A 143,635-nucleotide genomic window follows, 5' to 3' on the forward strand; every position below is an offset into this window, starting at 1 on the left:
CGCCTCTTGGTGGAGTGCATGGCCTGGAGGGAGTCCTCCTCAGCCCAGAGGCCCAGGAAGGCTTTTATCTCCGGCCCTGACCAGGAGGGTGTCCGGCGCTTCGGGTTCCCGGGGGGATGATTCCCTGGAAGGGCCGGAGGGGTTTGGAGGGGCTGGTCCCTCTGACATAGCTCACCCACAACTGAGCAGTACAGTTCTGATCTGCTCTGGAGCTCGCTTGCTGCCAGAGTGCTGCTCCTGGGTGCCTGTGCCTTTTAAAGATGGCTACGGGCAGGAACAATAGAGTTGCAAGCTGTGGCAGGAGTGTCCACCAGGGGTTCTCCCTGGAGGCCTTTTATGTCGACATAACTTTTCCCCTGCGTCCACACTGCTGTTTTGTCGACAGAACTACCTCGACAAAGGAGTTATTCCTCGTAGAATGAGGTTTACATACATCGACAAAACTGCTGAGTTCTGTAAGCAAGAGACTCCAAGGTGTTGACCTTGATATATCTGGAGCAATGGAACAACTGGACAAAGCGAAGTCATACCTACAGTCTTACCAGTCAGATGAGGGATTTCAAAACGTTCTGAAAAGTGCACAGAAGTTGGCAGAGGAACTTCACACTGAAGCTATTTTCCCACCCATTCAAGAATGTAAGAGTCACCGAAAAAGAAGACATTTTGATTACAAGGCATGGGATAATCCCATAAGAGTCCCCAAACAACAATTCAAAGTTGAATTCTTTAACCAGGTGCTAGATTGTGCAATACAGTCAGTTGAAGAACGTTTCATGCAGCTCAAGGAACACAGCAGTATACTTGGGATGTTGTATGATATTCCAAAACTCCTCACTATACCTGAAGAAGACATACACCAGCAATGCAGAGCACTAAAGACAGTGTTGACACATGATGCCAAGAGCGATATTGATGCGAGTGATTTAGGTGATGAACTGAAAGCCCTTTCAAGGTACATTTCAGCAGGATCAATTCCAAAGGCTGTTCTGGAATATATGTGCACAAATAAGATGACCACACTCTTTCCAAATGCTTTTGTTGCTCTGCGCATACTTCTAACACTTCTTGTAACAGTTGCCAGTGGAGAACACAGCTTCTCCAAGCTGACGTTAATAAAAACACATCTATACTTCAGAATGACACAGGAGAGGCTGGTCAGCCTTGCAACCATCTCAGTGAAGCATGAGCTGGCCCAGACTGTGGACCTTCAGGAAGCAGCTCAAATCTTTGCAACCAAGAAGGTGCGGAAAGCACTACTTCGATTATTCAAACAGATAAAAATGCCAGTGTTTACTATACACACAAGAAAAGTTACATTTGCTGTTCAGGCATTTGAAAGTTAAGTGTTACTTAAAATTTTTGAACAAGGCATTTTAAGATGTTAGTTCTCTTTTATTGGGGTAGGTAGCAGAGCAGTACCATGAAGGTGTAGAACAGGAAGAAGGCAGAATTGAGACCTTTCAAAGTTTTGGCCCAAGCAAGAGGGCATGGGGGTGTCATTTGAACTCTCTGCCTCTGGTGCCAAAATGTTGTGGGCCGGCCCTGGACCCTTCCATACTAAAATTCTAAAATGTCTTTGTAAAAACACTTTAAATATTCACCTTAAATCCTAGCCTAAGCATGCCATTTACATGGTATCCTAGGTCATTTTGCTATCTATCCTTATGTGGATTTAATCCTCTGACACGGGTATTGTTACAAAGAAAATTCAACTTTTTAGAATATGTAGTCTATATAATTTATATCTAATTTGTTTTTGATAAACACAGAACTTTGGATACTTCAACTGCTATAAAAAGGGTATTTTCTACTGTTACTGTTTTTGTAGGAATGTGTTGAGGACTTCATGTTTCAAGTGGTTGTTTATACAAACCAGTAATCAGATCTGATTAAATCTAGAATTACATGGATTTTTCAGTACAGGCAGTCCCCGGGTTACGTACAAGATAGGGACTGTAGGTTTGTTCTTAAGTTGAATTTGTATGTAAGTCGGAACTGGTACATATTGTAGGGGAAACACTAGCCAAACATTTCTCCAGAGCTCAGTTTTATTCTCTCACACCTCACTTCCCTCAGTCCTTTATTCTCAAGCTGAGGTGTCTGCTGAGAAAAGCTGCTCCGCGTCTCCCTGGTCTGCTGGGGGGAGGGGGGCGCTAACTTCGCGTCTCCCTGGTCTGCTGGGGGGAAGCAGCTAGTACGGGGTTGCGTCACACCGTTTGTAAGTAGGGATCCGATGTAAGTCGGATCCATGTTACCCGGGGACTGCCTGTACTTGCATTGACCTGCCATTAAATCTATAGTACAGAGATTATGAACTGACTCCAAATATTCCCCCTGGTGCAAAGTGCACATGGCTATCAAAATAACACATTATGTGTGGATAATAAATCCATGTGTTAGTTAGCTACAATAAAGGGACATGTTTAACCCATGTAAGCCTGTTGAAATTTGATTGAATTCTTTCTAAATAAATTAATAGAAAAACTTTCATGAGAAAATGGAAGAAAGGAAATAAGTTTGTGAACTGTTGGTAGCAGTGCCAGCTTCCTGAATGGACTTTTAATAATCATCTGTACAAAATCATGACATGAAAGACAACTCTACAGTGAGAAATTCAGTGGTACTAAACCAGTTGAACTACTTAGTTACCTAACACACCTTTTGTAATTTCATGTAAATAAGAGTAGGGATTTCAACTTTTGTCCATGTTAAGCAAAGAATTTAGTAATTATATGATTATTTTGAAGTGCCATTTCAAATAATCCAGGTTTAATACCTTATCATGAACTCATATGGAACTCATGACCCCAAATTCACCTCAGCTAAGAAGGAATCAGTAGGCTATAGTGCTGATTTACAGTTTGCTTAATCACTTGCAGCCTAATAATTATCTTGATCTAACTCTTGCATACTCTAATCTGAAAATGCTTGTCATATACAGTAGACTAGTCTGGTGTGTTTAAAATAAAGAAGATTATGGGCCAGATTCTCAGCCAGTGTAAATTAGCATAACTCAACTGAAATCAAAGGAGCCACATCAATTTATATCAGCTGAGGATTTGGCTGATGATCTACAGTATTTCTTGGCTTACGAAACAAAACCAAACTCAAAATGTCATTGACTTTATTGTAAATCTCTTTAATGACCAAAGAAGTCAATTAAAGCATTTGTACTGACAGCTTTCTTTTGGAGAGGTCATATACTTTAGCGAATACACTCTTGATACCTCATCTTTGGACATCAGTGTTGAAATGTTTCCTAAACATAGTACCTTTTGAATGATTCATAGACCAGAACAATACAATAGAAATGTAACCATGTTAGTCTGGTCTAGCTGAAACAAAAAACAGGACTATGTAGCACTTTAAAGACTAACAAGATGGTTTATTAGGTGATGAGCTTTTGTGGGCCAGACCCACTTCCTCAGATCAAATAGTGGAAGAAAATTGGCATGACCATGTATACCAAAGGATACAATCAAAAAAATGAACACATGAAAAGGACAAATCAAATTTCAGAACAGAGGGGGGATGAGGGCTTTTTCAATTTGTTTTTTTATATCTCTGGGTGGGTAGTTGAACTTCAGGATCTCTACCAAGCATTTATAAACCTCAATTACCCACCCAGAGAAATTAAAAAACAAATTGAAAGAGCCAGACGAATACCCAGAAACCATCTACTTCAAGACAGACCCAAGAAAACCAACAATAGAACACCACTTGTCATCACCTACAGCCCCCAACTTAAACCCGTCCAACACATTATCAATAAACTACAAGCTATACTGGATCAGGATACTAAACTCCGAGAGGCTCTGGGAGACAGACCATAGTCTCCTATAGACAACCACTTAACCTCAAGATGATTCTTACCAACAAACACAGGACATACCACATTAATACCAACCCTGGAACTTTCCCTTGCAACAAACCCCGTTGCCAGCTTTGTCCACTGTGACGGCGCGATGGGGTACCCTTCTCCTGCACCCCGAAATGGCACAAATAGACTGCACCAGCCGGGGGACTAGAGGAAGTTTATTGCCTCTCCAGGATACAGCACAGCATAGATGTAATCTGGTCCCAGAGCTGGGCTAGGATGCCTCAGGCCCCCTTGAGATGGGGGAGACTGGGCCCCTAAACTCCAGCCCCTTCCCCTAGGCTCTCCTCCATGCTCTCAGACAGCCAGCAACCAACTAACTAGCTTCCAGCCCTGCCCCCCAGCCAGGGCAGCATTCCACCTTCCTCTGTTCCTCTCCATGGGGGGTGTCTGGCCACTGGTTTGCATAGTGACTCATCCTGTTTTGCTGGGTCGTGGTACCCACGGCAGCCAGTGGGGGTTCCCCCAGAGCCAGCAGCATAGAAACCAGCCAGGTACCCCCACTACGTCACATCCACATACAGTAGACTTCCGATAATCTGGAACCCATGGGATTTAGGTGGTGCCGGATTATCAAATATGCCGGATTATCAGGAGCTACTATAAGCAGGTTATATATATATACTGTATACATTATATACTGTATATAAAGTGTTCTTAACCATTTTTATTGTACATACTGTATACAGTATACTGTAATGTTTTAGGTTTTTTAAAGCCTTTTTTACCCTTTTTCCTCAGTTCAGCTGTTGGCGCGGTTACCTTGTGACTCTTTTTTTTCCGAAGCTCACTCACTAGGCTCTTGCCATTTTGATGCCGGACTATCAGGAGTGCCGGTGTCACAGTCCACCCGCTGGTCCTGACCGTATTGTCAAAAAAAAAAAGGAATGCTTTGGGGTAACGCGTCGACCACTGCCGGCGGGGTGGGGTCCGGGCCCTCCCTCGCTCCCGAACCCCGGCCCAGGGCCCTAACACTAGGAACTTGACTCCCAGTGGAGTCACTCCTCATCCGATCCAACCTCACATAGAGGGACAGGGGCACAGAGGTGCCAAGAGGAGCACGCTCTCCCAGAGCAAATGACAGGAAGAGGAAATCAAAACGTGAAAAAGTGTAGTGCTGTCATCACATATCTCAAAGCCAGATCCACTGATGGGGAGCCATAAGGTGCAGCTGCTCTGGAGCCTAGTGAATCAAAAGGGCCCAGGACTCCTGGCCACCACTACCACTATAGTGACCAGAGCCCCACACTCTTTAAATCGCCTCCGGAGCCACAGACGGCATGCTTAGGACTGGTGTGTGTGTGTGTGTAAACATGGTGCAGCTGGCTGCCCCAGCCCCATCCCTTTTGGCTAAGGCCCCATCCCTTCCAGGAGCATGGAGCCAGCTCCCCAACCCCACGATTTCCAGGGGCTTGGCAAGTCTGTTGGCTGCCCCTGATCAAAGCACACACCACACAGAAAAATTCACATACTCCTACTCCTAAATTCCCAACTTTCCAATCCCTCCCATCCTCTTTTCTTCCACTACTCTCCCTAATTTCTACCGTTTCTGCCTTTACCTGAGCCTCCAAATCCTCTTCCTTATCCTACTAAACATTCCTATTAACCCTCTTCACCACAATATCCCCATCCCTTGCTCTGCATCCAGTTTCCAAACCACTCTTTCCAAAAGTCCATCAACTCTTACACCCCCGCAGTTGCACAACACCTCTCAGGAAGCATTTCTATGTGTAATTTGTTTTCTTTTCAAAAATAGTTTCAGTGCTTTCTTGACTATTCTGCTGTACTCAAATTACGTTTCTCACAAATAGACAAATACACCACATAAATAAAATTCCCAACCCACAATCATCCTTAACAATGACAAATTCTTGACACTGGCAGATTTTCCCCAAATATTTACAGTTTATTCTCCGATTTCTGCTCAGGGTTGGCTGCCAACCTCAGAGAATGCACAAACTTAATGAAATACTATTTCTATTCTCAGGGTTGCATCTCTTCTCAGAAACCCCTTACAGTACATCTAGACTACAGAGGTATCCTGGAAAAGCTCTGCTGTATTCAAGGAACTCATCCACTTTTCCGAAAAAAATGTCAGAAAAGCAAACACAAGGAAGAAAAGATGTTCCAAAAGAGGTTTTTTCCCAACATTTGGCCCTGAGTAGCCCCTTTTGGAAGTAAATTGGAAAAAGATATGCAATTTGCCCTATTAACCCTCTTCATCACAATATCTTTGTTCCCTCCCCACCCCCAAATGCAGACAATTGTGTCAAGGAAACAAGCACTACAGATCCCAGCATTTAATCCATTCTATGGAGAGATGATTTGTTTTTTCAGTGCTATTAGTCCAGTTTTCACAAACATACAAATGGTTGATTGTTTCTTACTTGAAAAAACTTGATACAGCAATGTCATAGGTCTGTAGTATGGCTAAAATAAATGCTGTATTTTACAGCAATTTAAAAAAATACCGGTGAGCCTCAAAGCCCAATATAATTTTTGTTCTCTTAAAAGAGGTATATACATCCACACAACTTCATCATAGCTTCATGAAGTAACTAAGGTATCAAATACATAAATTAGAATCTGACTAAGGATTTGCCTTTTGGCTCCAATCTGAGTGGAATGATCCACTCATGCTGCTTCCAGGGCTGGGGCTGTGGTATGGCTGCTCCTGGGGCTGAGGCTAGGGCTGCAGTGTCACCGTCCCCATTGGGATAAACCAGATTCAAACCACCTCTCTGGGCATTTCCCTTGTACCCAGGCCCTGTGACACCACTAGGAGGACGGATCACATAACTGCACAGTCCCTTTCTTCTTCCTTTTAGGAAGCTAGCTAAACAACCAGTGGGGCCACTGGACGATTGAGATGCTAAAGGAGCACTCAAAAATGATAAGGTAATTGCGGAGAAAAGAGATAAAAAAGACTGGGACTTTTCAGCTTAGAAAAAAGGAGACTAAGGAGGGATATGCTAGAGGTCTATAAAATCATGACAGGTATGGAGAAGGTGGATAAGGAAAAGTTATTTACTTGTTCCTCTAACAAGAACTAGGGGGTCACCAAAATAAATGTATAGATAGTAGGTTTAAAATAAACAAAAGGAAGTTTTTCTTCATGCAGCGCACAGTCGACCTGTGGAACTCCTTGCCAGAGGATGTTGTGAAGACCAGGACTTGAACAGGGTCTGTAAAAGGGCTAGATAAATGTATGGAGATTAGGTCCGTCAATGGCTATTAGCCAGGAGGATGGGTAGGAATGGTGTCCCTAGCTTCTGTTTGTCAGAGGCTAGAGGTGGATGACAGGAGAGGGTCCCTGGCATTGGCCACTCCCTCTGGGGCACCTGGCATTGGCCACTGTTAGAAGACAGGATACTGCGCTAGATGGTTCTTATGTTCTTGCTTTGTGCTCCCGCATGTTCAGAGCGCTTGGGGTGTTGTTCTCACTTCTCGGCCACAGGCGGCGCTGTTCCCTACACTCTACGACCTCGAGCCTGAAAGGCCGCTGTGAACGCTGCTGTGCAGGGCGGCCGGGGGATGATCCCAGACCGGAAGCGGCGCTCTCTCTTCTCCCACCCTAGTCTTTGTGTTTCTCGGTCCTCCAGCCTGCCCGGTGCCGCTTGGTTGCTAGGCGGAAGTGAAGCGGCGGGGGCAGCGGTTTGATTTAAGCGTCCGAGGCGATAAAGCGACGCGGCAGCGCGAGTGGAGCTGGGCGCGGCGCATCCCCGATTTGTCCCCGCAGAGGTGGAGACCCCCTGTTAGGGCCGGGCCTCCCCCCACCCAGTAACCTCGGGATCAGCCTGGGCCGGGATCTCTCTCGCCCCTGCCTTAGACACCCCCGCAGGCCAGGTGCCCCGGGCTGCCAGCCTCCGCTCGCCCCTCCTCCCCGCGTCCTAGCCCTTCGCCGGAGCCCCGCTCTCACAGGCAGCCCCAAAGCAGAAATGGCTTCCAAATCCGACCAGCTTCTGATCGTTGTCTCCATCCTGGAAGGTAAAGTAGCGAGTCCGGGGCACTGTCCTCTGAGCCCACAGCTGGCTCTTGCTCCAGCTCGTTTCTCTCCTGGCATTGGCGCTTTTGCGTTTTTCTTTTATGGTTTTTTAACGGTGTAAATTTTGTTAGATTACCGGGATGATGGCTTTACTAATCCTTATAAATAACATGCCAGCATGTGGGGCGGAGTTACCTTTAAGTAAAGCATATGGGCTTGCCTTGCAACAGCTGATGTATTTTTGTCAATTTTTTTCTTTGTATTGTCAACAGCAAAGTACTAAATCAGGAATATACAAAAAGAGTTTGAATACTGAAGTTACATTATATTTTAAAGGCACAGTCTCATCTTAATAAAATCAGAATCTAAATAAATGAACAATCATTCCTTAGCCTTGTTGAAAGCTCTGTGAACTAAATTCATTTCTGATTTAAGAGGTCATGTTTTTCATTGCAACTGACATATTAATGACAAAGATAATGTAGGGCCTAAATAGCTTAACAGGAGTCTCTTAGTTGCTATCTACAGTCAGGAAGGTAAAGCAGGTGCTGGGATAACATTTGTGCAGACTTTAATAACATCTTCCTTTTTGGCGTGCTTGTCCTGGATTTGTATCTAATTCAAGGTATACAGGCAGTCCCCGGGTTACGTACAAGATAGGGACTGTAGGTTTGTTCTTAAGTTAAATCTGTGTGTAAGTCGGAACTGGCATCCAGATTCAGCCGCTGCTGAAACTGACCAGCGGCTGACTACAGGAAGCCCGAGGCAGAGTTGCTCTGCTCCGGGCTTCCTGGAATCAGCCGCTGATCAGTTTCAACAGGCTGAATCTGGACGCCAGTTCTTACATACAGATTCAATTTAAGAACCCCAGGCGTCCCCAAGTCAGCTGCTGCTGAAACTGATCAGCGGCTGATTCCAGGAAGCCCTGGGCAGAGCAACTCTGCCTCGGGCTTCCTGTAGTCAGCGCTGGTCAGTTTCAGCAGCGGCTGACTTGGGGACGCCTGGGGCAGAGCAGATGGGGTGCTGCCGGGTTGGTCCCGTAGTGCCCAGCGCGGCGCTACGGAACCAACCGGCAGCGCCCCAGCTGCTGTACCACAGGCGTCCGGAGCAAAGCCGTGGAGCACGCCGGCAGTGGGACAGCCGCAGCGTGTCTGGGCTGTCCGCTGCCCGCGTGCTCCGCAGCTTTGCTCTGCTTTGCTCCCTGTCTCCCTGGTCTGTTGGTCTCCAGCAGACCAGGGAGACGGGGAGCAAAGCCGCGGAACACGCCGGCAGCGGGACAGCCGTGGCGTGTCTGGGCTGTCCGCTGCCCGCGTGCTCCCCAGATTTGCTCCCCGTCTCCCTGGTCTGGAAACCAGCAGACCAGGGAGATGGGGAGCAAAGCCTCTGAGGACGCTGGCAGCGGGACAGCCGCGGCGCGTCTGGGCTGCCCGCGTGCTCCGCGGCTTTGCTGCCCATCTCCCTAGTCTGCTGGAAACCAGCAGACTAGGGAGACGGGCAGCAAACCCCGTTTGTAACTGCAGATCCGACATAAGTCGGATCCGCGTAACTCGGGGACTGCCTGTATGCAAATAACAGGTTATTTTTTCTAAAGCATCAGAAAGTAGAAGTATTAAACTTTTGGTTGTGTCAGTTATTTTATGGTGGAGCTCTCTATTCCTCCAATTTTAAATGGTAGAAAATATTTAAAGAAAAGTAATTCATGTAAAATCATGAGATTTGACAGTAGAGAAATCAATTTTGGTTGTTAAAATAATCTCTGATTTTGCTTTGTTGGTTGGAAATGAGGCTTTGGCTATGTATAAGGGAAAATGGGAAAAGTAGAAAAAGGGAAACAATATTTTCAGTGTTGTAGCTAGTTTGTATGATTACTTTAACAGAAAGAAATTGGATGAGGACTAAGAATGTTAAAATGATTTTATTTAAGTACAGTAAAACTCCATTAGTCCGGCATCCAATGCTCCGGGACTCCTGATGGTCCGGCACTATCAGGAACCCGGAAGTGCTGGGGCAGCCGGACAGGCTTCCCCCATTCAGCTGCTGCTGAAACTGACCAGCAGCTGAATCGGGGAAGCCGGGAGCAGAGCAGCTGTGGTGCTACCGGGTTGGTCTCGTAGCGCTGCCCCTCGGGGCTGCGGGACCAACCTGGCAGCACCCCAGCTGCTCTTGGGGACACGTGGGACAGAGCAGCTGGAGTGCTGCTGGGTTGGTCCCACAGCACCAAAGGACGGCACTGCGGGACCAACCCGGCAGGACCCCAGCTGCTCTGCCCCGGGCTTCCTGGAATCAGCCGCTGATCTGTTTCAGCAGTGGCTGACTTGGGGACCCCTAGGGCAGAGCAGCTGGGGTGCTGCCGGGTTGGTCCCGCAGCCCCGAGGGGCAGAGCTACAGGACCAACCGGGCAGTATCCTAGCTGCTCTGTCCCAGGCGTCCCCAAGAGCAGCTGGAGTGCTGCTGGGTTGGTGCCGTAGCGCCATCCCTCGGCACTGCGGGACCAACCCGGCAGCACCCCAGCTGCTTTATTGCAGGCATCCCCGATTCAGCTGCTGCTGAAACTGACCAGCAGCGGCTGAATCAAGGACGCCTGGGGTAGAGCCGAACTATCGTAAGGGGGGGCTATGAGGAGTCTGGGGTGGCATCCCCTCCCACCCCACTCCAGACCCCTCGTAACCCCCCCTTCTGATAATCCGGCACCTTTGGGACCCAGTGGGTGCCGGATTATCAGATATTCTGGACTATCGGAAGTTTACTGTAAATGTGTAACACGGGGGAGGGGAGCAGCTCCCTGGGAGCTGATGCACAGGGGGAGCTGGCTTTTAAGCCACCTGTGTGCTGCTGCCTCTGATATGGGGTAGGGAGGGTGTGTACTCACTCCCCTAGAATTGTCTGTCCCCTAACAACACCACTCACCTCTGCCTCTGTATCAGCGGGCTCCCGCCTGCCTGACTCCTCACTGCTACCTTTGATATAGTGGGGGAGGAGAGGGGCTGCATGTAACTGTGAAGGCCTGGGCTCATTGATTAACCATATACAGGATTAGGCTTTCACATCCATAGTGAGGACTCAGGAACTCATTTTCAGTGTTGTTAGAACATGTGACAGCTGCTTGTATATGATGAGTTTTTAATGGTTCTGTTTGCATAGTGGTTTAACATCTCTCTATAAAAAAAAATGTTCTGCAGGATGACAGTGACTTCATCACTCTGCGTCCTGCCTGCCTCCCCTCTCTCCTTTCCCCAGTGCTTGGTAGCCAGGGCTGTCATGCTGCGGCTTCCTCCTTCCCTGATGCTGGGGGGAGCCCGGGCCATGCCTTGGGCCCCTCCCCCCCAAGTGGCCAAGGAGAGAGCCAGGGCTGCCTACCTCCGGGGGGGGGGGGGGGGGGAGGGCTTGATGAGCGTAGCAAGAAGGGGTGCAGCCCCCTATTATAGATAAACAGAGAAGGGAACTTGAGAGAAATGCAAACAGGGTACTGCAAAGTTTTGTGTGTTTTACAAAGGTGTTTTAAAGACGGGTATAATTTCTGAAACTGTTGACATACTCATGGCACTCAACTCTAGGCAGCTTTTTTTTAAAAGTTTATAGGCCCCTTTATTTGCCATAGCCTAGTGATCTATATCTGAATATTTTCAAACAAGTCATGATCAAATTGGTTTTAATATCTGAACTGACCAAACTTTTTAAAAACACAATATTGAAAAATTGTTAACAGACTCTATCAGTGGTTATACCCCTGTTATTGAAGGCCTTGTATGTTATCTTAACCAAAAGATAGTAGCTATAAGGTCTAGGTGTTGTAATAAATTTTATTTAGACCTCATTACAGGTTTGGAGTCTAGTACACCACGATGTTGCACTTGTATTCCTTACCGGTGGATCCCCACCTCATTTATCTAACACTGATAGATAGCTCTATGGACCAACAGCTTTCAAAATTTATTTTGTGCTTTTTTAGGAGGTTCTTATACATTTTTTACATTTCAATAACAACTCAAACATTTTTAGAAATTATGGTATTGGGCTGAAAATTTGTATATAAAATTCAGATAGATGCTAATCAAATCCATAAATCAAGTATTATGAACATTTTTTGGGGAAAAATTTTACAAGGCCTGTCTGGCTGAGTATTTTTAATAACTTACTATTATGAGCACCAAAATAACAAAATGTACAAACTATCACAAGAGGTATAATTTATCATTTCTTCTATCCCTGATTGTTTAAAAAGAACCTCACATCAGATTACAAACTTCTATTAAGCTTTTCACTAATGAATCACTTTAAAAGACATAAAAATCTGCACCAGCAATATTCCTGCTATGTATCCAAGCTCTCTATAGCAGGGAATAAATTATTTTGTTTATGACCGTACTGGACGCTGCTGGTACACAGTACATAATATAAAAATTGATATATTATGTCTCTTTAGTTAGAAAATATTGCTTATTGTATTCATTTAAATAACCAATGAACTTCCAGAGCCAAAGGAAAAAATCTAAAATATTGTAAGTGCCTGATCCCATGCACATGGGATGGTAAAGTTTCTTGTGTGAGTAGTTCCATTATAATCAGCTAATTAAGTCACTAGTAAAGTACACATATGCAAGATTGGGACGAACTGCATTAAACACTGTTTGTTAATATAGGTGACAATTTTTTATTAACTCAGGATACTTTCATACCTGGTATGTGTGGAAGTCCACCCTCCACTGTTTTGGACTAGCACAGAGCTACTGAACTTTGGAAGCTCTTGGGGACACAATGAGAACCACAGCTTAAGTGTGGTAGCATATACATGCAAATATCTCCTTTCACACTGACAGGCATGAATACAAAGATTAAGGCAAGACTAGACAACATGCGGGCCCCGTTTAAGTCAGTTCTGCTGATATTAATAAAATTTAATATTTACCCCATTTCCACCCATATGACAGCACTTTTAATGAGCAATGACAGTCCAGGAATTTAACTACTAAAACACATGTGAACAGAAGACCATTATATTGACTGCTTTTTTGTTTTGGCTCCCGCCCCCACAACCTCCGCGGGCTGCATGTACCCATACTGCACTGTGGGCCACAAACAAATGGGCTGTGGGCTGCATGCGGCCTGCGGGCCACGTGTTGAATAGCCCTGGACTAGCAGAAAGGAAAGATATCTTTTAAAATATATTAATACACTTTCCAAGTATTACTTTTTAAAACAACTTTTAGAAGAATGATACAGGAAACTTATTTGTAAATTATCTGTTTTGTGACAAAAACACCAATTCTTTCATGTTTTTACCAGACATGCCTGATAGTTGTGTCTTTGTATTTTGTTCCAGGACGCTATTTTCCCAGACGTGCAAAGCATATGCTGGTGGTAGAAGCAAAGTTTGATGGTGAACAGCTAGCAACAGATCCTGTTGATCATGCAGACCAGCCAGAGTTTGCCACAGAATTGGCTTGGGAGCTTGATAGGAAAGCACTTCACCAGCACAGGTTATATTATTAAATTCTCAATTTTGTCATGATTTTTATCTTTACAGCCATTGAAAAACTGTATCTGACGTTAAAAATGTTTCCATTACAGTAGTACAATCTGCTATGTTTAATTAAAGTATATATTGTAAGTTTTCCACCATTATATTGCTTCTACAGTACAGATGATAACTGGTAATGTGAGCGTCACTGAAGGAGTCTAATACAGGCAGTCCCCGACTTACGTCGGATCCGACTTATGTCGGATCCGCACTTATGAACGGGGCTTTCTCGCCCCGGAAGTCGGGGCGAGAAAGCCCCGTTCGTAAGCTGCTCCGGTGCCCCTGGTCTGCTGGAGACCGTCTCCAGCAGACCAGGGGCACCGGGCGGGTTCCCGCGCTTCTGAGGCTTTGCCAGAGCAAAGCCTCAGAGGTGCGGGGAACCGCCGCTGCTGCCGCTTCAATCTGGGTGCCTGTGGTCTGCTGGGGACCGTCCCCAGCAGACCACAGGCTCCCGGACTGAAGCCGCAGCCGCGGGGGGGTCCCGCGCCTCTGAGGCTTTGCTCTGGTAAAGCCTCAGAGGCGCGGGACCCCCCCCCGCGGCTGCAGCTTCAGTCCGGGAGCCTGTGGTCTGCTGGGGACGGTCCCCAGCAGACCACAGGCACCCAGATTGAAGCGGCAGCAGCGGCAGGGTCCCTCCCTCTGAGGCTTTGCCAGAGCAAAGCCTCAGAGGCTCTGCTCCCCGTGTCCCTGGTCTGCTGGGGAGGGGGGGGGCGCAGCTAGTGTGCTCCCCCCCCCCAGCAGACCAGGCTTTTGTTTTGGACTCTGGGGCAGAGCAGCTGGGGCGCTGCCGATTGGTCCTGCAGCGCCCGCTCTGGGCACTACTGGACCAACCCGGCAGCACCCCAGCTGCTCTGCCCCAGGTCCTGATTCAGCCGCTGCTGGTCAGTTTCAGCAGCGGCTGAATCAGGACCCTGGGGCAGAGCAGATGGGGTGCTGCTAGGTTGGTCCAGTAGCACCCAGGAGCGGCGCTACTGGAGCAACCCAGCAGCACCCCAGCTGCTCTGCCCCAGGCGTCCCCAAGTCAGCTTCTGCTGAAACTGACCAGCGCTGACTACAGGAAGCCCCAGGCAGAGTTGCTCTGCCCCGGGCTTCCTGGAATCAGCTGCTGATCAGTTTCAGCAGCAGCTGACTTGGGGACGCCTGGGGTTCTTAAGTTGATTCTGTATGTAAGTCAGAACTGGCGGTCAGTTTCAGCAGTGTCTGAATCTGGACGCCAGTTCCGACTTACATACAGATTCAACTTAAGAACAAACCTACAGTCCCTATCTTGTACGTAACCCGGGGACTGCCTGTACTCACATGTGAAGTTTAATTTTTTTTTAAAAATCTTGTAGCAGAAGAATATTATGCTACAGTACATACACTGGATTCAAGTTATTTTGTATAAACTGGAATATATTATGAGAGAACCATATTGATCTTAAACCATATTAAATGCAAAGAAAAAAATTTTACAATACTGTTTCATTCTAAGAAAAGTTTGGAAACTTTTACAGTTTTTGTAGCAATTGTCACTTAGCCTACTTTGAGTATATATCATTATGTGGCATGAACTTTATGCCTTAATAGTAATATTCAATGTGTCAGAATCACCACACATGGATAAATAGTTTTCATTTTGAGTAGTTATACCTCCATTACTAGAGAAACCTTTTCACACTTGCTACTGACAAGTAAATTAGCAGCATGCCAGTACAAATTTATTGATAAAGCACAAACCATTCGGGGTCGCTATGTGTGCAGCCATAATTATAGATGGTTGTATATGTGGGGAATAATTTCAGTTATTTTAAGACCATTTAAAAATAATGGTGTAGATAAACTTGTATTCTGAAAATATATGTGAAAATAACCAAGGAACATAATCAAGTATTTAATGCAACTGTTTGTTTCACACATTTATACTTTTGTAACCAATTAATTAATACTGAGGAGAAATTGCGATTGAAATGTGTTGTACTGCTCATTTTGTGTGGAAGTTAATACTGTATGTCCAACTGCTATGTCTGAACCTGCCTTTGTTTCTGGTGAGGAATAGGTTCATGAAATACTATTATCTTTTCTATGATTGCTTGGGTTTAGGAAGGTACTGTATAGTGAATTATTTTTTAAAATGGGTTTATTTTCTTTTTGCTTCTGTAATCTAACACTGTTATAGGTTTAACAGTATGTATCCTAATTCAACCTAAACCTGTTAAAAAGTTGCTATACAGGCAGTCCCCGAGTTACGCGGATCCGACTTACGTCGGATCCGCAGTTACGAACGGGGCACTTCCTCTCCCTGGTCTCGAGCAGACCAGGGAGAGGAAGCAAAGCGGCGGCGGAACGCGCGGCCAGCTGACAGCCCAGACGCGTCTGGGCTGTCAGCTGGCCGCGCGCTCCGCTCTGCTCCCCCCCCCCCCCTCTGCAGACCAGGGGGAGGGGGAGCAGAGCAGAGCAGAGCGGCGGAACGCGCAGCCAGCTGACAGCCCAGACGCTTCTGGGCTGTCAGCTGGCCGCGCGTTCTGCCGCTCTGCTCTGCTCTGCTCCGCTCTGCTCTGCTCCCCCTCCCCCTGGTCTGCAGACCAGGGGGAGGGGGAGCAGAGCGGAGCACGCAGCCAGCTGACAGCCCAGACGCGTCTGGGCTGTCAGCTGGCCGCGTGTTCCGCCGCTCTGCTGTGCTCCGCTCTGCTCCCCCTCCCCCTGGTCTGCAAACCATGGGGGGGGGGGGGAGCAGAGCGGAGCACGCGACCAGCTGACAGCCCAGACGCGTCTGGGCTGTCAGCTGGCCGCGGGTTCCGCCGCTCTGCTCTACTCTGCTCCCCCTCCCCCTGGTCTGCAGACCTGGGGGACGGGGAGCAGAGCAAAGCCGCGGAGCCCGAGGGCAGCAGGATAGCCACGGCGCGTCTGGGCTGTCCCGCTGCCCGCGTGTTCCGCCGCTTTGCTCCCCGTCCCCCTGGTCTGCAGACCAGGGGGACGGGGAGCAAAGCAGAGCAAAGCCACGGAGCCCGAGGGCAGCAGGATAGCCACGGCGCGTCTGGGCTGTCCCGCTGCCCCCGTGCTCCGCGGCTTTGCTCCGGATGCCTGTGGTACAGCAGCTGGGGCGCTGCCGGTTGGTCCCGTAGCGCCGCTCTGGGTGCCACTGGACCAACCCAGCAGCACCCCAGCTGCTCTGCCCCAGGTGTCCCCTAGTCAGCAGCTGCTGAAAATGACCAGTGGCTGACTACAGGAAGCCCCTGTCCCGGGCTTCCTGGAATCAGCCGCTGATCAGTTTCAGCAGCAGCTGACTTGGGGATGCCTGGGGTTCTTAAGTTGAATCTGTATGTAAGTCAGAACTGGCGTCCAGATTCAGCCACTGTTGAAACTGATCAGTTTCAGCAGTGGCTGAATCTGGACGCCAGTTCCGACTTACATACAGATTCAACTTAAGAACAAACCTACAGTCCCTATCTTGTACGTAACCCGGGGACTGCCTGTATTTTCATTTTTATTTTATATTGTAATTTTTCCATGCTGTGAAATTTTTTCATCATTTTTGTCACATCTTGGATTTCATTGTGGTATTGTTCCAGGCTACAGCGTACACCTATCAAACTTCAGTGTTTTGCTTTGGATCCTATATCTTCAACTAAGGAGAATATAGGCTATATTGTTCTAGATTTAAGAGCTGCTCAAGAAAAGAAACAGGTGTGTTTTTTTTTTTTTTTTATGAAGAGATGTTAATAACTAACAGATGGTACTTATTGCATTTTCCATTTTTGTAGAAATACTGAAATAGTTCTTGTAATGAATTTGCAAAGCTTTGAATCCTATTCGAAGGAATGTTGACTTATCAAAATATGTAGTTCAAAACCTTTACAAAAGAGATCTCAATAGCATGTTGAAATACAAATACTGATATCTTGTGTGCATCACTCTATTAAAATGATTAAATGTAAAATGCATTTGAATTATTTTTAATTAGTCATTGGAGATGATTGTGATATGAAGAAATTAAACATGTGAGAAGGTTCTTTTGCCTTCCTGAATTTTAATGATTTTGAGACTTGCAATCTTGATATATTTAAATAATTCTCTATAAGCTGTTTCTAATAACCAGACTAATATTGGATTTTTATTTTTTAGTCTAATGGAGTAGATGGTTCCTATCTTCTGAAACTACTAAATTTCCAATCTTAAAAAAACCCTCCCGATTTTAATAAAGAAATAATAGTACAGGTAAAAACATTCAGGGAATGGTTACAGTGAGTTAGGGATTTAAACTTAAACAGATTCAGATCTTTATAAAAAATATTGAGCGGTAACTTGATTACGATGTTTAAGTACCTTCTTAGGAAATAAATACTGGGTACTAAAGAGCAAATTTGTAACAAGAACTAGTGGCTGGAAATTGAAACCAGTAAATTTTAACTAGAAATAAGGTAGACCAGGTGGGGGGAGGGGAGGTGCAGGGGTAAAGTAATAGCTTTTGTTGGTCCAACTTCCATTGCTGAGAGGGCTGCCTTGAAGAGCTCTGTAAAAGCATATTTCTCTTAGTAGCAGAAGTAGATTGAACAAAAGGTATTACCTAACCCACCTCTACTATCTTGGGGCCAACACAATAACACTATACATTTTTAACACTGTGGATCTGGAATAAACTACCAAGTGAAGCAGAAGATTCTCCATCTCTTGAGATCTTCTAATCAGGCCTGTATGCATTTTTGGAAATGATGTTTTAACCAAATGTAAGATATAGTGCTCAGTACAGGGAAAACTTGGTGAAATGTAATGTCTGTGATATAGAGGCTAGATGATCTAATAGTCCATATTAGCCTTGAACTCTGAGTGTACACCATGGCTAGTCACATCATATCCCCCATTCACTGAAGCCACAGGTTTCCATTTTAGCAGAATAAGAAAGCTTGTGTTCCATACAATCTTACTTTGTTGGGGGCCTGTCGGATGAAACCTATAAAAAACAAGATTTTTCTCTATTGTGATGTAAGATTGTATGGCAGTGTTCCTCAGAGTGGTCTGTGAAACTATTTTGAGAAACCTGTTAAGTGGCCACTTCGGTGTGTGTTATTACTAGCTCCGTAGCCACGGAGCCTCACGGCTCCATTAGCTTTGGTTTTCCATTTACAGCCAAGAGGAGCCGCAGGGAGTGGTGTAAGCTGGTCTGCCACTTCCTATGGCTCCCCTTGGCTGCAAACAGTGAACTGCAGCCAATGGGAGGTGCAAGGTTTGTGGCTGTGGAGCCGGTAAATAAACACTCTGGAACGGCTTTTGTGGATTACTTTGAGAAACACTGTTCTATGGTGTTCTTAACTTCTTCCTTTATTGAGTATGCCCAGCTATTGGAAGGAATATGCAGATTTTTATCTATGAGTCTAGTCTAAAATATAGTCAGCTATTATGGCTTCAGATATGTCAATCTATGTCTTGATGCAGTTTTTCAGTAATTGGACTGAAATATACACTCTCTTTGTATGTCAACATAGGGCTTATGTCTCACAAAACAGCTATAATTCAGGGTGCAATCTAACCTCCAGGTAGTCAGACAGGTGCACAGAGAGGTAATGATTTGAATGAGGTTATGCAGGGAACTTGGGCAAAACTGAGACTAGACTTCAGACATCTAGACTCTTGCTTTCCATGCTGCAGTCACTAAAAACCAGTTTTTTTATTTATTTTTCCTTTATATAATGCTTTTCTATCTGTGTTCCTCTTTCTCTCTTCTCTGAGATAGGCAACAGTCATTTAGAGAGCTATTTGTATGTGGATGGCAGGCATTTTTGAGTAAACTTTGGTCAGGAGTTCCTGGGATAGAACACGTGCAAAAGGGGCAGTTTACTCCAGGCCCTCTGCTTGAGGGAGCTCCCAAGCTTGTGGAATTTGAGGTCATAGCATTTTGACCTGGTGCGCAGAGTCAAAGTGCTACTTAGGTTTGATGGAAGAAAATCATTACTCTGTCGTGATGAAAGTGTGGCTGAGCCACATTTGGGTGAGTGGTGACCCTATGACAATAGGAGCAAGGAACCATGCCCAGCCCTGTGGGATGAGAGGCATTTCTACAGAGTGTGGGACTGGCTTGCTCGCTACCTCTCATTTCCCTCCCACCAAGCCTGCCGACTGGAGGGTAGAGGGGGCAGTTGCCCCATGGCCTGGTGATTTGAAAGGGCCTGGGTTCCCAGCAGCCGCTACTATAGGAGTGGCAGTGGTCAGAGCCCCAGACCATTTTAAATCACCACCAGAGTGTCTCTTGGTGCGCTCTGAACGGCTCTGAGGGCTTCCTGGGGTGAGGGGATGAGAGAGGAGGCCGTAGCACCAAGTGTTCCAGATGGTGCTGACTGCTGGCTGCCTCTGAGGCCATACCCCTTCTGGGAATGCAGAGCCGGTCTTTCCAGCCCCCCCTCCCCTCCTTGCTCAAGGAGCTCAGCAAGTTGGTCAGCTACGCTGCTTCAACCCTAAGATCTCAGGTGGGGAGTAAGAGGTTCAGTTTCAGATTTTGATATGGGGCTCTGTAAACATCTGTGATCTTGATGTAATTTGGTTTCTGCTTCATCTTAGCCTTTGGAAGTGTGTAGAATGTATCAAAAACCAACACTGTTATGGTGGAAGTGACACAATCAGATTGATACTTTGAAAATAAATACTGAAGCACATTTTGAATCTCTTGGCAGTTAGGCTGCAGCAGAATTAATTTCATCCTGTAACTACGTTGTATTCTTTTGCCATTCTCTTCTTTATGTCTTATTTTTGGAACATATCAATTTTCTAAAATTCTGCAGGCACCAAAATGGTATCCTTTGCTCAGCAACAAATATACTAAATTTAAATCTGAGATGCAGATAAGCATAGCATTGGAAACTGATACAAAAGCACCAGTGGATGGCTTTAAAGCAAAAGAAGCGCCTCCTAGAGAAAGGAAAGGTTAGTAGCATAATAAAAATGTTAATAACATTCTGAAAAGTTTCATGCTTATGAAGAATGTACAATTTCTTGCAAATGATAAATTGTGTTTTGGGGCACAAGTGCATTTTAATTTAATAGTGTTTTTATAGAAAATACAGGTTGGACCTCCCTGGTCTCCCTCCCTTGGGATGTGACTGGTCCCAAACGTCCAGGAAAATCCCTCCAGGAGAGGACATTTCTGGCCCTCCATCCCAACTCCTCCTGGCCTGGTTGCCGGCCTCCTTGCTGGATTCCCTTGCCAACCACTGCTGGAGCTCCTGGCCCCACTGGCTCTGCTGCAGCTGAGCTGGGGCACCTGGCCCCGCCAGACTCGCTGCAGCAGCCCACAGTCCTGCAGGCTCTTATCCCCACCGCAGCGGCCCTGCTTCCAGGACTCCTTGCCCCACTAGGGCAGATTGGGCTCCAGCAGGGCAGCACTGACACACCATGCTCTCTGTGTCCAGCTCAGCTGGACTCCTGTGGCAGGACTCCTGGCTGTTGGTCCCCCAGCAGCCAGCCCCCACAGGGCTCTTGTTCCCTGGCCATCCACCGGGACTCCCTGGTCCAACAACATCCATCCCAGTCTAGTGAGGTTCAACCTGTATTTGCAACCTGTTCCAATGCATATAATGTATATACTAGGGATGTAAAGAACTAGTCACTCCCCGCCCCTTTCTTCCTCTATCAGGGTATGTCTACATTACAAAGTTAATTCGAACTAACAGACATTAGTTCGAATTAACTTTGATAGGCGCTACACATGCAAACCGCTAGTTCGAACTTAATTTCAACTAGCGGAGCACTTAATTCGAACTAGGTAAACCTCATTCTACGAGGACTAACGCCTAGTTCAAATTAACTAGTTCGAATTAAGGGCTGTGTAGCCTCTAAATTCGAACTAGTGGGAGGCTAGCCCTCCCCAGCTTGCCCTGGTGGCCACTCTGGGCATCACCAGGGAAACTCGTCTGCCCCCCTCCCAGCCCCGGAGCCCTTAAAGCGGCACAGGCTGGCTACGGTGCCCGTGCCAGGTGCAAGCCTGCCAGCACCCAGCCAGCAGACCCTGCACCTGGCACGGCTCGAGCCAGCCACCTGCTGTCACCCAGCCCTCCGCCTCTTCCCGGGACCAGGCTGGCGGCTCCTGGGAGCCTGCCCAGGTCCGCAAGAGGCGGGCGCCCACCTGGTCTAGTGCGGACATCGTGGACCTCATCCACGACCTCCGCACTAGGCACAAGAAAGTGGCCGTCTAGGGCAGGATAGCTGCCAGCCTGGCCACCCAGGAGTAGGTGTGCATGAAAATCAGGTTGGTCCAGTGAGACCCCCGACCCTGAGCCCTGAGCTTAGAATGGCCGTACTGGGTCAGACCAAAGGTCCATCTAGCCCAGTAGCCTGTCTGCCGACAGCAGCCAACACTAGAGACCCTGGAGAGGATGGACCGAAACAATGACCAAGCCATTTGTCTCGTGCCATCCATCTCCAGCCTTCCACAAATAGAGGCCAGGGACACCATTTCTACCCTCTGACTAATACCACTCCATGGACCCAACCTCCATGACTTTATCTCACTTCTCTTTAAACTCTGTTATAGTTCTAGTCTTCACAGCCTCCTGCAGCAAGGAGTTCCACAGCTTGACTATTTGCTTTGTGAAGAAGAACTGTCTGTTATTAGTTTGAAGCCTGCTACCCATTCATTTCATTTGGTGTCCTCTAGTCCTTCTGTTATGGGAACTAATGAAGAACTTTTCTTTATGCACCCTCTCCACACCACTCGTGCTTTTATAGACCTCTATCCTATCCCCCCTCTATCATATCTCTCCTCTTTTCTAAGCTGAAAAGTCCCCGTCTTTTTAGCCTCTCTTCATATGAGACCTGTTCCAAACCCCTGATCATTTTAGTTGCCCTCCCCTCTCCCACCCTCTCTCTTCCCCTCTCTCACCTCCTTTTCCCAGTCTCCCCTAGTTTTGTTCAATAAAGAGAGTTTCTATTTTTGAACACACGTGTCCTTTATTTTGTACATCAGGAAGGGGGGCTAGGGAGGGGTAAGTGGAAGGGGGTGAGGGAGGAATGGGGTACGAGCCCCTGATGGGGAGGACTGGAGTGGCTCTGCGGGCTCCTCGGGGTGGAATCTCTCCTGCAGCCCCCCTATTGATCCTCCCCCTCTGGATGGCAGCCTGCGGCAAGTGCAGCCAGTCTGATGGCCGAGTGCTGTGATGTGCCCATTGTGGGCACTCAGGGCACTCCAAGCCAGGACTGCTTTGCAAGTGGGGTACCCCTGAGAACTGTCTGTCCGGGGTGGGGGTCGGGTCCCTTTAAGCACAGCCCTCGGCTAGCCTGTGACAGCAGCTCCATGCTCTAAGTCCTACTCTGATGCCCTGCCGGCACTGCTTCCGGCCATCCTTAACCCCGGTTCAGGGTCCACTCAATGTGGACATGCTAGTTCGAATTAGCAAAACGCTAATTCGAACTAGTTTTTAGGTCTAGATGCACTAGTTCGAATTAGCTTAGTTCGAATTAACTAATTTGAATTAAGTTAGTTTGAATTAGTGCTGTAGTGTAGACATACCCTCAGATAGAGACAGCAAGAGGGGTGGGGGAGAGGGGGAGAAAAGGAGGATAATTAAAAGCGGCAGCGCTGCATTGAGCCCGGGATCAGCAGGGGACTTCCCAGTTGACCCCAGGCTGAATGCGATGCTGCTGCTTTGAAATGCCAGGTGGAACAGGATCAACTGGGGACTCCCCAGCTGACCCTGGGCTCCGTGCAGCATGCCAGCTTTGAAATGTTCAAGCATTCCCAGCGGGGCTCTTGTGCATTTCATTGAGGAAGTGCAGCACCAAGCCTGGGGCCAGCGTGCGACTCTGAGCCCCCGCTGGGGTTTTTGCGCATTTCAAAGCGGAGGCACCTGTGTGGAGCCTGGAGTCAATGGGACTTCCCACTGGCCTTGGGCTCCATGCTGTGTTCCAGCCCACTGGGGCTCTTGTATATTTCGAACGCAGAAGTGCTTATTGACTAGTTGAGTAGTCAGTGGAAATTCCATCGACTACTGGAATAGTAAATTAAGCGCTACTGAACATCCCTAGTGTATACTAATGTAAGCATTGTTAGGGTTATTTTATAATGGAGGCAGGTATAACAAGATGACTATCAGTGCTGGTGCCCTGAGAACTGTCTCAAGAAAATAGTTCAATGCAGTGTTAAATGGTATTGTGTTAAATAAACTATTCAGAGTGCTCTCTTCAGCCTAATTCTTTGTCCTTTATATTCTCTCCTCCTTCCTTGGAAGGAGGAATGAGGGCACATGTGAAAGGTTGCCTAAATTTGTCTTCCCTGTTTCCTGTAGGCTAATAAGAGAAAATTTGGGGTACCCATGTCTTGTATTCATGTTTGTGTCTGGAATATTGAGCTCTCCTCCACAAATTGTAGCAAATTATGGGCTTCACTTAGGATGAGAACTTAATGTTTTAATTTCTCACTCATTAACTTAAAGTCAGGCCTGAATCCAATAAACAGTGATCTGATCAGACTATCGATCTTGAAAACAGTAGTGAAACTGGGTGTGTGTGGCAGTAATCTCCGTAGGATGGCTGCTGCTTGTCCTTGAGATCGTCAAATATAGAAATGAGTGGCACCATGAAAAAAATCATTTCTCTTTCCCTCAAATCCAGTTAGGCAGCAGGAAGAGTTGGAAAAACCCATCTTACTTCTTTCCCGCACCTCTCTGTTCAAGCATGATCCCCACTTGTATTCTGGATGGAAAAGATTCGTGTAATGGAAGGGCCTTGCCCTTCTCTCTCCTCTCCAGACCACCTCATAAGGAATTGTGGTGCAGGATGAGAACCTCGAGTGTCTGGGCAAGCTAACTGGGACAAGGGGCCAGGAGGGAAGTAGGCACTGGATCTCAGTGACCATGGAGAATGAGGGCTGCATGGTGTTGGTAGAGACAACTGGAGGTTGTGTATGTAGGGGGTGAGATTTGAATTTGCTTGGAGACGAAGACTAGTATTCGAAGGAGGAAGTTGGAGTGGAGACAGACTAGTGAGGGAAAGCGAGTGTCAGGAGCAGCCAGGAAAGGGAGCAGATATGGCCGAGACAAGGACAGACTGGAAAAGATAGGGCAGAAGGAGTGATGTTTACAAGGGAAGGAGGAATGGGCAGATGAGTCTGTGTCTGATAGAGCACTCTTTTCCATAGCCTGGGATTTTCATGTGATTCGAGTCTCTGTTCCTCTGCTGTCAGCAAATACCTGTGAAACCCATGGGTAAATTGTACTGGTCTGCATACAAGATGCCAGTTTGATACTGCTTTAGTTACTCTATTTCCTCAAGCAATCAGTGTCTGTGTGATGGATATAAAGGTTCCAACTCTGCTAGTGGCCCAGGTTGATATCAATCTGATGTTCCATAATGTAATTTCAGAGGGGTTAGGGTGGGATTCAGTTGTTACTAATTTAAGAACAGATGTGAAATACACCAATCTGGTGATCTAAGGAACATTAACCAGAATAATTCTCATCTCTTCAAGTGCCTGCTCTGCTTTCTGGGCTAGATCCTAAAAATATTGTAGCAGTTCTGAATGAGGAAGAAGGCTATCATCAAATTGGCCCAGCAGAATATTGCAGAGAATACTTTGTTTTGTCTGTGACTATAGCATTTGCTACACAGTTGGAACAGGTAATTATTATTATTCATCTTTAAGACCATTATGCCAATAAAACTTTTATAGTTTGTGAAAAAGTAATGATTTGGCCATTTTCTCATTTCCTGTGTACAGGACTTTAATCTTTTAAATCTTTATCTTCTTCTAGTGAAAGAATGGTATTCATTTTGGGCCAGATTTAAAATTGTATTTTAAAATATTATGCATTACTGTATGCTAAATAAAATTATTCTGACCATGTGGACAGTGTAAGATTGATATCAAGCCATTCATATATTTTCTTTATGCATTTGGGTTTGTTAATGGTGAGATATATCGAAAGTACATTGTTGTCGCTCAGCAATCTTAACTGATTTCTAAAATAAATTGAGGGTTTTTGTTTATTTGGAACTTGGAAAGTTGTGTATTCGGGTTTTTTTTAATTTGCTTGTAATTTTATATTTAATTGCAACTACAGTTCTAGGATTGTGTATGTTTTTAAATGTGGAGAACATTTTTTTTCTCCCTAATGTTACACGCTTAGCTGAAGTTTGAGAACTTTTGGTCCTTCATCTTCAATAATACAAATCTGTGCCACTTGAGTTTAAGGAAGTTCTGTTAGCTGCTTGCTGTAGAAAGAACTTCGGAATATTTCTAAAATGCAGCCAGCCCAAAAAGGACAATATGTTCTCTCATAGTAATTGGGCTCAAAATTATCCAAATGATAACTTTAAATTCAACATATTTCTTCCAACATAGACATACATAAATTTTACAGTGATCTAACTAATGGAAAATGTGGAGGGTTTACAACAAGTTGCTTTTTTAATTACAAGGTCACAAATAATTTTTAAATATAAGTAATGCTTTCAAGTCAGCATAACTTTTAAATTATTTATAACACAAGCTGTTAAACTTCAAATCTCAGAGGTATTTTTCTTTCTTGAATAAATTTGGCAAATTTCCATGCCAGAATCCTAGGCAAACAAAATTAGAGCTTTATAAACCAAGCTGGTTGCAGCCATAGGAACTGATTTGTCTACTTTTTACATTGAGTGCCTTATTTAAAAGTGTTATGATCATTTCTGTCTCTACCATTGACTTGTTTGACTTTGGGAAAGTCATTACAGATCTGTCTGACCTCTCTTGCTTGACTAGATTCTCAGTGCTTGGGGAAAAGACTTAGTACATATTTGGACAGTCCTACCGTGTTAGGGCCTTTTCAGCTAAGTTCTCTGGGTACTAATGTGAAATACAAATTAAAGCTACTTGGCAAGTACTCCCATGGAAGTCTTTAGGATGACATCTGGAGTAAAGTGTTGCGCAGCATTAATAGGAGTGGCAGGATCTGGCTGTCAATATGGAAAGACTGTTGCCTCTCCATATATATGTTAGGGATGTTAATGCATTTAATCAACTAGTCACAGAAACTGCAGAGCCACAGTGGAATTAGCTCCCAGCCCCAGGAGCTAACCCTGCTGCAGCTCTGCCTTTTAAGTGTATCAAGAGCGTGGCATCTGGGACCAGGCGCAAGCTGGAAATCAGCTAATTCCTGGCTCATGCCCAGTCCCCTGCTATACCTCTGCCTCTCCTGTCACCCATGGGAGATGGTGCTGGAGGGCGGCTTTTAAGCCACCTCTTCCCAGCACCAGCTCCTGCTCCTCCCACCCACCCCCTACTTACATCCCTAGTATTTTAAAACATTTTTGCAATCTCATGTTTAAGTTAGTCTGGTCTTCTGGAGTTTGAGACCAGTTTTATCTACAATTTTTATAACTCTAAGGAGATGCTCGAAGGCAGCTGTAATTATTTGTGTTGGTAAAATATATATATTGTGTTTTTCCTCACACTTAGTTAATTCCTAGTACAATGAAACTTCCGGAACGACAGCCTGAGTTTTTCTTTTACTATTCGTTACTGGGGAATGATGTAACAAATGAACCCTTCACCGATTTAATCAATCCAAACTTTGAGCCAGAGAGAGCATCAGTTCGAATACGCAGTACTGTTGAAGTCCTTCAGGTTTATTTTTCTGCACAGCCAAAAATACAGGTAAACATTCTTTTTGCCTATGATAACCTAGGTTAAGTAAAAATCTGTTTAGCTCTAAACTTGCCAGTCTAGAAATTAATGAAGTAGACTTAAACACAATATTTTATAGATTTCTAATCTTCTGTTTTGTCTTACTGGGTGGTAATTAAAAACTTCTCTTAGATCTTGATTCTGCTCCCATTAAAGTCAATAGAAAAATTCCCAAAGAGCAGTATTAGTGGGCCCTAAGTGACACAGTTGACGAGCAAGCCATGTTTCAGATGCAACACATTTTATCCCTTTTATTAGTTGTCTTTTTAAATGTGAAGTACAGAGTTGATTTTTTTACAGGGATTTTTTTCTGTTGATCTTTTCTCTACTGAACTACACAGTTTTGTTTTTAAAATTTATATTTTAAACCATTTTAATTTAACTAATATTACTCTGTACCTAAAATAATTTTATTTCGGATTGTGGCATTTCACAGTAGAATAGCATTTGTTAACCAAGACTCTTTAAATTTATATTTCTGTAGACAGGACTCTACTGAGCTCACATAGTAGAGTTAATTAAACCTGATGACATCTTGCCTTGATGGAAAATATTTTATGCATTTTATATGTTTGGCGTATGTTTTTTTTTTTTTTTCTTTTTTTAAAATAACAATCTTATTGTAACACACCTTGCAAAAAACACATTGAGCTGGATTCTCATCTGGTGTAAATTAGGGTCATTCCATTGATATGAATGCACCTATTCATTTGCTTAAAGTTAAGCACATATTTAAATGCTTTGCTGGATTGATGTCAGCATGCTTGCATCATTCAATCTCTGTCATTTGCTAGTAAGACATATTTATTGCTAAAGAGGATCAGATTTATTTATAGGGTTTATCAAGACAAGGAAGAATGGCTATTCTTTTCCCCTTAAACTTTTTTTGCATACAAATTAAAAAGGAACTTGTATTGAAATAATAGATATGCATATGTACATTCTTTAGACAAAACTTTATTCAGGTAAGACAAACAACAATTCTTCTTGAAATCCAACAAGAATTGAGGGCATATATTCAAGCGCAAAATAACCCTAAACAAGGAATTAAAGAGCTGTAGACTTCATCTGGTAATTCCCAAAGCCTTCATTGTTAGACCAATATTTTAAGTACAGGCAGTCCCCGGGTTACGTACAAGATAGGGACTGTAGGTTTGTTCTTAAGTTGAATTTGTATGTAAGTCAGAACTGGTACATATTGTAGGGGAAACTCTAGCCAAACATTTCTCCAGAGCTCAGTTTTATTCTCCCACACCTCACTTCCCTCAGTCCTTTATTCTCAAGCTGAGGTGTCTGCTGAGAAAAGCCGCTCCGCGTCTCCCTGGTCTGCTGGGGGGGGGGGGGGGGGGGGGGAGCTAGCGTCGCGTCTCCCTGGTCTGCTGGGGGGAAGCAGCTAGTGCGGGGTTGCCTCACCCCGTTTGTAAGTAGGGATCCGATGTAAGTCGGATCCATGTAACCCGGGGACTGCCTGTATATGAATGCATAGAGATACAGGAGACAGGCCTCTGCATTTCCCTTTTTGTATGTCACTGTGATGTAGATAATTGTTATCTTGGCTACCTACTTCAGTGTCTGCTCTGAGAGAATCTTGACCCAGATTGATACAGAGGTTTTAGGGTCTATTTATGCCACTCCAGCCCTTTTACTCAGCATAAGGAGACTAGGCAGGGGGCTGGATCTCATCGTTCATTTCTTTTTAGAAGGCGGTTCAGTTTCAGACATTTGGCAGTGGTAGACGTAAACACTCTAATATTTGCTGAGCACTTCTTTTTCCAATAGATCCATCTTTGCTGTGGGGACCAGTCTCTTGGAAGCACTGAAATACCACTAACTGGATTGCTGAAGAAAGGAAATGTGGAGATTGACCAGCACCCTGTGGCAGTTGAAGGGGCGTTCAACCTTGTCCCACCAAATAGAGCCAAGCAAAAATTGCCACCATTGGCCATAGATATGGCTCCTACTGTTGGGGTATCAGTAACCTTACAGAAAGACGGCATAAACACCCAGGTATGCTCCACCCATTTTGATTGTGGTTCAGCTGCTGGTTTAAAAGATTTAAAACAGTTGGATTTTGTTAAACACAATTTTACACTTTAAATCGTGGACAGGAAAAGCCTGAAAGAACTAGCTACAGTATATTGTATAGCTCCATCAGTGTTTCTGTGCCATAAAAATAATCTCAAATTCTGTAAATATAGAAAGATTTTGTAAATATAGAAAGATTTTCAATGACAATTTTTTTAATAAGAAAATTGTATTATTTTGTTCAGTCATTGATCCACTTAGATCCTCAAACTGAGCAAGAACAACAGTCTCTGAAAAGAGTTTTTTCTCCTACACGGGATAAAACAAAGAGTCCAGAGCAAAGATCTCAGAGTGCCCCTTGTGCCCCACTTCAGAATGACCATTCTCTTCCCATAAAAGATGATGCAACAGAAAGTGAAATAGAAAGTCTTCAGTATGATAGGGGCACAAAATTAAACAAAAAAGGTAAGTGATTTGTAATTTTGAATGTTAATAGGCATAAACCAACTTTTGTTAAACGTTTTCATAGCACAGACCACAGATTGCCTCTTAGACCTCATCCTCTCCCGTTTGTGATCGTATCATTGTGGCAAATAAACAACTCATGTGGAAAACATATTAGAAGCGTAGTTAATGTATTCTAGCTGTTTTTAATACGTATTAGCAGCTGAAAATAACAGAAGAGCCAGCCCCATTCAAGCAGTGTGCAAAAGACCACCAGTGGTCCATGGACAGCAATTTCATAGAATTGTAGCACTGGAAGGAATCTTGCAGGTCAAGTCCAATACCCTACACTCACTCCAAGACTAAGTACCATCTAGACCATCATGGCAAGTGTGCGTTTGTCTAACTTGTTCTTAAATCTTCAATAATGGATTTACAATCACAACCTCACTAGACTATTTTTTCCAGTGGTTGACCACCCTCATGCTTAGGAAGCTTTTTCTATTGTCCAACCTAAACCTCCCTTGCTGAGATTTAAACTTCTTGTTGCTTGTCCTATCATCAGAAGTTAAGGAGTATCATTTTTCTCCTTATTCCTTGTAACAACTTTTTAGGTACTTGAAAACTGTTATGTCCCCTCTGTCTTCACATCTTCAGACTAAGCAAACCCAGTTCGTTCAGTCTTCCCTTACAGATCATGTTTTCTAGACCTTTACTCATTTTTATTGCTCTTCTCTAGACCTTCTCCCATTTGACCACATCTTTCCTAAAATGTGGTGCCCAGAACTTTACACAGTGCTCCAGTGGAGGCCTAAGCAGTGCAAAGTAGAGCAGAAAAATTATTTTGCTTACAACACTCTTGTTTATACATCCCAAAATATTTCCTTTGCGTGTATGCGTGCAAGTGTCATACTGTTGACTTAGATTGAATTTGTTGTCCACTTCGATCTCCTAGATCTGTTTCCATGGTACTCCATCCTAGACAGTCTCAACTCATTTTATATGCATGCAGCTGATTTGTTCCTTCCTTAGTGGACTATTTTGCATTTTTCCTTTTTTAATGTTATCATATTTACCTCCAAGCATTTCTACAGTTTATTCAGATCATTTTGAATTCTAACCCTGTCCTCCAAAGCACTTGCAACCCCTCCAAGCTTGGCATTGTCTACAAAAGTAATGAAAAAGAGTGACATAAAAAAATGAAATGGGGGAGGAAAGAAAGAGCATAGGATATTTAAACTTCAAGGAATTGGTAAATTAGTATTTTGTAAAAATAGCTGACTATTTTAATGATTTGTAATGCATTAACTTCATGAAAAATAGGAGAGATTCAAATTAATATTGAATAATTAAATGTTCAATAGAACTTCACCAATTTTCTATTTGCTAATTAACAAATATATTTTTTCTGAAACCCCACATCACTCCTATTCCTCACCAAACATTTAATAGCAGATTTATTTTTACTAAACATTGCCCATTATGGAAGCCCCCGTCTTGGTTCCCTGAGTTGAATTTTTCCATTTGGGAGCACTGTCACCAAGAATTCTGTTTACTGTATTTGCTAAATTGACTTCTTGTTGTTCTGCTTTCTGAGACTGGTCCTAAACCACACTGTGGAGGGAAATTCAGGGTCTCAATCCTGCTTCCTTTATTCAGGTGAAAGCCCTTTCATCATTAATACTTTTCCTAGACAGGTCACCGGGATTGGGCTCTTAATCTGAAACATAACAGGGAGAAAAATCATTAGCACAGGAGACAAATGTATACTTATGATGAAAACTGAAGGGATGTAACTTTTTTTTAAATATAGACACTTCTGTTGTAGAAATGGTTATTCCTAAATTATTTCACAATTATCTTTCAGAGCTGATGGTTGAATCTTGCAAAGAAGTTAACAAACAAGAGCCTGAAGAGCTAGCAGTTTTCAAATCACAAAACAAAGCAAAGTCACCTTTACACTCAGAGCTGCAAAATTTATGTAATGCTCACTAATGTTCAGTCAGAGAAACCTAATCAGTGCAACACTGTTTAAAAACAGAAAATAGAAGTACAGTAAACTTCCGATAATCTGGTACCTTTGGGACCCAGGGGGTGCTGGATTATCGGATATGCCGGAGTATCAGAAGGTACTCCGGAAGGGGGGCTGTGAGAGGTCTGGGGGGCAAAGGGAGTCAGTGGGGAACGATGCAGCGTGGGGCGAATCCTCCGCCATTTTGCAGGGTGGTGGGGGAAGCCCCACGCAGCCGCCAGCTACAGGCCAGCTGGGGCTGCAAGCGGCAGTGGTGACTTAGGGAAGCCGCAGGCAGAGCAGCTGGGGTGCTGCCGGGTTGGTCCCGCGGTGCTGCGGGACCAACCCGGCAGCACCCCTGCTGCTCTGCTCCACAGCTTCCCCAAGTCCGCCACTGGTCAGTTTCAGCAGCGGACTTGAGGAAGAAGCGCAGCGGACTTGAGGAAGAAGCGCGGAGCAGCTCCTATTGTCCGGCTGGCCGGAGCACTTCCAGGTTCCAGTTGATGCTGGACTATGTGGAGTGCCGGACCACTGGATGGTGGACAATTGGAGTTTTACTGTATTTGTTTCCATATACCCTGAGAATTCGTCAACCTTATTGCCTTGGTTCATTTTTAAAAATTGTAAATTATATACAATTTTGTAGTTAGAACAGATCTGTAATGCTGTGATGATCTCTGGTTCCTATCCAATCACTTTGGCTACACAATGTAATTTAATGAATCTTTTTGCAGTTTGAGAGCAGTTAAAAATCTATTTTCAGTGGCTCACTCTATGTATAGAGTAGCATACGTTGAAAGATCTGCTTCTTTTTTAAATTACTACCATTAATACTATGAAATACAAGCTAGCAGAAGATGGATGAAATTTTATTTATTGTATCTCTTTATTAGTATGAGACTTACTTTAAAAAATATAACAGAAAATTGCACCAGGTTCGAAAGACCAAAGCAGAAGAACCAGTATTTAAATTAATTTTAAATTATAAATGATAACTCTGTCCCTCTCTTAGATCATAAAATAGGGTGAGTGCAGAAACAGTTCTTTTGAGATTTGAAGATGCTATGTCTTGGTAACCTCATTCATTAAACACACAAGTTAACCAGCTGTTAGCTCCCTGGAGGAGCATTTGAGAAGGTAGGGTCTAGTTGGTAGGGCATTGGTCTGAACATAGAGGTCTGGCTGGCAAGCTGGTAGATCTTTGGCAAGGCACAGTTTTTAGGTATCTCAGTTTTCCCATCTGTAAAATGGGAATAAAACGCTTTTTTTTTGTTTAAGTTCTCTAATGTATGAAGATGAAAAGTTTTTATATAAAAGAGAGGTATTATTGTTTAATCTAAGCACTTTCATTCCACACCCAGGACAAGCCTGGGGGTTTGCTTCTCTCCAAGCAAAGGATCTATCCATACAGTTTAACTAATACGTCATTCCTTTTAGAAAAACTTTCAGAATCTTCATCCAACTATTTTACTTAGTAATTTGCATGTGGCTACTTGATGGCACATACTTACTAAACTCTTAATGAGTGTCTTTAAGTTTTGATGCTCCCCAAAATCTCAGCATCAAGTTCTAAAATTAGTGCCAAAAGGCTCTCTGTTTACGTATTTTGTCAAATTCAATATCCTTACTAGGAATATACTTATTGGGTGATGTTTACCAGATAATGGTTAGTTGGTTCCCTGGGAGCAGCACCTCGCCCCGCACCGGACCAGGGACTACTCCAGATGGGCTGGAGCTGTTCAGCACCCCGGATCCTGCTTAGTCGGATAACGAGTTAAATATTTGATTAACCTAATATTTAACCAGTTGATTGTTTAATCAGGATTTTACATCCCTAATTCTTAGTGCTATATAAGTTATGAATGCCCATTTTAAAGTGGATAGTCAAGTAGCTTCTCCTTCAATATATCTTCTCATATGCACCATAAATATATAATCCATACAGGATTTTATCTTTCCAAATGGCTTCCCCCACTTTAGTAGTAACTTAAAAATTGGAATGCCATTTCTTACATTAGAAAAGTAACTTATATTGTAAAAATGTTTCAGAGTGGCTGTCTATTTCCATTTATAGTGCCAGGCATGTTTTTGTATTATATATAAATGATATTATTTTGGACAAAATGGAGGATAAAACGATATACAGAACACTCTGTATTTATACTTTCAGCTTTGAATGTTGAAGCATCTGTTTCCCAGTCCCAACCTGGAGCTACACACTCTGCTTCTGAGTCTACATCGGGGCAAAAAATTGCAGTGCCAGCAACATCACATCATTTTTGCTTTTCAATAGATTTAAGAAGTATTCACAATCTGGAGGTTGCATTTCCTGTCAACTGCATTTTAAGGTATGGTATATTTTTACTGATGGCCTTATTGTAAGGAAGGGTAATGGATTTTGTGGTTTTGTTCCCTTCCCCCATTCTATTTTTTAAAAGGAAAACTACACACCATTTGGAATATTGGTAGTACAGGCAATTTGATACCTTCTCAAGTAGCCAAGTAGCTGCCTTTAAACACTTTGAAATGTTGGACTTGCTCATTGCAAATGAAAATTGGGATAAAACCTAGCATTACTGATACTGGATTTTCCTATGTGTCTGTCACCTGAAATGTTTAGACTGTTTGATTCAGATTATCATTCAGCCCTAGGAGGGAAAAAAGAGAGATTGTTTCTTAGGTACAAGTAATCTTAAGGCTTGAGTGGGGTCTTCTGCATTGTAAGGGAACACATCTTTCCACCTAATTTCTATATGGAAGAACAAATACAGAAAACGCACTCCAGTATAACAGAGCTCACAGTCAGTGTCATCATGCGTCATATGTAAGAATTTTTAGTGAAGACAAAACATTTTTCCTGTTTAGTATATTCCAGAATAATTGTGCTGATGACAGAGAATTTTTCTTGAAAGACCTAAAAAGCAAACAAATATTCTAATAAGTTGATATGTCTCATTGGTTACAATTTCAGTACATATTCTGGAAAGTTCTCTCTCTCTATATATATATAAAAGAAGTTTTTTCTGCTGGGCTACAGAATGATGTCATCATGCTCTCTGGCTGCAAAAGTTGTCAGAAAGAAGGGGGGGAGGGGGGAGAATAGCGAGCAGTGGGCACAGCCCCCTAGATTAATTGAAGATCAAAATTAACTTTTAAACAATATAGATATGCAACTAGACAAAGTTGGACTTCTAGTAGCAGCAGGAGTTTAAGTTGCTTTTTTTCAAATACAGATCTGGAATAGAATAGAAATATAACTTATTTGGTTTTGTGTGTGTTTAAACCCTGAAAACAATATGTCCTTAAATGTAATTGTAGCTAACATCCAATTTTAGATTGCCAATAGCAACAAGTTTAGTCTGATTAGAAAATTCCTTTCCTTTCCTTCACAACCTTGGATAACTATTCTCAGAAAGTAGATATTAACCATTCACAGTCATGCTGGAAGGGCATAACAAGTGGGGTTTCTCGGGTCTGTTTTGGGACCAGTTCTGTTCAATATCTTCATCCGTGATTTAGCTGATGGCATATGGAGTACACTTATTAAGTGTGCAGATGATACCGAACTGGGAGGAGATACAAGTGGTTTGGAGGACGCAGTCAAAATTCAAAATGATCTGGACAAACTAGAGAAATGGTCTGAGGTAAATAGGATGAAGTTTAATAGGGAGAAATGCAAAGTATTCCACTTAAGAAGGAACAGTGAGTTTCACCCATACAGAATGGGAAATTACTGTCTAGGAAGGAGTACTGCTGAAAGGGATTTAGGCGTCATAGTGGACCACAAGTTAAACATGAGACAACAGTTTGACATTGTTGCAAAAAAGCAAACATGATTCCGGGATGCATTAAGAGGAGTGTTGTGAGCAAGACACGAGAAGTCATTCTTCTGCTATACTTTGCACTGATTAGGCCCCGGTTGGAGTATTGTGTCCAGTTCTGGGCACCACATTTCAAGAAAGATATGGAAAAATTGAAGAATGTCCAGAGAAGAGCCACAAAAATGATGAAAGGTCTAGAAAACATGATCTGTGAAGGAAGAGTGAAAGAATTGGGCTTGTTTAGTTTAGAAAAAAGAAGACTGTGGGGACATGATAGCAGTTTTCAAGTATCTAAAAGGGTGTTACAGGGACGAGGGAGAAAAAATTGTGCTCTTGGCCTCTGAAGCTAGGACAAAGAACAATGGGCTTATATTGCAGCAAGGAGGCTTAGGTTGGACATTAGAAAAATCTTCCTAACTGTCAGGGTGGTTAAACACTGGAATAAATTGCTAAGGGGCTTTGTGGAATCTCCATCACTGGAGATAATTAAGAGCAGGTTGGGTAGAATCTGTCAGGGTATGTCTACACTTGCACCCTAGTTCGAACTAGGGATGCAAATGTAGGCATTTGAAATAGTTAATGAAGCGGGGATTTAAATATCCCGCACTTCATTAGCATGATCTCACCGACGTGTTACTCCGATCAACAGCTGTTTCGAAAGTGAAAGTGTGCGCCGGGACGCATTAGTTCGAACCAAGCCCCTTGGTTCAAACTAACATTACTCGTCATTTTTTGTAACCAAGGGGTTTGGTTCGAACTAACGTGACCTGGCACACACTTTACTTCAAAACAGCTGTTGATCGGAGTAACGCGCTGGCGAGATCATGCTAATGAAGTGTGGGATATTTAAATCCCCGCTTCATTGACTATTTCAGATGCCTACATTTGCATCCCTAGTTCGAACTAGGGTGCAAGTGTAGACATTCCCTCAGGGATGATCTAGGCCAGTATTTCTGAACTTTATAAAAAAAAAAAGTACCCCCTTTAATTTTTTTTAAAAAAGGTACCCCTAGTACCTACAGTTTTTTCAGGGGCACAAATTTTTTTCTGCCATTGAAACACATTTGTTTAAACAACTTAATCATAGCCGGGCAAGTGATGACATGTTTGGGTGTAAAAAGTACAAAAATAATAAAGTGCTGTAAAATTTAAAACAAATTCAGTTTTCTCCAAATTTACTCATACAGCTGGTTGAGAAACACTGATATAGATAGTGCTTGGTCCTGCTGTGAGGGTAGGTGACTGGACTCAATGACATCTTGAGGTCCCTTCCAGTTTTAGGATTCTATTATTCTAACCCTTAGAGAAACTAGATATATGCTTTAGAAGACTAAAAATATTAAATATAACTTTCATAGTCCTGAAGATTAGCAATAGCTATTAAGGGTGTTTGTGTTCAAACGGCAGTGAACTTTAGCTCTGATCCTGCAATCTTAAAGTAAATGGGAGCCATTGAACATCAAGAGCCAAATTTCTGGTTTTGGATATGCTTGTACAACTGACATTGCCCTTAGATATTCCCAAAGTAGAATTGGTTCTAAGCTACTAGTATCATCAACTGAAAATGATTTCCCTTGGCTTTCTTGCCTACCAGAATATTACTTGAGTTAAATTTGCATTTTTACTTTTCTCATTAGGTACTCGTATCCATTTTTTGGGAGTGCAGCACCCATTATGACAAATCCTCCTGTAGAAGTGAGAAAAAACATGGAAGTTTTTCTACCCCAGTCCTATTGTGCATTTGATTTTGCAACTATGCCTCATCAACTTCAAGACACCTTGTTCAGGTAACACTTGTATTTTTATCCTATTACATGGACCATTATTTAACCATGAGTAGTCCTATGGTTCATTGTTTTTAAAAATACAGACCAACATGGCTACTGCTTTGAGACTTGTCACCATTATTGAACTGTTTTTAATATAAAACATACTTCTAAATCTAAGCTTTTGGGTGGGGATGGGGGGTTGGAATAATTTTAAGTTAGTAACCAAGAAGATGTTTATTATTTTTTTTTGCACTTTGAGGCTTTATAGTCTAACACAGTGTTTCTCAAACTGTGCTCTGCGGAACCCCAGGACTCCGCGAGACATTTCCAGAGGCTCCGCAAGGTTGACAAACTGGAAACATCGATAGGTACAACACATACAATCAGTGGACCGCTGGAGCTCTGCATACATTTTTACACATGTAAAGGGCTCCGGAGCCCAAAAAGTTTGAGAACCGCTGGTCTAACATATAAAGGTCAGATATGTGCAAACCTTACTCATAGTTGTGAACATTTACTTACACAGGAAATGTTTTGATATCAATTGGAGCATCTCTTTGGGTTAATTCTTACTAAAGTAAAGGGCTACATAATGTGGTCTGAAGAAATCAATTTTGCTTTCACAGAATCAGAGCAAGATTTCACCTACTCTGACTGGATTTGAAGGCTGGTTATCAAACTGACCAAAACCTGTGAAACACAGTTGCTGTATAGGTTACAATGAATGTCTCCCATAAACATAGCTTCCTTTTGTAGGCATGTGAATAGGGTAGAGAATAGCTTTCATGCATACTCCCACCATAAAGCCTAAAACAAAGTGGTAATTTGAAAAGGAAGGTAGAAGAGAGGTTTTGTAGATGCAGTAACTAAATCGTAGATTGATATTTTCGGTAATGGAGAAAACTTACGAGATCATCCAGTTCATCATCATGTAGGTGTAGGTTTGTTCTCTGTACAAAAACTGGAAAAGGGTTGTCATCTAGCCAAAGTGATTGAATGAAGAAGGAGACACAGAGTTTTAAGTCAGTCTTTTGTGGGGAAAATGAGAGGTATAAAGGGTATATTTTTTGCTATGGTAAGAATGAGTTCCTACTGCTAGATTGCGTTTGGGAAATTATTTTTGTAAGAAGCTCCCTTCTTAAGTGAGAATATGTTTTCTTTTGTCTGGCCTACTGATGCCAAAAATGTTTCTGTATTCCAGATTACCACTACTGGTTGAATTGTGGCACAAAGATAAAATGACTAAAGATATACTTCTGGGAATTGCAAGGCTGCAGCTTTCAAATGTTTTGGGCTTGGAAAAAACCCGATTCTTGGGAACTAATGGAGAACAATGTTGGCGTCAGACCTGTAGTGAAACAGTTGGTGTTATGGCAGCACAAGGGTAAAACCTTTTAAAAACATTATTTGCATTATATCATGTCTTATCTTTTTAATTTTATTTGTTTAATGTTTTTTCCTGATAAAATAACCCTTCTTCCCTCTAGTTACTCTTTATTATACTTCGAAAACCTTTTAGTCTTAATTTTCATTTGAAGTATTAGATCAGATTAAAAAGGACAAAACTTGTCATTCATAGAATTTTATGAATAGCTGTAATACATACTTGATTCAGAGGGGGTAGCCATGTAAATCTGTTTGAGCAAAAATAAAGAGGAGTCCTGCAGCATCTTAAAGAGTAACACATTTATTTGAGCATAAGCATTGGTCGTCTGGAACCGACTTTGAGCTGCATGAAGTGGGAACATCAGTATAAACATATAAAAGATGGGTGTGTTACATTACTAAGCAAAGGACCAGTGATCATGCGGTCAATTCAGTCAGGGTGCATAGGAATCATTCCCAACAGTTAATGAGAAGGAGTCAATATCAAAAGAGGGAAAATTACATTTAATAGTGAACTAGCCACTCAGTCTCCATTCTGATAGTGTCAAGTTTGTGTATGAAGATTATTTCTGCAGTTTGACAGTGCAATCTGGTTTTGAAGGTTTTCAGGAGAAAAAAAAATAGCTATTTCAAGTCTTACTGAATATCAAGGCAGTTAAAGTGCTTTCCTGGTTTTTGAATGTTACAATTTGTGATGTCTGAATTGTGTCTGTTTAGTCTTTTGCATAGAGTTGTCTGGTTTGGCCAATGTACATGGCAGAGCAGCATTGTTGGCACATGATATAACACATAGTAGATGTGCAGGTAAATGAGCCTTTTATGGTGTTGCTGATGTGATAAGGTCCTGTGATGCTGTCATCTGAGTAAATCTGCAAACAGAGCTGTCAATGGAGTTCACTGCAGGGTTTGGGTGCTGGGTTAGTGTTTCTGTGGTGTGGGGTTTAGTTGCTGGTGAGTATTTGGTGGTATTGCACAAAACTTAATCACTAGTAGATAGCAGTTTACCTTAACATCTCATCTTTTTATGTAAACTACTTACATTTATATATTTTTTCAAGGTTATGTTAGAATGTTCTGAGAAATTAATATAATATGCTTACATACTCCACACTCCAATTTATTTAACGTCTTTCTTAGGAAAAGAGAATATAACATAGGCATAGTTTGACTTTTATATTTGGGAGGTCCATTCCAGGCAGGCCAGTGGAGCCACTTGTGGGAGGAGAGTGGGTATTGTGCAAGTATTACTATAGTTCTGTAAATTAATAGTGTTTTAGCACTCACATATGCAGCATTGTATGCTTTGTAAGAGATTTGATCAGACTACACTGTAAGCTTGTTAAATCTTATTTCCTTGCTGTTTTACATTACCTTGCCAGAAATGAACGACACTGAGTTGTGGCAGCTTCCAACAAAAATGAATAATCATTCTTGTGTAATGCAATTTGCAGGGCAAACAGTCGGATAGCAGAACTTTCTTACAGTGTGACTCTAGAAGATTATGGGCTTGTGAAAATGCATGAAGTTTTGGTGTCAGATTCTTCTCAGGTAAGTTGTACATAAGCATAATCCTTTTTCTTTCAAGTTTTAAAGTTACTTTTTCATTCAAATTACATTATTTTTATAATTAGTGTTTAGGTGCTGGGCAGCAGCAGGCACCTCCACCACAGCCTCATCATGTCCCAGAAACTGAACCAGAGCCACGAGAAACTCTTGAATACAAAGCAGCACTTGAGTTAGAAATGTGGAAGGAAATGCAAGAGGACATATTTGAAAACCAGGTCATTACCTATAACTAGTTCGAGTTAACGTTTGACTACTACGTGTAGCCACGGGCAGTTAGTTCGGACTAGGGGGATTTAAAAATGACACCCAGACGGGAAGTTGCAAATAAAGCCCAGGATATTTAAATCCCGGGCTTCATTTGCAACATCAAATGCCTACGTTAGCCTCTGTAGTTCGAACTAGGGGGCTAGTGTAGACATGCCCTTAGGTATTATCTAACTTGCTGTCACTATTCAACTTGCATATTGTTTTCATTCTCTAAATCAGTGTTTCCCAAACTATGGGCCATGGCCTGATACCAGGCCATGAGGAAAAAAATACCAGGCCTCAGCGTGGTTGCCGGGAGGGGAGCAGAGCAGAGTGGGGTGGGGTGGGCTGGGGGGGACTGGCTGCTGGGAAGCAAGTTTGGGGGTAGTAGGGCTGTCACGCGGAGATGGCAAGGGAGAGGGAGTGGGGGCGGGCAGCCGGTGGAAGCAGGTTTGGGGGTAGCGGTGCTGTCCCGCGAAGTTTGAGGTGGGCGGGCGGCGGAAGCAGGGTTGGGAGCAGCGGGGCTGTCCAACGGAGATCGGGGAGGGCAGGCGGCGGAACCAGAGCTGGACAGAGTGGTGGGGGGAGGCTGGGGGAGATCAGGAGGATGGATAGAACCAGCTGCAGAAGCAGGGTTGGATGAGGTCAGCGGGGCTAACCAGGGGAGATTGGTGGGGAGCGGAGGGGAACCGGAAGCAGGGCTGGACGAGGGCAGCAGGACTGGACTGAGGAGATCGGGAGCTGAAGGGGGAAGTGAGACTGGCCCGGGCACATGAGTGAGTCCGGCTCCAGGGATTCCATGTCTCCCCTCCCCTGCCCCCTCCACCCCTCCACATACCCTCCCTCGAGTAGTTGCGAACTGTCTGGCTGGTAGACACTCACACAGCATGAGCACATCTGCCAGACAGGCAGTTCGCAGCTAAGTACCAGCTTTCTATCCATCTTACAGTCCATTTATCCAATCCATAGTCCCTTAACTTGCTGGCAAGAATATTGTGGGTGACTGTATCAAAAGCTTTGCTAACACTGGCATTGGGGGCTTTGAGAGGACCAGAAACAACTTATTTGAATATTCATCATTTGCTTAATGAATATGCAAATGAATGTTACTGGTCCTCCAAAAACTTCAGTTCATGAAGTCATGTTTATATATCGTAGGCATTGTTTCAAAAATAGTGGTAATCATTCTTATAAATGATCACATATTGCTTTTAGAAGAGGTTGTTTTTTTTTATAGTTAAGGGAACCTGAGTTGAAGTAGGAAATTTTTTTATCGTAATTATAAAAATAATTATTGCATAATTATGTATGTTGTAACAGCATTTTGCAGTACAATACAAGGTGTTTCATACTGTATGTGTTTCACACACCATTAAATCAGATGCAGAGTGGTCCAGTGTATTCACTAGTTTTAACAAGTATTGTTCATAGCATCCTTCTACTAAAAGCCCTTCTTGTTCAATATTTTGCTCTCTCTGAAGGTCAGATTTCACTATGAGATACAGAATATTTGAACTGAAGTCTGCTATATGGATCTGAAATCTGAATTTCATCCCCTACTTTGGTAGTTGACATCACTCTTCAGCAAGGCTCTCCTAAATACTTAATTCATAGATGGGGTAGCTGTGCATTTTTATTTTTTATGTAGCCTTTATGTTATTGACTTCCAAAGATGAAGTGTGTTTTTGTTTTATTTTGCTTTTGTTAGCTAAAAAAGAAGGAATTGGCTCACATGCAGGCACTTGCAGAGGAGTGGAAAAAAAGGGATAAAGAAAGAGAAGCATTAGTAAAGAAAAAGGTAAGGAGAGCAACCTATGCATATTCTTTTGCAGTATAATGACTTGTATCAGCATGTATGCTCTTGGTTTGAGACTTCAGTGGGTGTGATGGGTCGGGGCCCTCAGGACTGTCACCTGATGTGCTGAGACTCCGCTGAGCAGGCACGTGCTTGTTTTATGCTGAATGGAATGCCATACAGAGTAAGCTCATGTAAATTTTCCCTTTTTATCAATGTAAAGAGGGATCTGTACAGACTCCTCTCCCCTCCCCAGGTAAAAGTTATTTAAACTGGGTTTATTAATAATCAGAAGTGATGTATTTAATATAAAAGGTAGGATTTAAGTGAGCATAAGAGATCGCACACAGAAGAAAGATTAATAAGCAAAATAGAACACACAAATTTAAGGGTGCATTTTAATACACTAAGGGTGCGTCTATGCACCCGAAGCTTCAAAATTCAGCACTGTTTACACAGAACTTATTTCAAAATAAATCACTATTCCAAAACGTCCCTTACTCCTTATGGAATGAGGTTTACAGCGATGTTGGAATAGTGAGCCTGTTATGTTTTGAAATAACAGGCACGCTCAGAAGACATGGAATAGCTATTTTGGGATACTTCAGGTATCCTGAAATAGCGCTGCAGTGTAGATGTAGCCTAAGGGAATTGGTTACACATAAATTTTCATAATAAATATGGGTCTTATAATCTCTGCACCGGCTGTCCTTCCAGTCTGATTCAAGTGTTTCCGCCCTGTTCAGCACTCATTATGGGTGGAGTCCCAGGAGAGAACTGTTAACCTGGATTACCTCACTCTTCACTCTTAAAGGATTCCCTTTTTAGGCAAATCCTTTTTATCTCCTGAACCTGACCCTCCCCTTGTAGAAAAGTACAGAATCTAAGAGATATTCAAGCATTAGGTGACAGAGCCAGCAACCACTTGTTACAGGCTGGTTCTCACACTTACAAGAAAACTACATTGTCATGTTAATGGGGCATTTGTTCTGTGTCTGGTTTCTTTATTGTTGTATCTGATAAGCTGCTAACAGGTTTCACTTAATATGAATACATTGTTAGTAAATCTACAGTCAATATTCCTAACTTGAGATGCAGGAATGATATATGCACACAAACAGGATAAAAACATTCAGTAAATCATAACCTTTTCAATGATATCTCATAAAGTATTTTTCATAAAGCGCATTCCATTTACATCATATTCATAAGCATATTCCCCATAAAGTATGGAATGCCCTGTAATAGTGGGTTATCCATACTTCATATCATTAAAGAGCACACAAAAATCCTTTGTTCGAAGTAAATCTAGCACAAAGTCCACTGTGCTACCAATCACAGTACTGAGGTAGTGTATTAGAGAAAAATGATCTATGGCATCCTGAGTAATTTCTGTATTAGGTAGCCTTAATATTTGGCAATTTGACTTGCCTTGTGTATAGAAGTTGATCTATAATTTTGGATCCTAATACATGCATGTTTTAAGTTTCATTACTGTTTGGTTTATAAAAATATTGGAGTTTATATGTGAAGCTCCTGACTTATTGCAAATTGAGGTTTAATTACAAGAAAAAAATCAAGAAATCAGTGCTTGTTTTTAGGTGGCGGAATATACAAATTTGGAAGAACAACTTCAGAAAACCTTGGCCGATTTAGAGAAGCGTGAACGACAGCTTGTCAGTGCAGAATCGGAGGTAAAAATTACTTACAGTATGTTTAAAGAGAATGTTAAAATCTCCCATGCATGTAAACATTATCTTGAGCTTTCCTCTGGGGACAATTTTATTTCTGGTAGCGGGGTGACAAACACTCTATCTTCTCACCTACTTGATTCGTTCATTTGTGATTATGGAAAATCTAAATTGTGACCTCCAAAATAATAGTATATGTGCAGAGAAGACATCTGGCTAGATGAGCAGTTGACATTGAAAATGGTCTTGGGGAAAGATTGAGGTCATAGTTAATGTTTTCCATTATGTTACAAGTCACATGAATTTGTTAAGTGTGTTACGTACAGCTATGTCTGTTAGAAATGGACATTACATTTCTGTGGTTGGCCACACTGTCTCATTGATGGCGTATTTTGATGCATGGGTGATAAAACACAGGAAAAGTTTTCTCATTAACTGGCAGTTTTCTTGGGTTTTTTGTTTTGTTTTGAGAGTGCAGGAGTTAGACTGCGGATTCACATAAAGGGTGTCTCTACACTGCAGTGTTATTTCAGAATAACGACAATGCAAGCATCTACACAGCAATTCCGTTATTTTGTTATAATATCAAAATAACAGGCAGCTTATTCCAACTTCTGTAAACCTCATTCCACGAGGAATAACTTGTCTTCCGAATTAGCTATTTCGAAATAGCTGCAGTGTGGATGCTCCACTGCTGCTACTTCAAAATAGCTCCTCACTAGGGCCATTCTAAGTAATTTCTCCCCAGGTCTTCCTGGGGCTCTTAAACTGAGAGAATGCATAGGGGCGCCTACCTCAGACTAATTTTGAGGCTTCCTTGTAGTGTGAATGCGCTATTTTGGAATATATCTTACACAGATGTACCCAAACTGATTTTAACAATGTCTCTGCTGAAGTTTCTTGGGTGCCTTTTTTTCCTTCGAAAGGACCCAAATATTTGGGAAGGAGGGTGTGTGTGGAATATGGAGATGGGGTATACTTAACAGAGGGCAAAAGTAGACAGATATTAAGTGCCTCTTGTGCGGTGTCTGTACTAGTGGTCTAAAGTGAGGACAAGTTTTCCAAGACCTCACATCCACAAATAGTTCCTCTTGTCAGCCTCCCCTCATAAGGATGGCGTTTTAGCACTCATCAGCTTTACACAGTAATGGCAGCATCCTGTCCTTGTAAAAGTGGTTCTGAATTGGGGATGAGGGCATCAATCTTCCCTCACAGACATTCTCCCCCGCCCCCTTCCCCCGCCCCAACTCCTTCTTTAGAGACGCCAGTTTCCTCTTCAGAGATCGTTTTATTCTCTGAGCAGCCTCGTCAGGACCACCAGATGTTTACCTGCTGGCAAATGAGCAGAAAGTTGCTGGGTCAAGAAGTTGCTTGGAAAGGAGACCTACTCTCTTAACAGCTTCAGAAAGAGACTCCTCCACTTTTCCTCCCTCTTCCTATCTAACACTTAAGAATGCTAAGAAGGGCCTGGATAGGCTGTAACTGTCCATATTTTGGCAACTAGATAAAATGTGTCTGCTGTATATCTCCTAGCTTGACATCCCCAAGAACAAGTGAGAAAGAGGGGCATCAGCACCTAATAGTGCTGCTGGGTCCCCGAGGATCTTCCACAGGAAGCGAGAAAGAGGCCTAATTGTAGAACTGAGGTGGAGAGGATTTCTTCTTTTGCCTTTTCTGTTTTCTCTTTAAGCAGTGTGGATGGATATACTGGTTTATCACCCTCAGCATGTTAAGATGTTGGTATCTTTGGCCCATAACAGGCAGGTGAACTAGAGAAATTAGATGTGAGATTATTTTGAGTCTGGTAAGGATTAGTGGATGATTCTAGTCCATATTGGAGATACAGAAATCAAGGAAGTAAAAGTAGTACTTCATAGATATGAGCCTTAAAGAGTGAATACAAATGTACTGAACGTTTATTAAAAAGAATGCTAAAGATTTTAATCAAGACTTTCAACCGAAGATCCTAATCCTGTTTATTATTGTATTCAAAAATGTTTTAATTATAAGCTCCAAAGAGTAAAACGAGAGTTGCAAGCACAGCATGAACGAAACTTTCAAGAACTGCAGGATTCTGTGCGGCGAATTAAAGAAGAATGTGCACATCAAGTTGAGTTGGAGAGGTCAAAAATTAAACAGCTGGAAGAGGACAAAGTCCGTCTGCAACAGCATGTAAGTAAAGAAATTACCTGCCTTCCTTCTTGAGTGGAAATAAATATATTAATAATGTTAAAAAGTTGTATATTTGAACACAAGCACGTTCTGGCAAGGTGGAAATAAACACTTGGGTCCCAATCGTTCAGTGAGCTTGAAGCAAGCATGGGGTCCACTTATAAACAGAGCAAGACCTTTGTTTTACTATTTAGATGTGATAGCCTCAAAGAGCACATAATGCTGAAAACCAAATTGAAATTACAGTGGTGTATTGCAGAGGTGGGCAAAAGGGCCTCAACGGGCTGGATGCGGCCCACCAAATGGGTGGATCTAGCCCACGGAGGTCCTGCTGCTCCCCCGCCCCCAGGCCAATTAGGACCTGGAGTGGGGGAGCATCCAAAACCTCCTTCTCTCTGCCCCTAGCCTTCAAGCAGCATGCAGTGGGAGCAGAGCGGAGAAGGCTTTGTGCGTCTTACTTGGCCTGGGGAGGGGAGCATGCGAAGCCTCCTTCTGCTCTCAGGGCAGGGTGGAGAGCGGAGGAGGCTTCATGTGCTTGCCCACCTCCAGGCCAATCGGAGCCTGGGGCAGGGGAGCTGCGTGAAGCTTCTTATGCCCTACCTCAGCCCTGCGAGGAGCCCGCGGCTTGTGCTTCTCCCAGGGCAGCAGGAGGCTTCCTGTGCTCCCCCTCCCTCAGGCTCTGGAGCATGCCAAGCCTCTACTAGGGCATGGGTGCCTAGTGGAAAGGGGGGGCAAGGGGGCTCCCCCACCTCCAGACCATGATTGGTCTGGGGGTGGGTAGCCTCGCCCCTTCCCATTAGGCCCCGCCCCTTCCAGGTTGGCCCAGGGCTCACTTCACCCCTGGGAAAAAATTATTGCTCCCCCCCCCCCCCCCCGTGTAGTGTATTTAGGAGTGATGCTACTGAAGTGTAGTTGTATATTTCCAAAATGTTGCTGAAACAATTGGAATTTTTTACTGTCATCTCTAACTACCTTGACTGTTCATTTCATTTTACAGCTGAATCATAAAGCAATGCTCAAATAGTTAAATATTTTAAAATGGTAAAAATAATTTTGAGAATACATTATTTTGTGGCTTTCATTTTTAATCCTATTTCAACTTTCACAATAGTGGAAGATGCAGATAACTGACTTCTGTCTCCATAAAACATTTTTTTTTTCATTCAGCACTGTTATCTCTCTGTCATGTGAATAGGGAGCAACAATTTTTGTCGAATGCTACAAAGGATGTTGTAGAGAAGGATGTTGCTACAAAGGTCCATCAATGGCTATTAGCCAGGAAGGGTAGAACTAGTATCCTTAGCCTCTGTCTGGAAATGAGTGACAGGAGAGGGATTATGGGAGGATTACCTGTTGTGTTCACTGCCTCTGGGGCATCTAGTATTGGCTACTATCAGCAGACAGGATACTAGGCTGACCCAGGATGGCCGTTCTTATGTTGGTACCAGAAAATATAACCTGTTGTTTTCTTTTTTAATTTTAATAGTCTTATACCTAACAATTCATGTTCAGCCATTTTACAGCAGTCTCTCAATTATTGTCTCTGGAAATACACTATAGAATAGTGCTTAAATATTTTTCAGTGTGTTTATCTCATTTGAATAGAATTTTTTCTTTTTTAATGTGTTTTTCATTTCTTAACATTAGCATATAAAACGTATAAATCAGTGGTCACCAACCAGTCGATCGGGATCTACCGGTAGATCTTGGAGCCTCTGGCAGGTGATCCTGACTGGTTTGGCTGGGAGGCTGTCAAGTTCTGGTGCTTCAGCTGTCCCTCCCCCTACTGCCCTGCTGCTCCTGGCCAGAGCCTCAGAGCTGCTCCTACTTGTTGGGCAGGGTTGGGGGGAGAGGCAGGGGAGTGCTGATGTCACTCTGGGAAGATGGGATGCAGGGGAGGAGGACAGAGTGAGGAGGGCGAGGCCTCAGTGAAGGGGAGGGGCAGGACCTTGAAGAAGAGGTGGGGCAGGGTATTTGGGTTTGAGGTACATCCTGGATTGACAAATTCAAAAAATGATCTTGTGCTTAAAAAGGTTGGGGACCCCTGGAGTAAATTGAATGGTAATCCCACAGTAGCACTGACTAATGAAGAGAACCACCTGTATCTTGCTAGAAGAATTTTTTATATTAGAAACACCTGGATTTTTTTTCAGTTTTGTAGTGAAAAGTATGTCTTGCATTTTCATTTAGCGTTAGCTTGGTTTTAAGATATTTTTAATGTGAAATTTAATATGAAAAGTACTACCTAGTGTACCAAAGTTGAAGGTACATTTTTCCATTGTGGCATTGAAGAGAAATTGAAAATAGCCCAACTGTTGAGTCAGTATTTTATTATTATTATTATTATTATTATTATTACAAGTATGACCTCTATTTAATCCTCCATGTTTAATCATTTAAAAATAGAGCCCAACTTCAAAACTCATTCTCTTGCATTCAGCCATCATTTTAAATTGTGGATATATCACCCAAGCATACATTTCAGTTTTCACAGTAATCATATTAACTATTTTTAATTGTTAGACTATTTTATAATATTTAGAGCATGAAATACTTTTTTATAGGTATGTAACCTGGTCATGTCACACCTCTGACCATATCCTAAGATAATATATTGGTTCATCACCAGAGGCCCAGTCAAGTCATAGCTTGGGATGCTCAGGGACAGATTCAAATGATTTAAAAGGCTGCCGCAGCAAGATTTCAATAGCAAATGACTTACTCAAAGTACAACTCATACTCAATCTGGTCTTTAGTGTACAAAGCTAAGCTCAGATGATCATTAAATATATCCCTAAAATTCATTAATATTAGGGAATGTGGTGAGCCAGAAGACTCACCTGATTAGTAAAATATTAGTTGCCACTCAGAATTAGGGATGTGAATGGGTAACTGGTTACCTGGTAAGCACCACCTGGTTAACTCTTACTTGGGGGCAGCCCGCACGGGCTCACAGTCTGGGAGCCTGCATCCATATACAGCGGATTGGCTCCCTTCTGACCCATGCGAGGTTGCTGACTCCCAGCTCATGCAGGCTTGGAACCATTAGCTCAGCACAGGATCAGAAGCAGCTGGGCTGGAGCAGCCCCTGTCTGTGGTGCAGAGGCTGCTTCAGCCCAGCCATGGTGGAAGGTGGGGGAACTGCTCCAGCCTAGTAGGCTGATGGAGTGGGTTCCAGCCCATGAAAGTTTATGCCCAAATTTGTTTAGTCCTTAAGGTGCCACCAGACTCCTCATTGTTTTTGCTAAATCTACCTGGCTACCCCTCTGAAACTTCTGTTATTGAAGTGAACCAATTTAGTTATCTAATTAAATAATTTTCTAAGACTAATTTATATCATTATTTTATGTATGCCTATTCCCAATATTTAATTTCACTGTTTTGCCAGGCATTTTCTCTACATTTCTAATCTGCTGTTCTGGAAGAAGATTGAAATTGTGAATTATTTGAAGATATGATTTGCATAGCTATTATGATGGAATTATATGGTAATATGTTGATTAAGGCAGCATCTTTTAAATTATCAATTTTTTTTCTATAAAGCAAAACACCTCTGTTTTTGCAACTATTTGAGTATCCATGTAAGTCATTTGCTACTGAAATCTTTCTGTGGCAGCCTTTTAAATCATTATTTGTCAGAAAAAATATTTCTTCTTCCAGATATTCCTGGACAAGCTAAACTGGTGAAGTTGAGTCGATAGTAAACATTTGATATAGCAGATACTAAAGTAATTAACCTTTTTAAAGTTACAGCCATGTGTACAAACTTGATAAAACCACATTATTGGTTGTAATTCTATAGAATTACATTCTCCCTGGAGAAATGTGATGAACAGCTATATTTAGGCTTTTCTTTCCTATGTAGCAAAAACTTTCCTTAAACTTTATTTCTGTTATGCTCTCTCTATATCCCAAAATCAAGAATTCATTACTTATAAAACATTCATTACTTATAAGACACTGAAAGATTCACATTTGTATCAGTTACGTTACTGAAGTAAAATTTTAGGTCCACGGACTAATTTTAAGTTCTGTGACACATTCCATTCCCCTGTGCATGTGTTTTATTGTGAAATGAGTATATTCTAATGAATTTCATATGTGGGTGTTTCTAATGCAGTTTTATGAAGCAGAAAACAAGTATAAAGTTTTGGAAAAGGAGTTCCAGCAGTACAAGGAACAGCAATGCAGCAAACCAGAAATTCGGTTACAGTCAGAAATAAATCTTCTCACTTTAGAAAAGGTACCATTGGACTTCACTAATCTTGTATAATGATGTTCTAATTGGGTAACGGAGATGAAAGAATAATCTGCTTCCAACATTAAATGGGTTATTCTCTTCATATTTTTTTCTTTTCCAACAATTTCTTTAGCCACTAAATATGTAGAATCTAATGGTGATCTGGGAATGTTTTAGAGAGAGTTTGACGGATGGGAGGTGGTGTGGAAATCTGAGCAAGTTTAGGTAGTTGATCCAGAGGATAAAAATACCATTGCTTGTCTCACGTGTATCATTGGTTTCCTGGTGCATTTGTCCAGAAATTCTTTATCAATGAGGCCCATGAAGGTTGGATCATTGGGGAGCCATCCTAATATCCAGGGCTGTTCACATGGTGAGACCATGGCAGCAAAGATGGCGGTGTTAATGTCGCAGAATGTCTGGAGAAAACAGGCCCTTTATGTGGGGAGTGATTTGAGGATGGTTTCTATGATTCTTGATATTTCTTTAGTAAGAGTGCCCTGGCCACATATGATGGGTCTGCCTGGGTTCCCTTGCTTTTTAATCTTCAGAAGCATTTTGAAGGTCCCATGGGTGAAGGAACTTATTCTAGAGATTCTCTTGGGGTTGTTTGGGAAAGGAGTTAATTATATCCTTACATTTCTGTGGTATGAGGTAATCTTTGAGTTCTTTATAGATAATATCCTGCAAGGAGGTTTAACGGTAGTTCGAATGAGGAGCTTTAATTCGAACTACCTAGTCCGTGCCGCGTGTAGCCGTGAGCAGGTAGTTTGAACTATGGGACATTTAAAAATGGCGGCGCCCGGGAACATGCAAATGAAGCCCGGGATATTTAAATCCCAGGATTCATTTGCAAGTTCGAATGCCTACATTAGCCACCCTAGTTCGAACTAGGTTGGCAGTGTAGACATACCCTGAGAGTTGTTGGTTGCCCTTATTGGCATAGTTGTAATAGTTCAAGATAACAACGGTGCCCCCTTTGTCTGCTGATTTGATCATGGTTTGGTGGCTGACCTTCAGTCACTATGTAGCAGTCTTCTTCATGGTTGAGAGAATATGGTAGATGTGACGTTCATGGAGTTCACAGTTATTTGTTTTTGTTTTCTATGAAGCAATAAATGTAACAAGCAAGTGTATGGTTTGTCCACTGGGAGGTCTCTGGTCACATGATTCTTTTTCTTGTGACTTTATGGAAGAGTATGTGTTAGTGTGGGTAATGTCATCTTTGTGGAAGAATTCTTTGAAACTGAGTCAGCAAAAGATTATCTGCATGTTAGTGATGGAGTTGAAGCTAAAGCCTTTGGTGACTACTAAACTATTCAGCTCTTAATTGATAGATGATTTTGGGATGTCAGGTAGTGGCCTGTGGGTTGGGCAACTGTAATCAGTTCCATTTTCTGTTTTAGTGTAGGATGGCTCTTGTAGGGTTTTTTAATAGTTGCTTTGGATTGCGTGCATGGTTTCCTGATTCTTTCCCACCTGCCTTCTATTCTGTGGGAACATCTGATGATTACTTGTTTAAGGTTGTCCTTTCTGGATTATGTGAGATGTAAAAGATATCTCTTCACTGTTTTCTGAAGTTCTTCTGCAGAGCTGTTCAACATATTTAGAATTGTACATAGTGGTCAGAAGGTTATGGGTGTTGAGTCTTCTGGGGATATTTTGTTTCTTCATTTTCTCAGGAAGTAACTATTGCTAATAAGTTAGGCTTCCTAGTTTGAGGTAGTATAGCCATGCCAGATGTTCTGCTATAGAATATCCTATCTTTCTTAACAAAATGTAATTATTTTTTAAATTTCTGCGACTAATTTGTAGTATAAAGTTTAATACTTCTGTATATCGTGATAAACTTCTCTGTGATAAATGTAGATGATTCATCATTCTAAAGCAGTGACATTTCCCATTTATATTTCATTTTCTTTGAGTTATATCCAATGCTTAGAAAAGAAATAGTCAGGAGACAGATTGAACTATTCTGTATTTGAACTTCTTTTCAGATCCTAGCGAGTACACCTTCTTGTCCACCCATTAGGACCACTGTGAGGAGAATCAAAGCCTCTGCTGCTGTACATCATTGGGTGTTTCAAGCTATTGGAGCATGAATACAGTCCAGATACTGCCCCAATATTGAGGTCCTTATGCACACTCTCAAGGTTCAGACTTTGTATCTGATACCTCCCTGTGAGTGTTAGAATTTGCTGTCCAGCCACCTACCCTCTTTGGATGCAGCATGGCCTCAGATTCCCTAGTATTTAAACACACCCCTCTCCTAGAAATCCATCCCAGATGTGAAGCTTCTTGTTTAAAATTTAATTCTGTAGGGATCTGCGGTAGTGAAGTTGTCAACACACTCCTTGTCATATATTTTTATGCTCTCTTTACTTAGTAGATAAAACACAGAAGAGTACAGGTCATATAAAACATCTTTAAACACAGTGTCCCCTCACTAGCTCACCATTTTCTTGGGAGTCTTTGGGGGACCCATCTGTGTTCTGTCAGGCAAACACTGGCAAAGGCCTCCACCACAATCTCCCTGGGTTATGCTGCCCCAATAGCAGCCTTCTCATTTTAATGTGCCACAAAAAAATTTCTTTCCAGTTTCCTTATGAGTACTGTTGTGGGTTGCTGCTGGCATTTACCTGCTTTTTAGCTGTCCTGGCAACTTTCCATTACTCTACAACAAACACTCCCTTTCCTTCATCCTCTGCTTGTCTCAAATCTCTGTTTGTCTCTCTCTGTGTCTCCACTAGAGCTATCCTATTGTTCCAAGATTCTTTATGTTGAATCGATGATTGATGGTACATCACTCACCATTGGTTCTGGCCTGGCAGAGATATATCACAATTATGATGATCCATGGTGGATCCATATATTTCAGCTTTTCATGACACAATAATTTTGACACAATTTTACAAAATCCTCAATGATTCAAAATAGGAATGTTAAATTTCGATTAATCAACTATTCGATTAGTTGATGGGAGGAGGTGGAGTGCTCACTATTCCAGCTGTACCTCTGCCTTTTAAATATAGTAAGAGTCACTACGCGGGGCTCTTGCTACACGTCAAAGGCAGCAGGGAACACTGCTTAGGTCCCTATTCACCCCATCTCCGCTTGCTCTGGGTCCCGACTGTTGTGCTTCTGCCTTGGAAATGTAGCAAAAGCCCCACCCGTGCTGTTTCCCCACTTTGCCTCTGCCTCCCCCCACCCCCATGGAGACAGAGCTGGGGGGAGCCAGCTTTTAAGCCAGCTCTCCCCAGCACTAACTCCTGCTCTCTCCCCTCCCCCCTTTGCTGCCTCTCTCTGGGTATGTCTACAGTACCCCGCTAGTTCGAACTAGCGGGGTAATGTATGCATACCGAACTTGCTAATGAAGCCCGGGATTTGAATTTCCCGGGCTTCATTAGCATAAAGCCGGCGCCGCCATTTTTAAAAGCCGGCTAGTGCGAACCCCGTGCCGCGCGGCTACACGCGGCACGGGCTAGATAGTTCGAACTAGCTAGCCATTCCGAACTATCTAGCCCGTGCCGCGTGTAGCCGCGCGGCACGGGGTTCGCACTAGCCGGCTTTTAAAAATGGCGGCGCCGGCTTTATGCTAATGAAGCCAGGGAAATTCAAATCCCGGGCTTCATTAGCAAGTTCGGTATGCATAAATTACCCCGCTAGTTCGAACTACCGGGGTAGTGTAGACATACCCTCTGATAGAGGCAGCGGGAAGAGGGGAAGTGACCAGTTGAGTCACTACTTGACTACCCAATAAGCTTATACCCATAGTCGCTTAGATCCCTAATTTAGAAATGATAAAACTAGCCATTCTATATCACAACTTGTCAGATAAGAATTGAAGAACTTATACTGAAACTTGGACAGATTTTCTATTACTAAAACTCCAAACTCTGTATTGGCCACAGTAATTAATTTGGTTCTTAGTTTGAGGCATTGAGGCAGTGCATTCCTGAAAATTATGCAAGTTGGCTTTAATGCGGGTATAACAGACTGCTTAGTGCATGTAAAAATAAGTATTTTTAATATGAACACTGGTGCCTAGTTCTTATTCTCATATATCACATAGAACCTGGAAAAGTATTTGCCTTTAACTGTAATTACCTCTTACCATGTTTTACCATTTTAATATAATCATCAAATATTTGTTTAGTTGATTTTGTATCTTTCTCAATGGTTAATTAAGCAACAAAGTATTTTGTAACTTTCTGGAGCAAATTTACCTGTGTACAGATATGGAACAAAGGTGGCAATTGCCCCATGTCCAAGAAATTCAAAGGGGCTTGGAGCTGCCAGCCTCCACTGGTACTGTGGCAGAGGTCTCTTTGAATTGTCAACGGAATGCCACTCTGCATGTCTCTGAGGGTTGTGGGAGGCGTGCCATAGTCTGGGTGACCCTAAAGGCTGACTGCCTTTTGCCCTGCCACTTCCCCACTTTTGGGGGCATGGAGCTTGTTACCCACATTTCTTGCCCTGGGGCCCATAATGGCTGTCGGCCCCACTGAGTATAGCAGGACACATGAACCTGTGCCAACTTTTCTGATTCTTTCCCCCACCTCCCATCAAAAGTCCAAATTCTGCACTGACATGTATCTCCTACTGGCTTTAATAAGAGCTGCCTAAGGCGAAGACTTGGCCCTAAGAGTTTAGAGTGCCCCTTGAACTGGAATGCTAACAATTAGAGCTTATTATAGAAAAATAAATGCATTTTTCATTGCTTTGTAGCTCTTTAAACAAAAGTTTACATTAGCTATCTTGGGGCTAAGACTAATCTAGTTCGTTTTTGTATAGACTGCGAGACAATAAAAATAAGGCTATATTTAAACAAGAAAATGTTCATGTGCCATAATATTTACATAACAGCTTTGGGTGATGTTGTATGGTATACTGCAAATACGCTTTTCTTAAACGGACTCTTATTGTGTATATATAATCTTTCAATGACTGTTACCACAAGTATAGTGCTTCAGCTGATTATGATTTTAATCACCGTAAGGTTGAACTTGAAAGAAAGTTGGAATCTGCCACCAAGTCAAAGCTGCACTACAAGCAACAGTGGGCAAGGGCTTTGAAAGAACTTGCAAGACTAAAACAGGTATGAAAATAGGGTACAACACATGAACAATAAGGATGCAATAATCTTTTTCTTTATGGTCCTATTGTAGACTGTTTATAGTATATGCTAGTCATGCCTGCTATTGTTGCATATTAATTTCTATTAGAACAGCCAGTGTCCATTAAAATAGTTAAAACATTCCTAAACTGTTGCCTTTGGGGTGGAATTTTCATAACTAGACTTTGACAGCAACTTTTGGCAAAGTCACTTAATCTGTTTGAGTTTTGGGAAAATGGAAAAATATACATTTCCCATGGGTTTTTTTAAATGTCTGACTACCCTTTTTTTTAAAAAAAAAGGATACAGAACAATTGGCTGACACTTTGAACTTGGACATAATTCCCATTGTATACCAAGGCCTTTGCTTGGCTTGGAACTTGGGTGAGTTTAAAAAAAAAGTCACTTCTAGGAATGGTCAGAAAGCATCTGCTGGAAATAAAAAGTGACAGTGGTTTATCTTGGCCAAGGTGCACATCTTGCTGTGTTATATTTTAGACAAGAAACTTGTAATATTGAGCTTTTAACATGTTCAACACTGAACCATAAAAATAAAAATGAAAATGCTATGCATGAACAATGCCGGTGAGTTAATGTTGCTGGTAGAACCTAATCTGCACACCCTAATTATGAAACCTTTAATCATGAAACCTTAAAGTTGCATTCAAGACTGCTTGAAGAAAATCTAGAATGTCCCATGTGAAAGAGCACATTCCTTTTAGGGATGTAATAATATAACTGTTTTTAAATAGTTTTATTGGTTATGGTAGCAGTTACACGCTGGCCCTAGCCCTGCTCCCAGGGAGCAAGCGGTCACCTTGTGGTGCTGCCTCCTTATCAGCTTATACTGTAGAGTCCACACGCAGCTGGCTCCCTGGGAGTGGAGCAAGGAATCGACTCCCAGTGCCCACTGGCTGCCAGCCCTGCTCTTGTATAGCTGGCTGCATTGTGGGCTCTGCAGTATAAGCTAAGATTTCAGTGGTTACACAGTTACTTAATTAACCACTCTTTAACAACCTTAATTCATTTTGAAACCTCTGTTACCACTGCTAGCTGCAAAATAAAAATAATTACTCAGAAAACCTCTGCTGTGCAATCTCATACGGAATTTGCCCCTAATCCCTTTACAATGTCAGATGAAAAGGTAGAGGTATAAATCACGTGTTCAGAAGTATATAATTGGGAAGTACATTTTGTAATAGTGGATGGAGATTTCCTGCTAAACAGGAAGTAGTTATCTACAATGTGCCTGAGTTAGAGTTGTGTTTTAGCTGAACTTCTTAGCCTGAAACACCTAGAAAATATGGTTAGATCATTGTCATTCTAAAAAGGTTTGTATGGCATATCCCTTAGTACTGGAGCACGAGTACAAATAATTGGACTTTAGTACGTCCCTGGTGAGGATGAGGCATCCGGATGTCTAACGATCCACTACAGATTAATGCTTAGCAGTACAGGCAGTCCCCGGGTTACGTACAAGATAGGGACTGTAGGTTTGTTCTTAAGTTGAATTTGTATGTAAGTCGGAACTGGCGTCCAGATTCAACCGCTGCTGGTCAGTTTCAACAGCGGCTGAATCGGACACGCCTGCGGCAGAGTAGCTGGGGTGCTGCTGGGTTTGTCCCGCAGTGCTGCTCCTTGGCGCTACTGGGCCATCCCAGCAGCACCCCAGCTGCTCTGCCCCAGGTGTTCCCAAGTCAGCCACTGCTGAAACTGACCAGCAGGTGACTTTAGGAAGCCCGAGGCAAAGTTGCTCTGCCCCGGGCTTCCTGGAATCAGCCGCTGTTCCGTTTCAACAGCGGCTGAATCTGGACGCCTGAGACAGAGCAGCTAGGGCGCTGCCGGGTTGGTCCAGTAGCGGTCCCACCGCCCGCGTCCTCCACGGCGAGAAAAGCCGCTCCGCATCTCCCTGGTCTGCTGGGGGGGCGCTAGCTCTGCGTCTCCCTGGTCTGCCTTGGGGGGAGCCCCTGAATTTTCCCAATTGTGATGCCAACGGAGGGTTTTTTGGCTGGTTTGTTCTTGTGGATTTTTCTGTGGGTATGTCAGGGAGGCATTTAAAAAATCTTCTTTAGGCAAACATGTAGCAGCAGTTCCTTCATCATCAGTAATGCATATACATGTCAGTATATTATTTTTCCTATACCTTCTGCCATCTATAATTATGGTAGGATTTTGTGCTTGTAATAATTTGATTTGGTAAGCTCTTCCATTAGGCATGGTCAAATACAGTAGAAAAAGTAAAAATATTACCAATTCCTAGATACCAAAAAAAAGCCTGATGCATTTAAATTTTGAGGGTTCAGATAAGTCTTCATGTTTTCATACTCCATCTTCACCTGTTTTCCATCCTATTTTTGCTTTATGGAAGGGCTATGTATCAAGGAGAGGCAATTCAAATTCACTCCAGCATTAGGGATACTCTTCACAGGATAAGTGAGCCCTTCAACTCCCTGAATCCAAATCTGATTCAGCAGGACCCAGTAATTTATATCCCACTGCTTTTTCATTACAGTATTTTGAAGCGTATGCTCCAGGTTGCAGCATAACTGCTTTCCCTGTATTTCCATGAGATTTGCAGTGGAATCTGAGGATTATAGATACCAGTTATAAGGAGATACAAGAAAGGAAGGAAAACACTTTTTTCTACAAGAGCAAAGATCTTTCTGGTGCATTCTATCTTAAAGCGGTAGTTTAACAGGATCTAGAGGAGACATTATTAAGAAATAGGCTCGTCTGATCTTCTTAGAAAATTACATCTTTGGATTGGAAAGGAGAGTCTACTGGATTGTGAGGAAAGAGGAATGATCTATCTGGACATGTTTTTAAAAGGAGGCCCACTTTTGGGAAGGGATAAACAAGATACTGCTACTTCGCTACCTCTCCCTTTTCTTCCCTTGTGATGAGAGAGCACAATCTAATGTACAATTGAAGCTTGAGGAAGATACTGCAGGGAGAGTTGCATGGCCTATTGGGTGAGAGAATTTCATGTGCTAATCAATGAGGGATATGGGATGTAGGGCAAGGTCATCATCAAAATCTGAACCAATGAATTTGAGATCGCAAATTCTTAGTGAGTAAGCCTTCCCTTCTTTCTTTATATCTTAGGGTATGTCTAGAATACATGGCTCCATCGACAGAGCCATGTAAAGTAGTTTACTCGGCATAGTCAAAGAAGCGGGGATTTAAATAATCCCTGCTTCATTAAAATAAAAATGGCCGCTGCGCTGTGCCGACGATCAGCTGATATGGCACAGCGCAGCAGCCATTTTTATTTTAATGAAGCGGGGATTATTTAAATCGCCGCTTCTTTGACTATGCCGAGTAAACTCTTTTATGTGGCTCCATCGACCGAGCCATGTAGTCTAGATGTACCATTATAGATAAATCGTAGAAATTTAGTAAAATGTATATTTGATAATAGTTAGAAAATCAAAGGTTCAATTTTACACGCTGTCATCAGATTGTTCCTGTTTGTCTAATTATTTTAGGTGTCAGAAACTGGTCTCTAATATTTCTGAAATACTTGTGCATAGAGGATCATTTGCTCCTCTAATCTTTTCACCCCAGAAGCTGGATTTTCCCAAAGGAAACACCAAAATATCTTGTCTGTTTGGGTTTTTTTAGAGTCCTGTTAGATACATTTCGTCTTTTAGTTGACTGATTCAAGTCATGCCAGATGGGTAGTGACAAAAATCATCACTAGTTAATAAATTTGGTAAGTTTAAACTAGTAGTTCTAGACCAGGACCAGCTAAACCTCTTATTAGACAGCTGAGCCATTTAAATGAATGGACATCAAGACTAAATTATACTCCCCTGAAATGTTATCCCTGAAAGCAGTCCACTTAAAATTAGATGGAGCCTTTTGGTGAGAATATGGTATTATTTATTATACCATTGTTAATTCTGTATTTTATCTGCTATGTATTTGAGAGAGTTTCTCTGTTTGCTCAAGAAAGTCTCTTACATGTAAGAGTTAGGACCACCAAATTTGATATACAGCTTCCTCTTATTATAACTTAAAGCAAGGTAAGGGTTTGGTTATGCCAGGAAAATGGGACGTGCATAGAATGGGATTGTTTCTCATAAAACCATATAGAAAAGAAACACAATGACCAGGCAGGTGAAAGGGGCTGGCTGGGTGTTCGCTCCCCCCTTGTCCAGGACTATCCCAGTCCCGAGCCTCCCACTCCCCAGTTTCCCTTTAGGGAGGTGGGACTGAAGCTTTGTACCGGCACATGGCTGTTCCCCTTCATCAGGAAGAGAGGGGAAAGTGCACACAATGTGCTGCATTCCTCATTCTGGCTGGGGAGCGCAAGAGGCGGATGAGCTGTAGACAGGGACAGGAAAAGCAAGCAGCCGTGGCACGAATCAGGGGTGGCCCTCTGGCTTTAACGCCCCCTCCCCTGATGCCTGCATTCCACTCCCAGCTTACTGCTCTGAGCCCCTCCTTGAGAACCCAAGCAATACTGGGTAAATATGCTAGTTCTACTCGTAAATAAGATTTAGTCAGTCTGGTATTTAAAATTCAGTTAAAATTTAAAAAGCAAAACTGATCAGGAACCCATCTGCTGTGTTTGAATAAAAAATTGGAAATGTAGTTGCCTTCAGGAATCCCACATCAGCTTTAGTTCAAATGATTTGTGCAATTGCAATAGTTCATCCAATTTCTTGTTTAAATTGGATTAGTACCATGTTAATTTTGCATTGCTTAAGGTGAATAGCCACAGGGTTGTAATCTGTGCCAGTAATTTGTCACACCAAAGCCCTCTGGAGGACTATACAAAACATTTGTGTTGTGAGGATTAGAAGTTGAAAGCCATATCTTAGATTGTTAATAAATGTTAATGACAAAACCCAGCTGGTAAGTCTTGGAAATGAGGTCTAATTCTTTGTGCCCATTGCCAAAGAAATGTTTAAACAGAGATTTCCATTACTCAAAGGTGACATAGCACAGCCAATTTATGAAATAAAGAAGTATAATCAACTGCCTAAGTATTTAGCAAAATGCTCTTTTCTTCTGATTTTAAACTTTAAAAGTCATTGTTTCCTTAATTATAGCATTTTCTTTTCTTTTTCTCTTTGGGAATCCAGTCATAGCTGTGACGGTTTTATATTCTATAGACTATATGCACATTAAAAGGAAGAAATTCTTAATTTCTCTCTAGCTGGAATTTTTGGATAATCAAATGGAGTAAAACCAGTTATAATTAGGGAAGTCCCTGATGTTTGTGACAAAGGCTCATCCTGAAGTATGAAAACTACAAAATTATACATTATAAATATATTTGATGATGGTGTAAAAGTTTATAAAATATTCTGAAAATCCACAAATTGTCACAAAGCCACACAGATATTTCTCCCTTACACACACCCATCCACTTTTTTCCTTGAAGATATTTACTGTAACTTTTTATTTGTACTGTTTAACAAAATGTTTTGTTTAAAGTGCACGCTCCCCAATCTGCATTTTTTTTTAAATACCTCAAGGCTTTAAAATCTTGGTCTTTAAAATTTGCCAACTAAGATCCAGATCCTGCAGAGATTTACCGGTAAGCACAAATATAATTTTACTCACGGAAGTTGAGTTTAAAGTCAGTGGATCTACTCGTGCAGATTACACACATGCTTACGACTTTGCAGGTTCAAGATGTAAAAGTTAACAAAAGTTTGATGCAAGAAATCCCTTTTTAAAAACAATATTGCAATTGTGGTTGTAACTTGCAATAGTGGCTGTAGTTTGCAAGCGATATTTATGCCAATTTTGAAGACTGGTGATCTCCCTTTTTTGATCTGGAAAATTAACAGAAACAAAGTTTATTCTTAAATAAGAATGTATATTTTGGGATGAGATATTTTTACCATATTTGTACTCTATGGGTTAGTTCAAAGCAGAACTGATGGATTTGTTTAAAATAACACAGACCTTATTGGCTGACATCGGCTCTATCTTGTCCAGCCTTCTGCTTATCCACTTAGAGTAATTAATTTGATTAATTTATAAGTAATTTAGCCGAGGATGGGATGTAAATCTTTGTTTAAAAAAAACAGTTGGAGGTCCAAGTCTTGGTTAAAAACTGTGTCTTGAAACCATCCAGGCCCTCCTACTGACTTGTCAGCTCTGGGTTATTTTCAGAAAACTTTACTTGAGTTCCTGAGCTTCAGTCGTAATTTTTTTCCCACAGACTAGTATGGTATGTGTGAGTGGGAGAGTGAATAGTGGCTGCTATTTAGCCATTGTTTAGTCTAGTGTATGTATGTTTACATCTCCCCTTTGGATTTATAGGCATCTATAGCAAAATAAAGATTGTACTCTTTTGATTGAAGAGCCTCTTAACTTGAGCACCTGGCGGCATGAAGGGATTCTTCTATAATCTGATTATTTTGCTTGGTTACTGATTATTTAATTCATAAATTGCTGTAGTATCTAAAGGCCCAAAATCATGATTTGGAGCCCAAAATATGCAAGGCACTGTTCAAACCTATAAAAAAGCATCATTCCTGCCCCAGAAGAGCTTGCAATCTCAAGACACACAAAGAAATGAAGGATGATGAAAAAGAAGATACCAGGATTAAATAATTGCACCTGATTGGCAGAGACTTTGTTAGCTAGGTATGGCTTGTTTGTTTGTTTTTGCTTGGTTAGGTCATTGGTGACATGAATTTTGAGTATAGGAACTGGAAAAAAGAATATATGATTTTTTGAGGGGAGAGAGAGAAAAAGTGAAGGAGAGGACAGTATAGAAGGCAGGGTGAGTGAGACACTCAGTGAGAATAGAGTAATAGAATGGTGCTGTACCATATAACCAGTGAATGTAAAAATATCTCTTCAGTAAATATAAAACATAATTTGCTGACATGGGCTTCTGGGTCTTCTGACGCTTTCTTATTTCTCTGCTCCACTGGGGGGCTGTTGATATTTGGTGACCTGGTAAACTTGAGCAGGGGTTCCTTCATTTCAGAGGCGTACTATTCCACCTTCGTCTCCTAGCACGCTATCAGAAGTAGATATATATCTGAGAAAATATATTTCAGGAATGTTTTGCTTTTTTCAAACCATTTAGTGAAATCAGTTAGAGTGCTCCAGGAGTCATTTGATTTTAAACTTCAAAATGTGATTGTGTAATATGAAAATTATCCATCCAGGCAAAATAGCTATCTGAAATCTATATTTCTCCATATGAGGAGAGTATCAGCTCAGTAAGCAGTTTCAGACCTAAAAATACTCTTCTGTTTGTCTTTAGGTTAGGAGTATTACAAATAGAATGGAGATGATAAATAATATTTTTAAAATACATTAACTACGCTTTTTGTTAAGATAAATTGGTAGAGACCATGGATTCTGGGGGTGCTTCTGCACTCCCCTACCCCAGCCTGAGGTTTCCATCTTATATACAGTTTATAGTTTTGGTTTAGTGGCCTTCAGCACCCCTCATGGAGGATGTTTAATATTTGGATTAATCTTTGCATTATTGTGATTCCTCAAAGTATTAGTGGCAATGTACCTTTTTTGCAGAGGCAGTCCATTTCATTATTTCAGCACTGTAAAAATTAAGATCTTTTTCCCTGTCTCATTAATATATTGTAGCTTTATAATGAAAATACTTAATATTAGAGAAACTGCAAAAATGTAACTGTCCTTGCTTTATTTGTCAGTTCAGTGTGAAATAGAATGTAATATAAATAGTATAAATGAACGTGAGAATGCTGAATCATTTCAATATCTCTTCCTGGTTTCAAAAGACATTTTTCAGTAATTTCCATTAAGATTGAAATAGTCTCACACTTACACTATTTTTAGCACCAGTGAATAGGGAGCTTGTTTCATGGTGCAGTATTGAAAGTGTGATTGAAAAAAAATGGTTTTGGTATCTGAAAGAGTCTGATAAAGGGTAGCAATTTTCATCACCAAATATGGATAAAGAATCTTTCCTTCACTCTCCTCCCCAAAATCTGAGTTTTACAAAGGATCCATTCTTTTTCTGTCCTCTGATGTGATACAATTGAATGCTAAGATTTTGTACTGTATCATACATAACATACAATATATGAAAATCATACTAACTCCTCTATCCTTGTCAGATATATAATGTACATTTTTAACATGCTTTTCCTTTATTGAATAATTCTGTGGGGAGCTAGTTTCTGTTTATTCTGAATGCTACATAAATCACATTTATTTCTGAATGTTCAGCATATAGATTGACAGACTATAAAAGATTAAAAATAATTATGCTTGGTAAATAATATTATGTAATTTAGAATAAGGGGTTTGCATTTTAAACTACATAATTATAGTTTGAACCATAAATTGTCGTGTAGTCTATAGGATCACTTCCCCTGTGCTTTTATGGATTTTCCAGGAGAAGATTGGTTTTAGATATTGTGCTAATATGGTATTGAAAAAAAGAGAAAATGACACAGCTAAAAATATAAGCACATCTTCCAGTTGGGTAATTCATACCCATACCAGTATTTTTGTTTTGTTTTGACTTTCTAAGTTATAAAACTGATACTTTTCCGCTTATCATAGGAACAATAAAAATTATCAAAATATAGAATGCCTTAGCAATAAATACATCAAACTACTACTGTGTTGAAGGATTTTATTGTAGTAATCTTAGTTAAGATTTGCTTATAAATTATACTGTACCCAATGTATTAATCTTGATGCTGCTGGGAAGTACTGTCCACAGCTGTTGTTGGAGAAAAAGTTTCTTGGAGACTAATTCCTGGTTTGTATGGGCAGGAGGCATTTTAGCACCTTCAAACTAAGCTATCTCCTGTTTCACTGCAACAGCTCACTTTCTTAATTCTTTGCCCAAATAGAAAAAAATGCTTTGTACAATCACCACATGTATATCCACTCTGCTTCCACTTCCTGTGTAGCTTTGCTTCAGCTTGGTGCAAGGCTGGAAGGCCTGATGCAGCCCATTCTGCTGTGATGAAATGACAAAGGTAACATCATGTAGTCCTTGTTTCTCCACAAGGTCTCGCTCACATTGGCTTCCACAGATTTCATTTGTGACTGCTGTTCTCATTATCCCTCATTTATGTCCCTCAACCTGTCATTAATGATTTTCTCTATCAAGAAACTTCTGGACCAAAACTGTTAGACCATTGCAGCATAAAAGAAGACATCCAGACTTTCTTTTGACTAAGGAAGAATCAAGAGGTTTCTACCCTACAGCTAGTTTGTCTCCACCTAGCCAGGGATGACTGGTACATCAGCCTTAAAAATATATACAGGTTGGACCTCCCTGTCCAGCACTCTCAGGACCTGAGCTGTCCCAGACCAGGGAGTTTGCCAGACTACCGGAGGTCAGTGCTCCCCTGCTGGCTGCCCCATTGCCAGCTCCTCTCCCTGGGGCTCTCAAGGCTGGGGTTCCCTGCCCTACTGCCAGGTGTTCCCTCGCCAGAATTGCCCTGCCGCTGCCAGCCCTGCTACCTCCAGGGGTTCCTTGAGATTTTCTGGCCCTGGGCCGCCTGCCACCACCGGCCCCACTGCTGCTGGGGGTTTCTTGGGGTTCCCTGGCCGGGGCAGTCCCTGGGAATTACCCTGCTGCAGCCTGCCCAAGGTTTCTTAGCCAGCGCTCTCGCACTGCTACCATCCAGGGGTTTCCCAGTCAGGGCTTCCCAGCCATCACAGCCTCACTACTGCCACTGTTCCTAGGATTCCCCGGCTGGGCTGCCCAGCCACTGCTGGCCCCCACTGCCAGGGGCTCTCTGGCAACCTGACACCGCTAACACAAAGGCTCCCTGATGCCACCTGGCCCTGCTGATGCCAGGGTTCCCCTGTGTAGCTGCTGCTGGCCCTACTGGGACCCTGTGTTCTTCTGGCTGGTTCCTGCTCCTGGGGCTCTTTGATTCTTCAACATTTGTTACCTTGCCAGCTCACAGATGTTGCTAGACCAGAGAATCTCAGATTTGGGAGGTTCAACCTGTACTTTCACTTTCTAGGTCACTTAAGCTTTCTTTGTATAACCATAGACCATCATGAAGCAAAGAATATTGTACAGGAACAAGCTTCACTCCCAGCCTTTTCAAACTTCTTTTTTCTCTTGTGGTGGACTTCTCCCAATAATCTACTTCAAATGAAATCCCCCCCCAACTATCACGCACATTCTGAATCTTGAAAAAAACAAGTTTGAGGAGCTGGGGAACCCACCTGTGCTCTTTTTACATGACAGGAGCATCAGTACAGAAGGGAGGTTAGTTAAATGGACCTGAGGACCATTTGGATGTTTCTTATAGAAATTCAGGCTTTCCCCAGAATCCATAATAGTCCTTTAGAGAGCATGACAACTGGGAGCTTGTATTGTGATACAGGTTGAAAGAGGAGAGGAACTTAGAGCTTTTCTCTTCAAAGACAATTCAGAATTCTGATCTGTGGTGAAAGGAAAAACATCATAATGTCATCTCTCTCTGTATACAAATGAACTTTCAATATGTGGGCTAGTTCTCAAGACAGAGGAGAAGGGTTTAAACCAACAGGTTCTCTCCAGGATCTTGGTCTTCTAGGAAACCCCATAGGAGGTAGGCACAGTTATATTCTACAATCACAAATATGGTCCTGTTGTTCTCACGCACTGGGTAAAGATAGCTTGACAAGTTGAACCTACTCATTGCAGTGGTCAAGGGAGGTTCTTCTCTATCTCTTTTATCATCATTAATGTCAACAGGAAAATCAGATGGGATTAGATGACATAATGATGGGTTGGGCATTCCACTTTTTGGTAATGGATGATTTCAAGGAGTTGTCTGTCAAATCTCTTCAAACTTCCTGTTGTGGAGAGTCCTCTGAAAGACTACTAGATCAGCTGCTTGAACTTGTGTTCCTAGACTCTTTCTATCTAAAGAATAAGAGCCTGAAACATCTGGATTTATTCTGTTCAGATTACGGATAATCTCCTGAAATCCTATCAAAACATTACAACCAAGGTACATTGTCTCTGTATGCAGCCCTATTTGCTCCTTTGAGTAACAACACAGCATTAATTGGTAACTGACTTTTTCTCTGTTGCATCTTTTCACAAAGGTTAAGCTTCTTGCTGGTTCTAATGCAAGCACCAGGAACTTTGGGGCTATTATGGAGAAGTGCTGGATCCTACTCCTGTTTGTAAACTTATCTGCAGTCAAGATGATCAGTCTGGCCCTTTGGTTTCTTTTGCATAGATATAAATTTAATCTGGTCATCCCGGCTTTGCACTATTTTATCCATTAAATGAGTTCGGAGCTTTAACCATTAAGGAGAACCGTTGATACTGTTCTTTTGGACAAAAATAGGATTGTGAACAACTATGAAAGTTTTATCGCAAGGGAACTCAGCCTTTTTCCTTCAATTAGGATGTTACTCTTCTTCCTTTTTGCCTAGTCTATCCTACTGAAGTTTGCTTTATTATATGTATTCTGAGTACTCTTAAGTACTGTTCCCTTCTACAAATTGTGTGCTCTGTTTCACATTTAAAAAGGCCAGACACTGATGTCTTGGTCCCGCTGAATTTAACTAATGCTCCATTGACTTTAAGAGTGAGCTCCATTGACTTTAATAGTACAAAGCCCAGATAGCAAAATAGACTTACTGTCCTTTGCTTCAGTCTGCAAGTCTATAGGGCTGACTCATGGAAAGAAAGACATAGCCATATCATGAGGAAATTTGCAGGGCTACAACGTGGTAGTTGCTTCATTCATTTACTAATCGTTACTGATCTTTTCTTTCCTTTTTGGACACACTTCAGGCTACAGGTTTCTATCCTTTCCTAATTCATCTCTTTTCTGCTTTTTAATTCCCGGTGGTGCCAGGACTGGTGAATTATATATATTATACGAATAGATTTTATTAATGAAGTCAAAAATTGAAGAGTAAAATGCTTGCAAATAATTAAAATGTTTAAGTTGCAAAATCAAGCACAAGTTAAGATATGCCAGAATTAAGAGTTATGATGCACTGACAGAGGTAAGCAACCCCCAGTATACCTGCCACAAGCGGCATGCAAGCCGATTTTTACTGGCATGCAGACTGGGAGCTTAGCCCCCACCCCACAGCGGGGAGCCCATGCTGTGGCTTGAGCCTCAGCCACGCAGCTGCAGGCTAGAAGAGAAGCAGCTCCGGCTTCCTGCTGGGGAGAAGGTGGGAGAGGTGCACGCGTGTATCCCTGGGGCTGCCTCCTGCTTTGGGAGAGGGCGGATCTGGGCCTGCTCCGCAGAGCTATGGATGGGTGGCCAGCACATGTGGTGCCAGGGCCCAGGCTGTGCTGTGCTGTTCCCTGCGGGCTGTGTGTGGGGGCGAAGAACCCTTTCCCCAAAGCCCTGCTACATCTGGCCTGGCTGGACCCAGCGCTCTGCCTACCCCAGCCCCGGAGCCACAGCCTGCAGGCAAAGGGCTGGTCCAGGCAGGGAAGAGACTCTGCCCCTCCTCCCCACACACACATAACCTCTTCTCGCTCCAGCGCTGCTCCTGGGGGCCTGCAAGTCCCAGCGCTGCTTCCCTGCCAGTGAGAGTGCTGTGGGCACAGGGATATGATGGCAGGAGGGGGTGAAGGAGGATGTGGAGCAGGGGTTGCACTGAGAGTCGATGCAGGGGGTTAGGCTGGGAGGAGTCCTGGGGCTGAGAGGTGCAAGGCTGGAGCAGAGGGAAGATGTGAGGGGGATACAATTTTACTTTGCAGAAGCTTCACTTTCCTTTACTCCCCACTTCTTTGCCTCCCTCCCCAACTAGCTATTTGGCTGCATTCTCACCTTTTCTGCTTTACTCCCCCAACCTCCTCCCACCTCCAACCTCCCTCTCCTACCCCCACCCCATACCTTCTGCTGCCAAACTCCCTTCCAGATCCTATCCTCCTCACCCTGACCTGCATCCAACCTCCTGCCAGATCCTGCACTCCCATCCCTATCCCAGGGCTGACAGCCCTGTCCCACACATTGAACCCCTCATTTTTGTTCCCACCTCAGACCCTAAGGGGGTCCACAAAAATCCACTAACTCTGGGGCCCCAGAAAAGTAAATCTCACCTCTAGGAAACCCTGAACTTCAGTCCCCCCTGTCCCTTCTGCTCACTACATGGGAGCTGGAGTGCCAGAAGAGTGAGGTGTCTCAGTTGGGGGCCACATCAGTGAGGGTTGGGGGTTTGGGGAGGAGTTTTTTTGTTTCTCACTTGTGTGGTTCTCAACTGATTTTTTTTTCTGTGTTTCAGTGACACCCCCCCACCCTCACCCCCGAACCAAAAAGTTTCTCCACCCCTGCCATCAATAAAGAAAACATTGAAACTTTTTGTGTTGGACATAATATTTTACTTTATTTAAAATGAAATTTGGTAAACTAACATGAGAACGCTAAAAATGCTTAATCTGTTTAATAATTTAAATTAAATTGTTCTCTCCAACGGCAGCACTAGCAAAATGGCTCAGGCATAATTATGTAGTTAATGGTGAGTTTCCATTAGCAACAGGTAGTCCATAGAAAGGTTTGCATTGGTCCATGGGCCACACGCTGGAAAGAGCTCTCCCCATCTCCTCTCTCCTCTCCCCCTCCCCCCCCCAGGAGAGTGGCACGACCCAGGGCAGGAGGGTTGAATCTTGGCACGCCACTTCAAAAAGGTTGCTGACACCTGTACTATGACATCTAGTATCTAATGACATGATAATATGCTGTTTCGTGCAGGATTCCCGCTCCTTTCAGTGCACAGTAAATTAAGCAATATTCTATAGCTCATTAGTCAGAAAATGACAGGGGGGGAAAAAGATAGTTCTTGTGGTTAATGCAATTTAATATCAACAAGAAGAACTAGGTTTTGTCCCTGGTTTTGCTATAAAATGTCATGTTCGATGCTGGGCATGTAATTATATTTTAGCAATTATGAACTTTGAAAAACCCAGTTACTAACCAAGCCAAATTTATTTACAAAAAAAACTAAAACAAGTCAATGTTTTTATTTCTTCCTCCTTTGGACTTTTACTCAGTTTGAAAATAGAATAAATATAAGAAGAAATCTGAATCTATTTTAGTGTTTCAAGCCAGGCTTGAATAACTTGTCTACATGAACATTTAATGTGCCACAAACTGGCATGTGAATTTACCCCACACTAACCTTCGGACCTGGAACTATACGGTTCTTTAGAACAGTTTTATCTATCCAGCGCTTAAATAGAAGTAGTTTAAAGAACACTCTTAATGCAGATCAGCAGGATCCACACTGACAATAGCATATGGCAGGCTATTCACAGTAGATTCACATCCCAGGTTGCAGTGAATTAAATGTCTGTGTAGACATGCCCTAAGACAGGATACCAGTTTAGAAAGAAGTTCTTTTCTTAGGATAAAATTACCTTTGCTGAACAAAACTTTGTGGTGCTATGCTCTGCAGGTTTAGTAGGACGGAGAGAGTCACGTACTGTTCCTTACAATTTTCAAATGTTATTTTTCACAATATTGAATGTTAGTGTTTATAATTATCTATCTAGGTATTTATATAGCCCCTCTGTCACGTATTTACTTGAGCAGTATTCAAGACTGCAGTATGTGTTTGTTTTTAATTAAAAACTGAAGATCCATGCGCATCAGTTCTAAAATATACCCATTTGATAGTCTACTGCTGACTGAGCTGGTATTTTTGGCCTTAGAGTTGGTTTCATTTGGTTCTCAAAAAATGTTTATTGTGATTTTGATTGATGCAAACTTCTGCCTCAGTCTTTTTTGCTTCATTTGTGCCTAACATCAGAATTAATCTAATCTATATAAAAGTATTTAGTGTATTGATTTTGCTACTTATTTTCTATGTCTGTATGCTGTATCTATATTATTACTTGTGGGTTCTGAAACACTAATTACAGTTAGCACTTTTTATGAGTAATATTTAATGTCAAACTATTTTTTTCCCTTAGCGTGAACAAGAGAATGCAATGGCCCGCCTTAAAAAGCAGCAACAAGAGCTGGAGCACATGAGACTACGCTATTTGGCAGCAGAGGAGAAAGAAGTGGGGAAAACTGAGCGAAAAGAGCTGGAGGATATTAGAAATGAACTGAACAGGTATTACAGCAGTTGTAGGATTTTTTTCCCCCTTGCCTTATAATAGGGGAAGGTTCAGTTAAATCAAATTTTTAATTGGCTGTCAATCCAATAAAAGAACATGGTTTAGTGTCCCTTGGGTAAAAATTGTTCATTTATAAAATATAACAGTCTTGTATTATAGAAAATCTATGCCAAAGGCCACTATACCCAGTTTTTGTCATGATTGTGCTTATACTACAACAAGCCTTTTTTTTTTTTTTTTTTTTTTTAAACCTTCAGTTCTAAGCAGAACTGTCGGAAAAAGCTACCCTAATGGAGATTTTCAATTCTCCTCTTGGCCCACATATTTATATTTTAAGTATATCTAATGTGTTCTCCATCTATTATTGTGTTTCCAGTAATTTTAAAATCTGATCTTGGCCACTTATGTGAGTTTTTAAATAGCATTATATAAGTAGAAATCTTGATGAAATCATGGTACACAAACGATCTAAGGCAGGGCTACTTAATACGTAGCCAGCAGGCGGCTTGCAGCCTGTCTAAGGCCCAGAGTGTGGTTTGGGTTTATGCGGGGCTCAACAAATGGCCCATAGGTGAGAGCCAGATAAAAAATGTAGTCAATATAATGGCCTTCTGTTGATATGCGTTTTAGTAATTAAATTCCTGGACTGTCATTGCTCATTAAAAGTGCTGTCATAAGGGTGGAAATCGGGTGAATATTGCATTTTATTAGTATCAGCAGAACTGACTTAAATAGGGCCTGTGTGTTGTGTAGTCTTGCCTTAATCTTTGTATTCATGCCATCAGCGTGAAGAGCTGTTTGCATATATTTGCATATATATGCAATCACACTTGAGTTGCGGCTCTCAGCATGTACTGTGAGTATCATTGTGGCCCTCAGGGCTTCCAAAGTTAAGTAGCCCTGATCTAAGGTATTCTTGGATTTAAAAGGATTCCTTTAAATTTACCCGAGCAAGGGTTAGTTTGTTTTAATTAAAAAAAAAAAAATTCCTTGACTTCCATTACTTCAGAAGTAATCTCAATAAAAATCCATCTAAAACATATTTAACAAGACAGATTTTCTGTGTGTCCTTTACCTGAATGATATACTTTTTTTATTCTCAGGCTAAAGCAACATGAAGACAAAAAACAATCACAAGATTCCAGAGATATTTCAGTTGAGCAAATGGGTAGTCTTCATAGTAGGCAATTAAATGAAAGCTTGGATGATTATCTCACTCGCTTGATAGAAGAGAGAGATACCTTGTTGAGAACAGGTGTGTATAATCATGAAGACCATATAGTAAATGAATTGGATCGCCAAATCAGAGAGGCTCTTTCAAAAAGAAGCAGCAGTAAATAGTACAGTATGATTGGAAAAAATATTTAAGTTGTCAAATATCCTTAGTTTTAGAATAACAGAATGATTATGTTTACAAACTAAGGCCTTGATCCAAGCACATGATGTTAAATACGTGTGTAAGCTTCTGCAGGATCAGAGCATACGTTTTTATTTTTTATTAACGAATTTTTGTTAAAATATATTTATATGTAAATATACTTAAATATTTTTTGAATGTTCTGTTTAACTATTTTCTATCTCTCCCCATGACCCTGGCTGGATTTATTTATAATAGCATTTTTAAAAAATATATCTGTTCTAAGCTTCCCTTCGGTATTTTTCATAACTTGTTTTGTGGATTTCTTTTTAAATGGGTTTTCATTAAAATTGTATTAGTAAAAAGAGACTGCAGTCATTCCCAGTGATGAGTTTGGTAACTTCTTAGCCAAAACAGGTGTTGCATTTCTTCAGTTGTCCTGTTACATTGGCAAATGTTTAATTTATTTTAGTTTTAAACTTTGTGACTGCAGTTAAAATAGTTTAACCATAAATGTATAGCTGACCATTCTTTTAGCAGAAAACTTACTTTTTGGGCATGAAACTGAGATATAAAGAAGCTAAATAATTGCCATAAAAGAAGAGCACAAAGAATAGAAGGATGTTGTGGGTTTTTGTTGTTGTTGTTGTAGTTTTTGTTTTGTTTTGTTTTTGTTTTTTTGTTGGTTTTTTTTGTGACTGCCACTGTTGAATAAGGGTCACTCGGCATTCAGGGGGGCTGACAGAATTGCTGGGCCCCTGGGAAAGATGGGGTGGGTCCGTGCTTCCAGAAGAAGCAGTCTAGCCTCCTTCTGCCAGCCCTTTAGTACTATCCACAGCATGCCAACAGGTGCTCCAGTGGCCATTTTAAAGAGCCCAGGGCTCTGGCTGCCTTAGTAGCAATGACAGCATCCGGGAACACCAGGCCCTTTTGAATTGACAGGCCTCAAGGCAACTGCTCCTTTTGCCCTTTCCTCTCCCTTCGCCCTCTCCTCCCTTCCATCGGCAGGGCAGGCCTGCCTACATTATAAGACCTTTAATCTGTTTTAGCATAGTTAAATTTGTAGTGAGAGCAGAGTTGAAAGCTTACACTTACTGTCTTCTCCCATCAGTGAGTGTTTGGGGTTTTATATATCTCCTGATGTCACAAATGTTAGTTACTGATGCAAATTCATAGTTCTGGAAACAAACCTCAGCAATTCAGCTTCACTTAAAATATGAATGAATACAGTTGATGAGGATACTTACGTTTTTATTTAAAATCATCACTGGACTTTTATGGCTCTATAGCCATATAAGTGCCATACTCTTGTTTTAGAACTTCATTTTCATGGTATACTGACTTTGTATTGGTTTTGATGCATTGTTGATAAAGATGGCAGTATTTCTTTATTCTACCACAGGTCAATAATTTATTTAATGAAAGGTTTGTTTAGGTCACTTTTTCAGAAGAAAACAAACTTTAGGTCACTTACTTTGCAGGAAAAGGACCATAAAACTTTCCATTAGAAATGGTCATTTTTCAATATTCAGGCTTCATAACAACAAGGTGTAATACTTAGTAAAATTGTCAGTTTTTAAAAAATGTTTATTGTAATGGGTTTAAAGATGCTAGATTTTTAAAAAAGCAATAAACTTCCACTGGCAGTCGGAATAATGGTTACCTGAGCGTTCATTATAAACGTATGGAGAATTGTAGATACTTAATTATGGCTACATATTCTATATCACTGATGTATGATTATATGCAAATGTCAAATAAATGTGGGATGTTTTTATAATCTTGAATGGAGGCTCTGTTCAGAGTTCTTTGAGTCCTCTTTCTCAAAAAGTTTGTTTGCTGGGATTATTTTTTTTCCCAACACTAGAGGGGGCCTTAGACTAATAAAAGGTAACTATTTTAAAATATTGAAGTTCCATTTACTTTGGTTTAGGTCAATGTAAACATTTTCACCTTTAATCTGATAATATTTTAAATGTTGTGATTTCCATGTTTTTGCTATTTAAGAAATAAAAATCTGAATTCAAACAACTTCACATTTTACAGAGGCTGAGTTTGATTTTTATTTTCAAATTTGTGTATTTAGGAAAATATTTTTGCTTCAATTTATTGTTACAAAAATCTTGTCTTAGTTTTAAGTGCTTGCAATAATCAATATATTCAATCCATGAAAACATCGCAAGTTTTATGTGTTTCTAATACATTGGCTACTTTTACATATCTTTTACAATAAGAAAAAAGGTGGAGATACTGAAAGGCTTTTTTGGCATTCATCAACATGAACATTTTTCATTTTAATTAATTAAAATATTTTTATTAATTCACTAGATGATGACATTTTAAACCTGTTTCTAGGCATGTTACCTAGATGTTCAGGTCAATTTAACTTTAAAAACAACATTGTAAGAATAGGAAATATATATTCTGTGACCCTCTAGAAAAGATTTTTTTATATATTTTTGTTTGTACCTATTGACAATTTTTTGTACCTATTGACAAAAAATTGTATTGTCAATTTGTTTGTACCTATTGACAAAAAATCTGTATTTTGACCAGGATAGAAAAGGATGTGGACGGAATTTTAGTCTGTTTATATACAGAATAGTTGTACTTTTTTTAAACAACTTGTCCAAAGGCTTTTCAATCTAAAATAGCTGCTTATTGGTAATAAGTATATTTTTCTATAGATGTGCATTGAATTAACTCAAGAGCCAATCTTGTTTCTGCACAGTAGCAATCCAGTGAAACCACATCCACTAATGTGATCTATGCCAGCAAAGCCCCTCTGCAATGTGTATTGGCCAGACTGGACAGTCTCTATGGGAAAGAATCAATAGACACAAATCAGATATCTTAAAAGGCAACATACCCAAACCTGTTGGGTAACATTTTAACCTTCTTGGACACTCATTAATGGATCTCAAAGTCACCATATTGTTTCAGGCCAATTCCACAAGCCAACTACACAGGGAAGCCTTAGAACTTAACATCATTTACAGGTTTGATTCCTATCACAAAGGTATGACTAGAGACATTGGCTGGATGACCCATTATATTCCATATCCTAATGACACAAAAAACCAAATAATGGATACTTAAGAACAATTTGCACCTTCTTTATCAGCTTTATGTAGCATGGACACTCTAATTGACTCCCTCCCCCCCCCCCTTTCTTTTTCCTTCTCTTGTCCTCTCCTCTCATCCTCCCCATCACCTATTTTTTTTTTTTTTTTTAAGAACTGGACCTTTAGGAACTCCATTCATCTGAAGAAGTGGGTTGTGCCCACAAAAGCTCATGATATCATCTACATGTTTTGTTAGTCTTTAAGGTGCTGCTAGACCATTCATGGTGTGTTTAAGATTTTCCAGTTACAGACTAACTTGGCAAGCCCTCTGAAATTAGGAGAAGTATAGCTTCAGCTGCCATGTTGGCAGATTGACAGCCCAGGTGCCACTCTGGCAGTGTTCCCAGCACCCATGTGACTCACATGTTGATAACTGTGCTGCACCTATACATGCATGGGTGCCATCTTACAGTTGGTTGCAGTATGCCACAGTAGGGGTTTATCTTTCTTTTCACTTAGCAAATGCTTTCTTACATTTGCTAATTTTTTCCCAACATACAGTTCTTTGGGTACCCTTTCACAACTCTGTCCCCCTACCTCTCATGCTGGGGTCATGACCCATAATTTGGGTAACGGTTGCAAGGAGTCGTGGATCTCCAGAGGATTGTTTATTGTATTCTTGTTTTTTAGTCTGTTGGAGATTGATTCAGTTTGCCTTAATCTGCTAGATGACCATGGCTCTAACCCTGCAATTGACTCTGCAAGGGCAGATTTTTATACGGAATCAGTTGCAGAATCTGGGCCTGTATTTGTTCAAATTCAGTTTTTAATGTAGTGAATAATTGGTACCTCAAAACATGATAGCATCTGCAAACTCATTATTTACATGTGATAAGATTAGCAGTTTGATAGCCATTTTCTCATCTCCGTTAGGCACATTAATTATTGAATATTTATATATCAACAATTCTGACTTTCGTGGCACTAGACAACTTCACTACTAGAAGTGTTACCTGAAATAACTATTTAGCACTGTTGGTTCAAGATACAAAGGTAGACGTGTAATAACAGTGGTTTTCATACTCTCACATCTGACAGTGTAGTTTTGATAAAGTTTTTGAGACTTGTAAAAATAAATGAACAAATGTTTCTTTGCTAATTATTACAATGCTTATCTGAAAAATCTTGGCTTTTAAAAAACTTTGTAACTGCAGTGCAATGGAATTCAGTGATAAATTTGCCAGATGAATTATATAAAAGAAAGCAACAGTATTATGCTTTGGAGCAAGATTTTTTAAAATATAGTTGCATAGCTTCTTCTCGTGTGGATTTCTTTTTTTGTGGTGTTACAGTGATTGTACTTCATTTCTGTAATTAAGTTATTTGACAATTTGTAAGCTACTTTCAATAACTGCACTTTTTCTATTATGGTAACATTATGTCTGACTTTGAGGTTTCAAGTATTCACCCCCTCCCCTTCACTGGAATTAATAGGTTCTTGTTTCCGTCCACTGAGATCCTCTAAACCCATGACACAGTGATCAAGGGTAGAAATTCTCTGTTGCAACTGTTAAGTGCTACTGAATTACATCTACTAGTTGATACATATTTACTCAATTATTTATTTTGATACTACTGTGCTTCAATTATCATGACCTGTGTCCAGTCTTGGATAGGAAGCACCAGCTCTGCTATTGTTAAAGACAGAACTGCAAAAAGGCGGTTATAAACTTAGATCATGTCATTTGCTTCTCCGGGGGGTTGTATTAGTAGTGTTTTCATTACAAATGTTTTTACAGATGTTGGCTCTCCAGATATGAAGTCTCTGTAGTGGAGAAGTAATCAAGAGTTTGGCATCAAAGACAGAATAAAAAAGGAGGGCGGGGGAAAAAGTCAGTTCTGAAAGACTAATTTTATAGAAAAATAATTTACTGACTTTGAGTATAAATGGACAGCAACCCTGTGGAGGCTTTAAGATAAAGGATTTCAATTCTTGCAAGTACAGAAATTGTTTTCTATTCTTACTTTAAAATCCCCCCACAAATCTGTCGTTCCTCATCATAACAGACTAAAATAGTGCCCATTAATAATGCCTTCCAAAAAGTTGCACCAACTATTATGTAGGCCAGTTTTTTTTCAAGTAAAATAGTAGCAGTTTGACAGCATTTGGAGAATTTTGTGTATTATGGAGAAAAGTTTACCTCACAAGTGTACACACAATACACCAGTGTAGGAGTATAAAGGTGTGCTAAATGATCAGATAGTTTCAGTGCATGTGTGAATGTATTCACAAAAGCGTGTTTGCACTGACAAAATAATTCATGATGAACAATCAAAATTTTGGATACTTTGTGGTGGGTTCATGTTTTATGCTTCCAGAAGAACAAGATCTGATAAGTCAAATGATCACAATGGAGTTGTCATCCCTGTTTCTAACCAGTTTGGTTTTACTATGAGGAAACAAACTGTTCTTTTCAGAGATGCGTCATCACTAAAAGTAATCTGTGTGTTAAGAATGTGCTTTATTGTGTAAAACACTAAATGTAAATCGAGTTATTATGGCACTGCTACTGCATTATCATGTATTTTACACCAAGCTGCTGGCTTGATTAGGTGGTACAGATGACTGATACATTAGTCTTCTATTTCAGGACATAATTCACGTTCTACTGCAGGTCATCAGTGGGAAAGTGAATTGGTTGATCTTACCTGAAGTTCTAGTAGAGTTTTATTCAACACCCAGAACCTTGCAATGTGTTCTTGTAAAAGAGAAGCCCAGGTATGAGTAGACCAGGTGTTGCAGATCAGGACTGAGGTGTATTGGCAGGGCTGTGACTAGAAACAGGCATATTTATTGACATTGCAGTAGTGCCTAAACAGGCCCCTATCAAAGAGCAGTGTCCCTTTGTGTAAGGCATTGCATACACATAAGAAAACAGTTCTTTTCCCCCAAAGAGCTTATGGTTTATACAACTTACTAGCTTTATTTTTATGTATAGCGATTAAAATTAATGCAATTAATCCCTTATTTAACCACATACTTATCAGTGTAGAGAGCTGGGTTTGCGCTACTTCTCTTAAGAACCTTTTATAAACTTTGTGCAAAGAGTTTAAAAACAAAGTTCATGTTTATGTCAAGATATGTTGTTGGGTGTGTATAACTTCTATAATGTATTTACTTTACTTTTCTACTGATGTTTTTCCAAAGTGTAGCTGTTTATGATGTTGCTTGAAACCATCTATTTTTTATTTCATTTTTTTGGAGATGTTTATGGACTAATCATAACTCAAACATTTCTGCTAAAGAAATGGCAAGTTAGTAGCCCAGAACAACCTTAAGCAAATTGACAGGATGTCAGCAAGAGTACAGGACACCTTACTTACACACACCATAATCTGTATCATGGCTGTGCCCCTGTACCAGAGCAGGGAAGCTATCCCTTGGGAAAGCTTTCATGTATGTCACGCTAGACATTCAGCCTCCAACGGGGGGAATTTTCACTCACCATTCTTTCCTGAATGACTGTGCTCTCTGTTTCCTACCAGTTCCATTACCATTTTTCCATCTGTTTTTGACCCACTTGTAGATTTCATTTTTACCACCTTATCGTGAGCAATCAGCTTGCACCTTGTGAGCCCTATGACAATATCAAATCTACACACTTGTCCTTCTGGGAGCTTCTTGCCTTTATCTGTGAATGCCATTGAATGATATTGTGATGCTCGGAGGGAAACATGCACTCATTTCCTTAACGACAGGTGAATTTTTATGGCTCCAAGATTGTATCTTCCTACTGCATACAGATCATTGGTCCCCCATCATATACCTAAAATAGTCTAAAGCTTGTCAGATCTGGAAGATGTTTAGAGTCTCCCCCACCCACAATATTAAGCTCACATTGTAGGGCTGAAATTGTGTGTGCGCACACGTTCATGCATGCGCAACATAGAATGGATGAAAGTAGGAATCTGATTATCTGACCAAGTATCAAACCATGTGCTGATTTTGTCTTCCAATATTCAGACAGAAGTGGGTAGCTTGATACAATGAGGATGGAATCTGCATGCTTGTCTCCTTGGAAGCCTGCAGAAGCTCCTTTACAGGCTTAAGGGGTAGGAAATGAGTGAATGGGACAGGGCTCTCTGGGCTATGCTCCTAAATCCAAAGGTTCGTGGTAATGTTGGTTAGCTTAGAGCCAAAGCTTTTGACCCCTCCAAGAGGAATTGATGTGCAGCCATGGAGAGAAGGTCATGTCAGAATAGCTCAGAGATTAAATGATCCTTCTTACTCAAATCAGAATTACACTTGTATTGAGAGTCATCTCAGTCCGTTGATTGTTACCATTTATTCCTGCTTAGCCCTTCAGAATCAACATAACTAGAGTGAACTGGGTTATATTTTGGACTAGACATCATCAGCAAAAATGAAACTCTTTAATTATGTGACCAGCATTAAAGTCAGTGAGTTTGCACAAGTGTAAGTGAGGAGAGAATTTGGACTGAAGAATTTTTTTTTTCGTATTGGTGATACATGTGCCAGAATGAATACATCTTGATTTTCCAGATGTCAGATTGAGGTTGCATGCTATGGTAGCTTTAAAAACTACCCCTTTTTTAGGTAACTGAGCAAATCTGATCTGGAGTCATGGAGGCACTGTGAATGGACCCCCACAATACTATTTTTAGAATCCCTTTTAGATGAGAACCAGCCTTCAAATTATTGAAGTCAATGCTAAAATATTCCATTCGCAGTGGAGTCTCTGGTTTACCAATCCAAGAATGTAGTAAATCTAAAGAATTGCATCTTCAACTTCTACCTCTGCTGACATGGAGCTTTAGTGGTTGTTCACACTCTCTGAAAGTCTAGTCAAGACAATGATTTCAGGCATGTAAACTTACAGTTTCAGCAACCAGTTCAATTTGTTTTACACAAAAATAAACAGATTCTAAACTGCTAAAGATTGGATTTTTATTTAATTTATACAGGTTAGGTGTTGATGAAGCAAAACAGAATAGAGAGAGATCGGATTAGTACAGTAGGAGAAATCAGCAAAGGACAGCCATATAACAGCCACACAATGTAGAACAACCATTTTAATTGCTTCAGTTAACAGAGCTGACTTTTCCTAGTACTCCTAATGTTACAGTGAGATGTGCAATATGAAGTAGTGTTTCCTAAAATTACTCACTAGGTCTACACTAGGACCGTAGTCCAAAATTAGCCCCCCAGGTCGAATTTCTAAGTAATGTGTCCAGAATACCAACCCTGTTATCAAAAAGAAAAAATGTAGTAGCCCAATGTCTGTGACTCTGTAACGCTGAAACATTGGCTGTTCCCTCTGGGCGGCGCTGTTGCCTCCCGCCATGGTGCTTGGCTGACTTCTGCGCCGCTCAGCCAGGCCGCCACACATGAGCAAGCAGCTGTTTGGGGTCCGCTCTCCCCATGCAGCACGGGGCCCAAACGGCCGTTTGCTCCTGCCCGGCCGAGCGGTGCGGAAGTCAGCCGAGCGCCACGGCAGGAGGCAACAGTGTTTCCCAGAGGGAACAGCCAGGGGGTGGGGCCTGGACGAGCGTGCATCTCTGACGTCAGGAAAGGGCACTGGATTCAAAAGGAGGAAAGCGGAGCGGACGCAGAGGAGACAGAGGAGAATGGAGGAGGCAGAGAGGAGGCAGAGGACAGCGAGAAAGAGAGACGCAGCAAGAGGAGGAAAAGAGAAACACAGAGTGAGGCGGGAGGGGGAGAAGAGAAAGAGAGACAGCAAGAGAGGGAGGAGGCGGATGAGAGCTGAGAGAGAGGGCAAAGCAGTAGGAGGAGAAGAGAAAGAGAGGCCATTTGCGCTGCTTGCTCCCGTGTGGCAGCCCAGCTCAGCGGCGCAAAAGTCAGCCAAGCGCCACAGCAGGAGGCGAAGGGGCACAGGTTGGTGATGTACACGCCCGGGGATGGGGCCTGAATGAGCATGCATCCCCGACGGAGACAGAGGAGAGTGGAGAGAAAGTGAGAGACAGCAGGGAGAAGAGAAGAGAAAAGGAGAGTGAGAGGCAGGAGGGAGAGAAGAGAAAGAGAGAGACGGAGAGCGGCAGAAGGCAGAGGAGAGCTGAGAGAGAGCGGGGGAGGCAGTAGGAGGAGAGGAGAGAGAAAAAGAGATGGAGTGAGAGATGGGAGGCTCAGGAGAGAAGACCGACGTGGAGGAGAGACCTGAAAATCTTATGATGGGCTAATTGGCTAGTTCCGGAATAAGAGGCCATAGAATTTGAACTCCATTGTCCTGCTTTTCATGAGGAATACGCTATTCCTGAACTTGTAGTCCAAAATAATGTTAGTGTGGATGCTCCAGTGCCGCTAATTCAAACTTTTTGGCTTCCAAGAGGTCTCCCACAGCTCCCCAGAGTGCTTCCTGGACTCTTGAGTCCAAAATAGGGCGTCCACATTAATGGAGCCTGCCTTAGACAACATTACGATTCCTCCCCGTATTGAGGACACTGAACTTTGAATTTGAAAATCGGGTGCCCAGAAGTCTACCTTAGTAAATTTGAACTAATCTTCTAGTATAGACATGGCCTAAGGAAACTTTGTGGATAGTGCACAGGATTGGACCTTCTGGGTAACCTCAAGCAACTCATTTCACGTTCCTGTGGCTGAGTTTTCCCCATATGAAAAATGGGGTTAATGATACTAGCCTCCTTTGTAAAGCACCTGGAGGCCTGCAGCTGAAAAGCAATACATCAGAGCTAGGCTTTTATTATCTCATTAATACGCAAGAAGGAGAGATTAGCCGCTACTGGAACTGTCTTTCTCGAGTGAGTCAATAGAAGTTGCCTACATTACAGTTTCTTTTGATACAGCAAAATGTACTGTTACTGCCTAGCTTTCTTAGGGTATGTCTACACTGCAGTGCTAATTCGAACTAACTTAGTTCGAATTAGTTAATTTGAACTAAGCTAATTCGAAGTAACGCATCCAGACTAAAAAAACTAATTCAAATTAGCGTTTTGCTAAGTCAAACTAGCATGTCCACACAGAGTGGACCCTGAACCGGGGTTAAGGATGGCCGGAAGCAGTGCGGGCAGGGCATCAGATGAGGACTTAGAGCGTGGAGCTGCTGTCTCAGGCTAGCCGAGGGCTGTGCTTAAAGGGACCCGACCCCCACCCCGGACAGACAGTTCTCAGGGGTGCCCCGCTTGCAAAGCAGTCCTGGCTTGGATTGCCCGGACTACCCACACTGGGCACATCACAGCACTCGGCCATCAGACCGGCTGCACTTGCCGCAGGCTGCCATCTGGAGAGAGGGGGCAATTGGGGGGCTGCAGGAGAGGTTCCACCCCCAGAAGCACGCAGAGCCAGCCCAGTCCTCCCCATCGGGGGCTCGTACCCCGTTCCTCCCTCACCTCCTTCCACTTACCCCTTCCTAGCCCCCCTTCCTGCTGTACAAAATAAAGGACAATTGTGTTCAAAAATAGAATCTCTCTTTATTGAACAAAACTGGGGGAGACTGGGAAAAGGAGGTGGGAGAGGGGAAGAGAGAGGGTGGGAGAGGGGAGGGCAACTACAATGATGAGGGGTTTGGAACGGGTCCCATATGAAGAGAGGCTAAAGAGACTGGGACTTTTCAGCTTAGAAAAGAGGAGATGGAGGGGGGATATGATAGAGGTCTATAAAAGCACGAGTGGGGTGGAGAGGGTGCATACAGAAAAGTTCTTCATTAGTTCCCATAATAGAAGGACTAGAGGACACCAAAGGAAAGGAATGGGTAGCAGGCTTCAAACTAATAACAGAAAGTTCTTCTTCACAAAGCAAATAGTCAACCTGTGGAACTCCTTGCTGCAGGAGACTGTGAAGGCTAGAACTAGAACAGAGTTTAAAGAGAAGTGAGATCAATTCATGGAGGTTGGGTCCATGGAGTGGTATTAGCCAGGGGGTAGGAGTGGTGTCCCTGCCCGAAGTTTGTAGAAGGCTGGAGAGGGATGGCACGAGACAAATCGCTTGGTCACTGTCTTTGGTCCATCCCCTCCAGGGTTCCTAGGGTTGGCCGCTGTCGGCAGACAGGCTACTGGGCTAGATGGACCTTTGGTCTGACCCAGTACGGCCATTCTAAGCTCAGGGCTCAGGGTCGGGGGGGTCTCAGTGGACCACCTTGATTCTTCATCGAGTAGTGTCCCCGAGGGTGCTCCACTCGAGGTGCTGGGCTCGTCCCGGCGCCGCAAACCGGAGGAATTTTCACTAGCAGTAGCCCCCTGCCGGACCGCGCATGCGCGAGTGCCCTTTCGCGCCTTTCATCTGAGCGCGGTCCGGTCTTGTCAGTTTCTCTCCAACCGTCCGCAGCCGCAGACGGAGTTAGTTCAGGCTCCCTTCTCCTCTCTGAGGGGAAAGGGAAAAACCTTCCTAATTATAGTTATTTGGTTAGTGATAGGTAGTTATCTGTTACACTGTTCTAGCTGTAGTTCCCCCTTTAAAAAAAAAAAAAAAAAGAAGAAGAAGAAAAGAAAAGCCGCTTTTCTTCAGTGGTCGGTCAGGGATTTCCTGACTGAAATTGACTAATAACCAAAGGACTCAAGAATGCCAGGATCACCCGGCTTCAAGAAGTGCCTCCAGTGCCAGGAGGCTATCCCCATCTCAGATGGACACTCCCAGTGTGTCAGATGTCTCGGGGACACTCATGTCCCAGCCAAGTGTAGACACTGCGCGAAGATGACAGCTCGCACTAGAAAGGATCGGGAGCTGAGGTTGAGAGTCCTTTTGTTCAATAAGGCTCTCCAAGCTCCGGAGGTCTCCGAGCTGCACTCTGCATCTCCTGAGCAAGCCGGGCAAGCCCCCAGGATCCACGGGACGCCGAGCGCCACTGCGGACAAGCCGGGGAGCTCTGGCTATGCACCGAGACTCCCCGCGGGCAAGGGCCGTAGCTCTTCTGCCCCAACTGCAGCCTGCCCCAAAAGCTCCGCTCCGTTACCCAAGAAGGGGTCGAGAGCAGAGTCGGTGCCGGCAACGGCTTTAACGGCCATTGCGGAGCCGGCAAGAGAAGCCCCGGCACCGGGAGTTCCGGCGCATGCGCACCCGCAGCCAGCTGTGACGGCACCCACAGCGCCTTCCATAGGTGCCGCTCTGGGCTCCTCGGTGCCGGGCATATCGGCACCGGATGCACCTCCGCCGCAAGAGTCTCTGCCAGCCCAGCCTCCTGCTTTCACCTTTCCAGGGGATCAAGCTGCACCGAGCCTTTACTCTGCCGTTCACGTGGCAGACGTTCAAGTGGCAGAGGCTTCTTCACTGTCTGCTGTTCTGACACAAGCACCTCCTCAGCCTGCCTGCAATGCCTCGGTGCCAACCAAAGCACAGCAAAAGACTGCAAGGGTCCGGACACCATCAATAACGCCGGACAGTGTCACCTTCTCACCTGGACCTGACTCACCTACCTCGTCCCATGCTGATTACCGTCGTCGTATTCACTGTTACACGACCTCCAGGGAACCCTACTATAGGTCACCTCGTCATTCATCGCCACGTCGGTACTATCGGGATCGCTACTCGAGGTCTCCCTCACGCTACTATAGGAGATCCCTTTCACCAAGATCCCCAAGACGTACAGACTGCCGTCGTCGGTATGACACAGTGAGAAGATACAGCCGTTCTCCCTGCCGCAGTCGGAGGGAGGATCGATATTATCATGAGTACTCTTCTCATTCATCTCACCGCAGAAGGTATTTGCGATCGCGATCACCGCAATCTTCTCGGCATCAATCTCCACACGGTCTGGACGAGTCTACTCCTTATGTTGCGCCACCATCCTCGGCTGGGGATTTGGATTCGCAATATCACGAGGATAAGCAGGACCACACTCCTCTTCAAGGGCAGCAGAGCCCTGACTCCCCGGCGCAGCGTTCCTCATCCTCGCCGGATGACGCAGTGGTCCCTGCGGACTTGTCTCCTACGGAGGACCACAAGCAGTTCCAGGAGCTCTTCAAGAGAGTTGCACAATCCCAGGACGTTCAGACCGTGGACGTGCAACAGAAACAACATCGATTGCTTAAGAATCTACAACCTTCCCAAAAGTCAAAGCTCGCTTTTCCCTTTGATGAAGCTATACTGGAGATCGCCAACGACATCTGGCAGACCCCGGTCACTTCGCTACCAACTAATAAGCGGTCGGACAAGAAGTACTTCATCACTCAGAAAGATATGGAGTTTCTCTTTACACATCCTCAGCCTAACTCCCTTGTCGTGGACGCCGCGCAACAGAGAACAAAATCATCTCAGACCAAGAATCCCTCAAATGACAAGGAGGCCAAACGACTGGATATCTTGGGCAGGAAAGTATATTCCTCCTCTACTTCTGCCCTGGGGATGTGTAACTTTGCGGCACAACTAGCAAACCACGATTTCGATAACTATTCGAAACTGATCCCTTTATTTGAGCACTTGCCGGATTCCAAACGTCAGATGCTCAAGGCAGTGATACAAGAGGGCTATACAGTCGCCCGAACAGCCTTGCAGATTGCCCTTGACACGGCTGACGTAGCTGCTAGATCCGCAGCTTCGGCCATAGTCATGCGTCGGGCGTTTTGGCTGCATCAGGCCGCTGTCCCGAAGGAGATGCAGGCCAAGGTGGAGGATTTGCCCTTCGATCGCAAATCGCTATTTGCTCAGTCGACAGATCAGGTCTTTCACTCGGGCAAGGATACACGTACGACTTTGAAAACACTAGGGATGTACACCCCCCCGCCCCCACAAACGTAGGAGATACATACCCTACAATAGACAAAGACCATTCTCATATGCGACGCCACGCGCCAGGCCATACGAACAACAGAGGCCGAGACAACGGCCCCAGAAGCGTCGCCAGCAACCCAACAAGACGCCTGTCCAGCAGCAGGGCCGACAGCAGGTTTGATGGGTTGATCGAGGGACTTCGGACCACCCTGTTAACAGAGACTCCGGATATCACAAAAGGCATATTCCATCATCGTCTCAGACCTTATCAGCATCGTTAAGCTGTCATATCCACCAACCGGTGGGTTCACGACATAATTTCTTCAGGATATGTCATCCCCTTCACCTCTCTTCCCCCTCCCTCCCCTCCTGCCCCGTCCCTTTTCAGGGACCCCTCTCACGAGATGCTTCTACATCAAGAGGTGTCACGCCTTCTCATGTTAGGGGCAGTGGAAAGGGTGCCGACACCCTTTTTGGGGAGAGGGTTCTACTCTCGCTATTTCCTCACCCAGAAGAAATCAGGGGGTTGGAGGCCTATCCTGGACCTACGTCGGCTCAACCGTCATCTGAGAAGGCAAAAATTCAAGATGGTCACGTTATCTTCGATCATCCCAGCTCTCGACAAAGGGGATTGGTTCGCGTCCCTCGATCTTCAGGACGCCTACTTCCATATAACGATAGACCCGGCGCACAGAAGATTCCTTCGGTTCACAGTGGGGTCCGACCACTATCAATATCGCGTACTGCCTTTCGGACTATCGGTGGCCCCACGGGTTTTCTCCAAGACCCTGGCGGTAGTGGCGGCCTACCTGCGACGCCTCGATATTACAATCTTTCCATACCTGGACAATTGCCTGCTAAAGGCTTCCACACTCGACGAGGCTACGAGGGCAGTGTCTATAACTACCGCTTTGTTCACAGCCCTCGGGCTCATAATCAATGTCGAGAAGTCCTTCCTAACACCTACTCGCAACCTGGAGTTTATCGGCGCAAGACTCGACTCCCTAACCGCGAGGGCATACTTGCCGGTAAAGAGGTTTCAACTCATACAGGACCTGGTACAATCAATATCAATTTCCCCGAAGTCCCGAATACTTACTTGTCTGCAACTACTGGGACACATGGCAGCCCAAAAACCATCTCTACAAATCACTACAGATGCCTCTCTACTCGGCTGGGGCGCCCACCTTCGGGAGCTCCGTGCGCAGGGTCTCTGGACGCCCCAGGAATCGCTACAGCATATACATTTTCTCGAACTAAGAGCAGTCTTCAAGGCTTGCAAGCACTTTCTGCCCATCATCCGAGGACATTCCATACAGATTCTCACCGACAACATATGCACGGTGTATTATATCAACAAGCGGGGGGGGGGGGGGTCACGCTCCCGCTCCCTGTGTGTGGAGGCTGTGCGCCTGTGGAATTGGGCTATTCAACAAGGTATCACCATAACTGCAGCATACCTCCCTGGCAAGGACAATGTAATTGCCGATACTCTGAGCAGGCATTTCCTCTCACAGCACGAGTGGGAATTGCATCCCGAAGTGCTCTGCGACATCTTCTTGCAATGGGGTTTTCCCAAGGTGGACTTGTTCGCCACTCGACACAACAGGAAATGTCCTCAGTATTGCTCACAAGCAGGCATCGGCACGAACTCTCTCGGGGATGCCTTCCTTCTGGACTGGAATCACCACCAATTGCTGTATGCCTTTCCTCCTCTTCCACTCATTCCAAGGGTTTTGGAGAAGATAGCACTGGACGGCGCAACAGTGATTCTGATAGCACCTTTCTGGCCCAGACAGATTTGGTTAACACAGCTGTCGAGAATGTCAGGGGCCTATCCACGACGACTACCGCAGCTGTCCAACTTGCTATCCCAGAAACACGGCACGGTTCTTCACCCAGCCGTCGACCGCATGTACCTCACAGCATGGCTCCTAGTTGGCTCCAAGCTTCGGAACTCTTATGTTCCCAAGAAGTGAGACGCGTGTTGGTTAACAGTAGACGCAGTACAACGCGTAAATCCTATCTCTATAAATGGCGCCGTTTCCATTCGTGGTGTTTGGCAAAGGATCTTGACCCTCACTTATCGTCTATACAACAGATAGTGGATTATGTGATGCATCTAAAGACGATGGGACTAACTATTTCTTCCCTGAGGGTGCATCTAGCGGCAATTTCAGCCTTCCGTCTTCCCGTTGACGGCTATTCAGTGTTCGCCCACCCTATCACCAAGAGATTTCTGAAGGGGCTAGGCAACTTGTATCCAGCCCACAGGATCCCACTAGAGCCTTGGGACTTACCTCTGGTATTGGACGCTCTGACTCGCACACCCTTTGAGCCGCTTGCAACGTGTGGTCTACGGATGCTCACGATGAAAACTGTGTTTCTACTTGCCATCACGTCGGCGCGTCGAGTAAGCGAATTAGCAGCTCTTTCCGCCGATCTGCCGTATATGCAATTCTTCAGTCATGCGGCAGTACTGCGTGTCCAACCAGCATTTTTGCCAAAGGTCAACTCTGCTTTCCATATAAATGAGCCTATAATTCTACCGACTTTCTACCCAAAGCCTCACTCTTCATTGGAAGAAGCACGTCTACACACCCTAGATGTCAGGCGAGCACTGGCCTTTTACCTTGACAGAACTCGAGTCTTTAGAAAATCTCAACGGCTTTTCCTTTCTACAGCCGAACGCTCCAAAGGCAAACTACTTTCTGCACAGCGTATTTCCCGTTTGGTCGTTGCTTGCATCACGCAATATTACGCCTTGCGCAACAAGTCTATTCCGAGCGGTCTTTGTGCTCATTCCATCCGGGGCATAGCTACAGCCATTGCCCATCTTCATGGAGTACCATTGCAGGACATATGCCGTGCAGCAACCTGGTCGTCCACCCTCACATTCGCTAAACACTATGCCCTTGCGAACATACTTACCTCCGATTAGAGGGTAGCTCAGGCTGTCTTGTCTACAGCCCGAAAGCGATAGGTCCGAAGCACTCAGGACACGCTGGACCACTGCTGTGTACTCACCTCGAGTGGAGCACCCTCGGGGACACTACTCGATGAAGAAAAGAGAGTTACTCACCTGGTGCAGTAACGTCTGTTCTTCGAGATGTGTGTCCCCGTGGGTGCTCCACGTCCCACCCTCCTCCCTGCTTCGGAGCCTCTATTTATGTCTTTCAGATGCTTCCGGTTGGGAAGAAACTGACAAGACCGGACCGCGCTCAGATGAAAGGCGCGAAGGGGCACTCGCGCATGCGCGGTCCGGCAGGGGGCTACTGCTAGTGAAAATTCCTCCGGTTTGCGGCGCCAGGACGAGCCCAGCACCTCGAGTGGAGTACCCACGGGGGACACACATCTCGAAGAACAGACGTTACTGTACCAGGTGAGTAACTCTCTTTTTTTCATGCAAACCTGCTCCTGGGTGGCCAGGCTGGCAGCTCTCCTGCCGTAGACGGCCGCTTTCCTGTGCCTAGTGCGGAGGTCGTGGACGAGGTTCACGATGTCCGCACTGGACCAGGCGGGTGCCCGCCTCTTGCGGTCCTGGACAAGCTCCTGGGAGCCGCCAGCCTGGTCCCAGGAAGAGGGGGAGGGCTGGGGGGCATCAGGTGACTGGCTCGAGCCATGCCAGGTGCAGGGTCTGCTAGCTGGGTGCGGCAGGCTTGCACCTGGCATGGGCATCGTAGCCAGCCCATACTCCTTTAAGGGCTCCGGGACCGGGAGGGGGGCATACGAGTTTCCCTGGTGTTGGCCAGAGGGGCCACCAGGGAAAGCTGGGGAGAGCTAGCCTCTCACTAGTTCAAATTAAGGGGCTACACAGCCCTTAATTCGAACTAGTAAGTTCGAGCTAGGCTTAGTCCTCGTAAAATGAGGTTTACCTAGTTCGAACTAAGCGCTCCGCTAGTTCGAATTAAGTTCGAACTAGCGGTTTGCCTGTGTAACGCCAATTAACTTTGTAGTGTAGACATACCCTTAGCGATTTAAGCATAAAGAGCCTGTTAAAGAGATCATTTTAATCCTTTCACATGTTGTTGGGTTTTTTTCATTTCCAAAAATGTGTGGGTTTTTTTCCCCAGTCCTGGAACTTTTCAGGAGAACCTTGGGTAGTCTGCTCTTTTCTTAGAGGGGGAAAAAATCAATGTTTAGCACACTGCCTGGTGTGCTCCAGTGAGAAATGGGAGCATTCTGAATCTACATCCGATGCTTTGCCAGTGATTTACTGTATGTCCTGTGGGCAGCTCCTCTATGCCACAGTTTCCCGATCTGTAAAGTGCAGATGTGTCCCAACAGGGATGTTGAGGATCAACTAATTAATGTATGTATGGCATTTTGCATGACGAAGTATTGTTTATTATCATATCCTTTTATATTGAACGGATAAGTAATTGAGAGGGTTTTAGAGAATTCTTTTATAGGAAAATAATTTCCAGGCTTATTAATATGGGAGCACTAATAAAAGTGAATCCTTATTATCGTAAAAAACACAACAGATAATGTTCAAAGTGAAAGCTAAAAGGACTGGAAAATTAGTATAATAACTTTCAGCCTGTGTGAAGTCAAATGTCTCCCTCACAAAGACGTACATGTCCCCCACCAGTGAATTTCATTCCAATGATAAAGTTATAAATTCTCTAAACTGGCTTGGTGTTTAGCATAAACACGGAGAGCGGGCTGCTGGACCACAGAGAGAGAGGCAGGGAAAGCAGTTGCTTCGCTCTGGCTGCTTGTCTATCACAGAGAATGCTCACTATCAGCTGCTGAATCACAAAACCTAAAAATCTCCCTATATATCAACTAGTTACCAGCATTCTTGTGATGGTGGAAAAAATCTGCTGTCTTTGGGGGAGCTAAAAGGGGGATGGGAGAGAGACAGATGCACTTTGTTTAGGACAGGACTAACTGCTGCTGCAGATTCCATTTGGCAATCAGCTCTTTGTTTTGCCACTTACTCCTTAGCTAGTGCTGTAGAGCTTAGATTAGAGTGAAGAGTCTATCCATTCTAAACTGGTGATAAAAAATTGATAAATTGTGCGCCATGAGGGAGCTTTTTTTACTCCCTTTTTTGTGTCTACACACTAGGAGAGACCAGTTCTTCTTACAAACAGAAATTCATATTAGAGCAATTGTTACTGATGAAAGATGTGGATGGTGGGTAAATGCGAAGAGAAGCTGCATGTTGTTTAAGTGTTTAATTCAATTAGAGTAGATCATAGTATCTATTTCAAAACAAGATCTGAAAAATGTCTTCCCAAAAAATTCTTCTTGAGTATATTTAATTTTTTTTACCAGCGCTTATGCTCAAATAGTTGTTGGCAAATAATTTGGCAGTCTTTATTTCCCCAGAAGTCATTAAATAAATCATGTCCATTACAACTGGAAAGACAATGAAAATGAATTTTGTGAATACTCTGCTAAAAATCGAAATAATGTACCTTAGCCATAACAAACACTTCAGGATTAAAAAATTAATTGTTGTCCATGTCTTCGTTTTGCTATTGCTTACTTTACCACTCATGTTTCAGATAAAAATATATTTCATGCTATAAGGAATGCAATCTGTTACAGAGAATGAACAACATGCTAACATGTATACCACAAAATAACAAGCTTATGTGATTGCAGGCAAGTCTGTTATTTATACTGCTGGATTCAAACTTCTAGTTAATTTTTTGGCAGAAAAAGCACCAGACTGTTACTTATATACTAGTTATTAACTTACATTTTTTATTAAAAAGAAAACCTTTATTAATGGTCCCTGAAGTCAGCTTTACTGATTTCTTTTCTATTATAATAAGGGATATCTATTTTAGTCAGAGGTTTAACCAGAGATTTGTTCCATTTTCATTAGCAATGGAAGTTGCTGCAACCTTCTGCAAGTGTTTGCTTTTGAGAGAAAAGAAACAAGATCACTTTTGAAAGGGTGGAAGTATGGAAAAAGCACTATACAAGATTTATTTTAAAATGTGATGCTAACTAATAGAATGCAGAGGTGATAGGTATTATAGTTAGACATCTTCAATAAGGACAATATTCTATATTTTCTCCTTTCTATGGGGCAGCATCACAAATTAAATACTGTATTAATTTTCTTATAAAAATTGATATTCCATTCATTGTTGAGGATTAAAAGTATCACTGGGGAGAAGGTAAAGGCAACATTAAGAATGAGCTTTTCCTGATCTGGAATTCCTGGCTAGTACTAATATCAACTTTTGTTCCCATTTCCGTCACCCATTTTAACACAAGCTCTTAGAGGTTTCTTAATGGAAGATTTAAAATCCTACATTTTATTCATACATCTTCATAATACATGTTTTTAAAATACCACAATCTAAACTGCTTTTCGTAGTTCCATTTTTGTTATCTTGGTATCTGTTTTAATGGCTATTAAGCCACAACGTCCGTACCTTATCTTTGTCAGTTAATGTATCTAATTCCACCATTCCCAGAGGGAATAAACCTGAAACTAAAGCCTGCAATATATTAAAGAATCAAGAACGCTTATGCAGAACAAACAGAGGATTTAGCTTGGATAAACAGCAGAGAGCTCAGTGTCTTTTATGTCCAGAGCTCAGAACTGGAGGAAGAAAATGACTATAAATCATCCCAGTGAAACAACATAACATAAATGTTGTATGTTTATTTAAAACTTTATACAATCATTTATCTGGCTGTAGCTCAGTCTCAAAAAGTGCTCTGCTGTAATGAGGCTAACAGTGAACAAGAGTAAAAAGATATATGGTCTTCAATCAGAATTTGCTTATGGGAAAAATGAAAAGCACTTAAGCAGGCACAGAGTATCTATAGCCAGTAGATCAAGCAAGAGGATAGTGCAATAATAACAAAAACTTTGATAATTTTTTCCTGTTTCTTTTCAAAATACCACATTTCTTGTTATGGGACATTGTTTTGAGAGTTAAGGGGAATCAAGTTGTGCCTTAATTTTCACACTTAATTAAAGGTTGATTTGTTGTCGTCTGAAGTATGATGTTCCCCAATAAAAATTAAGATTTAAAAGAAAACAGGGCAGGACTTCATGTTAGCATGCATTCCAGAGGAGGAACTTTTTCAAATGTGCTGTTTATGCTCATCTGTAACAATACTTACAAACCAGAGATTTTTGTGAAAATGTCCTCAGAAATTGTTCACTTTTTAAAATGTGTTGTTCGTGGGAAATTAGAAAGCCAATAATTATGTATTTACCCTTGAAACTAAAAATCTGTTCTATTGCAATGAATAAATTTACTATAAACCAACATGTGCAGCTTTCAGTTATTCACAGGGTCAAATTCTGTGACTGCTGCTCACATTGAGTAGCACTCTGCTTGAGGAATCCGAGCAAGTATCCGAGGCTATGTTTACACCCGGAAAAACTCTGCCACATCCAGGGAATGTATCTGCTCTTCCGAAATTTTGTAGACATAGCCTGAGAGTCCTTCACTCCTGTGTTGTCTGGGAAGGGTTCTTAGAACAATGCAGCAGTAGGCCTTGTATCCTGTTTAGAAGCTCATTGTTTGTGTAGTGAGATAGTGATGGTGGTATTTAAATAAGGGCTGCAATATTGATTTGACTTTTTATTGATGATGCACTAGTCTCAAACTTAAAGCTCTAATCTGCCAGAGTAGTGCAAGGGTTCTTTTTCTATGTATGTATGTGTACACTCATATGTAATGCTTTCCCTCATTTTATTTTATCCTCACAGTAAAATGAGAAGGATGTGACTCGTGTTATATCGACAAATCCTATATTTCTACATGTCTTTGAAATTAAGTATTTGCTAGTGGCAGATAAACTCCATCATACTATCGCACCTAACCCATTATGCAATACTGTATGTATGTGGAGAGTGTCTTTCTGCTTCTCAGCCGGGGGCCACATTAGGGATGGGGGGGGAGTTGTTTTGGTTTTTTGCTTTTCTCTTGTGTGAAGCCCCTGACTGATATTTCTGTGGATCAGCAGCCCCCAACCCAACTTAAAGTATGATTTATATATTACTTTATATGAGCAGAATTGCCATTTTTTGCTTGCAGAGCCACAGATGTTAGTAATGATGATGAAGTTAGCTAATTCTTTTAAAATTCAACCAGCGTAACTGTCTCTTGATTTCAGTTTTGCTTTATTGCCAAAAAACAGATGGAGTTAGGAAAGTATTGTAAGCCCATGTTCTAAAACACAATAGGTAAATATTTTTTCGGTATTGCCATTAACAGTGTCCCTTTAAAACAGACGTATTAGTGCTATAAACTACATGAATGCATACATAGTAAATATATTTGCTGAAAAATATATGTAGTTGCATAAACAGAACTATGTCAATTAAAATATATATCATTTATTCAATATTTCATAATGACTCTTGAATAGTTATGGATTAGCATGTGAATAAATGTTTACTTTAGATAATTTAAAATTTAGATTAGTTCCTTGGCAGACTGATATTATGTTTCTATCATCTTGTTTATTCATGTTAGCTTTATTTACTACTACCCTCCACCTTGACCACCCATAACAAACATTTAAAATAATCCTATGCCTCTATCCTCAGAATTGCTATCTAGTGTGTATGTGCATGTGCCTATGCACACATACATACAAAATCTCTTATACCATAATATGCATGGGTACCAGTTTTTAAATGTTTGTCCAAATGATTAAAACCGGGCATACAGTTAACTAGATGGTAGAACTGATTTAATTTGTGTAATTGAAATTTTTAGATGTTGGCTTTCTTTATTGTTTGTCTTTATGTTGTTAAAATGGATAAATATTCCTACACTGCTGGTATTGGTATATACCCTGCTAGGCTATGTAATATAGTAACTGTAATGTATTGCAGTATGGCATGGTTTGTGGAAATACTGATGCAGCCCCTTAACAAACACAGGGACAGTTGTGTGACCAGCACTGCTTTAATCATTTCCCAGTAGGGACTAGTGGCAAGAACCACAGCTTAAATTAGCAATGGAAAACATATAAAGTCCTGGAGGTGGCATCTGCTGGTGCACATAAGGTTAGTGTAGGCATAGAGTTATCAGTACATTAAAAAAAATTCAGGGAGGCTTTAATGAATGCTAAAACATGGCCAGTAACATGAGGGTTGAAAGCTGTGTGAATGTATTCCATCTAGTTTTGAAGGGATTTTTTTTCTTTTAAATTTCCAGCTATATTATTACACTGGAACAACTTTTTTTTTATATAAACTATTTTTATTTTTGCTATACAATGGAAAGCTTGTCTACCCTGTTCCTGGAAAAATCATAATATGGAACACAAAAGAGGTTCACGTTATTGAAAATTGTTAATATATATGAAGATATACCTATCTCATAGAGCTGGAAGGGACCTTAGGAGGTCACCGAGTCCAGTTCTGACCAAGTACCATCCCTGACAGATTTGCCACAGATCCCTAAATGGCCCCCTCAAGGATTGAACTCACAACCCTGAGTTTATTACAGCAAGTGCTCAAACCACTGAGCTATCCTTTCAAAAGGTCTATTCAAGGTCCTTGTTCAAAATGGACAAATTGTGTGGCTGAAACTTCTTCTTATAGTCAAACACCAAATACACTGGGCCAGATACTAGAACAAGATCCACATGACTGAACACCTGTGTCCCCAAGTTGCCACAAAGGCTGTGATACCATTAGCATATTTTGCCTGAGTAAAATTTCATAGTTAGTTATTTTATCATTTAAAAAAAACAACAAGCACTTCATTTTAGTAAAGTTTGCAGCAAAGAATAACATCAGTTCTTTGCATCCCTCTCTGCAGAGTACAACAAATTCTTTCTTTGGCGTTCCCATACTATCACCACAAAACCACAGGGTTACAGTAATCTTTACAAGTTGATGCAAAATATGTTTATATACATAGGACTTTTAAAACCCCTATTGACAAGATTCTTTTTTTCCTCACACACATTTAAAAAAAAGTGGGAGGAGGGGTTCTTATTGAAATGAGACTCCATGCAATGTAAAGGTGGTTTTACCTACTGTTGACTGTAGAGAGAAGTGCTCACCTTAACTGAATGTGGTAGGTCTCGGGCTGGTATGAAGAAGTGGATGGAGCTCATTTAAAGGTCCCTATTGCATTTGGGGTTTGAAGGAGAGGGAAGGGGGATGGACTTAGCTGAGCAGAGTAAAGGAGAGGAACAGGAATCGGCTGGATCAGATGGGGGCATTGATCCACCATGTGCGCTCCAAGTGGGGAGGAGACGGGGAATGAGGTATTTATACCTTCTGCACTCCAGATGGAGCATTCGCGTTCAACACATTCTCATATTTTTGGCTGATATCGGGGAAAAAATGATCAAGTATGTACACACTGGTTGTGAAGAAAGCATCCAACCTAACTGCCTCCTTGTGGTATCTAGTGCAGCCACTTATTTATTAGGGAGCTTGTGGCAGGAGTTGAAAGTGGATGTGCAGAGGCATCTTCTAAGGAAGTTGGGAAAAAGGAATTGGGGAAAAAACTCCTACCATTTGCTGCAGTGGGGACATTTATCCCCTTTACCGCTCGTACAACACAGGTAGGATAACGTGGGCCCATCAGTGAGCTGTCTGGAACCAGGCTGGGAAGGGGGAGGGTGGATGGCAGCCTTCTGAAATGGTTGGAAGGGATTAAAAAAATAATGATGTTCATCTACACTCTACAATTTCCAGATATGCTAGGTGAATAAAGTTGCATTGCAATTAAGTCACATCCATTGCACCTTGTCCACCTTCCTGTGTAGCCAGAGCGAAAGAACTCTGCAACTTCCATAATTGAACATTCGTTACCATTCGGCAGTGTCAAAGTGATCTCCAACAGGCATAGCTTTGCTAAAAGGTTCTGGAACCCACCAGCTGCAGGTCTTCTTTTCCCTGTGCAGAGGCAGCAGCAGATCAGAGTAAGTAGCCTCTCTTTTTGTATTGGTATTGCAGCTTGAAGTTTTTGTGCTAGAAGTTATCCTTATGCACATGTAATCACCACTGCTGTGCTGCCTATAATTACATACTAGTGAGGTTTTCCACATTGTGTTGTTCAGTCCAGGACAAATGAAAAGCACACTCCAACTCATTTTAATCGCTTCAGAAGTTACTTATAATATACAACTAAATGTTTAGTTATGCAGAGGACAGCTTGTCACAGACAGCTTTGTTACTAATGTATACAAAGGTTGGTATGGTGCTGGCCTTCTCTCTCCCCCCCCCATCCCCACCCCCATCCCCACCCCCACCTCCCCCCCACACACCACAGCCTAAATAAGCTGATTTATTCCAGTTATTTGATAAGTACATCATACCTCAAACCCTAAGAAACCACTTTCGGAGGATTATAAGTTTTATGATGTGAAAAGATTACCATGACTATAGTTTATATTCAAGGACTCTGAAAGAGTGGAGTTATTTCCAAAGATTTGGGGGGAGGGAGTGAAATGTGACATACAGAAGAGGGATTTTCTTTTGTTGCTGGATTTTTAGGATGTTCATGAAGTGACTAATTAAACAAGCCATTAGGATTAGTTAAGATAAACTTTTTTTCCCCCCTAGCAACATCCAACATAGCAAACAGTTTGGGAATGTACTTGTTAAATCACACTTTATACTAAAAGACATAGTCTTGAAAAATGACGCATTGAAAAATTGATGTACATTGTTCTTCAGACATATCCACATCTTCATCCACCTCATTTGCTCTCAGTAAGCAATTTTCCTTATGATGTTTCATTCTTGCAACTATAGGCCCTGCATTTTGCACTGCTTACACTTGACACATTTTCCTTTTTTACCAGGGAATGAATGTCTTCAAAATATTCCCAAATAGCATCTCTCTTATGCACAGAAGCTATGACTGTTCTTCCGTCACAAAAGTGTGGGGGAATATACAAAGCTCTGGGTGTGCAGAAAGCCCAGAACTTTCAAGAAGCAAGGGCTGGTAGTTAGGCTGGACAGACTAGCAAGTGTAAGTTTAGCATGTTTGTAATGAGATTTAATTGGAACTGTTAATTTTAAATGAGAAATTTAGTATTTTATTGATTATTTTAAAAAAATCTGACAAATGAAAAGAAATCTAATTTTTATTTTTTTTTTTAAATAATTGATTTTTTTCCACACTGATTCAAAGTTCCTGTCCTAAACTAGTATGTACTGTTTCTGGGCACTCCATTTGTCACCTTTAACTCCAGAGAAATGTGGTGGATGAAAAAAACATATATGAATTGTTTGCATTTGGGGCTTTTACTTTTACAATGTTTTTGTGGTTGAAAGTGCTATATTAAATGTAAGATATTATTATTTATTTATTTATTATACCATTTGGGGGTTTATTAGAAGATGTAGAGGTATTTGTTGAATCAGAATCTGTCCTGTTTGCATTTACTTCCCCAAATGGTGTGAAACACAACTCTACTTGAGTGAACATTTTATTTTTTTTTAAATAAGGAAAGGTCTAACACAGCCAGGGCTGCAGGAATATAGCCAGGGTAGTGGCTTTTTAAAATAATAATATAGCAGTGTGTTAAATAATAAAGGAATGAAACAAAAAACACAAAAGCCAGTTCTTTAGCCCATTGAAGTCAATGGGAGTCTTTCCGCTGACTGGAAGGGTTTTGGATCAGGTCCTAATCTAGTGTTCAGATTGAGAACACAGAGGATTTATTTTTCTCTGAAGTGCACCAGGACCTGTCTGACTTCACCCCAACTGTAACAGCTGCGCTTTTGGAAGGCTCACTGTATTGGAGACCACTCCATTCCTCTACCTCCCCCTTTTTCCCCCCTTCCCCAAATACACACATACCCTTCTAACCCTGTTTAAGTCCATTAATGAAAGCACTAATGTCTGGCTATATGTACTCTGTAATACCACTGTTACTAGAATGGCATTTATATTATACTTTGTCTCCTGTATCTTTCATAAGGGAGTTTTTATGTGTCAGGAGAAAATACTGGATAACGCTCTTTATTAGCCTCATGATACTATAACCCATCAATACTTGTCTAGGCCTGATGAGGTCATGCTATGATTGTTAATCAGAGTGAAAGAAGGAGGTGGGGGGAAAGAGAAATACCTTTAGAAAAAATCAATTAAAAACTGGTTGTTGTAGGTAAATACACACAATGTTTTCAGTGTAATACAGGGGGCAGTAGCCTGGTGGTCACGCTCAAGCATAGTATCAGTTAGCTATCAGATGTTCTTTGCTCAAGGAGGAAATGGATGATATACTTGCAGAGTATAGTCCAGTGGGGTTTTTTTTCTACCTGTCGCTAAGGCAGTCATATTAAGACCCTGTATTCAGGAAAGCTAAGCACATTCAGCTTTAAATACATGTAGTGTTAGTGAGGATGTCTCATTAACTCTTCAGCAGGTTAAAAAGTTTAGGCCTCAGTATGCTGTTGGGCACTTGATGGTGTTTATTATTCACTTGAAATTTTGCTCTGATCTTTTCAGAGTCCCTTTTTGGCAAGAAAGTTTGGCAAAAAAGAGTAAACTGTTGTGACTGATTTGTATATTCCTTTTATTAACCCTCTCGTCTCAAAGTCAGAGAGAGAGTGAGAGAGATCACTGTTATTACTAGGTTCATGTATAGTATACTAACCAGAAGACCAGTAGTCTGGTTTAATTGTACCAAAATTTCCCTGGAGTGAGTAAAATCATCACTGATGTTCTGGGGCCATTTAATGTTACTAGTATGCTTAATTTTGAGTTTCAACAGTACTTTTCATCTTCTTTATGTTTTCACTACACCCCTGTAAGGTAGCACATTTTTTATCATGAAGAAGCAGAAATAAATAAGCTAAATGACTTGTTCAGTGCTACAAAATAAGTAAATCAGAAATTAGAATGGAGCATTGGTATTATACAATCATAGAAAGGCCATATATTCCAGCCTTAGAACAAAGGCAGGACCATATTTCCAATCATGGCTCCCAGTCTTCTAGATTGCTAGAACATGCTTTCTGTAATATTCGGAGAAGTGGTGAGAACAGGTAAAATATACTTTTTGTATTTCTTTCTGAATGAAAACCAAATAATCTAAGAGGACTATGTTGCTCAAAAACTGGGCACGAAATATTATATTCAGTGTCTTTCACACCAGTCAATGTCTTTAACTCCATCTAGATCGGTAATGCTGAGTTCTGTGCCAGGTGTTCAATAGCTTATATGTAATGACTTGATATAGATGCATATCACAAAATCGCCTCTCTGTTTGGCTGTTCTGACAATTGCAACACAGTGGCCTGGGACAGAATATCTTGGAAACTAACTGCTCATCCTATAGAGAATTGTTCCTTTAAAGCCTGTTCCTTTAAAGACTGACAGCACTGTGTGGATGTGGATGTACTTTCTCTTGCTATACTCACACTATTCTGAGGATTAATGGATGACTTCAGTTTTCAGTGCTAACCATCTGGTACCTTTCACCAGCACTAAATTAAATTTTAGAACAGGAAAAATTAGAAATCCTATCACATCAGTGTTAGCTCTGCAAGGTCCCCTGGTGTTAATCCTGGTGAGAAATTGCTGCCTAGGACTTCAAATGATAGGAAATGCATATGTGTTTTAAAAAGTGGTGAGTCGGAATAGCAGAATGAAAAATAGAGAAGAAATGCAGGTCATATATGTAATAACACTCACTTTTAATTCCTTCCTGCCAGTCTGTAGTAGGAGTGAAACTAATAGTTGTGTTCAAGAGTAACACAATTAAAAATTCCTGAGGCCAGATTTTCAGGTAATGTCAATAGGCATATCTTTATGGACTATCCTATGACAATTAGTAGCAGCTGAGGATCTGCTGCTGTTTTCATAACTTTTCTGAATAACTGCATACATAGGAAGGCAGAATCTTTTTTGAGTTCTAGTAGAATTTTAAATATATTTCAATAGGCAAGCCCAAACTTTTTCTAGACTATTAGGTTTTCTGCTCTTGGACTTCTTTCACTAGAAGGCAGACCCCATGCAGTGGTGCTCCTAGAACTCCAGCCATTGTGGGGGCTGGGCTGCACAGAGGCCCTAGTAACATCTGCTATTGATTGCTAATGCTCCTGTGCTGCATAGCCTAGAGAGCTTCAGGTTGAAGCATGTCACAGGACACACTCTCTTCAATCTAACATATACCATTTCCTTAACTCTCCCCACATTGCCCCTCCCTCGGAAGCAGGCCATGGCAAAGCAGTGTGGGGTAGACATCTATTGTATCTTGAGTATTCTGATTGAAGGGCCTTAACTGAATGACTGTACAGGAAACCCAACAAATATTGGACCCAGTCCTGTTAACTTATTTTCTCTGCACGAAAAGATCTTGGGTTTGACCTATGATTCTCTGTCACAAGTATTTGGTACTCTTACTATATCCATGCCTCAGAAGCAGAGGCTACCTGTGCATGCCAGAAAAGGGGAAGGAAGGTCGTACAGAGTGAGGGCATCCAGCTTCAGCAGTTAAATATACAGGGACATGAGACCCATCTAGGGGAGCATGTGATCCCACATCCGCCCCCCCCCCTCCCATGCATTACGTACACTCAGAAGGGTGCTCTTCTGCTTACAAGATCTGTGCTCTCCCTCGGCATTCTATATATGTTCTTAGCAGCCCTACTTATAACACAAAACTCAGGGTTCATGTTGAAAGGGAGGATTAGATAGCACAGGGCACACTGTTCAAAATAGCACATGAGTTTAATGACTATAGAAGTAGATGACAAAAAAAGAAAATGAAAGCGGGAAATGGGCTCTGCCTGGATGCAATAAAATACTTGCAATAAAATACCAGCGAAGACACTATTATAAGCCAAATAAAGTTAGTATAGTTGCCTCTCTTTATGAATGAAGTTTTTGGTAGAGGGAATTTTATCTAAACCAGTGTTTCTCAACCTTTTTTTTTTAATAAAGTACCCCTTTTTCAAAAAAAAAAAAAATACTCCCTTTAAAAAAAGTACCTCAGTACCTATAGTTTTCAGACACACACACATTTTTTTCTACCATTGCCACACATTTGTTTTTTAACAACTTAATCATAGCCAGGCGGGCAAAATTTTTGGGTGTAAAAAGTACAAAACTAATACATGCTGCAAAACTTAAAACAAAAATTCAGTTTTCTCCAAATTTCAGTTGTGTTCACGTACCCCCCAGACTTCTCAAGTATCCCTCAGGGTATTTGTACCACTGATTGAGAAACACTGATCTAAATCAATGCTAACCAAGAATAGTGAGGGATCATCTGGCTTATTTTCTCTGTATCTTTTTTAATTCTGCTGTAATGCAAACAGGGCCTGTACATTCAGCAGGAACAGTCCATTTTCAGATCTTTCCTAAAACAGAGGCACTGCCATAGCCTGTCTCCCCCCTCTTTAAGTCCTGGGCTATGTCTACACTGGCGCCTTTTTCGAAAGGGGCATGCTAATTTTAAACTTCGGTAGAGGGAAATCCGCGGGGGATTTAAATATCCCCCGCGGGATTTAAATAAAGATGTCCGCCGCTTTTTTCCGGCTTGGGGAAAAGCCAGAAAAAAGCGTCTAGATTGGCCCGATCCTCCGGAATAAAGCCCTATTCCGGAGGATCTCTTATTCCCCTTTGAAGTAGGAATAAGAGATCCTCCGGAATAGGGCTTTATTCCGGAGGATCGGGCCAGTCTAGATGCTTTTTTCCGGCTTTTCCCCAAGCCGGAAAAAAGCGGCGGACATCTTTATTTAAATCCCGCGGGGGATATTTAAATCCCCCGCGGATTTCCCTATTCCGAAGTTTAAAATTAGCATGCCCCTTTCGAAAAAGGGGCCAGTGTAGACGTAGCCCTGGTGTAAATGACTGCCCCGGGCAGTCAACCAGGCTGTTTAAGAGCATACATTTACAGCCCTTTGATATGCATAGCTCCTGTGTGCAGGAACAAAACTGAGAAACTGAATAAAAGCCTGTTCAGAGTGAAGTTCACTGTTCATTCTGCTGTAGGAACAAGTTTGCTTCCGTTTACATTGCACTGTAGGAATTGTACTGTACCAGCTTATGGTAAGGCTGATGCTGAGGCAAAAAGAAAAAAAAATGTAAAGGAATATGTTCACAGATCCATTTAGTATAAAACCAGAATCATACTCATAGAATTACAGGGTTGGAAAAAACCTCAGTAGATCATAGAGTCCAAGCCCCTGCTAAAAGCAGGACTAATCCGAGCTACATCAACTTTAAGGTGCTGCTAGAGCAGCTAGACTATTCGTTGTTTTTTAAGTTTTTCCAGTTACAGACTAACATGGCTACCTTTCTGAAGCTTTTAAATCATCCCAGCTAGGACTTTGTCAAGCCAGGACTTAGGGATGGAGATGCCACCACCTCCTTAGGTAACCCATTCCAGTGCTTCACCACCCTCCTAGTGAAATAGTTTTTCCTAATACAGGGCATCCCCACTATACATTGACCCGGTATATATCCATTCCATACTAAAGTTGTTGATGCTCGTAGCAACTGTTGCGTTATAAGTCCTTCCATTCTCCGCTCTTAAATCATTCCAAAAAAACCCCCAATTTGTGCAAATGGAAGTGAGCCATAGGGAAAAATTCCCCACTTTAAGTTGTTTTGCTATAAGTCCAAGTTTTTTGGAACATATCTTGGACGTATTGCGAGGATGGCCTGTATCCAACCTAGACCTCCCCACTACAACTTGAAACATTCTCATTCTGCCATCTGTCACCACTGAGAACAGCCTCTCTCCATCTTCTTTGGAACCTTTCCTCAGGTAATTGAAGGCTGCTATCAAATCCTGCTCACTCTTCTCTTCTGTAGGCTAAATAAGTCCAAAGGACCAATTAGATCATGTAGTCTGACTTCCTCTATATCTCAAGCCATTACATTTCACCCACTTGCCCTGTACTGAGACAATAGCTTGTTTGACTAAAGAATATCTTCCCAAATGACAGCTAGTCTTTTTGTTTGAATATGTGTTTGTGTTCAGATCCCCAACTGTTTCCAAGGAAGTAATGGAGTGGAAGAACTCTGCTTGGATCCTTGGGCAAATTCACAGTTTGAGCAAACAAAAAGATAATATCAGTTAACATGTTTTATAAAAATGTTTGTTTATATAGTTCAGCTTTATTGGCTTTCTACCGACTGTACTGGAAATTCATCTGTTTACTCCAGCTGAAGTTCTGCATGTTTGGATCCCTTTTCAAGATTCATAGCAAAGAAATGAAAATATTTGTTTTAAAAGTTAACTTGCCATTGGCTCACCATGCTTACCCAATCTCAGCTACCAGAACTACAACCACAGATAATGTGCTAATTCAGGGCAAAATATGGCCCGGGGGCCTGATCCGGCCCACCAAGCCACCAGATCCAGCTCTGCTGGGACCCTCAGGCACACAGTTCCTATGGCTTAAAATGCAGTCGGTGCAGTTCTCTGCTCTGCTGGGAGGGGGAGATTTTGTGTGATCTCCCAGCCCAATCCTCACTCCTCTTGGCTGGAAAGAACCGGCCAATAGGAACTGATCCCAGCCAATCTCTCAGCTCCTATTGGTTAGAAACAACCAATAGGAGCTGAGAAATTGGCCTGGAGGATGGAGGCAGCTCAAGCCTCTACCCCGTCCCAGAGCTGAGATCCACTTGGAGGGAACAGCCTCCAGTTTAAAGTGATCTGAGGCTGTAGCAGGCAGGAAGTCCAGCCTGCCTTGGGAGTGCTGCGGGGCTGCTGGCCAGGAGACACTTAGGTAAGCACCTTCCAGCCAGAACCTACCTCTGGCAGCCTTGCCCCTCCTACACCCCAACCATCTGCCCCAGGTCACAACTCTCTCCCAGACCCTGTAACCCGTTTTATGCTCCTCCCCCAGGCAAGAATCCTTTCCTGCACCCAAACACCCTCCCAGATGCTGCACACTGTTCCCCTGCCCCAGGTCACCACCCAAACCCTCTATAGTTTGCATCTTCTTTCACCTTCTCCTAGGTCAAAATTCCCTCCCAGACTTTGCATCTCCTCCTAGAGCCCCTCCCCGAGGCCAGTATCCTCTCCTGTACCCATACTCCCTCCCTGACCCTACACCTTAATCTCCTGACCCAGGTCACAACCCCCTCCTTCACCCAAACTCCTCTTAGACCTCACTATATCCTGCACCCCAGTCCCTTACCCCGTGTGCCCTTCTGCACCCAACCTCCATCCTAGACCCTGCATCTTCTCTACAGAAAAGTGTGGCTCTTAACCACTTTCCAAAATCTTGGAGTGGCCTTCCAACAAAAATTATTGCCAACCCTGTGCTAATGTGTATTTGTCTGGCCTCAGTTTTAAATTCTGCTGCCTGATTTGTAGAAGTCAGTTTCCTAGGCATCCTCTGAAAATCTTCAAGATTGAGGCCACAGGGAGATAATGGAGGCACTTTGTATAACCATAGGATGATGATAATAGTATTTTTTCTTGTAAATCACTATGTCAAAGGTTCAGTGTGATTCTTATAATTTTTCCCACTAAAAGTGGGAATCAGAATAGTTACTTTTAAATTGTTCCTTTTTTCCATGTTCCCCAGATCTTCTAGACATAGGGAATTCTGATACTTCTAAAAATTCATTGAAAGATATGGAAAAAGAAGTCTCTTTTCTATACAACTTTCTTCACTAGTTTCACATCACACCTAGTTTGGGCTAAAGATGGGAAAGTAGATAATTCATGTGAGTGAAGTTAAGATAAGATCAAACTAATAATATATTTACAATATGCAACACTTGTATAGGAATATATAAAATAAATTAGGTGAATGTGATTCTTTTGGACTGAGTCATTACAACTGAGCAATTAGTGGCATTAAGTGTCAAAGACCACTTTAAATGAGGGAGAACTTCCTGTAAATGTTAGAGAGTATAAATATGACACATCAGATGTTTGATAACTGCTTTCAAAGATTTAAAAATTGCAATTTACTTGTCAAATAAACACATAGGAGAGATGCATAGTCTGGGCTGCTTGGGCAACTTCAACAGATTTTTAAAAAGCATCTGTAGGTATTTTGATTGAAATTCACATGACTTGGATTGAGCATTAACATTAATTTTATTTTCTGGGGTGTTTTACGTACAAGTCTTTTTCATAATTTGGTCTAATCATTACAGGACACATGATTTTTCCCCACACGCAAGTATCATGGCAATGAGGTATTATGGCAATGAGGTTCATGGCAATGAGGTATTATTTGTTTCCATGAGTTGACATAAAAGCAATGACTGATTAACCTTTTCTTTTGGCCTAATCTCAGACCAAAAATGTTGCCCGACTACAGCCCTCAGCTAGCTCCACTGAAACAAAACACTTGCCTCTGTATTCTGAGGCTACTTAATGTACCGATGCCAAATTCAGGAAATAGAACTTCAAGTGTGCTTAAGAACTTGGTCAGTATATATCTGAATGATCAGAGAACCAGCCACTGCCACAATATGATATGAAAATGGGCAAGATGGTTCCCACCATCAGTTAGATGTGGGTATATTGCTAGAAAACACTTCAAGGTAGCTTCAGGATGTCTGCCACTCTTCACATAATTTTTTTCCAATTTTTCTGACTCAAGAGATCTCTTGGGAAAGCTACAGTATCTGAGAAACACTGTTGGGATGTTGGGAGTGGGGGTGGATGAGATTATTCGATTTGGTAAGTAGAAACATGACATTTCAACCACTATCCTCATCCCAAATACCTAGGGAGTTCACTGCACAGACTTCCTAAGTCAATCATCCTCATCAATCAAACAGGCACAACTTCGTTTTGCATCATTTATACCAGGAGGTGTTTGCATTTCTCATTAATTTGTTGGCTACCATTTTGGAAGTATTCTTGTGCAATCAACAATAGTCAGAAGGTAAACCTAAATATTTTCACAAACTATGCTTAATGAGATCCTATAGTCAGCTGTTGACAGTATATGTCACTGAGGACCAGAATGCTTCATAATAATGAATGGATACTTGAGAAAATGTGTGCGCACGTACGTGCGCGCGCACACACATTTTCTCTCTCTGTAGATATATATGAACACTCTCATAAATTAAGTAATGTCTAAAGCAAACAAAAAAAGATTTTATTTCAAAAAGAAATACTAACCCTAAATTCCACATGACTAAAAATATGCTATTTATATGCAATAAAACCCATAAAGTGCTGTATTGCTAAGTTGTCAAAAGTCATATTGTAACTTGTCAGCTTTAAAGATTTCCACAAAGTAATGACATTTGAAGAAATGCACTTACCTGAAGAAAGAAAATGTTATAGATTTCTGTAAATCAAACATTAGCCAAAAAGCAGTTCCCCAGTATCCATTCCGACTTAACCACTTTGAAAATTATATTGAGCTAAATCCTGTGGTTTAAATCAATACTATGACTGACACTGTATAAATACCCAAGAGAGACAGATGAATAAACACCCACTTAAGTAAGGACAGCAGAATTTTCCCACCTGTATACACTAAAATTCACAGCATCATACCCACAATAACATTGATGCACACACAAATACTATATTAGTGGCCAACAAACACTCAACATTAATTTTATCCGTTTCTTCCAAGCATTAGTATAACTGGCTCATGGGAACAGAAGTCTCCTTGGTGAAAGTCCATTATTATTATGATGAGGTGATATAAAGCTCATCCAGTGATGCGTAAGAGGCTACATTTACCATCTCCAATTATTTTTCCTGTCCACAGGGAAAAGATTGGGTTTTGTTAATGAGAGTGGTACCCAGCAGCCCTGCTGCAATTAAGTCTGTTGATGTTCCCATTCAGAGGGGCTAAGAGATTTGCTTGGGCAAGGTGTGTGGTGTGTGTGTGGAAGGGGCAGGGCAGCTCTCACTGTTGCCTAGAGTGCACTGTGCTGACACCCCACCCCCAGTCAGCCCTGCGAGCTGCCCAGAGTGCGTATCACGGTGCTCTGGCAGTGATCTAAAGGGTCTGGGGCTTCAGCTGCTACCACTCCCTCACCGGACTCCAGAGCAAGTGCTCCCTTTGGCCCTGTGCGTCCCCTCCCTCCCCCCAATCGGCAGGCTTGTTCCCATTTGTAAAGGGTTGTGAGTTGTTTTTTAATTTACCCATTTCTTATTGAGTTGGGGATGAAATAAAGCACTGGTGTTTTTATCTGTCCTGGAAATTCATCTTTTGTAACAAATTTTCATGCAACAATTAAGCTGCTTTTAGTTTAGTTCAAGATAGTAAGGGCTCCTAAACATTTGCATTCGTGGTAATTCCCTAAGCACAAGGGAGTATCACTAAAGTCAGTAAGTGACAATTTAAGGCATTAGAATGAAGTCCAAATCAAAATCCTGGATCTGAACTTTGTGGAAGTTTGGTGCTGAATTCATATAATGGGCTATATCCTTACCCCAGATTCAAATATACAAAACTGTAAGACAGTTCAACTCCATGTGTGGATGAAGCATAGTCCCATTTCTAATGCATGTCTGCCTCTACAAACTGGTTGCGGTTAGTGAATTTATATCTAGATCCATAAAGTCTCTTAGAACAGTTTCTTGGTTCTTTTTAAATGCTATTACCCACAGGAAACTCTATTATAAAAGCTGAACATTTTCAGCTTTTCTAGGATATATTCACATGTCAAAGTTTTTTGGGAGGGAAAAACATTTAAATGCAATCGTTTGTTGGGCCTTAGGGTAAAATTACATTTCACAGCTCCCTTGTTCCCATGCTATGGTAAAAAAGAGATTGATGTCTGAAATTTCAACTGTATTTGTATTACAAATTTGTTTGACTCCCTTGAGAATAATTGTCTCATATCATTTGAAGGCTGGTAATTCCTTTGGAATGACCTCTGTGTTATAATTACAGCAAGAATATGAGTATGAAACTAGGCAAAGTGAAAGTTAATGTTCTTGGTTTCTGTCTTTGTTGTTTTTATTAAATTGCTCCCCTTTAAAAAAAAATACCTATAGATATGGAGTTTTATTCTCGAAGGCTTTTCTAGATAATACAATGTCTTTCTCAACAAAACATTAATGAGAATTAAGAATTATCTGCCATTTGCGAGGTATTTTTAAAGTCCTCTTGCATTTCTGGAATATATTAATTAAAATGAATGTTTTGCAAGAGTTTCAAGATTTTTATTTTAGTGTTACCTGTTTTCTGCTACTGAATTGCTCTTCAGAAAATACTGCTTCAAGTAGTTTGTAGTTCTCTGAAAATAGGTTCAGCAATGGTTTATATGTATACCTTTCATTGTCAGGATGTAAAAGTGAATTAGTAATAATCTGCTCAATTGGAGGTAAAATCATGGAATCTGATACAAGATCTGTAAGTGACAGTGGACAGAATATTAAACCATGCAAAATTAAGTGTGAATTTTCACCATGTGGTGTCGGGGGGGGGGGGGGGGGGGGGAGGAATGTAATACAATTTTGGATAGTGTATTATTGGGCTTTGTACCCTTTATGCTGGTTTTCCTGGACCACTAGATAGATAGATAGCTCTAGATAGTGTTCTGTAACTTTTAATCGGAGAACCTGTGTATGTGTGAGCATAGATTCATCTATATAGAAATGTTTCATGCCTTATACCTTTATTGCAAAAATTGAAATGGATACTTACCATTAATAACTATGCTAGGATTTTCACAATCAAATTATTTCTGCCTCACTGAGATAATAAATGCCTCAGAATATTATCACTAGGTGTGTATGTAGTTCTGTATGTTCTAGAGTCTCCTCTTCTTTTGATTTATTAGGTAAATTACCTGTGGTAACCCACATTAAGGCTAGGAGGAGTTTTGCATATCAAACCTCAGTACATCAAGAAATTATTTTGAAGTTATTCTGGTATGATTTTTGTGTTTAAACAAGTTCATTAACGTGTTCCAAAAGCACTTACATCTCTTAACAATAGCTCTTATACAAATTCTTGAGCTAGTATTTACAAATGAAATGCAGCTTGGAATGTCTGTTAGGGTTATCTATTTCATGTGACAAGTATCGGAGATTCCATTGTCCTAGGCATAAATCATTTTAACTTTGGCCTTGTCTAAACATACTTGTTTCAGTTTAGTGGGTCTAGTGAAGACCTGCCAAATTGATAGCAGAGCGCAGTCCAGATTACTTTTGTACTTTACCCCTATGAGAAGAATAAGGGAAATTCATGAAAGAGCATCTCCCATTGACTCTGCATGGTATAGGACCATGAAAAGTGACTTAAGCCACATTGACTCCAGTTACTTTATTCACCTAACAGGAGTACCATAACTTGGGTCAATTCACTACAGCAGTATAGACAAGGCCTTAGATACCTTGTTATATAATTGCTAGTAAACACGGGGGGCTTGATTCTCTCCTACATTAATGCCTTTAATTGCAACCATCTTATGATATGCATATATATAGTAAACTACATTCCAGCTAATTTTCCATGTTCTTCCTTGAACAATGTTCATTGAAAAAACTTGGAATTAATTAATTTATTTATGTATTTAAATATTTTTAGCCCGAATCGATGTATCTAAAATTGTAGTTGTTTATTTGTGTATGCTATGAACCTCCCATTGTCCTGGACAGCAACAGCAGCTAGAACATTCCAAGTTTTAGTAGCAGAACTTTTGCCTCTGTTTTTCTTCTGATTGTTGAGGGAGGAAAAACACCTCTGCTCCCCCCAATTTGTGAGTTAATTATAGTGATGGATAATTTTAGATTACTCATTTCAATTAATGTGCATATTTTTCATTATCTTATAACTGTAAGAGTTCAATTTTTTTCATAATTGACTACCAAAACAGTTTTCTACATTAATTTCAGTTATATGACTTGATAGGTTTGTATGGTGAGCCTGCACAGAGGCTGTCTGACAACTAGAAGAAAATGAGAAATTTTGTTGAAGAGGAATAAGAAAGTTTTGGTCACTGCTTTTGATGGGTATGGTAGGAGAAATAGTTAAAGTGCATACTGTGTTAATGTCAGCTGACATAACAATTGTTTTCAGAGACTCAGACTTCTGAATTCTCACATAAAACACTAGGGAGCTTGAACAAGGCAAAAGAATGTAAGGTTTGGAGAGGGGAAAAGGGAAAGAAAAACATTATATGTGTTTGGCTACTTCAAACTTGTTTTATATCCAATTGAATTGAGAAGATATTGGGAGGCTTGGGAATGATCCAAGCCAAGCTTGGAGAGCATTAATATTGCTATTTAACCTGAGGCTATTACCTTATCAGCGCTCACCCAAACGAAGCTTTAGTTTCATTTTAATCATTAAAATCAAAACTGGTTTTCAGTGTGAGAAGTAATAAAAAGCCCTCTTGAAAACTTTGCAACTCTTGACTAGTAAAGCCTGTTCCGTTCATTGCTCTCCCAATGGGCCAGATCATAACTGACTTTTATGCAGAAAAGCTTCACAGGTATAGCTGAGTTAATCTGTAACAGGAAAAACAACAAATGGTCTGGTTGCACTTTATAGACTAACAAAACACGTAGATGATATCATGAGCTTTCATGGGCACAGCCCACTTCTTCAGATGACTGTAGTGTTGGATGTCCAGCAACACTCTGGTCATCTGAAGTGGGCTATGCCCACAAAAGCTCATGATACCATCTATGTTTTTTTAGTCTATAAAGTGCTACCAGACTATTTGTTGTTTTTTATGCAGGAGTGCAGCAAGAGATGGGCTACAACAAAGAGCCTTCCCTGGCTCTATGCACTGTGCGTGTAGAAGAGCAGGCAGGAAAATAGCATTGAGGGGCATGCAGGGACTACTTGAATATTCTCCCCAGGCCAGAAATCACCCCCAAACAAGTCAAATATGAGGCAGGGCAATGACTCTGACCCTCCTCTGCACAGGTTCCCAGAACAAGATAGTGCAAGTGGCATTCCATAAGGGGTATAGCAAGGACTCCCCATGAAAAGGAGTTCTAGGCTGAGGCATACACCTTGAAATAGAATGGCTGCTTGTGCCCCCACTGGAGTTGATGGATCTGTGGTACCCATAACACAAGGCTTAATAGACTCAGTTAAGCCCTATGTTGCTAAAACCTGGGTCTTGCTAAACTTACTTCAGTAGAGATTTTTTTATGCATTGTATGGTTCAAGGTGCTACAGAGCAACTTTAATTGATCTGGATCAACCCATGTTTTGACTGGCAAGCTCTCCCAAGGGCTGCTGTCAGAGTTCTCATGTAGCTCATACTCATTAAAACATCTCAGTTTAAAGAGGTATGTCTAATACAACAAGCTTGCCAAAGTACAAAACTTGCTAGCACTAAGCAGTTGCCACTAATGATTACAGTACTGAAGCAAATCTGTGGAAATATCTGGGTATTATTCTGCCAGTATCAAGTACAGTACAGTAACTTCATCACAGATCTACTCCTTGTTATGTCCTATACACAAAAATAATTTTAATTGTTGCCTGATGGAGGTGAAGTGCAGGAAAATACAAAAATTTCCTCCTTTTATTCTTCCATGCATTCTGTTGAAAACACACAGTACATTGCATGCCATTTCTGGGTAATTGTGCATGCATGTAGACATTGAGTATGATCTAGGGAACACGAAGGCTGTGTCTACATTGGCATCCCTTTCCGGAAAAGGGATGCTAATGTAGACACAGCCGAATTGTTTGATCTTTATAGCCTTTGAGTCAGATCTTCAGCTTCCAGCCTTTCTGCATCTGGTACAATTCAGGAGGAGGGACACCAGGGTGGCTTTAAGATTCCTTTGCTTTCCCCAAAACTGGGGCTCTCAGCTTCTGGGTTGTTTCCTTCAGCTTAATATAGCTTAAAGGCTGCTCTGTAGCAGATCTACCCAACAGACAGCTGAGGATCACTGAGTTATAGGGAATTACCTCACACATACCCTTTAATAGTCTCACCCAATGTCTGTTTAGGTCAATAAGAAGAGGGCCTTGGATCAGGAGCTAAGCCAAGTTTAAGGACATTCTGAACCCTTCAGAGATTACTATTTCCCACAGCCTTTTCTCTTTACCCTACTGATTTTAATGGAACTACTCAAGTGCTTGAAGTTATGCACATGCTTAAGTACCTTATAGAATTATAGCTTTAATAATTCTCGGAATTAGTAATCATGGGGGGGGGGGGGGGGGAGGGTAGAAGAGTTAAACCCTAATTGAGTCTAGTTTCACTTCCTTTGATCATTTAAACTGCTATCCATTTTTAACATTTTCAAAGGTTATTGCAACTTTAAAAGATTGTGGTGTTCTTTTTCAAGTTGTTTAATTTTTTTTTCCTTCATGAAATATTTTGATAGGACACACAGAACAAACCAAAAAGAAAAATTATCAGCAACATAACTCCAGCCCATCTCAAGTAACTTCATCTCTCTTCTGTAAAAGACAGCTGTTAACATCTCTCATGCCACCTAAAAGACTATCCAATAAGGGTTTTGTTTCCTTCTAAAACTTCAGCTGAAAGAAAAGGGAAAAATATTTTTGTTAAAACAAAAAACTTTCTTAGTATTTTTCATTTCAAAGGCATTAACGGTTTTGCCTTCCTCTTCTGTATATTGAATAATAAAAGGTTTAAAGGATTTTCCATGGTGTGTTATCCAGGGTACTAAGTAGGCTGAGGGCTCTGTATACCAAACCCTAAGCCTTGTTAACATTATTTAATGTTGGACTATGTTAATAACATATTTGGGTCCCTACATTCCATCTATATTAATATAACATTTTTGGCACCCAGTATGGGCCCTAAAGGGTTAATACATACTCAAAGTTTTTGAAGTTAGTTTAAGAGAATAGTTAGTTTTTAAAATTCTTATGTTTTAAGTTTGTTTAAAATAATCACACAAAGGAAACCGCTCATGAATGCAAAAGTGGTTCCAAAATGACATTAATTTTGTTCCTTCTGCTTAAAGGAGGCAACACACATATTTAAAAATGCCATTGGGGCTGAAGTTCTTCTCCAAGTGAGCAAATTTAACCAATGATGCATAACATGTTTATTGATTGTGCAAATATACAAATATACATCATGAATTATGTTAGCTGCAAATATACATCATGAATTATGTTAGCTGCAAAATGGGGGAGAGGCAGTTTTTGCTATCCTTACTCATTCTGGGCAAGCAGGTAAAGAGATGAGCTATTTTGTTTCTAAATATCTTACAAACTTTCAACAACAATAATTTCAAGGTGTGTTTTAGCTACAAATAAAGTAAGTTGTAATTCCTTATCTTTTTAGTATCTTTAGGTTTTTTATTATAATTTTTGTAACACCTAGTCAAGTAATATGTAATACTAGATATACCCAGCATTGCTCAGGTCCTTCACTCAAATCATTTTTTGTTTTTGGATAAAATAAAATGAAAATGTATCTGCTTCATTTAAATCATTGCTCGGGGTGGGGCTGGGGAGGAGGGGTTCAGTAAGCAGGCTGCCCCAGGGAGAGCAGACTGCCCCAATCCTCCCTACCGCAGCAGCTTGGGGCCAGGTGAGAAGCACCTGTCCATGACTTCTACAGGGCTCTACTGAGCATGGCTGGGGCAGGGGTGCATGTCCCTCAGCTGGGGCAGATCCAGGTTAAATTGGATGGTGGCCACAGAAAGACCACCTGTCCCCGAGAAGTGGCAGCTCTGGGACAGCTCCAGGATGGGTGGCATGGCTGAGGAGGAGGGGGGAAAAGAGAACTCCTTCTCTGGCCTCAGCATGGAGCAGACATAACTGGAGGTAGAAGGGAGGTGCCCCCCTCCCATAGCCCCAGCACAGAGTTGCCACAAGTAGGGGGGGGAGGTACAGTCCCCTGCCAGCCCAGAATGTAGATCTGTGCTGGGGTTGGTAGGCAGAAGTGGTACTCTGTGAGCTCCTGCCCTCCTGAGCCTGCTTTCAACATTCACTCAGGTATGTCAGTTTTGAGGACTGTACTTGATTTGGTGATTCTGTCTCTTTTCTGCATGGCTTTGAGAAGCAATCCCATTCCAGGCACATTCCATTTTCCTGGCACAGACAAACCCTAACATTGCCTTAAGTTATGATAAGAGGAAGATGAATACCGAATTTGGTGGTCCAACCTCTTACCATTTAGGAGGAGTTCTTGGACAGACAGACAGATTTATTCTAATTGCAACCTCATCTGTGAAAAATACATAAAAAATGGTAAAATGTCAAAATACCCTATAATAACAACTAAGAGAGGGAAATTATACCAAAAAAAGAGAAGACAAGAAACAAAGATACTGTGCAAAAAATCCTTAAGTTCTATCAATTCAGTGTATGATAAAATCCCACTTAGTGAAAACAAAAGGTGTTAAACAAGAAAGGAATAAACCAAAATTGATATATCAAAACCTAGGCCTAATTGGTGAATAAAATGATGAGAGGCTGGGCTATTCCACCTCTCACTCCCTTAAAGAGACATTTGTTGCGGGAATAGGACATAGAGCAGTGGTTCCCAACCTGTTCAAGCATATGGACCTCTTTTCAATCTAACAACATTTCATGGATCTCCCTCCCTGGAGAAGGGAAAAAAAGAAAAGGGAAAAAAAGCAAGGAAAGAAAATGAAAAAGGTGGGCCTGATCCTTATTTTTAAACTTCCCATGGACTTCTCCCTCCCTCTTCCCCCAGTATTGTTGCTGACCACCAGGAGTCCGTGGACCACAGGTTGGGTACCACTGAAATAGAGGAACCAAGTGGAGGTTACTAGAGCAAGATTCACAATCACAATTAACACCCCTCACCGTTTCTTGAAGCCCACTCCTTTGTCATCCCGACCCTGTCAGTTCTGACTTGGCTGTGCCCAAGAGAGGGATCCGGATGATATTGTGCCTGCTGCCTTCCCTAGCTCAATCCCAAACAAACACCACCTGAGGTGAAATGGGATTGGTCTTTAACAGCAGCATCAACAACAGCTTCAGCTCATCTCAACTTACTACTTTTCTTTCCCCCAAAATTTAATTCCTGAGTGTTTTTTCCTTCTAAAATTCTCTCCAGGTAAAGAGAAGAGGGACACACTATGTTATTGAAATGACTCCTTTCCTTTCCATTTCAAAATTTGTAAGTGTTTTTCCATCTTTTCTGAGCCTTTTTAATAAAAAGTTTAAAAGAATTTTTAAGAATATGTTTGCCATGGTGCTAAAGCAGGCTGAAGTCTCTGTATGCCAACCTCTAAACTTTGTTTAACACTATATAATATAGGACAGTGATGGGCTATGTGAACAGCTTTGGGACTGTATATTCCCTCTAAATTTATACAACAGTAAGGCCGTGTACCACTCAGTCAGGATAGATGATAGCATTGTCCTTCACTTTAACTAATGGAATTCAACTATTGATATACTCATTGGATGTCTAGAGAAGGAAATGGACTTCTTTTGCAGTTATGGAAAGTTACAAGGCTGTTCAATATTAGTGTAGTTCCTAGTTTGTCACCTATTGGACATGCTGATTTGAGTATCCACAGGAGTACTTCATGGACTAATGGACGATCCTGCCAATGTGTATCTGGTAAATTCCTTTGTTTCTTTCTTATCCATATTGACTCTGGTTACAGATGCTACTGCTCTAGGCTGGGGAATTCACCTAGGAAACTGACAAACTCAAGGTCTGTAGTCTTATCAAGATTTGATTCTCCACATAAACATACAAGAGTTGTGTGGCTGGTCAGGCTTTGCTCCCTAACACCAGTGCTCATGGACAACGCTCAGTCTCCCTCTTCCCAAAAGTGATGCATCTTTGGGAGTTCTGTATCACCAGTGCAATATCTCTCATTGCCTTTCACTTTCCTGATACTCAGAACAGCTAGGTACATCTCCAGAGCAGATTGTTTAGCAAAGATCACAAGTGGTGTCTCAGGCCCCTCCTCATAAGAATGAGAAGTTCCATACTTTAGATGTTGGAATGTCATTCACTTTTCATTTGGAGAGAACTAGGTTCTTTAGATTTCATCCAAACTGTCCATGGCCCAGATGGAAGGCTCTTCATCCTGCATACATCTGTGCAATGATGTTACCAACATTAGACTCCTCCCTCCTCTGCCAAGAAGAGGGGGAGTCTGAGCAATAAGGCAGCTCCCACAGTTTTTCGCTTCAATACCTATAACAGCTGTTTGTAAAGCTGCAACTTGGCCGCCTGTACAACACGTGATGCTATAGCTCAGCATTCCAGGGATGATGCCAGGTTTGAATGGCTAGTTCTTCAGTCATTACTCAGAGAGACTCTAAAAATCCCACCTCTGAATTGAACTGCCTGTGATTCAATGAAGTGACATGGGCATGTGCAACATATCTTGGAAAAAACAACAGTAACCTACCAGATTAGTAACTGTTCTTTTTCTCTTTGCATGTGTTTGGCATAGGTAAAATTGGGCAAGACACAATGTGCCCATAATGATGCATCTGCATCTTGGTCAGCAGTAGTGATGACTGTGACATTGTGAGGTTGCAAGTTTCTTTGGCTAACCATGAGGGAGATCCCTAAGTGACAAATTCAAGAATAATTTAGAAATTATAGACTAGATCATAGAGCAATCATAAACCTTTCAGCAGCCAGTAAAAAAGGCTTTTCTTGTCATAAAAATGGTTCAAACATTTTAGTCTTAAAAATGAATATTGATGTTGGAATCCTGAAGACTTTGTCTGCAGTCTATTTTCCCTGCTGCTTTTTTATTTCCTGTTTTATGTTTTCATTGTGTGTGGTGAAGTCTCTTTCATTAGTGCCTAATGCCTTTTTGATCCACTTTCAGATGGGGTGCCTGGAATAACACCTCCACGTTGCCTGTCTGTGATCCTTACCACCAGGTCACAAAGCAGCCACAGGTTCTCAGAAGTTGTGAAAAGGATATTTTAGTCAGTATTGAATTTCCTTCAAGCAATGGAAGAAGCTGAGGTCAGTTGGGGATCTAAATTGCCATGGAAACATGCCCAACATTCTAAGTGTTCCAGACAGAGCAATGTGTAAAAACGTTTCATAACATTTTTTGCTGGTTTGCAGGGAGGAACACTTTTCCCATGACATACTTCCGCAAATACCACTGCGAGGATTAGGCAATTCTCTCCATCTCCTCCTAGGCAATGGAGAGCATGATGGACATTACTGTTCTTGGTTGATTGGTTCACCCATGAGTGTGCTTGTTCCACCTCAATAATCCCACTTCTGCCAAAATGGTGACTAGTAGTCTGACCGACACCTCATCTCACACTAACCTGATAGAAGTTTAAATGCATCTGTTGCTGAGGTCATAACCTCAGATGCATTACCTGCTGACAATTTCATGTCCAGGTGTGTTGTAGAGAACACAGAGCCCCCTGTCATTCAGGGAAGGAAAGCTACATTCTGTTCAGCTAGTTTCAGATCTAAATTAGCACACTAGATTAGAAAAAGGTGAGCGCTGATTTGTGTCTCACTTCACCAAGAGATGTGCCATATCCGACGAAAAGTTGCAAAACATATCATACTAGATGATTTACCTGGCATTGCTTGGGTCCTTAACACAATTAAATTTTGTTTTTTTGGAAAATAAAAAGAAAATGAAAAAGCTTTGATTTAAATCATTGCTTTTGGGTGGGGTTATGCATGAGGGGTTCAGTATGCAGGCTGCATACTGTACCCTGGGGGGGAGAGGACAACCCCAGCCCCCTCTCTCACTGCAGCAGCTTGGGGCCAGATAAGAAGCTCTTCTCCATGACTGCTGCACAGCGAGGGAGGGGTGCATGTCCCCCAGCTGGGGCAGGTCCCCCTGTGCTCCCCAGCCAGTGTGAGGAATGGAGCAAACTTCATGAAGGGAAACAGCCAACAATGTTCCATATGAATAGGGAGGGTAACTGCAGCCTGGGTAGTGGGAGGTTCAGGGCTAGGATAGTCCTGGATGGGGGGGAAGACAACCCCAGCTAGCCCCTGTTACCTGCCTGGTGATTCTGTCTCTCTTCTGTATGACTTTATGAGATGCAATCTCATTGCGGGCACATCCCATTTTCCTGGCACAACCAAACCCATACCCTGCTTTGTTATGATAGAAAGCTGTATACTGAATTTGGTAGTCCTAGCGTGTACTGGGTAGGAGTAGTTCTTGAACAGACAGAAAAAGAAACAGATACATTCTCTCAAATAGTAGATAGATATGGTGTATAGCTCAATTATTTTGCCCATGTGTGAATCGTACATGTATGTTGGCTTGTATGTACAGTGCTTGAAATCATTTCAGAACTTTCCAGCACATCAAATGAGCCCTAAAAAATACAATAGCTAAGTTCTTTGCATCCTACAATTTCAGACAAATACATTTTATTCCTAAAAATAATGTTAATCAGAGTTATGTTTCTTTTCTCTAGTCTTCGATGTTGTTAATTATACACAAATATTTGTTCTCCTCTTCAAAAAGTTTGTCCTCTGATTTGGGAGGAGAAAATATCATATGAGTTAGTGACAATTTACACAGCACTATCATCAAACAGACAAAACAAATAGTTAATGAACAACTTCTAGCCTGGAATCTGTTAACATAATACTTAAAACTACATGTGGGGACATCAGGACTGGTTCATGAATGGGGGAAGCAGGGCTAAATTCCTCAGGATACCTTATTTGCAATTAATTATTGTCCAGCTCTATTCATGTCTTCATAAAGACATGTACTGTTCAGCAACTGATAGTGCTGGAAATAATCAACATTGCAAAGCTTTGTCCTCTTTCCATGACTCAAACTTTTACAGCCTAATGGAAATGGTATCTTAAATTATTGCTGTGCAGCTGATTGGAAGTTGCTCTACCTGTTTTCAAAATGTTATAAGTAAAAATTGATGTGATTTTGAAAATGGAAAACTATTGTATGAATCTCTTTAGCATCAAGAAGACTAGCTGGACTATCGCCATAAACTGCATTTATTTGAGTCAATTTTGCATTAATCACTGTGTCTTGAAGATTACATTTCATGTTTTTTATTTAGTGGTTCATATATTATAAAAAGTGCCTTTAAGTGTTTTGAGGAAACACATTAAAATCCACTGTAATGCTTAAGTGTCTGGCAATGTTAATATATAGCAGGCACATTTGCCTTTGCAGTTTGAATAAGCTGGAAGGTTTGGGTTTTTTTTAAAGTTTTATCACTGAGGCTCCATAACATCTGAGGATTAAATTTATGAGGCTACTTTTCAGTGCCTTACAAAATATGAATGTGTATTTTTCAATCACTCAATTGCTAAATATGAGTTTTAAGAATTTTTCCAGCTTTAAGTTACAGAAGTGATTTGCCATCTTTTTGCTCTGAGGTGAGCAAGTGAATTAGCAGAGTGCTTCCTGTTACATATATTAACTAACAGAATTAAAAAGTTTGTCATTTGTAAAGCGAAATGCAAATATCTGTTACTCTGTGATAATGATTGGACCATAGAATATTCAGATCAGGTAAACATCCACATTTGGATGCTTTATCCATGGTTTATCTGAACGTCTCGTGTCATGAAATACAGCTGGACATCTCAACAACAGATTTTTGTTTTTTTAATTTTCCAGTCCTTCCTTCATGGATATGACAATCCTTCCTTTGTGAATAACTTTTTCTCATGGGAATAGTTCTGTCACAGCCACCAGACTATTCATGTGAATAAGGATTACACCTGAGAGTATAGGTTGCCAAACTGGGCCCTTAGTTTGGGTGGAGGGCCAAGGTAAAGGAGAGATTTTGTGTGTGTGTGTGTGTGTGTGTGTGTGTGTGTGTGTGTGTGTGGAGGGTGCTTCTCTGATAAAAGCAGAAAGATATCCTCCTCCCCATTTCTCTCAGCTGGGTTAGCCATGTTCCTTGCCCACTCCCCTCCCCACACTTGTTAGCTGGTGCGGTTATCTCCCTTTCTTGTTTGAATCTGTTTTATCCACTACTGAGGGCCAACATGGTGTGAAAAGATTGAGCAAGCTGAACAGAAGCAAAACAAGTAATAGATGGGGTTTAAATGGTCCTTTCATGGAAAATCAGGCTCTTTAAAACATACACAGATTTCCTAAAACAAAATGTCTTCAAGATTGCTCTGTATTGAATGTTTAACCTCATAGGAGGTATTTGTATCATTGCTGGTTCTGCTGTGGTGCTGATCAGAGTTGAGCTCTGCTTTCATAAAGGAGGGTATTTCTGATAGCACCACTATCACAATAAGACAGGGCTGCTGTGTAATATTGCCCAAGATCCTGGCATAGCACACTGAATGCCAGCGTCATGTGAGGGTCTGTGAATATTGCCATTCACAAATATTAAAACCAAGTGCAGAAGGCTAATCAAGTGGCTTCTGCATGATTTGGGTTTTGAGCAAAGGTTTGTTTTTTTTTTAAATTTATTCTAGTTTGTCTATCTCTAGAAAATGTGCAGTGGGACATGACATATATAGCTTTTAATCTTTACTCAGGCCAAATGCCCATTGACCTCAGTAAGAATTGTGCCAGGATAATGACTAACAAAGACTCTTGGCTTTAGCTTGCATGCCATTTAGATATGACTTCCTATATAAATATCGCAAATTTTCTTTAAATAAAAGCTTATACAAGTGGAAGGAAGATAATAATTTATGTGAAATGACTAAAAAACCCTATGTCTCTCACTTGTTTAATATACACCAAGATGCAGGCTAGGGAATGAACCTTATTTGCAAAGAAATATAGTGTATATAATTATATTGGGAGTGGGCAATGGGCAAACAATATGCGGCTGGGTGTGAAGTTGAGTGACTACACAGCAGTTGTTTCGTACTTTCCCCAGACCAGTAACAGGCCCACACAAATATATGCCTGTGATAAATATCTATGTAGGTGGTGATGAGCCAGTTCATTACTTTCATTAGAATTATATGTGTTTTGCTGGGCAGCTGACTCACTGCAACAATAAAGTAATATATTAGAGTGCATTCAGATGAAATATGAGAGAAGTCTCAGGGAGGCTGCACGCTTATGGCCCCATGAAACTCTGGTATAACACTGAATCAGTGAAGTTTCATGAAAGATTAAGTCAGTTCTTGGAGCCTGGAACAGAAACCAGCCTTGTCTGCTGGCCTCTGGAAGCTCCACAGCCTGCTGGGCTCTGCAGCCATGATGGATGGTCTCTGTTAATAACTATGGCTACGTCTACACAGTGCAGCTATTTCGGGATACCTCCAGTATCCCAAAATAGCTATAAACGCGCTCATTATTTTGAAATGTATTTCGAAATAACGGGCGTGCTATTCCGGCATCCCTGTAACCCTCATTCAATGAGGGTTAAGGGATTTGTTGAAACAGTGCTTTATTTCAAAATTTGGTGCTGTATATTTCGAAATAAGCTATTTTGAAATAATCTCGAAATAAGCTACACAATTTGTGTAGCACAAATTGCATAGCTTATTTCAAAGTAAGGGTGCTGTGTAGACGCACCTCATCTGAATAATCATAATGTAGCCTCATGCTCCTTGTTCCCAGGTGCAGACATAAACAGAAGTGGGGTGTTGTTTCAGAAGTATTTGGGGGGTAGGAGAGAGACGGCAATATTGTGTCAGCAGATAGAACAGTCTCTGTACCAAACAGCCTCACAAATGAGGAAAAACTAGGTAATTACTGTTTTTCTAAAGACTGAATCCAAAGCCTGGGACAGGCAAAAAGTGGACAATATAATGGAGTATACAGATCTATGAAAAGGCTGGGGAGCAGCTGAGCAAACCAAGGTAATAGGGGGGCAACTGCCTCCCTTCCCCATAGCAAATAAGGCCTCTAGATACAACTCAATTCCGTTACTAGCGTTAAAAGCACTGAATGGCTTAGTAACTCCTGCAAGCGTACGTAGAGAGACAGAGACAGAGGAGAATCTGAATGTGAGAAGTGGGGGATCTAATTTACTGGAATTCTTTTCTGCTGGCCAGCTTTGCAGGCCAGTCTTAAGAAGTTTTCTTGGGCTGACCTATCCACCGAAAGGATATTTTTGGCTGCATCTGCTCTTTAGAGTATACTGCACAAATCAGAAAAATTACATCTGGCAAAGCCTTATTATTTCATTTAATCTGTCTGCCTGGCGCTGCAGGATTGTCCACTAGAGTATGTTTTTGAAGTGTTTATAATATAAGCGAGAGCTGGCTTTCAAAAAGAAAAAGAAATTTAGTTTAAAATTGTCCTTGGTTTGTATGACAAATGTTACAATTCAAAAATATTTGACCTGTCCAGTATAATCTGCGTATCCATACCTACAAAAACAGTTCCATATACTGTGGTTCTTTACCATGGAGTATATAGAAAGAGGGTTCTAAAGCTTCTACATGGGAAAATATATTTTAGAAGTTGCAACATAGTTGTGTGATGGAGCATCATAATGGCATTGAATCTTCCCATTGTGGTATCATAATGTAGCATCACACATTTGTGTGGTGCTACAGTATCCTAACGTGGCAATATAGTTATTTAATATTTACACTGCAGTCGCATCTAGAGGCTGCTGTCTAGATGTACAGAAATACATGAAGGTGCAGTACCTGGTCTGAAGAGTTTATAAGCTACAATTATAGAACAGCTTTTGGTGCAGCTCTGGAGGCCTGGGGCACAATCCAGTCTAGGCATATAAAAGGTGCAAGTGCCCCCCAGCACAATTTCATTCATTTCCAATGTACTGTTCTGACAGCTGGAAACCACCTGACCAAATCAGCAGTTCAGCTATGTCCCTATTAATGAAAGACTGATTGATGGAGACCCTTGGTCTGCCACCTCCCAGGACCAATCACAGGAAGACAGTCATTTTCACTTTCTCCTGATATCTCTGGTTCAAAGACTATTTATTTATACACAGTGGACCAGTTGCAACTGGAGAGACAAAGGGAGCCCACTGTGCCTCCCACAACAGAATATCCCATACCTCCGTGGTTAATACACTCTCCTGAGAGGTGGGAGACCCCTCTTCAAATCTTTTCTCCCTCTCTGTAAGAGTGTGGAAAATTGAACCTGGTTCTCCCATGGTGCAGGTCAATGCTCTAACCCCGGGACTAAAAGTTATAAGGTGGATTCTGCCACTGCTGCCACATTAGGAACGGGACTTCATCTGGTAGGTGGTTTCTAAGCATGCCTGTCAGATTGGGCCTCCCAAGGTCTATGCATAATTTTTTCAGGCCCACTACAAATTTGTAACGTGGAACCCCTCTCACATACATACCACAATTTGCAGCCTGGGCTGGGCCCCACGGAATCTACGGGCCCCGCTGACATGTGTACTCCCTCCTCCCCCATTCCCTTCCATCCCCAAAAGAGACATGTCCCATTCTGGGCCCAATGTATGGGCATTTGAACACATAGAATCAGGGAGCTGTGCAGATGCTAGACACACCCATGAAACTTTTATCCTGAAAACGTAAGAGCTGAGTGAGTTTAGGTGGTTTACAATGGGACTTAAGTGCTTAACTCTGGGATTTAGGCACCAACATATCTTTGCAGTTATGAGCCAAGTGCTTTTTCAGACATCATGAACCTATATATTTTTACAGCAGGTTTAACTCAAATAATTAACTGAGTTCTTTTGGCACCACATTTCACCCCCATCACATTTACCTGTTCAGAGCTGCCTGGCAAGGAAACCGAGTATAAAAATTGACAGTAGTTGCTAGTATTAATTTCTCTACCACATCTGGTATTGCTTAATGTTATGCATAGTCTCTTAGCGGAGTCATTTTCCTTTCTACATTACCAAATGAAACATATTGCTTATAATTTGTTTCCACTCCCTTTCATCTTTTCTGCTTTTTAAAAAAAATTAAAACATGGAGAAAAATAATTAAAAAAAACCTTTTTTTTTTCTTTCTAAGTTTCTGTAACAAGCAGTTTAATATGAAAACCAAACTGGTAGGGAGAAGGGGGATATATTTTGTCATGGTTTTGCCAAAATCATGTTTTTCCTTATGAAAAACCAATAATCATCAAATACTGGATATAACTCAGACAGTTAGGAAACAAAATACTGTCAGGGGCATGCCTCAATGTTCTGACAACTTTACAGACCAATTCAACTTTGTTGTGGCTTTCAACATATTGTTAAAGAATTGTGGCCCCTATGTGCATAGCCTTTCAGTATGAGAACTAAGGGACTGATTCAGGAAAGAAACCCTATTGGAATGGGAACTAAGGCATGTGCTTAACTTTAAGCATCTTATTAAGTCACGTTGACATCAGATGGACTTAAGCGTATGTGTATATGCTATCCTGAATAGGGATTGACTTGCATATGTTTATGTGCCTTCCTAAATCAAAGCCTAAAGGTATCAGTTCTGTCAATGTAAACACTTGAGTAACATCTGTCCCATCTAGTGGCTCCGAGACCATTTACAGAGAGAATGAGTCTGCTCTATAGTACTAGCAACCATCCTGATGGTTTTTAGCTCAGGCAAAGAGGAAGTTCATGTTCTAAGCTCCAGAAATCCCAGGTTTGATTCTGCCTGTTGGTGCTATATGTGTCCCCTCTTCCCCAAAATGGCCTCTTCTGTCTAACTTGGAAAGCAAGTGAAGTGAAAGTGTGTGGTAGAAAAATTAATCCACAACACAAATAGGAGCATATCTCGCCAATTAATCTCTACTTCTGTATTTCTTCACTGAGCAATAGAATAGCCTTATTAGGGAGTGGGATTTTTTTAGAACAATTTCCTTGGCAAAGATGAACTACACGGACAGGAGGCAGGTATCCCACTCTTCAGAATCATGGCTGTTTGTAAGAAAGTGTCTGAGACTTGGTTATTTTGATTGTCAGTTTGCTGGGAGAGAGAATTTTAGCAGAGACACATGACAGTTCTGTACTTTACTTCTCATTCAAGTTCACGTCTTTACATTAAAAGTTAAACTGCAAAGCCAAAATGAAAATTGATCTAAGCCTAGATTTTTCTGCTGAATAGCTCCACTAATCATACCGTAGGAACATTCAGGACAAGGACATTTATAAATTCTTTTCATCTGTGAAGTCCTCTTGCTACTTCTTGGTTCATTGAATATATCCCATAATGCATCATTTGTTGATCCAACAATATGAGTGTTACTTGAATCCATTGTGTTTATGATGTCATTGGATGATACACTATATGGGATAGCTGTAGTGAATTTAACGGATTCCACAGAGGAAAAATAATGTTTAAAAAGATTAGCTAAAGTGTATTTTTGTTTTGAATGTCCTCCAAAGTCTAGTTAGTGAGAACTTTCAATCCATATATAGGGGCTAAACTCTATTTTCAGTTCATCTTTTAGTGCTGAAGAGGCCAGTTAGTTCAGGAGAGAGTGCAGCTTGAATCCTGTACAATGTCCGTGTCTGTGGTGTGCGCATGTAGATCATTCCATGGGTGTGCAAGTTAGGCATGAATCCATGTAGTAATCCTCATCCTATTGTTATCAAACATAAGCAACATATACACCCTGATTTTAGTACTGAATTTCTTTTCATTTCATGCTGATCTTGTGATATTTCTCCCTCTCTTTCCTGGAAACTGCTGACTTCATATGCGATGAATTATGAAACTGAGGTTGTAGTCAACACCATTGGTTCTAAGAGTTGACATTGCATTGTTGAAAATTCCATGTAGTTTTGTCATGTCTGTCACTAGGCAACTTCCCCACATTTTGCCTCAGCAAATTTAGAGATGGGATGTCAAACAATGTCTTCATGGGCTATAAGTAAGTTTCTTAAACCTAAATGAATAATCACCACATAGTACAGTGGTCATCCATACATATTTTACAGTTTTCTTTAGATCAGGGGTGGGCAAGAGAGCCTTCGAGTTGATCTAGTCTGTGGCAACCCTGCTGCTCCCCTGCCCCAGGCCAATTGAGACGTAGAGTTGGGGGAGGGCATGAAGTCTTCTCCCTCCTGCCAGGTATGTGCAGCACCTAGAGTGAACCACCAACTATTTTGAATAGCTCGTGGTCCCCTCGAGATGCCAGGGGGCAAGGGGAAAGACTTCACATGCTCCTCCCGCCCCCCAGGCCAATCAGGGTCTGTGAGCAGGGGGAACATGGAAGTGTCTTGGCCCCGTCCCTTCTGCTTGTAGCCCTGCCCCTTCCAGGGTGGCCCAGGACCACTTCAAAAATTTAAGTGCCCCCCCCTTCTAAAATTATTGCCCACCCCTGCTTTAGATGCTAATGCTCAGAATTTGCAAGACTGCACTTACTATAGGGGAATACACTAAACAGATGAAATGTTATCTAAAGCAATTGAGGGTTTTTAATAATGTGTGCTGGATATGTGCTGCCACCTCTTCTATAAAAACAAAGTACAGTGATGGTAACAGGTTATCTACAGTACTTATCAACACACTATTAGTACTGCATTAATGCTTGGCATTATCTTTCTTCAGAGAGCTAAGTCACTAAATGGGGAATAATAGTGGCTCTTTTGTTAAATATTTTCCATAATGCATAATATGCAGCCAAGGCAAAATGCTTCACAAACCTCAGCCATCATATATTTTAAGGAGGAAAATATAATCCATTGGGGGAGAGGGTTTAATGGAGCCTGCATGAAGTTGCTATAATAAAAGGGTCTTTGATCGAATTAAACTGGTGTAATTTGTTGGCTATCCCAAAACTGCCGTTCCCACAGACACTATAGAAACACCATCATTAGTAATGTGGTGTGCAGCCATACAGAACTCATTGATTTGTAGTGAGTGGACGGGGAGGTAACCGGGAACATTTAAATGGCTATGCTCTCCACTGTCACAAATGTAGCCGTAGCCACTGGAGTCCATGCAGGTCAACACCATTGAGACAATGGAATAATATTTGGTAAGCCTGACTCTCATCAGATGATGGGTATCAGTAAAGACCCCTCTTCCTGTGTATTACAATACCCGTATTACAATGGACTTTTGGCTATCAAAGTATTGCCTGCTCAAGTGTATGATTTCCAGAGGCTTGGTTTAGAAGTGTATGTATATTATAGTTTATAGGTAAAAATAATTTGAGAAACTGAAAGCTATAAAGATGAATTTAAAAAAAAAAAACCTGTTTCTTCTAGGCTGGAACAATGTCAGAAAAACTCACAAAGGAAACTGAAGTGCTGCTAATCATTCTATTTTTGGCACTGTGAAGTTGTCACCATCACAATGGTCAATATTGAAGGATGGGTGTTGGATGGGTAAGTGCTGGGTCACCCAATGACCACATATGATACAAAGCCCATTGCTCAGGATTTCCAATGTGTAAAATCCCTAGAGACAATATGTGGTTATATAAACCTTGTCAAGTCTATAGGGCCTTTTAAATTCTCAAATAAGAAGCCTATGAAATTTATGGCACTGTTGCTAGATGTAGAGGCCAAGTAAACTCGCAATGTTGATCTTAGTTGTGTTTAAATTTCTCCTGCCTTCTGGCACTTCGGGCAGTAGTGGAAAGAAATCATTTACTCATTGTGGCATTAAGCATTTAGAAACACAGGGGTACCATGGACGAGCATTAAGAACATAATTTATGTTCCACATGTGGTCTCCAAACTGGTGGTGGGTACATTTTCTCTGAAACATTGTTCATCTATAGTGACATGGGTGGCATAGAAACCAAACATCACCCTAATGGAGCAGACAGAATGGAATAGAATGCCAATTTTCCATTTATCAAGTTTTGAACCAGGCTACCCATTTTAAAACAGGGAAAACAATTACAAAAGATTGCGTTCTTGAAGATTTTATTTCTGATGAACACACAGTTGTCTTTGCTGCATGGATGGCATTTAGAGGACTTTGTTTATCTTTATGTCTATTCTTTGTGGCTTGATTTAACATAGAATGCAGTTCTGTTGGCTGCCTCTTCCTGTATTTTTAATTCTTTTGGAAGTTTCAGGTTTAAGAAAAGAATCGAGTCAGTTTGGGATCCAGGCAGGGATTATGGTTTATAAATACAACTAGAATCCCAAATAAATAGCCAGACCAAAACAGTGTAATAACCTCTTAAAATGTCGTACACGTAGGATGGAAGCTTTAGAAACAGCAAAATGCCTAACCACCTCACACAGCACAATTGTGGTTTGAAGAAGCTTTTTTTTGTTCCTTCATGGAGCATTTCATTTCAGATGCACAGTGAAGATGGTTTAGAATGCCATAAGAACTGTGATATGTAAAAACAGTAGTGAGATGATCTACCAAGGGAAAGATAACCTTGATTTAGTACTGTACAAGATAAAATGCAGCACAGTATTTTAAATCTAGAGACAAATGAGGGACTTATTTGAAAAGTGATTTTAATGAAAAAATTGTGTGGTGTATATACACATCCTTCCTCCGAATACCCTTAATTTTCTCTGATATAAGGTTGCTTTTTTATGATTATTGATACTTGACTTTTTATTTCCCTCCTCCTATGAATCTGTGTTACCATCCTCTCTTCCTCATATACTTAAGTATTTAGAAAAAGAAAACCTTCTTAAAGATCTCTACAGAAAGAAAAATGCATCACTATATTTTTCTAGCACATACGTTATACAGTAGAATTAGACTATAAGCTATATTGGGATTCTGCTTGTTAAGAAAATGTATTAATCAAAATATTATTTTTAAAATTAACAGTTTTAGTCACTTAAATTTTGCTTGTGTCTTCAGTCAAATTAGAGTTATTTTCGTATGATTCTAATCCATCTGTTAGAATAGTTATATGCACTTTTCTCTTTTATTTTGTAATATTTCTATTTCATCATATTTTAGTTGGCGTAGCTAGATCTTGGAAACTCCTATCTGAGTGCTATATGAATTTTTAGAGCCACAGTTTTTTGGAGCACAAATTACACCTCTCTATTTCTCCAAAAATGTTCATATCATGTGTTTTACTAAAGGGCAACCTCATTTGTGGGATATAGGCTTTTTTTCTTGATAGAGTTTTAGCTGAAGGTTTTTACAAACTGAGATCTACTGTTTTTCTTTCTTTCTGTACACCTTTTAATATTAGTTAATAACATTTTCTTCAAATATCATATATAGTTACTCAAACACAGTCCAGTTTGTTACACATGATTAGGATTAAAAAGTACGATATGGATTCATTGTATTTTATATGTGTGGTTGAATGTTCTTTCAGAAAGTTCACTGCACACATCCTTTGAAGGAGAGCACTATGCCTGCAAAAATAGGCCAGCGAGACAAGAAAAAGAAGGTTTTGGAAAGGCTATGTTTATTGATCAATAAATCACAGTCACTATAAGTGACCTGCTGACTTCAAGTTCCTTAGGTCAAGGAACCCTTTGCTATTCTGCAACTTCACCTCTTTGCTGAACCTCTTAATCAAAACTGTGAAAGCTAGAAAGAACGTCAAACAATCAAGACTTGGATGATTGGATTGGTTATTTTAAATGACTAAGCCTCTGTTGGTGACAAAGAGTTTTGTGGATAGATTTCATCTTCCCAGACATTACTAAGTGGGTTCAGCATTTTGTGAAAAATGAACAAAAGTCTTTTAAAAAGAAGCAAGCATTCAAAGACAAATCACTGATTAGAAAGAAATACATAATTGAAGGCATGTACAGTTGTTGCAGGGGATAATCAGGTATGCAGTGACAACTCCTCCCTCATCAACAACATCGTTAGAGAATCACTTTTAATGACAAAATACTATAAACATATAAAGACTATGATATGTGTCCACCTTTGTTCTGATTCATCCTGAGAATTTGTACTGGTGCAAATATAAATTACTAGATGTGGCTATTTTTGAGGCAGTGTTCTATCCAGGGGTGGGCAAGAATCAGGATGTAAAATATATTGTATTAAAGATTTTCTACTGGGAAAATATCATTAAAAATAAACAGTGTGACAGATTATGATTTTCGTTACAATTTTTTGTAAATGCATTTTAGGCAACAGTAGATTTGTTTTATGCTGTGGTAAATCTGAGATGCAGATTTTGTTCCACTGGTATGACTAGTTTACTGTCACTTATTGTTGCTTAAAGCATTTTTTTAAATGAGCAAAGTCTGTAAAGATGCATTTGCTGTCTTAAATACAAATACTTAATGGGAGGGGGAAACTTGAAGTGCACTGAGAAGTAATAGGGAGCAGTAAAGTAGAAATGAGTTTGCCATGTGATTTAGCAGCATAAAAGGCTATGTTCTCTTGGGCTGCAGAGTACGATGCCATCAGAAAGGGATGGTTCAGGTGCAACTACAGCAAGCTTATTTAATACTGTGAACAGCTATACCAGAAAGATACTGGCAACTTGAAGGGAGGAAAATGTTCACAAAAAATGCCTTTTGTAGAAATGTTTCAGTTTTCACTAGCCAAAAATGAAATTTTATTAACTGAAACTTTTTGTTTAGCATCTTGCTTTTTTGACAAAACCTTTGAACATTTCAGAGCTTTTTTTTTTTTTTTTTTTTTTTTACAAAAATAAGAAATATCATTGTATTGAAATTTTCCAAAGGGAAAACAACCATTTCCCAACCAGCTCTTCTTTTAGTATTACTCCCAAACAAAGGAAAAGCCTCAGAGTCAGAGATTCCTACTTGCAAGCAGTGCATACTTTCAGCATATCAATTGTTTGGAAATTTAAGATAGTATCTAATTGGTTTGCCTTTCTTGTGTTATAGTTTGAACCTCTCTAGTCCGGCACTCTGGTCCAGCAACATCTGTGATCTGCATGACTTTAGTTAGCTGGATGTCCATTTATCATGGGCATAGCCAAGTTTCCCACGGTCTCATAAAGTGTTCTGTGTTGTCCTTTAGCTCTAATTTACCCCTAAAATGTCTTCTAAGAGCCCAGTAAGTAGTGGAAGTGTTGGTAATGCTGCTAGACAATACTGACATCCCATGGTTCAGCAAAATCTCTGGTTCAGCACTGGTCAGGTCCTGATAGAGAGGTTCAACCTGTAGTAAACTGATCATATTCTACTGCAGCATTTCAACTGTAATGCTGTTCAGTGCTATAGCAAACTGCTTCAGGTGGGTTTTTCCTTTCAAGTCCTCAAAAGTGTCCAGCTGCACTTGAGGGTGGGGCACATCTACAAAAGCATATGGATATTTTAAATGCAAAGGTGATGCCTTACTGTGGGGACATAGCACAGACCTGAAATGCTGAAGGGCTGGAGCAGATCTCCTTAAAGTCCTCACAATAAGGCCAGATGCTCAGTGTAGTTTCAGTTACTTCAAAAGCGTTACTCTTCTTTACACCATTTTAGAGAATCTGGCCTAGTGTGCCTCGCTCAACTATAAGGTCTGCTGGTTACACAATATAGAAAACAGGGACCACAGCTGACAATTGCTTGGATGATTTGAATGTGCATTTTTGTACCTTTTGCTATATTTTCTACGGTCATCCTTCAATTTCCCTTTTAATACTTCACTAATTCAGAAAACAACTGTTACTTGTAAGAGAGCTTAAGAAAATAATTTTGCTAAATCGCTTTACAATGAAAGCTATTGTGCTTTGCTCATCAGCGGTGTGAAATCTGCAAGCCAAATTATACTGGGCTGCCTAAAAAAATTCAGGACAAGCCTCTGCATGACCATATGAGTCATGTCCATGAAGCTCTAGATCGGCCTGGCCAACCAGTTAGAGATGAAGGGCCAAAATAGCTGTGGATAGAGTTTGAGGAGCCACATATTATATATTTATAGTACACAAAATGTAGTGATAAAAATAACATTACAGGACAGTTCAGAGAAAAAACAATAAAAAAGTCTCTAGTCACTAAAAAAATTCACAGTCAGTCCATAGATCTTCAGAGAACTTTACAAGGAACAAACATCAACATTAAAAACAAAAAAACACCTTTAAAAATACAGTAATATCCTCTCACTTAAAAAAAAGCATCCCCACCACGTATTTTAAATTTAACACTACTGCCCTATTACGTCCTGTGAGTTTTTTAAAATTAAACTGAACTGAGAAATAAATTAGCACAATTTGAAGTGCCTGTTTCACTCTAGCTTGTTGCTCTCTGGTATGGTTTCCTGTTTTATTAATTATTAGTAGTAGTATTATGTATTAACTTATGAAAATTATGGCTTTATAGTTCTAAAAATTCAGGTCTGTCCCAGATTGCAAATATGAGAGGTTCAAAAACAATAAGGGAGAGACTCATATCTCAGAATACTTGCTTCAGCCTGGCAAACAATAGCCTTTGAATTTTCTTTAAAGCAATATAGTGTAAACCGGGTACATGTTGATTCTTTTTTTGCCCTGGAATTTAAATATGACCTCGGCTGCCTTATTCTGCATCCATGAAGACTTTGAGTTTAAGGTGCTTCAGACCCCCCCTCTCTAACCCAATGCTCTCCCCCTCCTGCAGAGCCAGGCACCCCCAGTCTCCCTGTTCTAACCCAATCTCCCTCTTCTCCCCCAGAGCCAGGCATTCCCAGCCCCCCCCCCCAGGCCCACACTCTAACCCAATGCACTCCTCCTCCTGCAGAGCCAGGCACCCCCATCCTCTCCCCCCCTCCCCCTCCCCCGCTCTAACCCAATGCCTGGGTCCTGGAGCTGCTGCCTGCAGGCACTGGGGCGCATGCACAGAGTGGCCAGCCATGAGCAATCCGGGAGTGTGGCTCAGAACTAACAAGAGCTGCATTTCTTTCAGCAAAGAGCCGCATGCAAATTGAGAGCCGCAGGTTAGCCACCTGTGCCATAGATTACAGGAGAGAAAATGAAGTCCAGTGATCCACTGTACAACATAAACAAGGGCAAGCCTTCTCATGGGCACATGCATAGGCATATGCATTTGAAGAAACTTGTGAAAGAGAGAGTAATTGAACATGGGAGAGTGGGAGAAGGGTACCAAAGATGGTCAGAGGAAAAACTAAAAGTATATGTAATGGAGAGGCATGAAGGGCAATGACAAGGGTGAGTGAAGCCTGCTCTATAGCTTTAGCTAAGAGGCAGTTGGCTTTTGGTTCATGTGATAAAGGCACATGGCTTTAGCCCCTGAAGTTGCTGGTTCAGTCCGTTCTGCCAAGGTGTGCCTTACCTATATAATGGAGGGGAGTGGTGAGACCAGAGAGAATGAGGAGTATGAAAAGAAAGGGTGGGGAAAAAAGACTAATGGCCTAAAGATACACTACCAAAAATCAACTGCCACAGTTGCTAGTCTAAAGAGGAGGACAGCTGGGGGAAAAGCTACCATGGTACAAGTATGTCTGTAAAGAACTGCCTATGATCAACTTGGTCTGGCATGTGAAAGGGTGCTTGAGGAAGGCCTCTGAGTACAAGACTAATTACTCCACCTGGGGGAAAAAAATATGATTTGACAAAGTGACTCTCAGAAGTGAGACTTGAAGGTAAAATGCAAATATTTTGAGATCTCAGAAAACAAACCCCCGTAACTAATGCACAGATCTATGTAGTTATTCCTTTTTGTTTTTCTTCCTGCTCTAAAGTTGGTTCTACTTGTTTTTCACATCCAGTTTGTCTGCTGTATTAATTTATAATTGGTTTTGCTGTAGTGAAAGAGGCAAGCGGGACTTAAAACAACCCAGTATTAAGAGGAAGTGGGTTACCGCTTGTTTATGTCCAATAAAATAAATAGATGAAAATTATGACACAATTAAAAACAGGTTAAAAACACAAAATCAACCCCATCATTTGTTGTCATAGGGTATATCTATATTGCGCCTCCCCCCAAAAACACAATACAGTAAGTCTTAATGTTCAGTTCTACTGATTTGGGTTCATGAGGCTAGCACTATTAGGCTAATAATAGCCTCAGCCTTAAAACATAGCAATGGGTGAGGGTCTCAGGCTCCAGCCAAAACAGGAATGTCCATATCAGTATTTTTAGCCACATGGCATGAGCCCCCGAGCACCACTCACTTGATCTGGGCTCTGTTACCATGGTATTATTTCCAGTAATTATGTACCCATACAACCATCCACCGAGAACCTGTGTTCCTTTTCTCCTTAAACCAGGTCCTTTAACTGAGAAGATAATTATATGTTCTCATTTTGTCTCTTATATAGTTCAATATGCCTCATCATCAGACTGCAGTCTCCATCCACAATGCGACTGCATGTTGTGATCAGAGAGAGGGGTACCAGAATTTCTTTTGAAACCTTATGGTGTGGTTTATTGACAAGGATGTAGTCCACTAATTGATTTGAAGGTCAGTATTAAGAATGGCCAAGCGACCAAATAACCAAGCTCAGCCATATTGACTAAAGGCAAAGCAAATTGAATAGGAAGGAGTTAATACATCACCTATCCTTTGCAGGAAGCAAAGTCTGAGTGTAGTCAGTTCCTCTTACTCAGAATATGTCCCCTTAAACTAACCATCTTTTATAGGATGGGTGTTAACAAGTTACAGAGCACTGTTCACATCACTTTAAAATTTAAGTTTAACTAGCTCGCTTATGCCAGATTTGTCTTTGGTGATGCCCTGTACTTTTCTAAGTTTCATTTGAATATTAAATTCCATATGTTAAGGAGCATGAAGATACTTCCTAATACAAAGCATTTGTAACTCATATATTATTTCCTTGTACCACGTTAGTTCTTTGTTTCACAACACTCATCTGTTTAGCTCTTGACAGTTTTTATATTTGCTTAAGCCAAGTACTGAGCTATACTTGTCCCGAGGCATCATGCAATATATGTCTCATCATAAGTGAGCAAGAATAGGCATAGAACAGTTTACTGTTACCCAATACACATATGTTACATTAATACTATATACATAATATCTATTAATATGTTGTATGTATAAGACCGTGAATATACCTTGTATGTGTTGGCTAACAGTCTCCTGCTTGTCACTTTGAAGATCATATCAGGGTGATACTTCAGCCAAATTAATATATGAAGCAAAGGGAAGGGCATTCATGTGAGATTTCCACTGTTTTAGCAAACTGTGTTAAGTGGCAAGACATGATTAATGCTATTAAAAATAATACTCTTTGTAATATACACAAAACATTAAACGTGACTTCTAGCCAAGTCTCTGGGAAATTATTATTTCCAGATCACCATCATGGATAAGGTTGTCCAAAGCTTGTTCTGCTTTAAGCATGTTGTTGTTAATCTGAAAAATCTGAGTTGCTTTTTCTTTTAATAGAGTTTTAAATTTAAAGTTAGTGGATCCATATGTATATTAAAAATCGGTGCATATTTTTTTACTTCATCCTTGTGCTGGGTCTCATGTTGAATCCTGGATTTATTCTTAAAAGCAGAGATCGGGTGAGATAGGATAGTATTACTCATAACACTGTGTGCATAAGGAATAAAACACATTTGGGCTAGTAACATTAGAGACAAGGATTCCATACACAATACTGTCTAGCCATAAAAGTCACTCTTGCTGCTGGTTATCACCACTTGATACATTTCCCGGGGTAGGAGCCCATGGGCAGCCAGTGACCCAGCCACGGGGAGATTTTAGCTCCGGCCCCTCAGCTTGTGCCACTCACTCGTACAGGAGCCCAAAGTGCTGTAGCCCACAAACCCAGCACTACTCTGCTGGGGGCACAGAGACAAGCCCCAGGCCTGGTATGACATAGCTTCAGTGCCCACAGTCTGTGCTCTGAGCCCCAAGCACTAAGCAGGCAATACATCCAGTCCCCACTACCTGCACGAAGTGCACTGGCCTGGGGGTGTCATCATAATAGGTTAGTTGGGGATGCTCAGCCTCCCCTTGCCTACAATACCCACCACCCATGCTAGCCTATCAATATTGTATTCAGTGGTGACTGGTGACAGGGAAAGGAGGGGGAGCACTGGCCTCTTGTCTCGCCCCAGCTCAGGGAAAGGCCAGGAAAACTCTCTTCCACCTCAGGCCATCTTGCTCCACCTCCACCCCACCCTTGCACTACCCCCCAGGAACTGGCAGAGCTGCCGGGCCAGTGCTGGCAGTGGGCGTCTGCGCTGCACCTGCCCCTTTCCCCCCCGCCCCCACACTCACTGGCAGCGGCAGGGAGAGAATGAGCTGAGCAACTGTGCCGCACTGAGTGGGACCACAGAGTGGTCCCATATACACTGGCGCTGCCTGACCTGCACCTTCCCTGCCACCACTGCTGGTGGGCCCAGGGTGAGGGGTGCAGTGCCGACTCTTGTTGCCATCACAGCCCCGTGGCCCTTTGGTCACCTTGTGACGCCAGGCTGTGCCCCCTACTCCCTCCACTTGCTGGCAGCTGCGCTTGTCCCATCCCACCCCCTGGAGTGGCACGGTTGGGCAGCAGCATCACGTGGGCTGGAGCTGTCTGCCCTGCACCTTCCCCACTGCTGCTGCCAGTGAGTGCGGGGCAGGGGCACAGCACAGACTCCTGCTGCTGGCACTGGCCCTGAGGATGCTAGGTCCCCTTGCTTGCTGGCCCCTCTCACCTTGGGGGGGAGGGGGAGGGAAGGGTGCACCTTGGAGGGTGCATGTGGCCCCATGTCCACCCCTCACATCACCTATGACTGTATTAATCCATAAATGAGCCAGACAGATTCCAGTCATGTGTCGGTCAGTGGCCTGCTAAGAGAACGAGACCTTGGCACGAGCTGGCAACTAGTCGGCCAGCATCACAGCATCTACTTAAGGAGAGATTTTTTAGCTTATATAAATAAGGTAAAACATTGTATAAGCAGACCTAGAGGAACACTATAGGAGTTTCTGTAATCTATGATCTCATTGTATAAGAGCCTTCAAAAGAGGCCAAAATTAGAGCCAATATTTGTTCACTATGGAAAGGCACACACACACACACACTCTCTCTCTCTCTCTCTTTTATGTGAGAATGAATCCGCAATATCGCACCAAAACAAACAGATGAACGTTTGAACGTGTCTGGAAATGGGGGCTTGTACTTAGGTATCATGGAAAGCCTTAACAGCGCAGGGGTGCTTGAAAGTTCTATGTATTGTTCCATGTACCTGAGGGTGCTTTCATACCAACAGCGCTATGCTTGGCAGTGTGGGTCCATAGCACTCAATGTCCATAGCCACATTGTATGGCTTTATTCCAGGTGTTTAAAAGCTCCACAAAGTTATTACTGGCCTGGTACAGCTGAATTAATCATAGAGGACCACAAGGCTGCCACCTGTCCAAGGCTGGGCAATGTCTCTTCCTGACCTTACTGGTATGTCTACACTGGGGCACTATTTTGGGATACGTCCATTATTCTGCAGCCTTTAAACAAGCAAAATATAACAGGCTCATTAATGTCCCTGTAAACCTTGAGAATTAAGCGCCATTTTGGAATGGCAGTTTGTCAAAATTTGGTATTGTGTAGACAGCACCAAATTCTGAAATAAGCTAGTTCAAAATTAACTTGAAATAAGCTATGCAATTTGCATAACTCAACATGCATAGCTTATTTGGAGTTAGGGTATGTCTACACTGCACCCTTAAGTCCAATCTTCAGGACTCAGTGTACAGGGCCTTTATCTCGGAGGCCGGCTATATGGCCAAAAAGTTCCAGCTGGCTGTGACCAATGAGGACGTCAATCCTCTCAAGGCCGGTTCTCAATAATACATCCGTTTTACTGATAAAAATCAAATAGTCAAACATCTCCATCGGTCACTGCTCGCAATGCATAGGAAATGCCTCCAGTCTCCCACGGCCCTTGTCTAAGCAACCAGCCTAAAGCGTGAGAGTTGCTGTGAGCCTGACCCAACGCACATTTAACTCAAGCAAAACAACTTTAAAAGGCAACAGCGCAGCAAGCCCAGGGCTATTACAGAACAGGAGCAGGACCAGGCACCAGAGCAGATTCAAACCTACAGCGGTTGAAGTCCAAGTCTACAGCCAAGTCTCTGGGCTCCAGAGGACGTCAGAAGCCACTCTTGGTCTAACCAACATTTAATTAAACAGCTTTCACAGGCAAAAAGGAAGAAACCCCCCAGAGCCCAGGGCACATGCAGCACAACTGTTTGAAACCCCTCCAAAGTCCTTCTTAAGGCAGAGGGATGATTCAAACCCACAGCCCCAATTGGCGCAAATGGAATTCAGCTGCAGGGAAAAAAGTCCCCACGTTATGTCTTGTCACTATACATCCATGTTATTTTGAACATACCTTAGACGTATAGTGGGGACACCCTGTATCTGGGAGGGTTAGATGCTGGCTCAATTGCCTTCTTCCTGCCCGAGAAGAAATTTGAATAGGGCTCAAATTCTTGCACATGTTAGTCCTAGTCAGAGCCGGAAGGGATAGGCTACGATGTGTTGCGCCTTGTAGTATCCTGAGGTTGTTCCATTGTTATTAAGCAGCAATTAGTCAAATCTAATCCCTGAATCCCTTTGTAGTCTGGTTGCTTAGCTAGCTGTGTGGGTGATGCAGGTTCCACGCCTTTCTCAGCTTCCTGAGAAAGGACTTGAGCAGTTGTCTCTGAAGTGACTGTCCAGCTATTGGCCTAAGAGGTGATCTCCCTGGGGGTGGGCCTGATGTTTGCTGCATCATTCTGTCCTGCTGCACCATGTGAATCTCCCTATAGTCCAGGGGGTTGAGTGCTTGCCCCTTGAACAGTGCAAGTGTGGTTCACAAGCCCTTTATGGTCCCTGAGAAGGATTCTGTATGTTGATCTCTTACTTCTCAAATGAATGGCCTCAGTGCTTGCCTAGCAGATGATCAGAAGTGGAGGCTCCTTTAGCCTCTTCTCTTCATGACTGGCCATGTTCAGTAAATATTAAATGAGAATTGGGCCACTTAAACCTCATGACTCTTTTGTATTCCTGTACATTGGGTACCTGCAACGGAGCCCAGGAGGTGCTGGTTAAAATCCCTTTTCTGCTTGTTGAGAAATAAGCAACAATGTGATCTATTATCATCAAGTTTTAACTACATATCAGGGGTTCCCAGTCTGGGGTATCCATACCCCCAGAGGGTATGAGAAACTTGTCAAGCGGATATGGGGAATATTTGGTAAATAACTAGATTATCCTAATTGAAATATTCCAAAAGTAGTAGTGTTAGTAAAAAATGTTGTGGATTCTAGAGTCTAGAATTTATTTCCTTTCATCTTGAATAGGGGGTACGGGAAGGTTTACTAAAAGCCAAGAGGGTACAGGGATCAAAAAAGGTTGGGAACCCCTGCTATATATGAACTAGGGAACAGTAAGTTTTCAAAGCCCTCTGAGGCTATGTCTAGACTGCAAGCCTCTTTCGAAAGAGGCTCTTTTGAAAGATACTTTCGAAAGAGCCTCTTTCGAAAGAGAGCGTCTAGACTGCACGTTGAACTTTCGAAAAAGCGGCTTGCTTTTTCGAAAGAAAGCATCCAGTGAGTCTGGATGCTCTCTTTCGAAGAAGCCCTATTTACATTGAAGAACGCCTTCTTTCGAAAGAGGAACTTTCGAAAGAAGGCGTTCTTCCTCGTGAAATGAGGTTTACCGCCATCGAAAGAAAAGCCGCGTTCTTTCGATTTAATTTCGAAAGAACGCGGCTGCAGTCTAGACGCAGGTGAGGTTTTTTCGAAAAAAACCCTGAGTCTGGACACAGCCTAAGGAACGGGGTTAGGGTACTCAAAGAACACCACCTCGAAGGCAGGAAATCCCTGTGCCAATCCCTGTTGGGTGGACAGCTGGGGGATTTGAAGCAGGATCTTCTATATCCCTGGTGAGTAGCCTAACCATTGGACTAGAGAGTGAAGAGCTGGGTTAGTGGGTGAAGTTCCTACTCAGGGAGACACGCTTCCCAGGCTGTGGTCCTGCCCCTTCTCCACCCAGGACCTTCTCCTTCCCCATTTTCTCACTATGCTCACTCCACCCAAATCTCCAAACACAAATGTAACAAATGACATTTGGAAAAAAAACACTCTTTCTAAAGAAAATGGAACACGTATTCTACTGCATGCCAGACTGTGAACACTGGACATGCAGCAGGTACCTAATTAAAAGCACTAATTAAAAGTCACAGGTTTTTTTGATATACCCTGAAGTTTGCCAGACATGTAGTTGAAAAAACTTTGTAGTAAGGGCAAGTCAGTTGTCCTGCTGAATACAACATTAAATATTATGGAATACATGATGTGGCCCGTTCTTAATTTTTCATTTTCTTTATCAGTATTTCTAAGCTGATTTTATATCTTATAAATAGTTCTGAAAGTTTGTTTGTCCCGAAAGATCTCCAAAATGGTAAGAGCTAGAAACACCAAATTTTGAACGGTTACTACGGATTTCCTCACTTCAATAACTGGATTGGTTATAGCTCGAAATCGGTTTCCCCAGAGCCTCAATTGGGCCACTCATTAGTAGCACCTGATCATAGGCATTTGCTGAACTCTTCTGTTAAGCGTCTCACATAAACTGCAACTATGAAATCCTTTCCCTATGATAACAGAAAAAGTACTAGCTATGTTAACTTCTTAAAGTACTATACACGCAGTCCCCAGGTTACGTACAAGATAGGGACTGGAGGTTTGTTCTTAAATTGAATTTGTATGTAAGTCGGAACTGGTACATATTGTAGGGGAAACTCTAGCCAAACATTTCTCCAGAGGTCAGTTTTATTCTCCCACACCTCACTTCCCTCAGTCCTTTATTCTCAAGCTGAGGTGTCTGCTGAGAAAAGCCGCTCCGCGTCTCCCTGGTCTGCTGTGGGGGGGCACTAGCGTCACATCTCCCTGGTCTGCTGGGGGGAAGCAGCTAGTGCGGGGTTGCCTCACCCCGTTTGTAAGTAGGGATCCGATGTAAGTTGGATCCATGTAACCCGGGGACTGCCTGTATAAGAGAAAAGTATTTCCAATAAAATATGCTATGTTAATGTCATTGACGTAGTTCACTCATCACACTTTTTACTATATTTTCCCCTGGTATTTCTGTTAGTTTTAAATATACTCTCAAGCCTTCATGAAGTAATCATTCCTGCTTGGACTTCCCTGGTCTGGCACCCTCAAGACCTGACTGGTCGGGAACGAGGGAGTTTGCCAGACCAGGAGAGGACAATTCCACCTCTCTGCTGGTGGACTCTGGGCTCTACTGGGGTCTGTCAGCAAACCTAGCAAGGCTCCCCACCCAGTTGCAGGGCTCCTCTGCCTTTCCTCCCCCACCATGCCTGCCGCTGGGCTCCCAGTTCCGTGACCGGCCACTGGGCCAGCTGCTGTCCTGGAGCTGCTGGGGCTCCGCCACTCAGGGCAGCCGGGACCCGTGGGACTCCACTGCCTCGGGGATGCCAGGGCTCCAGGGCCACTGGGGCTGCTACTGCTATCTGGAAAAAAAGGAATGTTGTCTGTGATACACATTGTTTTTGTCAGTAAATTCATGTTTGGCACGTATCTGTCATGGTTTCATGATCACTTAATGGCTCTTTCACAGGTTCAATGTTATGCTAATAGCTCTGGCAAGCTGGACAGCTTTTCACTTTTACATTAAAAGATCCATTTAGGGGGAAGAGTCACTAGTCTGCAAGCTGCAACAGCCTACTTATTGTGGGAGCCTTTAGGAATAGGCAGAATAGGAATAGGAAGAGGGGATAGGTTGAGCACTCAGGCTATGTCTACACTGCAGTTATTTTTCGGAAAAAGATACGCAAATTGTGAACCACAATTTATGTACCTTTTTTCTGATTCTTTTTTCAGAAGAGGCTTTTCTGACATTTGGCCCATCTACATGAGGCCAAATGTGAGAAAAACCTCCTCTTTTGGAAGAGCTCTTATTCCTCATAAAATGAGGAATACAGAACTTCCGAAAGAGAGCACCTGCTTTTTCGGAAACTGATGTGAAAAGCGGACACATTCCCTGGACACGGCAGAGTTTTTCCAGGATACCTCTAGCCTAAGACCAGGGAAGGCATTGCTTCCACTTGCCTCTTATACCCACTGCCCATGCAGGAGCCAAGATGAGCTAGCATGCCTATCTTGTTATACTGGTGCAGACCTGCATGCCCACACACTGGAGTAAAACACTGTCAAAGCCATCACACTGGCAAACCGTTTTTAAGAAAAGTGCATAGCCAACTAATTGACCCTACTAGTCAGAGCCAGTCTTAGGGTATGTCTAGACTACAGGGTTTTTTTGAAAAAATTTCACCTGCATCTAGACTGCAGCCGCGTTCTTTCGAAAGTAAATCGAAAGACCGCGGCAGTTTTTTCGATCGCGGTAAACCTCATTTTACGAGGAATAACGCCTTTTTTCGAAAGTATGCTATTGACTGCAAACTGTGCTTTTTCAAAAGAGAGAGTCCAGACTGCCTGGGTGCGCTCTTTCAAAAAAACGGCTAGCTTTTTCAAAAGTACTGGCTGTAGTCTAGATGCTCTCCTTCAGAAGAGGCTTGTAGTCTAGATGTACCTCTAGAGTCTTAGGGGCAGATGAGCTGGGTGGTTGCCTAGGGCAGCCATTTTCAAGGAGCTGCTGACAGAGCCGGTCTTAGGGGCGAACTGCATTTTCTCCAGAAACTTCCGCCCCCAAGTTTCCCTGGTTACTCCCCAATGCCCTGCCTCTCCCCCCCTCCCCCCCCCCCCCCCCCCCCCGCTTTTTTTTTTTTTTTTTTTTTTTGGTGACAAATATGCTTGACAAATTTTTGTCCGGTATTTTTTTTAAAGATCTGGTTGCCTGGTTAGGATCACCCTTCTACTAGTGGATCATTATTAAGACCGTTCAGTAACCAACCTTCCAAGCTAATTGTCTAAAGTCAAAAAAATACTGTATCAGAAAGAAAGCGTTAATACATAACCACCCCTCTCCAGGTATTGAAGTCTCACCACATGTGCAGTTCACCTGACACAGATGATGTGCTTCCCTAGGCAATTGTTGAGCATTTGCCACCAGGGTCATTCCTGCTTGCCTTAGACACACGCTGTGCTTGGCAGTATGCCTTGGACACACAATTTCCTGAAGCTGAGTTGCATTACTATCAAGGACTGCTGCTGCCTTTAAAGCTGTCTGGTAAAGCTGCCTTAGCTCCGGCTCACTGCAGGACCTTCATTAAATCTTTCTCTTTTAAGTGCCATTAGATCACACTCAACTAGTATGTAGAGTTATAGAATCCCCCCTCTGTGATTTGAACCCACATTTTGTGTCATAAAGGTTTAATGTTTTAATGCATGGCCTTGGTATCACGGGAGCATTTAGTCTCTCATCTCACCCTACTCTAAATCTCACTTTATTTTGATTGTTTATAAAATTGTAGTCTGCTAGCATTACTTCACAGGTGCAGTCTCATGAAGAGAGGCCCTGGTTTCCTTTATAGTGTGTTATGTAAGCTCCTAAAAATGTCATCAGGAGTGTTTCTGTGTCAGGTGAACTGAATGGACCAGCAAATCCTGGCATATCATTAATTGGGATTTCCCTGTCCCTTTTTGGGATTGCCAGCTTGCAATTTGGCTAGGGAGACCTTCCAGGTCTGTGTTGTCGAGTGATTAGTGGAGACAGTTTCCTTGTAGAAGCTATATTCCAGGTAATACGTGGAATGAACTACATTGCAGTGTCGGTATCTAATATCGGTAATGACACCCTAAACGAAATATATTGTGACAAAGCCAGGTCAGATGG

At 41.9% G+C, this 143,635-nt stretch overlaps 1 protein-coding gene and 1 long non-coding RNA gene across 3 annotated transcripts; both read left to right on the plus strand.

Annotated features, from left to right (window-relative positions):
- Positions 1-7,430: 7,430 nt before the first annotated feature.
- Positions 7,431-73,710, plus strand: CEP120 (centrosomal protein 120). 2 transcript variants are annotated; one of them, XM_075931936.1, is made up of 21 exons: positions 7,431-7,864; positions 13,183-13,339; positions 16,932-17,046; positions 20,133-20,274; positions 24,812-24,960; positions 26,780-26,977; positions 28,787-29,014; positions 29,278-29,497; positions 31,344-31,457; positions 33,658-33,835; positions 36,946-37,095; positions 38,279-38,461; positions 39,915-40,011; positions 40,095-40,244; positions 41,984-42,073; positions 43,672-43,764; positions 45,772-45,933; positions 50,054-50,176; positions 55,173-55,271; positions 70,168-70,313; positions 71,421-73,710. In XM_075931936.1, the coding sequence occupies exons 1-21, from the start codon at positions 7,816-7,818 to the stop codon at positions 71,656-71,658; spliced, it is 3,081 nt and encodes a 1,026-aa protein (XP_075788051.1). In that variant the 5' UTR covers positions 7,431-7,815; the 3' UTR covers positions 71,659-73,710. The 2 variants fall into 2 exon arrangements, with proteins under 2 accessions (XP_075788051.1, XP_006130162.1); XM_006130100.4 differs by lacking the exon at positions 31,344-31,457 and having other exon boundaries at positions 7,435-7,864.
- A 52,126-nt stretch (positions 73,711-125,836) lies between these two features.
- Positions 125,837-129,965, plus strand: LOC112545884 (uncharacterized). Its single transcript, XR_012905087.1, has 3 exons — positions 125,837-125,941; positions 127,284-127,403; positions 129,332-129,965. It is a non-coding gene; the product is annotated as an uncharacterized LOC112545884 (long non-coding RNA).
- Positions 129,966-143,635: the final 13,670 nt, after the last annotated feature.

Source organism: Pelodiscus sinensis, chromosome 6, assembly GCF_049634645.1.
Source record: "Pelodiscus sinensis isolate JC-2024 chromosome 6, ASM4963464v1, whole genome shotgun sequence".
NCBI classification, from domain to species: Eukaryota; Metazoa; Chordata; order Testudines; family Trionychidae; genus Pelodiscus; species Pelodiscus sinensis.

Excerpts from the sequence above, each read along its gene's own strand:
- CEP120 (XM_075931936.1), top strand. The coding sequence starts at position 7,816 with ATGGCTTCCAAATCCGACCAGCTTCTGATCGTTGTCTCCATCCTGGAA. Across the intron at positions 29,498-31,343 it reads CACAAAATTAAACAAAAAAG|AGCTGATGGTTGAATCTTGC; the intron begins GTAAGTGATTTG and ends ATTATCTTTCAG. Across the intron at positions 42,074-43,671 it reads AAGCATTAGTAAAGAAAAAG|GTGGCGGAATATACAAATTT; the intron begins GTAAGGAGAGCA and ends GCTTGTTTTTAG.